This window comes from Meriones unguiculatus, chromosome 5 (assembly GCF_030254825.1).
Source record: "Meriones unguiculatus strain TT.TT164.6M chromosome 5, Bangor_MerUng_6.1, whole genome shotgun sequence".
NCBI lineage: Eukaryota > Metazoa > Chordata > Mammalia > Rodentia > Muridae > Meriones > Meriones unguiculatus.
In genome coordinates this window covers 112,352,654-112,496,832 of record NC_083353.1, presented here as the reverse complement: position 1 = coordinate 112,496,832, position 144,179 = coordinate 112,352,654, and the positions used below count along the sequence as shown (strand labels likewise).

Here is a 144,179-nt window from a genome sequence, read left to right as displayed (position 1 = left end):
TGGTACTCCAACCAAGGGCCATGCATGGAGATAACCTAGAATCTCTGCATAGATGTAGCCCATGGCAGCTCAGTATCAAAGTGGATTTCCTAGCAATGGGAACAAGGATTTTCTCTGACATTAACTCAGTGGCTGGCTCTTTGATCATCTCCCTCTAAGGGGGTGGGCCAGAGAGGAAGACAATGCAGCCAGTCCTGATGAGACCTGATAGGCTTGAGTCAGAGGGAAGGGGAGGGAAGACCTCCCTTATCAGTGGACTTGGGAAGGGACATGGCAGAAGGTGAGGAAGGAAGGGTAGGATTGGGATGGGACAAAGGAGGGGGCTACAGCTGGGATACAAAGCGAATAAACAGTAACTAATAATAAATAAATAAATTTTATAAAGAAAAGTAATTTTTAATCTGATAATAAACAGTATTTATTACCAAAAACCATGATCCCTCAGATATATAAAAGGGACCATTTGGGGTCAGCTGCAGCAAGGTGGGGACTTCAGATCTACATGTCAAGGGGATGCAGTGGTGAGTAAAGCATTGTGGTTAGGGATGTTTACATCCAAGTATGCAAAATCTTGTGAAAGGGATTCCTCATCCTCCATGGCTCAAGAGCTTCTGTCTGGGCTATAATTCTCAAACTTCATCCCTACTGCCAGCTAGGGCCCATATTCCAAAGATTTCAACACCTCAGAGAACAGCACCAGCTTTGGACCGACCGATTGCTCTAACAGCCTGATGGGACATTTTGCATTCAGACCACAGTGGAACTCCAGTCCATCAGATAGCCATTTTCCTGGCACTAAGGGCCTCTCTTTTCCTTTGAAAAAGCTGTTTCAACCTGAATGCTTTATATCCCCCCTTTCCTGCTTTGTTAGAAAGTAACTGAAACCACAGACTTGAAAATGGTCAAATATTTTACCATCAAGCTGCGATCCCTGCCTCTTGTTATTTTTTTTTTTTTTTTGACAGGCTTTTGCTGTGAAGCCCAGGCTCATCTGGTACTTGCGGAGGAGCCTAGGTTGCTCTTCAATTTGCAACTCTCCTCCAGAAATGCTCTGCCTGCAGGCCTGAATCACCATTTCTTGCTTGCACTATGGTCCTGTTTCACTGAGGCACCCATCGTGTTTCTCTTATGGAGGTAAGTAAGGTTGCCTTTGTGTCACCTTCATGTTCTGAGGTGTGTATTATTAAAGCAGCTGGAAAGTGCTCACATTTTTACAGTATGTGTTCTTCAGCTGGAAGGTCATTTCTGTTCATTGCAAATGTGGAGAATAGTGCAAGGCCCTGAAGGAGCATGGAGGAAGTTTGGATCAAGTGAAGAAAGAATCAAAGACAGAGACACTTTGAACTACGTGTTTATTTACCAAGGTTGTTCAGTATTTATATCGCAGAGACAAAGGAAAATCACCATCTTGAAGGTTCCTGGGTTTGGAGATTCCAGCAATGCCTTGTCCAAGTTTCAATGAATGACAAGTTTCAAAAATTTGGCTTCTCTGTGTATGTGGAGAGAGGAAAGAAACACACAGGGTGAATATACTCTAAGTGGGTGGGGACAGCAGGGTTTTCAGCAGGAAAGCAAACTGTCCATGGGGGACATGGGATCTATCAGATTTTTTCCCATAAGCTGCGATATACTTGGTAAGGGAGTTACAAGGATCTTTCAGGGTCAGCTCACTGATCCAGAGGTGTACATCTCTGCGTTTTCACACAGTGGTGGGGTCTGAGCACATCTAACCAAAGTTCTGGGTAGTTGTGAAGGGAAGGAGGTCAGAGGCGGGCTGTGGCAAGGAGTGCCAGGTGCTCACCTGTGCCGCAGGGCATGCTGTATTCAGCGAAGGCTGCTTCATCTGGAAGAATGGAGAAAAATGAGAGAATGAGAGTTTGAAGAGAGAGGATTCTGTGGAAGGCAGCTTATGAGTTAGGACTGAGGACTTTTCTTGTTCAGGACACGGATGATTGCTGAAAAGTCATCTCTCTGTGGACATCAGACAAACCAAGCAAAGGAGTTTCTCCCCTCAACCACCATTTTATCCTGGGCCACCGTAAATGGCTCAGTGCGGAAAGGTGCTTGAGCCATATGTGATGACTGTAGTGAGTTCACTCTCCAGGATTAACATTGCAGAAGGAGAGAACCCTTTCCCCAAATTGTCCTCTGACCTCCACAGCTGCTGTGCGTGCCTGTTGTGCAATAAGTGAACAATAGTGCAACACCAGAATCATTTACCCTGTGGAGAAAATCAAAGTGTGCTTATCTATAGGGTTTGAGCAGAGGAGTAGCAGTGATCCTTGTAGAGCTGTACCCGTCCAAATCCCTCTCTCTCTCTCTCTCTCTCTCTCTCTCTCTCTCTCTCTCTTTCTTGAGACCTGGTTTCTCTGTGTAACCCTGGCTGACCTAGGACTCGCTCTGTATACCAGGCTGTTCTTGAACTCACAGAGATTCATGTGCCTCTGCCCCCAATTGCTGGGATTGAAGGTGTGTGCTACTATCACCCGGCCCTTCAATATTTCTTGAATTCTGCTAGTCTGAATCATTTGGCATATATCTCTTACCTCAACAGAAAAAACAAAACAAAACAAAACAAACAAAACAAAAAACCCACAACACTTAATTTTCTATCTCTGTCTTCTCACTTTCTTTGAGCATCATCAACCCCTCAGGCTACAATTCTCTCTCATCTTTTTATTCCTACCATAATTATTTGTGTAATTGTTCATCTTTGCATTGCTATACTCATGAGAATATTTGTGTGTCTTTCAGCCCACAGACACTTTTTGGTAAAACATTTGGTCCTTGGTTTATTTGGACATGTTTGGTCCCACATGACTGTTTGGACAAACAGGTAGGAATCAGTGGCTGAATAATTTGAAATTTTGTAAACATTTATTATACTCATATTATTTTATCAAGAACTGACTTAGCTAGTCTGGTCTACATGTATGTCACTGTCTGAGAAACAATTGTTTTTAATACTGGGTGTGATGGTATGTGCTCCTAATATCAGCATTTGAGGGGGCTGAGTCAGGACATTTAAGAGTTTGGGGCCACACTTAGCTGCATAGTGAGAAACCATGAAAACAAACAAACAAACAAACACCCCCAATGAAAAACCAACCAACTAAACAAACAAGAAAACAAAGGAATAAAAAGGAAAAAGGAAAACCAATCAAATTGCTCACTTGTCTCATAGTAGTCATAGACTTTCACAATGGCAGGCTGTAGGTTTTGCACTGGGATGTCTTGTTGAATGATGAAGGAGAAGGCCAGGGTCTGATTGGTGACCTGGGAAAGAGAGACTAATGATCCAGACTCACGGAGGTGGACACTGTTTTTCCTCAGCAAGACTAAGTTCTTGGTGTTTAAAACACAGTTATGGGTTGGATCCATTTAACCTCACAGTCACTGTGTTCCCTGATGCCACATACATGGATGGTGATACAGATTTTAGAGCAGGGACCGGAGGAACTGAAGTGCAAGGCTCCAGGGAGAATATGAAACTTTCCTAGTCTATTAAACTTTTCCAAAAGTCCATATTCCTCCTTAATATGGGATAGTTCACTTTCTCCATTGTGAGAGTTAAGCACTTTGACTTGATGACTTGGGACATTATGGCAAGTTCCAGGAAAGCCAGCAATGAGGAATGAGAATTTAAACGTTTGTATTACTATTATTATTAATTATAATGACGATGATGATGATGATGTGAGGGGTGTATAGGGTGTCCATACTGGTGGAGACCAGAAGAGGGCATCAGATTCCCTGGATCTAGAGTCCCAAGCAGTTGTGAGTTGACTGGGTCCTGGGAACTAAACTCTGGCCTTCTGCAAGAGCAGTAAGTGCTCCTAACTGCTGAGTCATGTCTCCAAGCCAAAGAAAAAGAATTCCAAACATCATCCAGGATGAACAGAGGGAGGTTGGCTTTCCAGAAGACTTCCTTTAGAATTGCTTTGTTCCTGCCATATGTTACCCATACATAGATGCACCAAGAAAGACTGTCCACTCAGGCATGTCTAGGGAGGCAGGAAGGACCCTCCCCTGACCTACACAGACCAAGGACTTAAACCCAGATGTGTCTAGGGAGGCAGGAAGGACCCTCCCCTGACCTACACAGACCAAGGACTTAAACCCAGATGTGTCTAGGGAGGCAGGAAGGATCCTCACCTGATCCAGATATAACAGGACATTGGTGTTGCTCACTTCTGTTCTGCTCACGTGCTGGGACCGTTCAAGCTGAAAATGAGAGAAAACATCAGTGTTATCAAAGGCCTCAGGGGTGAAAGAGGTGCATGAACAATGGAATTGAGGGTGATAAAAAGGAGATGTCACAAATTCACTTAAATGAATTGCAAAAATTTCTTTTCCAGTAAGAATGAAAATATACTTAGAAAATTGTGAGTGCCCTCTACTGAAGGCCTGACTCAATATTGTCTGAATCATTAGTAGGTAAAAATGCTCCTATACTTTTAGTACCTATCCCACATTCTCTGTGAAAGCATTTTTTGTCTATTTGAGAAAGGGTTTCTCTGTGCAGCCTTGGCTGTCCTGGACTCACTTTGTAGACCAGGATGGCCTAAAACTCTCTCCTATTGATCTTAGGTTGTTGCTAATTTTCATACTTCTTAGAACCTCTGAAACTACATCTACAATTTTGGCATGTACTAATGTTTCCCCTGAATAATTATTGACCAGGTCCATTATTACACTTTAAAGGTTGTTGTTAGCCAAATTGTGGACTCAGTGAACTCAGCCCCTTTTGTTTCTTCTGCTGGCCCGCTGTCACACCCAACCCTGTGTTAGTACTAACAGTGCTGTGACATGGGTTGACATTATTGTGATGAAGTGGTAAGCTCCTAGTCTGAGGACACAGAGTATCCAAACATGTGGTGTCTGCTCACCTTCTTCACTGTGGGCTTCAGTGGGATGAAACCAGACATCATCTTCACATCAGCAATCACCATGTTGGAGGCTGGACGGCTCCCGGTGTAACTGCAAACCAAAGAATTACAGAAGGAGCAATTTTAATAGGTCGAGTCTTGCCCCTTTTTGAGGTCTAGCAGTAATCCTGAACCAGCCTGCATGGCTTTTCCATACCTTAAAACAGGTGGCCTTTACTGTCATAGAAATAGTTGTGAAAATAGACTGCATGACAGTATCATCTGGAGAGTGCATTAAAAAGAGGTGGACCCTAAGGCTTGCTGGCCAGCCAGCAGAGTCTGGGTAGCAGGCCCCAGGCCAGTAAGAGAGCTAATCTCAAAACAAGTAGTTATGGAACCTGAGGACTCTCCTGTGTCATATACATATGTGTGTGCACACGCACAGACCACATGCACAGGGACACATGCACACATGTATACACACATGCACAGGGACACACGCACACACTGAGGTGAAACGAGGTGATAGGGTACACTCAGGATGTCTTCTTTGCATCCAAGATCCCTTTGGTGTTTCTAGTTGGACCCTATTACTTGTTATATTTGACACAAAGATTGTGATGAATGCCAGAAGAACTGAATATCTTGTTTTAAAAATTATTCTTGTAGAAATATAAAATTTTAGAAGAGCAGAAAGGCTTTTTCTTTGTTTGAAGAAGAATGACCTGTGTGAAGGCTTCATGAAAAATAATAACGTATATTTTATTATGAGAGGGGCAAGAAAGGAATCCTAAAGCAGGCTAACTAGAAATTATAATTCTACAATTCTTCATTGATCACTTTGCTGAAGTCAAGTATTTTTGTTTTTTTTACAGACAAAGCAAACTCTTAATGAAGAGACTAATTTCAGGTACCCCTGAACCCACTCTGTGAAGTGTTCTAGGAAGACAGCACTGAAGGAGACATAAACAGAGCCAGAGCCAGAGCAAGAGGCTCATACCTGATTTCCAGTGAGATCTGGAAGCTGTTGTGCCCTTCGGGGTTATCACAAGTTAGAGGTACTGTCTGCACCCGGAGAGCAAATGCAGACTGCTGCTTCTCCCAGTGCACGTTGTATTTCAGCATCGTCTGGGAGGTAGTGAGCAGAGATCCTTTACCTCCATGGCACTGGGCCCTTGGATCCATTTCTCCCGATTTGAGCCCCACGTGTGCAGGCAGGCTAAGGAGACTTCCCATTGTGTGGAGGAGGCTCACACCGCACACCCACAACTTGCCCAGAACCTTACCTGAGCATATACGCATCCTTCTCCTGTCACACTGATTTCATAGTCCCCAGGAAGGTCAGGTAAAGGGACCTGCTGCAGTAACAGGCGTTTACTCTCCTCTACTTGGAACTTTTGGGAAAATGTCCCTGAAGATTGGATGGTCACCAAAGGAATTTTCTGACTTCTGGAGAAAGTAACTGCTCCATACTTGGACAAAGCATGGAGGGCCACCACAGTGTCCTGAGAGGGATGAAGAAAACATTCAGTTTAGCTTCAGTTGGGAAGGGCTTGAGTTCTTCCCAATGTTCATTTTAGCTGTGACAAAAGTCTCATGAGTTTTTGTCTCTAATCATTTGATCTCTAGTCTTTATTTCAGACTTTAATTCAGGATATATTGAAAATCAAAACATTCCTATGAATTGTCTCCCACACAGAGTGCCCTGGCTTATGCAAACTACCCCAGCCAGTGGAAAATAGAAACACAAATTAGATTTTCCTCCCAGCATTTACTGTTTCTCTCCCTTTGTCCCTGATTCCCATGGTGGTGCCACCATCTTCTCACAAAATCACATTCCTGCTCTCATCCCCAAACTTTCCTCTGCACTTGGGGAGGAATCAAGAGACACCAACACTATGGCCGAGTGCTGGTCATGACTCTCTTATCAAATAGAAAACGCTGTGAGCTAGTGTTGTCCTTGGCTGCCTTGCTCCTTGGTGGCATACTCCAGAGAGGCTCTCTCCCCCAGGATCCTTCCTCATCCAAGACAGCTCCAGATGCTGCCTGACTACAGACCCCAAAGAGGGAGCAGAAACAGGCAGTGAGGGCTTTAGGATCACAATGCGGACAGTAAAGGAAATTAAAGACGGAAAGGATTGGATTGCAATTTCAGGGATCCTAGTGTCATGGATGGTTTCCCTTTGAACATTTTATGTCTCCTTTAGAGAGAAATAAACATGTCTCTAAACTTCTCTGGAGATTAGTTCTGCATGATATGCCAGAATTTCCAGAGCATTAATTACTGATATTGTGGTAACATTTTTTTGTAGAGAGGGAATATTGACCAGTTATATTGACCAGATGATAAAACAAATGGTTTACAGTCTTGATTGTTTCTAGTATCAAGAAGAAATCAGGGAGCTTGGAGTAAACCCGAGGGCTATGTGTCCATACATAAGATTAGGAGAGTCTGCCAGGAGAAGGAAACAACTGTACGTAAGGGCACCAGGGCAATCAATTTGTGATTTTGGACAAAGAATATCTCCTAGGTACTCCACGTGCTATTCTAGGGGGAGAGAATTGTGTCTAGGATTGTGGAACCTCCAGGACTTTCGCTGTTGCTTTATATTGAGTCTTGAGTCTGGGTTGGAAGTTCTGAGCAACACAGGCCTATTTCACTATGGCATGAAGAGAACTCCTGTGGCTGGGCACCAGACCTAGGACAATTTATTATAGAATGTATGATCCTTCACTTTCTACAGAGTCAGCATACCCAAGAGTAACACTTCCTTGTTTTCCTCTCCTCTTCCTGTTTCATTTTTTCACTGTTCCAGCATCTCTTGTTCAAATCCTCTAACTGCAAGAGAACTCTGAAGGAAAGTTACTGACCTGAGTGGAGGAGAAGCCGCCATAGGCATTCTGCTGCTTTGTGAGCCACTTCACGATTCTCACTGCCACAGCCAGGTCCTGAGGGTTTGGTGCTGGCTGAGCAGAGAGGAGAGCGAGGAGGACATAGGCGTTCATCTCCACTTCAGCAGAGGGAGCCTGGGGTTCGTACAGAGACATCCCTGCTTTCCTGGGTTTCTCGGGTCTTTCCCAATGGACAGAGTTACCTTTGGATGAAAATAGAGAAATAATTAAAAGTACGAGTAGTCAGTACATGACTATGTCTACGTTAGAGAGAAGGAAATGAAAAAGGTTGTAGTAGGTTTTAAATTTTTCCACACAGAATCATCAGGATTAGTAATTCTCTGTAAAAGTCTGCAGTTGGTCAGATGGGGCGTGATTGAGAAAGACCATGGACAGAAATTTACAAGATGTTAACTAAATTATGTTCTCTTTTTTAAATTAATATTTTTATTTTTAAATAATTTTATACATTCACTTGTATTCCAGCTGTAGCCCACTCCCTCTTTCCCTCCCAATCCTCCCCTCCCTCCCTCATCTCCTCCCTGTCCCTTTCTGAGTCCCCTGAGAGGGGGTGTCCTCCTCTCCTTCTGTCTGGCCCTAGCTTATCAGGTATCTTCAGGGTGGTTGCAATGTCCTTATCTGTTGCCTAGCAAGGCTACTCCTTCCTCACTGGGGAGGGGAAGCTCATGAGTTCATGTCAGAAACAATTCCTGTCCCCCTTACTAGGGAACCCACTTGGATACGAGCTACATGGTCTATGTCTGAGCAGGGGTTGTAGGTTATATCCATGCATGGTCCTTGGTGGGATAAAAAGTCTCATAGAAGACCCTTGTGCTCAGATATATTTGGACCTTGTGGGGCTTCCTGTCCCCTCTAGGATATAGTAATTCTTCCTTCCTTCATATGATTCCCTACACTCTGCCGAAGGCTTAGTTATGGGTCTCAGCATCTGCTTTGATACACTGCTAGGTAGAGTCTTTCAGGTGCCTTCTGTGGTAGGCTACTGTGCTGTTACTTGTTTTCTCCTATTTCCAATGTCCATCCCCTTTGTCTTTCTAGATGAGGATCGATCATTTTACCTCTGGATCTCTTTCTTGTTTATGTTCTTTAGTTGTACATATTTTAGTATGTTTATCCTATCTTATAAGGGATATAAGTGAGTATATACCATGTGTGTCCCTCTGCTTTTGAGATACCTCACTCAGGATAATTTTTTCTAGATTCCACCATTTGACTGCAAAATTCACGATTTCCTTGTTTTTAATTGCTGAGTAGTATTCCATTGTGTAAAATAGCTTAATTTCTGTATCCATTCCTTTGTTGATGGACATTTGGGTTGTTTCCAGGTTCTGGCTATTACGAATAAGGCTGCTACAAACATGGTTGAGCAGATGTCCTTGTTGTGTACTTGAGCATCTTTTGGATATATGCCTAGGAGTTGTATAGCTGGATCTTGAGGTAGCACTATTCCTAATTGTCTAAGAAAGTGCCAGATTTATTTTCATAGTGGTTGTACCAGTTGACATTCCCACCAGCAATGGAGGAGGGTCCCCCTTTCTCCACATCCTCTCCAGCATTTGTTATCTCTTGAATTTTTTTTATCTTAGCCATTCTGGTGGATATAAGGTGAAATCTCAGGGTCCGTTTTGATTTGCATTTCTCTGATGGCTAGGGATGTTGAACATCTCCTTATGTGTTTCTCTACCATTCTATATTCTTCTATAGAGAATTCTCTGTTTTGCTCCATACCCTATTTTTTAATTGGGTTACTTGATTATTGCCTTTTAACTTCTTTCGTTCTTTATATATTCCAGATATCAGCCCTCTGTCAGATGTTGGATTGGTGAAGATCCTTTCCCAATCTGTAGGCTGTCATTTTGTTCTAACGACAGTGTCTTTTGCTTTACAGAATCTTTTCAGTTTCATGAGGTCCCATTTATTGATTGTTGCTCTTAGAGCCTGTGCTGATGGTGTTCTGGTCAGGAAGTTGTCTCCTGTGCCAATGAGTTCTAGGCTGTTCCCCACTTTTTCTTCTAACAGGTTTATTGTGTCTGGTTTTATATTGAGATCTTTGATCCACTTGGACTTTAGTTTTTGCAGGGTGATAAATATGGATCTAGTTTCATTTTTTTTTTTTTTTTTGCATGTAGACATCCAGTTGGACCAGGACCAGCACCATTCGTTGAAGATGCTGTCTTTTTTCTATTGAATGGTTTTGGCTTCTTTGTCAAAAATCAAGTATTCATAGGTGTGTGGGTTTATTTCTGGATCTTCTATTCAGTTCCATTTATCCACCCTTTTCTTTCTCTGCCAGTACCAAGCAGTTTTTATTATTATTGCGCTGTAGTACAACTTGAGATCAGGGATGGAGATACCTTCAGAGGATCTGTTGTTGTACAGGATTGTTTTGGAAATTCTGGGTTTTTTTTTTCTCCATATGAATTGAGAATATTTCTTTCAAGGTCTGTAAAGAATTGTGTTGGTATTTTGATAGAATTGCATTGAATCTGTAGATTGCTTTTGGCATAATGGCCATTTTCACTGTGTTAATCCTACTGATCCATGAGCATGGGAGATCTTTCTATCTTCTGATGTCTTCTTCGATTCCTTTCTTCAGAGACTTGAAGTTTTTTTAAACAGGTCTTTCACCTGCTTGATTAGAGTCACCCCAAGGTACTTTATGTTATTAGTGGCGATTGTGAAAGGTGTTGCTTCCCTGATTTCTTTCTCGGTCCTTTTGTCTTGGGTATACAGGAGGCTTTTGATTTTTTTGAGTTAATTTTGAATCCAGCCACTCTGCTGAAGGTGTTTATCATCTGAATAAGTTCTCTGGTTGAGTTTTTGGGGTCACTCAGTTATCCTATCCTATCATCTGCAAATAGTGATAATTTGACTTCTTCATTTCCATTTTGTATCCCGTTGATCTCCCTTACTTGTCTTATTGCTCTAGGTAGGACTTCAAGTACTATGCTGAAGAGATATGGAGACAATGGGCAGCCTTGCCCTGATTTCAGTGGGATTGATTTAAGTTTCTCTCCATTGAGTTTGATATTGGCTATAGGCTTGCTGTATATTGCATTTACTATGTTTAGGTATGTTCCTTGTATCACTGATCGCTCCAAGACTTTAAACATGAACAGGTGTTGGATTTTGTCAAATGCTTTTTCGGCATCTAGGGAGATGACCATATGGTTTTTCTCCTTCAGTTTGTTTATGTGGTGAATTGCAATGATGGATTTCCATATACTGAACTACCCTTGCATGCCTGGGATGAACCCTACTTGGTCATAATGGATGACATCTTTTATGTGTTCTTGGATTTGGTTTGCAAATATTTAATTGAATATCTTTGCATCAATGTTCATAAGAGAGGTAGGTCTGAAGTACACATTTTGTTGGATCTTTGTGTGGTTTAGGTTTTAAGGTGACTGTGGCTTCATAGAATGAGTTTGGTAATGTTCCTTCTGTTTCAATTTTGTGGAATAATTTGGAGAGAATTGGAGTTAGCACTTCTTTGAAGGTCTGGTAGAATTCTGCACTGAAACCATCTGGCCCTGGGCTTGTTTTTGAAGGGAGGCTGTTGATGGCTGCTTCAATTTCCTTGGGGGATATAGGGCTGTTCAATCTTTCTACCTGGTCTTGACTTAATTTTGGTAGATTAAATCTATCAAGAAAATTGTCCATTTCATTTAGATTTTCCAACTTTGTGGCATATAGGCTTTTGTAGTACGACCTAATGATTGTTTGGATTTCTTCTTTGTCTGTAGTTATGTCCCCCTTTTCATTTCTGATTTTGCTGATTGGATAGTTTCTCTTTGCCTTTTAGTTAGTTTGGCTTAAAGGTTTGTCTATCTTGTTAATTTTCTCAAAGAACCAGCTCTTGGTTTCGTTGATTCTTTGAATTGTTTTATTTGTTTCTAATTGGTTGATTTCAGCCCTGAGTTTGATTATTTCCAGCCATCTCCTCCTCTTGGGTGTTTCTGCTTCTTTTTTTCTAGGGCTTTCAATTGTGCCATTAAATTGTTTATATGAGATGTTACAAATTTCTACTTAAAGACACTTAGTGCTATGAGTTTTCCTCTAAGTATTGCTTACATTGTATCCTATAAATTTGGGTATGTTGTACCTTCATTTTCATTGAATTCTAGGAAGTCTTTAATTTCTTTCTTTATTTCATCCTAACCCCAGCTGTCATTGAGAAGTAAGTTGTTAAGTTTCCATGTGCGTGTAGGCTTTTTTTCTATTTCCATTGTTGTTACGGTCCAGCTTTAGTCCATCGAGGTCAGATAGTATACAGGGGATTATTTCAATCTTCTTGTATCTGTTGAGGCTTGCTTTGTGACCAACTATATGGTCTATTTTGGAGAACGTTCCATGAGGTGCTGAAAAGAATGTATACTCTTTTGAGTTTGGGTGAAAAGTCCTGTAAACATCTATTAGGTCCATTTGATTTATGATGTTTGTAAGTGCCTTTATTTCCCTGTTTGACTTCTGTCTAGATGATCTGTCCCTTGGTGATAGTGGGCTGTTGAAGTCTCCCACTATTAAGGTGTTGGGGTTGATGTGTGATTTAAGCTTTAATAATGTTTCATTTAGGAATGTAGGTGCTCTTCTATTTGGGGCATAGATGTTCAGAATTGTGATGTCTTCTTGGTAGATTTTTCCTTTGATGAGAATGTAGTGCCCCTCTATGTCTTTTTTGAGTAGTTTTGGTTGAAAATCTATTTTATTAGAGATTAGGATAATCACTCCTGCTTATTTTTTGGGTCCTTTTGCTTGAAAAAACTATTTTCCAGACCTTTACTCTGAGGTAGTGTTTATTTTTGTTGCATAGGTGTGTTTCTTGGATGCAGCAGAATGTTGGATACTGTTTCCGAACCCATTCTGTTAGTCTGTGTCTTATTGGAAAGTTGAGTCCATTGATGTTGATAGATAATAGTGAATATTGGATGTTATTTTCTATTATTGTGGAGTTGATGGTGTTACTGTGATTCATTGCTTGTTTTCTTTTGATTTTTGTTGGGAAATTATCTATAACCTATGTTTTCTTGGGTGTAGTTGTTTTCGTTGGACTGGGGTTTTCCTTCTAGTATCTTCTGTAGGGCTGGTTTGCTGTTCAAATATTGCTTAAATTTAGTTTTGTTGTAGAATATTTTGTTTTCTCCATGGTTGTTGATTGAAAGCTTTGCTGGGTATAGTAGTCTAGGTTGGCATCAGTGGTCCTTAGAGCCTGCATGATATCTCCCCAGGCCCTTCTGCCTTTCATAGTATCTGATGAGAAGTCTGGTGTGATTCTGATAGGTCTACCTTTATATGTTACTTGGCCTTTTTCCCTTGCTGCTTTTAGTATCTTTTCTTTGTTCTGTAGATCAAGTATTTTAACTATGATGTGGCATGAGAAGTTTCTTTTCTGGTCTAGTCCATCTGGTGTCCTGTAGCCCTCTTGTTGGTTTGTGGACAATCTCTTTCTTTAGGTTGGGAAAATTTTCCTCTATGATTTTCTTGAAAATATTTTCTGGATGTTGGAGCCTGGAATCCTCTTCTTCATCAATTCCTATTAGTCTTAGATTTTGCCTGTTCATGGTGTCTTTGATTTCTTGGATGGTTTGTGTTTGGGAATTTTCTGATTTTCCTTTTTCTTTGAGAGAAGTATCATTTTCTGCGAGTGTATATTCAGCACCGAGATTCTCTCTTCCATGTCTTGTATTCTATTAGTGATGCTTACCTTTGTGATCCCTTCTCTTTTCTCCAATTCCAGGGTTTTCTCAGTTTGTGTTTTCTTTATTGATTCTAATTCTGTTTTCATGTCTTGCAACATTTCTTTCATCTGTTAGAATGTGGATTCCTGTGTCTCCAAGACAGTCTCTATTTTTTTGTTTGTTTCCTCTCTTAATGCCACTACTCTTGCCTCTACTTGTTTGGCTATATTTGCCTGTGTTTCTTTAAGAATGAATAAAGTGAAATTGATGAAAAATTAAAAAAAAAGAAAAAAAGAAAAGATAATTTAAGAACCTTAAATGACTTTCAAAAGTGGAGGAAAACATGGAATAAGTCAATTTACATGGAGCACGTCTCGCCCCTGGGGGCAATCGTCTCCTGAACCTACTCGGACACCACCACTGCTAGTTCTAGAACTGATGCAGGATGTTCCAACGAGGGGGTTAAGGCTTCTCATAATATTTCCTATAAGTCCACACCTGTTTGTTTATAACCCCCATTTTTATTCATTGTTAGCCAGATAGAGCCAAGTAATTGTGGTAATGATACTTGCTTTTTTGCCCAATGCCAGAATGCTAGTGAATTTAGGTATGCCCTGGTTACTCGCATGCCTCGCTGGGTGCCTGTGCCCGTTGATGCCCCTCACACTTCAGACAGAAAAGGGATCTTGGAATTACAGCCGCCATTGTTACTGCCATCTCATTGGCGGCTGTTGGAGCTACCACCGCAGCATTAGCCATGAGTCATACTGTGCAGACTGCTCAGACCCTAAATAATCTTTTAGCCAATGTAGCTCATGCCTTAGATGTACAGAAAGGAATTAATGCTCAACTAAAAGGAGACTTGATGGTTTTCAATCAGAGGATTGACCTCGTGCAGGAGCAAATTGATACCCTATGGCAAATCGCTCAATTTGGCTGTCAATGGAAGTATGCTGGACTTTGTGTCACTAGCATACAATATGAGAATTTTTCCCATGCTGCAAATCTGTCTAAACAATTGTCTAGCTAATTTTAGGTAATTGGACTGAAGAATTCGATACTATGATGGAGCAGCTGAGAGTGGCCATTGTTATGGCAAATTCTACCAGAGTGGACGCAGGACTAGCCACAGGATTATCACCATAGATTGCTGCAGCCATGAATCATCTGAAGGAATGGGCGGGCATGGGAGCATTAGCAGGCCTTCTGGTGTTGGTCTCCTTGGTTTGCCTGTGGTGTATATGCAAGATTAGAGTCTCACAACAGCGTAATGCAGCCATGATCATTCAGGCCTTTACAGCCATTGAAGCAGGACAGTCTCCCCAAGCATGGTTGGCTACCATAAAAAGCTAAAATGTTATGCTCAGGATGCGAGGCTAAGCACTGCACTCAGGGTCAGCCACTTTCGACCCAGAGAAGAGCATGTCTGATTGCATGCGGGTTGATGCCCCAGGTCCCGCCTCTGAGAAAAAGGTATCGGACGGGTCTGATGCTCTTTGGGTGGATGACACCTAAATGAACTTTGGTACAAAGTACCAATTTATTTCTAATATCAGAGATCAGACCTCTACTCTTGCCTGATGTGTCTAAAACAAAAAGGGGGAACTGTAGAGAGCTGCATAATGCCGCGCCTTAAAGATGGAGCTGGTTTCTGTCTTCCACCTTCTTGATGGTGAGTGCTCTCTGTCACAAACAACTCCATATTTGGCTAAGGCTGAGGATCTGGTTTGCTTCTGTGTATGTGGACCTATCTGCATTGCCCACGAGGCATGCTGGGGTTGGCTACCCAGAGGCTATTTTAAGCTGTGGGCTGGCTTTCCCCAGGGTCAGAAGATTGTTCATGGTTCCTGAATAAACTGCATTGAGAAGAACAAAAAAAAAAAAAAAAAAAGGATCAGAAAGAAGGAGAGGAGGACCTCCCCTATCAGTGGACTTGGGGAGAGGCATGCATGCAGAAAGGGGGGGAGGGTGGTACTGGGAGGGGAGAAGGAAGGGGCTTATGGGGGGGATACAAAAGGAATAAAGTGTAATTAATAAAAGTTAAATAAAAAATTAAAAAAATAAAATAAATATCACACTGATAAAAAAAAGAATTTCGTTCACTTCATTTTTCTTTGTTTCCATTTAGGAGGCCAAACAATTCCTGGAGCCCAGACAGATCTGCATACCCGTGGCCTAAGGCCACTGAAGCAGTCAGGGATCTGCGCCTGTGCACTGCCCCATAAACAACACCTGCGAATAGTACCAGCGTCACATTCCTCACTTAGGTGCAGATGAAACACCAACACACACTCTCAAACAGTGGACCTCTCTCATCTTCTTGAAAAACATTCCAGAAACCAGAAAAAGTCAGACCCAGTCTGAAGTACAGACTCCAGAAACAAACAGTGAGGGTGACAGATAAGCACATGGCCCGAGGCCTGTGTAAGAACACCCCCAACAACAATCAGGATATCATTGCTTCACCGGCAACTCCCAAAATTATTGGACACTCCAAATCATCAGAAACACAGAAAATGATTTTAAAGCTATGATTATCCAGTTATTTGAGGCACATAAAGAGAAATCCAACAAATCTCTCAGAGAAATAGACGTACAGATTCAAACAGTTAAAGAGGAAACAAATAAATCTCTAAATTATGTTCTCAATGGTACTTTATCATAGTTGGTGAGGAGAGAATAGCAGAGATTAACTCCTTCACACCCAGAAAAACATGGCTTGTTTAGTGTTCAGTCCAAAAGACTTAGCAAATTTCACATTGATATCAAAGTTGAAGTGAAGTAGCAAAACCCTGAAGCATATTTTCTTTTTTTGTGTTCTTCATAGTATTTGCTGTTCCTTCTCCTAGGTATACATGCATCAGAGGGAAAAAATTCAGTTTCAACTTCATTTACCTTTGCTGGAACTGTGTACATTTGTTGATTTTTGTCACACTATTAGATGTTAATAAGAGAAGGCTTTTGTATAGAAGAAAGGCTAATTTCTTGATGTATCAGTCCAAGGAGAACCGTCAGTGTGTCATAGAGATGGGACTAACCTGTAATACTATTTCCACACTCTGTATATTCCCCCCTTCCTTTCACTAGAACAGGATGGAGACAAACATGACAACACACAGTCTTACCTTCCTTTATAGCTTCATTATCAAGTGATTCCAGGATTTCATTTCTCTTCTTCTGGTTCCCTGCCAGAGTGAAAGCATAGGCCAGCAGGGCCTTGGTATACACAGAGTTATTCCTTCCATTTTGTTCTGCTGTCTTCCAGGATGACTCTAGGCAGCTCAGGGCTTTGGAGACAACAGGATGCTGTTGGCAGAACAATGAAACCCAAACTACGTGAAAAGGGTTCTAGCAGGTCCTGGGACATACACAGAGCTTATAGGCATTTGTGTTTTTCACATCAATCCTTCCTCTTCCCTCCCTTGTCCTCTCTTCTTGCCTTGTGTCTTCTACTTGTCATTAATAATCTGTCTATCTATTCTCTAACTTTGGAAGTGATTCCTTTTTATAAACTGTGTTCCATTTAAAGCACAGACTATTAGGGACAGTATTAGAGGCCGTGTTCTCAGGTTGGTTCTTGGAACATATCCATGTTTCATTGAATACCAGGACGCTCATTAATGGAATCTGAAATACAAAGCATTGTGTAAGCAGAGAGCTGCTATGTGGTCCAGAGAGGGTAGCAAGCCACAGGCTTTGCAGCAGTTTGGGACGCTGGGGAAGCAGCTTGGTACCTACTGTAGCTGGGAATGAACTCTCCAGAAGGGCAATGGTTATGTAGGCAGTGAGGGTCACTTCATCTTCTACTCCTCCCTGCAAACAAAATGGAGGGAAAAAGCAAAATATTCAGCCAGCAGTCCACCAAATGTCCCCCTGCTCATGGCCAGTCCACTGTATTCAAAGGAAGTTCTCATTCATATCCCCTTATTAAAAAGTACATTCCCAACTAGAGATGCATTCCTGTGGTAATTAGTAGGAGCTGACTCTCAGGTGTTAGTAGGTCGCCGTGTTTATCATGTTCAGAAGATCACCTTCATGGCATTGTTGAACAGTGATCCAGAGCTCCTGAAACAGCCGTTGTCCTGCTGCTGCTGGGAGAGCCAGTTGAAGGCATGGGTGATGTGTGCTTCATCGATGAAGATGAAGGCTTGAGCTTGGGCAAAAGACTTGAGCACAAAGGCTGTGAGCCTGGTGGGGGAGGGAGAGTGGGGAGATGAAGCTTTTGCTGGGAGGCAGTACCCTCATATGTGGGTTTGCAGGTGTCCACACATGTGCTAATTGGTCTAAGGGTCTCTGAGTGCATGACCCTGGGCAATGTCTCAGGTACGGCAAAGCAGTCTTCCATTTCTGGTTCCCTTGAATGTGCACACAGCACAGTGTGGTTCCTGGGGCTTCCTGGTTTCTTCCCCATTTCTTCTATCTTGCTCCCTCTGGTGTTTTCCTAATATGCGTGCACCCTCATATTAAGTTTGTTTTTCCACTTGCAATGATTTTCTTTCATTATTAAGAAAACTCTCCTCTCCTACAACCGCAGCTACACATTATCTGCCTCAAAAATGGTGTCCTTCTCCTTGGCTTACTTCCTGTTTCCACCAGTCGCTATTCCCTTTGTCACCTGTTTGCTTTCTGTCTGTGTGTCCCTTCTCAATAATACATTCCTATGTAATGCAAGGTCACATGAAGAATGTCAACAGCTTTTCAAGGCTCAGTTATGATCATCTTTTGAAGCTCAGTAATATGTAGCCAGGCATTTAATGATGAAAGATCTTTGTGAGAAATGAAAGCACCAGTGGATTGAATTCAGTAAAACACAAGATTCAGAGTCAAAGCAGATGAGACTTGAGACAGTCTCAGTTCTGCAATACATGATTTGTGCTACGTCAAACATTTCCCTCTCAGGCCAAGGTAACCGTTATGCTTCCATGAGATAAGTTGCATGTATAGCTGCCATAAGGACCAAGGGTTGAACACAGTGGACTCTTCTTACCAAGTGTTCCCTTGACTCTGGCCATTTCGATCCCCAAAGGCACTATAGGAGCCATCTTTGTGTTTGTAGTTCAGCTCCCTCTGATAACCTGGAATAGAAGTGTGTGTTTTAAAGAAAGTAATGCAGAAGAGAACAGCAGGATGTAATTCTGAAACCTGAGACCTTCATGAACTGTGGCTTAAAGAATTTCCTTGGAATCCTGCTCAGCTTCCCCCTCCAAGGCTAAGCCCAATTCTGGAGAGAATATTTGCAAAAAAAAAAGTGGGGTTTGTTAGCCTTACTGACCAGCATTGAGGTAGTCAATGGCCTTGGACTTGATCTTCTGAGTCAGCTGCTGAGTTTCATTCAGATATTTCAGTACATAGATGTTAGGAGCAAAAAGGACCATGTTCTGCTCCCCACAGCCATAGGGCATGTGGAGAAGATTCTGGGTGTTTTTAATGGCTGAAGTCAAGATATCACCTATAAGTAAGAGAAGTGACATCAGAATAGCTATTATCTTCAGGAAAAAAATAACACCTTCAATAGAATTCCTTCTATGATGTGAAGGAGTTTCAAGGGTGAGTGGTGCTGGGAGGGAAGCAGTGGATATTGAGCGGATAGAGACCAAAGAAGCATGGTAGAGGTCAAGGGTAATAGTTCAGAAGCTGCATTTGGAATCACGGTGGGGCCGGACAGTGGTAGTGACTGCTGTCCCAAGTCCTCCAGGAATGGACTGACTCACCCAACACAGAGAAATGGGCTCTGGCTGAATCGTTCACTACTGTTGGTGGGAGCACCAGGGACAATTTTTCAGATAGCCCAGCATCTGAATAAGCAAAACAAAAGGGGAGATAACCATCTCTGTTCTCTGTATTTCCAGATTTCCCTAAGGCCAGTTGCATTAGAACCTTTGATAATTGGCCTCCCTAGAAAAATGATCTTGATGTAAATATCACAAATCCACATTGCCTGGAACTGCTGGCTTGTCAGGCTCATGGCCTCCCCTCTATCACCCATTGTTTTGAAGCAAAGCACCTGTCCAAAATGAAAGTCTGAGTCTCTGTAATCTGTGTGCCTTTGCTTCTATCAATGTCTATTTAGTTAATTTAACAAACACATGAAAATGTTCTTATTTATTGAATTTTGGTTTAGGTAAATCCTGCTTGTGTGTGTTTTCTGGGAATTAGAAAACTCCCCCATAACGTTGGCTCATTGGCAAGCCTTGGGACATTTTCCTTTAGTAATGATTGATGTGGCAGGGTTCACCCTAGGGTGGGGGGTCTCTCATGTGAGCTGGTGGTCCTGTGGAGTATAGGAAAGCAAACTGAGCAAGTCAGGGAGAGCAAGCCAGTAAGCTGCTTTCCTCCATGGCTTCTGCTTCAGTTCCTGCCCTACCTTCCTTTTGTGATGGACTGTGATCATGAGAGCTGAAATAAACCTATCCTCCCCAAGCTGCTTTTGGTCATGGTGTTTTATCAGTGATGGAACTTTAAATGATGCACTGGATGAATAAACTCCACTATGTCAAAATTAGGGGAGTGGATAAATCCGAAGCCAGCTTTTGTTCTTCCTGAGTATCCTGAGTTTCTTTGGGAGGTTTCACTGTTTACGGCTACACTGCTGTCCAGGATGGCTTTTCTATTGTCAGGTGATATATGGATCACTTTGTGAAAACATAAGTATCAGGAGAGCCAGAATGACCCGTGGGAAGAATAGGGCATTTGTTATCCTATCCTGGCCACTTTTTTTCAACAATCTCCAGGGAAAATATTTGAAAATATTTAATGAATTTTAGTAGTGTATGATGATTTTCTTCTAACCAGTGTGTTAGTAACTGTCACTTTATTTCATCCCTTTTACAAAGAAATTTTCTTTATTTCATCTCTTTTGTTAACTTTCATAAAATAATGGATTTTGCATTAAATTAAACTATTATTCCATTTAAAAAATTCTTCTGGCTAATATGTTTTGAGCAGGCAACATGTCCACACACTAATAGAGGTCCTGGGAACACAGTCATTATTGTGAGTGGACAGCCTCTACTCTTAAGCTTTTCCTTTACAGGGGCAGTGAGCTTCTCCTAGTGTGATATGTTTCTGTATTTCCTTTAAAATCAGCTTCCAGTGAGGAGCAGGGTTAAAAAAGCTGGTCATAAAAACAACCATTACAGAAAAGTGCATGCTAACGGTACATCATGATGAAGCTTAGTTTGTATGTGAAATATAATTGAGTCATAAAAGTCCTTGTTTTTATTTATGATCTAAAACAAAACAAAGACGGTCCTTCCAAAGATATCCTTCGTATTTCCACCCCAGCCCTTCCCCATTTTAAGAAATATGTGACTGTGACCTCTTCTTAGATATTCCCTACATGTAAGTTTCTAAGTACTGAGATGGGCTAGATGAAAAGATCTCTGTGTTCTAAAGAAAAAGGCTACAATGAACTCTGAAGTCCCAGGTGGAACTATGAGTATACTCTTGATAGCTTCATTAGGCAGGTGACGATCGTGATAATTTCTGAGACTCAATTTTGTTGATTCTTTAGTGGTTATAGGGAACATAAGATCTTGGTTTTCTTACAGGAATATTGCCGGGGACCTAAGTAGACAACCCAGGTTACTCTCTTACTGCAGTCTTGAGGGCTCCTCACCTGATGCACAGAGCAGGGAACTGAAGGTGTGCTCCTCCTGAATTCCTTCAGGCTTGGATGGAAAGACACAAAGTTCAGACACGAGAAAATACTGAGTGTGAAAACACAAAAATGCTGGAGACTTTTTTTTTTTTTGAGTGACAGTTTCTTTACATGTGAGGTCATGGGCTGGAATTAGATGATTTAACTTTTCACCTTTCAGGAATGGCATAAATGGGAAAATTTGGCCATGCCAGATTAAAAATAAAGTAATAGAAAAGATAACAGTGAAAAGAGAGGGTGCATAATAAGATTGAAAGAAGGAGTTAGAGCTCTAAGAAGGTAAACTGGCATAGACCATCCCCCAAGCTTCAGCTCAGAGAATAGAAAGGGAAAAACAAACAAACAAACAAACAAACAGAACACATGCTGATGGAAAAGCATGGGCTTGCCACGTGCCATGAAATATCTCTAGGTCACATGTTATCATCTTTTATTTTTCACCTAGACATTGTCAACATTGCTTCACTTTCTGGACTCAGCACACTGTCAGTCGAGGAGGTTACTCACCTCAACAATCAGGACTTTGACAACTGTGTCCTTTCTCCCGGTTTCAGGGACTGTGGCCACCTCAGAACCACAGGGCTCTGGGGACTGCAGCGCCTCTGCAGTCACAGAGAAATTCACATTCCCTGAAACACATGGTCCATAGAGCTGAGCTCAGATGTGCCAGGAACTCAGCGTTTGCTAAATCCCCAAGATCTGCAAGGAATCCTCAGTGTCTGAGCAGCTCAAGGGCTTGTACTGTCTTCATGAAGGGGTTAAGTATGGGCCAGAAGCAGCTGTGACTGAGAGCTTCCCCTTGGGGACCCAATGAGAAGGATGCAATTTAGGAAACCTGCCTATACCCACCCTTTCTGGGTAGAGTCCCCTTGCAAACTTTTCACTCACCTAAAGACTTGGGAGTCACCAACCAGGACGTGGTGTGCCTTCCGTTGGCACAGAGGCAGTAAGATTCTTGGGCTTTCTCCACCGGGACAGCTGTGAAATCTGGAGAGGCTGCCAGCTGCACACCCAGCTGTGGTCCCACAGGGGAAAAGAAATAGCAAAGATGTTACTATGCAAGGACAGCATGCATGGGAGCAGGTAAGTGAAAGAGAGTGCATGGGATTTGTGTTAGAAAGAGAGCAAGAGGGGCTGGTGGAAAACATGTGCCTAAAGTGTCATATAAGCTGACACAGAAGGCTTGCATGGATTTCATATGCACATGCATGCCTAGAATGTTATTTAGCTCTCATCTCTGTATTATCTACCCAAACAATTATGGAGACAATTATATATTTCTGTATTTTTCTTTGTTTCATTTTGATGACAGAAATATTCACTGTACTAGATTTTTAACTACTGAAGTCTACACCTACTTATAACAAAAACAATATCTATCCTGCAAGAGCCCTGTCGAACTATGTGAACTGTGTCTTTTGACTGTATACATAGGCCACATGGAATGTCCTGTCTCTGTCAGTACAGTATGTACTGGGCAAACACTGGAAAAAGTCACCCAATACATCTTTTGTAGGGTCCATATTGATAAAGTCTGCTGTATGTGTTTAGCTTGAGTATGGAGATTAAGGGTTTGGAACCAGGGCTATTGAGTACAATACAGTCCCTTCTTCCTTTTCACGTACTTCCTTATTACAGTTTACATACACCAATTGCCCCTTCTCCTCTAGACATGCTTAATTGAGAAAGGTGTTCACCCGGATGCAGGTAGGAAGGTAGTTCAGCACAGTGGCCTTGAGTGTGAAGGCTTCTCCTCGGATCACAGAGTAGGGCATCGTGAGCTCCACGAAGAAGGGCTGGAAGGCTTGGAGAGAAACCACAGGAGAGAGCCCAAGTCCAGTGTCATTGGACAGGCAGAAGGCCCCAGCCTTCCACTCAGTGATGGTGTCAGGGACTGTCACTTCCATTTCAGCCACTCCTGAGGAGCTGGGAGAGTGAGAATGTGAAGCACAGAAAGGGAGCCCGTGTATTAGTTATTTCTCAGATGGTAACAGATGGTCGTGACAAAATGCCATCCCTCGAGTCCTTCAAAGGAGTGATAGGAAGTGAACAGTGCAAACAGGATTCCAGATGGAAAATAAAAGGTCTTGCTGTTTTCTCGATTTTTAAACTCAGATCATAGGCTCATGTCACCATAAAATCTGTGTTAGGGGAAATCTGAACTTAGAGTTGAAGTTGTCTCTGAACTCCCATCTCTGAAATACCATACAACAACTTCATGGCTTCCATGGTCTACTCTATGTATGAGTCTAGTAGCCTACTCCATGAAGGACTGCCTCACTTCCTACTCAGCACGGTGTTCCTGAACGGTTTTCAACATCAAAAAGGTACAGATAATTTTCATGTGCATTTTCTAGGAGTGATGGAAACATGTAAATCTCATGATTAATGGATTCATATGCTGTGACTTTTAAATAAGTCATTTCTTTTGTTTATGATAGAAATTAATTAGAGAAATACTAGAAAACAAAAAAAATGTTCATACCCAGCCCAAATGATACAAACAGAAATTGCTTACTTTACTGTGACTAAATCCCAGATCCAGGTTTCAGGAAAATAGTTTCGAAAGGTCTCAGTAACTGGATCTTCACGTGGTGGATCCTCAGTGGATGGATATGTCCGTTCTCTTAGGTATGCAATTCCATCACTGTAATCTATTTCGTCATACAATCTAGCAGACACTATGAAGTTACCGTGGAAGAAATGAACATAGCACTTTAATACAGCTGGATACAATGTGCAGTGTGAATGTAGGCTAATTTTCAGCTTCTTCTTGACTGCTAAACACTATTACAGTTACACTGGAAATTATGCCTTGAACTTCTTGTTTTGGGGGAGATTAGATAACATCTTTGTCAAAAGCAGAAATCATAAAATCCTGGGTAAACCAACTATACTTGGTTTTGCAAGGAATCATGATCCATATTATCTTGGGTTCGATAGTCAGGGAATGTTTACAAAGACAATGTTCCCCCTAGGAGGAATGAAGAACTCTACTACTGCCTCCCAGGAGACAGCTCCTGTGGCTACAGTGAGAATCACTCAGGGCAAGAGCTGAATGGTGTCTACATTGTCAGCAGAAATATTCTTGCAGTGGTTTTTCTTTCTCTGGATCTGCAGTATTAACCTACCATTTTAATAGGTTTTTAATTCATATAAAAACAGAAAGAGGTACTAGTTCAAAGTCTTGGATCACAACTAGGAAGTTTATTACCCAAGAATCATAGCATTAGTTTGACAAGAAATGTGAGATTCAAAACTGCAACCGAGGGTCTGTCCTCTGCTTTTCCCAGAAACAAGTATTCATGCAAAGCCTTACTATTTCCCAACTGACTTCTCAGCAGTGAAACTCTCTCAGTAATTTAATACATATACACATGGAGAGTTTAGTTTCTGCCTGTCCTTCTCTGTGATGGCCACAACCTCTAGCCTGGCCTCTGTCTTTCTCTTTGTTGTTACTTTCTAGGTATTTTCTAGTGTCTAGATTCTTCACTCATTACTGTAAGCATCTACAGGGGCAGTTGCCCAGTTTATTCACTGTCGAGAGTAGTCACAGTGCCTCAGGTCCTATCGCTTTTAGAAACTTGTGAAGATATTTCAGTTTCTTTTCAAATCACTATGAGGTAAGTTAATGGAGTCCAGTCGGAATAATGTTTTATTTATGTTAAGACATCAGTTAAAGTACATTTTAGTATGTAGAGTATAAATAAGAATGAAGACAGGGATTCATGATTTTAAGTTATATTACAGAGGTATAGTGCTAAAACCAGCCTGTTACTGGCACATCAATTGATATGCAAAATACAAGCCCCAAACATACACTCATGTAGTTATAGCCATCTGAAATTGCACTCATTAGTTATAGCCATCTGATAGTTGGCTTAGATGCCAAAGCACACACTCACAGCATCTTCAACAAATGGTGCTGGGAAAAGAAGATGCTCACATATAAAAGAATGAAAGCGGACCTATATCTGTGACCCTACACAAAAATCCACTCCAAATGTATGAAGGATCTTAACATGAAACATTAAACCGTAGAACCCTACAAAATACATGTGCTGGAAACGACGTTCTGAATAGGAACCTTTTCCTTAGAAATTAAGGCTAATAAGTGACCAATGGGACCTCACAAAACTAAAATGCTTTTGCACAACTAAGGAAACAATCAAGGGAGTGAAGCAGAAGCCACAGAGTGGGAGACAAACTTTTGCTAGCTAAACACCTGAGTGAGGATAAATATCCAGAGTATATAAAGAACTAAAAAACAAAGAATTAGTAAAACAAACAGCCCAATCTAAAGATGGGATGTGGATCTAAATGGTGTTTTCAAAAGAAATGAAAAAAGGCTAAGAAATATCTTTTAAAAGTATTCATCATGTAAGAAACCAGGGAAATGCAAATTAAAACAAGTTTGAGATTTTGTCTCATCCCAGTCAGAATAACAAAGAGAAGAAAAAAAAACTGTCAAAAAGTGCTGGAGAGGATGCATGGAGAGGGGTGGAGGGGGAAGTGGTGAGGTAAGGATATTGGGGCAGGTTGGGTGGGGGAAGAACCTTCATTTGTTGATGGTAGGAATACAAATGGTGTGGCCACCCTGGAAGTGATTCCCATGCAGGAAGAGGGAAAGACTTGAATTGGTTAGTTGGTTGAAGATTGGAGTGAGAATGTGCCTTTGACTCAGGTGCTTTTTTTCCTTCTTCTTTACTATCCTCCTCACCTTTATTTGCAATGCCTAGTTTTTTCCTTATCTTCTTCATCCCTAATACTTAGGGAATTCTCTTCACCTCTCATGACAGTCTGAGCCCATTTTTCTCAGGTAAGTTTGTGTTCTTTCTCTCTTATTTGGATGCTCTACATGCTCAACAATTTTATTTTACCACCTTTGACAAATAATTCACATTTATTTTGTTCTGAAAATATTAGCTGATTTGTTACTTTACCTAGTATTGGTATTCGTAAATTGTAAAAGTAATCATCAAGACATCTTTTAGGATGTTTGATCTTCAAGTTGGTGAATGCCTGTAAGCCCACGTCCTAAAAAGAAAATTATTAATGGAGAAAGATTTCTCAAAATTCTGAAAAACATAACTTAATACGTATAAAAATTACAGTAACTAAATCAGATATAGTCTTACATGTTCAACTAGAATTCCCATTTAAATTGTGTTTTTCATGCTCTTTAGAGAGTGCATCAAAGAACACTGAATTCATAGTGAGGGCTATGTGTGGGCCTTCATTCTGATACAACGCTGTTACTTTAAAAAGTCACTCACAGCCGTGTGTCACGGCCCACGCTTTTAACCCCAGCATTTGGGAGGCAGACAGAAGGCAGAGGCAGAGAAGCAAGAGGCTCTCTGAGAGACCAGTCTGGTCTACATAGTAACTGATAAGACAGCTAGAAACAGATACATAGTGAGAGGCTGTCCCTAAAAAACCCATAATGATGATGGTGATAAGATGATGATAATTGTAAGTCACTCACCCACTCTGTGCCAGTTTCCTCAATAAAAAGGAAAAATTAGCTTAGACGGAGCAGTTTCCACGATGCACTTTTTGGAATGCCTTTTTTGGATTAAACCCTTTGTGGCTTGCCACATGTAAGGTGGGTGGCCTGACAGTGGCTTACATCCCAGCCTGACTCTAAATTTCTTGACCAACAAAGCGTTTCATTAAACCTAAATACTTCACAGACAGCATGTTATTGGATCATATGGATTACCTCTATGTAGCGGTAGGCTTCCTTGTCATTCACATGTGGTCCTGAGTATGTGAATCCAGGCTTATCTTCAACATTCACACAGAGGTCTTGTTCTTCAGGCAGATGGTGGGATCTTGGAGTAAAGTCCTTGTGCTGCATCTCTGGCAGACTGTAGATCTGTAAGTCACAGGAGACAAGGGGGCCGCTTTCTTGAAAGATGCAAACAGAACTTGATTAGTGTGCTCACTGTAAATCACTTGAATGCTCACAAAATGGCTGTAATCATCGAAAGGACAGGCGCCCAAAGCATGGATAGGGCAGAGTGCTGGGAATAAGGGAACATGATTCCTGTGTATTTTGTTGTTGTTTTTGTCATAACCTTTCAGGCAGTACATGCATTTTTAAACTAATTGCCCATATTTGGCATATGAACCAATTTGCTTAAGAAATCTCTTATTTAACAGATTTGGAGAGAGTAAAAATTAAAAAAAAAAACATTTCAGCAGAATACTTTCTCAAGCATTTTCTGTATGTGTGTAATGAAATCTCAATGTAAATAAAATTAAATTCCGGCTTAACTTCTGTGTTAGTTTAAAACTGGTAAATTCCCAGCATTACCTACACTAAAGATTTCTATTTTTAAATTCACGTATGTCCCTTAGTTTTGAAAACGTTCTATTAGGCAGAGTCAATCAAAATTTTAAGCTATTACAGTGATCATGTAACTATTCCTAATAAATCCTATTCTTATTTCAATATAAAGAAGAGCTTTACTAGCATTTAGTTGGCAAGACTCCTGGACATAGTTTATGGTTTCAGTTGTGCTTCTGAGAATTTTCAAAGCAAGTTGAGAACCTTGTATTACAAAATTTAAAACTTTAAGTCATTATATCTTTTTCTCATTGTCAAACTCTTGAGTTGTACAATATTGCATGTGTACATACTTTCATTCAGCCCCCACAGGCAGCGTCACCTCATCATGAGCTTGTGAAGGGCACAAGCCATTCCTAGGCTAGGAGGATGCAGTCCTGACACAGAGGGCCTGGGTCACACACAAGCTTTGCAACTCACTGACTGCCTTACTTCCTGGTTTGTCTTGGTTTACCGGATCATGTTTTCTGACGTGTTCCTCTGGTTGTACAGTGAAGGGTTCCCTAGAGACTCCCTTAGAATCAAACGCAGTGTATGTACATATAGAGCCCTGGTGGCTGATGGCTGCTTTATCAAAACCAGGGCCTCCTCCTGCTCAGAGCCTCTTGTTGGCCTCCCTTGGGCAGAGGCTGATGGGGACTCACCCAGGAAGGGGAGAGCTCAGCTTCAGGCCTCAGGAGCAACACGCTTTGGTCCACGGCTCTCAGGCCACAGAGGGACTGAGGAGAAGCTGTGACACGCAGATGGGCCTGTGAGGCAGGGAGACTTCGGGCTGGGTTGAAGCTCAGGTCCACCTGTGGGAAGGGAAATCAAGCTTAGCGGGGCTTCCAGCTCTTGCAGCCCTGAAGTGTGCTGTGTGGAACCGCTGTGTAACTCTGCACACACATCTGTGTTTCCAGATTGTGAGAACTATGGGAAGCTGAACTGAGGCTCTTTGCTTCCCCTTTCTCCCCTGGAACTGATGTAGGAAAACAGGAGATGTGTCAGTCAAAGTCTGAGGCAACTAGTGACCATTTCTGCTTCCTAAAAGTCATGCAAATAGCTCATGTTTGGTATGTGTGCACATGTATGTGAGTGTGGAATGCACATGTGTGTGCAGGTGCTTGCACCCAGCAGAGGCCGGTGAGGGTATGGGTCCCCTGCTCACTCTCCTTATTCTTTTGAGACTCTCTCTTGTGTTCCTGGAGATAATCTCGCAGCCACAAATCCCAGAGATTCTCCTGACTCTGACCTCCACACCCTGGGGTTGTAGGAACCTCCAGTCATTCCTCATTGTCACATGAGTGCTGGTAGCTGAACTCAACCCACTCTCACCCACTGAGCCATCTCTGCAGCTTGGAAGTTGCCCAATTTTAAGGGCCTTTCCAAGATAAGTCTTACACCTAGGTTGGACAAATCAGTATTCTAATTGGAGGTATGTCTATATTTCTCTCTCCATCTCACCTCTCTCCATCTCACTATCTATCATCTATCATTCATCTCTCCACACCTCCAGGGGAGTGAAGCAAATAGCTGTGGGCTGGGCTGTATTGAAAGGGGACAGGTTACTGTTCTTGCACTGGGACATTAAGATGGCTCAGTGGGTAAAGGCAGCTGCTGCCAAGCCTGGTGACCTGAGCTTGATCTTCTGGACTCATGTGCAAAGAGAAAACAGACTTCTCAAAATTGTTGTGTGTGTTCATATGCACACATGCCCATGTAGATAAATACAATAAAAATTTTAAGTCAAACGACTTTGAATTAGTAAGTCATTAAGGATTCAGTTCTCTTTCTTGCTCCCCACTTCCTTGTTTCTTTTCTCTTCAACCTCCAACTAGTTTGGGGATTGGTGAATTGTAATCTGGTCCTCTGGTGCTGCCTCCATCTTTGCCACTGGGGCACACATCTGAAATCTGTGTCCTTAATACAATTTCTACCTCTTTGAATAGAAATTTCAGAAAATAAACTCCTCACTTTGTTGAGAAGACACTTTTCAATTTCAAAATTTGAAGAATCTGCAATCACTTCTCCATCAGGCAAGATGGCATAGATGAGCATTTTAGCCACAGGGGCCATGCCGAACTCCATGGGCATCTCCAAGGTGAAGTGGCCTTTCACTGGACCTGGAGGGACTGGAAAGGGATGGTGATGGGTCAGAATCCTGACAGGAAAAGACACATGATTACATACAGAGATTCTGAGGACTGCCTGCTTGTGAAGACATTCCTGCTGCTCTGTGGTCAATTATTGGCATGCTAATATCTCAGGAGGGCACAGGAAGTTCACTTAAGATTGCTTCCAGGAAGATGTTCATTGTAAAAAGTTATATTGCTTATTTATAGCTAATCATATTCTAAACTCTTGTCTTTTCTACACCTCTGCATCCAAAAAGGAGCAGTTAGATATTCCTGTTATAAAAAGGGATGAAACAGCCTCAATTGACGTTTCATTTATTAGTCAGATAAGAGGAAGAATAATAGAGATGACAGCCTGGGTGCTCAGGGTGCTTATAATTAATGATTATTCAGAGGAGCAAGCCACATTTGGAAATACTAAACATTATGTTTAGTTTAACATAAATGTTAAACTCTTTTTCTCAATGAGAAGTATTTATGCTTCTTGAGAGAACATTATGCAATATTTGAAATCTTTGTTACTGTCTTTGGTGAATGTGAGGAGACTCATACTCTCTCAAGATAGGTGCTGTGAGTCCCATTTAGTGTTTGCAGAAAAAAATAACTAGAACTGACTGGATATTTTATGAAATACCTAAATAGTTTTTAAAATTGGTCAATAACAAGAAAGCCCTTGTTTAAGGAAATTTGTTGAGCAACTGCTAAGTACCTGCCACTTCTAGAAATAACTTGGAAAATATTTGTGAAACTACATATGCAAATCTCTATGCTCAATGCAGTTGCTATTGCAGGAGGAGAAATGGATAATACATAGGGACATTATAGAAAACATGTTTGCATGTTGTAAGTGCTACTGGGGAAGGAAAGGACGTCAAGAAAGTGAGCACCGAAAATGCCTGGATTCAGTGGTTACTTGGGATTTAAATAGGAGCAGGTGGAAGAGGCCTGATTGGGAGAGTCATAGTTGAGTCAATTCCTGGTAGAACTGAGCAGATATCATCAGGATATGACGGGATGATTTCACTCATAAAGTCACTGCAGCTATGATTCCCTGTCCTAGACCTTCAACATCAAGCCGGTCAACACTGGAGCATGGATGGGAAGGGGTTCATGAAGAGCCATTTTTAGCTGAGGCACCATTGACAGCTGATGGCTGCTGAAGGTAGGAAGAGTCATATTTCTTTCAGGGATGTGGTCCCTGGTAGATTTCTAAGTTTCTGTGGCCCAATAATGCATGCACATTCAGGTAGAGCTAACTAAACTCAATAAGTTAAAAAAAAAGACACAAAATAGAGAAGGAGCCTGGTGGAGGTACTCAGGGAGGAGTGGGAGGGAGTTGACAGTAGATATGTTTAAATGTCATTGCATCATATATGTAATTTTCTAAGAATAAATAAAAATAAAGGGACTGGAGAGATAGCTCAGAAGTTAAGACCACTTGATGCTCTTCTAGAGGACCCAAGTTCGATTCCCAGCTCCCACACCAGGCTGCTCAAAACTCTCTGAAATTCCAGCTCTGAGATATCCAGGGCATCTGATGCCTCTGACCCTGACAGCACCTGTACTGACATGCACATATGTACCCACAAGCACCACACATGTATTTTAAAATAATCAAAAAGAGTCAGTAACTTGAAAATGGGTATGGCTAGAATGGTTTAAGGACCAGGCTGGCATTCTCCAGATATTTTTGGACAGACACTAAGATAACACATATTGCCTTGTTGTGGATAATCTGTATGTGAATGCATAGATTGCTCTCTTGGGGTGTATCTTGGAGTACTCTGTGTTTTTAGGTGTTACATCTTGAGAATAGATATTTTACCATGTTGAAAGACACTCAGTTTGGGAACCTGAAACTTTTTCCTGAAGGTCATGGTATGAGTGATAACCTTCATCAGATGGCAGAACCTTGAGTTCCTATTGAGGAGAGTGTTATGGAGACATACAAGCCCTATGGCAGCCTTAGCTACTCAGTGGTGAGATCCCACTGGTGAGGATGTGGGGAACTCAGTTGGAGACATGGTAGTGGATGAGAAACACTTACATTTGCTTGGTTCCATGTGGTGAGTGTGGCTTCCTGTATGGATGATTTTACCCCGGGCCATGACCTAGAACAAAAAGGATTTTCCAAGCTTACATCTATATTTACCAGGCTCTCTTGTAACTGATGAATCTACTGTTTGAGACCCAGGCGGAAATACCCAGCCCAGAACCCAGAGTGTCAGGGGGACATGGTCAGGAGATAAGAGGATTCTTTGCGTTTCTCAGCTTGGAGTGAAAACTCACCAGGTAGTAAAAATTGAGCTCTCTCAGCAACAACAAGACAGGCCCCTTCAGAATAAAATGTGCCTGAACTGTGTGAATCTGGCTGCAGGGCAAGATGCCAGGCTCTGTCTTAAGGTAGACATAGCTCCTGCTCTCGGTATAAACTCTGTAGGTCTCATGCTTTGCTTCTGCATATTGTTCTTCCATGCAAGGGAATCGAACACATGAATTTTCTTTCTTGTGGTAGACCTGGAGAAACAACAAGTACTGAGCTGTAGATTGCCTGCTAGGCAGAGCCTCTCTTCTGAGAATCCGCATACTTTCAGTGATAGAATATTTTGTACATCTTAGTAAAACTGGAAGAGAAGTTCATGAAATGAATTGTCTCACATCCCAAATTTTCAAAACTGAGGCAAATATTTATACCAATGAAAAGAGAAAAGGCAAGAATATTATATTTTGAGACAAAAAAAACATTTGTTGAGCACCTAATACATATGAAAGAATGTTTACAGATAGGAATTTTAGTGCATAATAAATTTGCAAAGTGATGGGCTGACTGAAACATTTTCACATATTAATATAATGTACCCTGCTCACATTCATCCACCTTACTACCCAGTCCTGTTTCCTCCTGACTCTCTTCCTTCTTGCTAGATCCTCTCTGCTTTCATTTCTGTCCTTTCCCTAGATTCCACAAATGAGGGACAACATGAAAAGCTTTTTCCTCCCAGTCTTATCATTTCCTGTTAGTTGACAATTTCTAAATTCACCCATTTCTCTATAGACAAGACGATTGATTCTTTTCTAAATATCTGAGTAAAAGTCCGTGTGCACATATTTCCACTCTTCTTTTCTCACTCCTCCCGGCTGGGCATGATGTCGGCTCCACAGCCAGCTGTGTTGAGTACTGCTGAGGTCAGCATGGTGATGTAGGCGAGTCTATCATATGTCAGCATTGATGCCATGGGTACGTACATGGATGTGCTACCCCTGGCCTGTACACTGGTTTCATTTCGGGGTTTTGTAGAAGTTCTGATAGTCAGACTCATATACCCTCACAGCAGCTGTGCATGTAGGTTCCGTATTCCCTTAGCCCTGCCACTGTCTGTTTTCCTGATGATTGTCTTTTTGATTGGTGGATGGAATTTCAACAGTGTTAACCTGCATTTTCTCGATAGCCAATTGTCTTGAGCATCTTTGCACAGTGTCCTTGATCATTTGTAACTGGTGTCTTGAAAATGGACTAGTTGTTGCATCTACTGAGATGACTGTGTGATTTTTAACTCTTGATTCTATTTATATGCTGTTTTACAGTTATCAGCTCTCAAATGTGAAGCCATCTTTCTATTCTTAGTACAAAATCAATTTGATCTTGTACATGATTTATTTATTGTGTTATTGATTCAGACATAGATGTATGTCAGTAACGACTTTTTTTTATGCCAGTTGGGTGAATTACTTTGAAGATTTCTAGATACTTTATCCTCATTTAATTTTGGTATCAGAGTTATTCTAGACCCATAGAATGACCTAAAAAAAGGATTCCTTCCTTGTAAGTTTTACACAATAATATTTCATTTTGAAATTTTGTTCAATTCAGAAATGAGTTCTTCCCAGTCTCAGCTCTTTATGTTTTTGGGCCCCTTTAATTATTTCTTCAGTTCTATTTTTCATTGCTGAACTGTTTATTTTTTTTAAATAATCTTGTAGCTCACTTTTGGTAGAATATTAATACCCAGAAATTCATTTGTTTTCTCTGGATTTTCTAATTTATTGGAATGAAAGTTTTCAAATTATTCTCTTAGCATCCCATGGGTTTCATAGTATGTGCTATTATAGCCACCTCTACTTTCCTAATTTGGGTTTTAACTCTCTTTCGGTTTAGGTAAGAACTAATCAATTTATCTTTTAGAAGAATCAACTTTGGTTTCATTGTACTTTTTACTGTTCTTTTTTGTCCTCATCATCACTTCCAGCTATATTTATAATTTCTTTCCTTTCATTAATTTCTGTATTTGTCTTCTCTTACTTTTGTTAATATATTGAGGTACAGCATAAGGTCTTTTATTTGATAGCTATCTGTTCATGTAGTGTAGGGATTCATAGCTTTTAGAATTGCATGCATGACAGCCCATAGAAATTCTGATGTGTTTTTATTGCACTAGAAATCATAAAATTACCCTTCTGATATTGTCAATATTCCAGTGATCACTGTCAAGAGTATTCTGGGGTGTTGATATATTCATGTATGCCCTCTAGTCTCTCCTTATTGATTTATAATTATAGTCTCTTGTCACATGGAATGATACTAGAAATGAGTTAAAATCTTTGAATTAACTTAATATTTGCTTAATATTTTCTTAATATTTTTAATTAATATTTGCTCTATTACAGAAAATGAGACCTGTTTTGAGAAATCCTCATCAGTTGCTGAGGTAATGTCTGTTTCATCACTGTTGGATACAGAGTTCCGTAGATGGCTGATAAGGTCATGTGATACAAGGCTCAATTTCATCTGAGATTTCTTTTTGACTTCTTTGTATGGAGGATACATTTACTAACAAACATTGCATGTTGAGGTAATAATTTGTATTTGTAACTCTTTGTCCCTTTAATTGTGTTTGTTTTTATGAATGAAATGACTTTCTGATTCTGAAATACCTCACTTATTATGATCATTTACAGTTCCCACCATTTACCTACAAATTTCATGATTTCCTTGTTTTTTATTGTGGAATAATATTCCATTGTGTAGGCATACCATAATTTCTGTATCCATTCCTCAACTGGGGGACATCTGGGCTGTTTCCAGCTTCTGGCTATTACAAATAAAGCTGCTACAAACATGGTTGTGAAGATGTCCTTGTATATTTGAGCGTCTTTTGGGTATATGCCTAGGAGCAGTATAGCTGGATCTTGAGGAAGCTCTGTTCCTAATCGTCTGAGACAGAGCCAGGCTGATTTCCAAAGTGGTTGTACAAATTTACATTGCCACCAGCAGTGGAGGAGGGTTCAAGATATGCAGCGTATATCCTCATTCCTAAGTGGATATTAGACATATAATATAGGATAAACATACTAAAACCATCTGTACACCTAAGGAAGCTAATTGTGAAGGAGGACTCTTGCTAAGATGGTCAATCTCTATTCAGAAAGGCAAAGAGGATGGACATCGGAAGAGGGAGAAAACAGGGAACAAGACAGGAGCCTACCACAGAGGGTTGTTGAAAGGCTCTACCCTGCAGGGTATTGAGGCAGACACTGAGACTCATAGCCAATCTTTGGGCACAGTACAGGGAATCTTATGAAAGAAGTGGGAGATAGGAAGATCTAGAGAGGACAGGAGCTCCACAAGGATAGCAACAGCACAAAAAAAATTGAGCATAGGGGTCTTTTCTGAAACTCATACTCTAGCGAAGGACCACTTATGGAAATGGCCTGGAACACCTGCCCAGGGGTAGCCTATGACAGTTCAGCCTCCAAGTGGACTCTACAGTAATGGGGACGGTCTGTCTCTGACATGAACTGATTGGCCTGCTCTTTGACCACTTCGTGCCAAGGTAGGGGGGAAGCAGCCTTACCAGGCCTCAGAGGAAGATAATGCAGACAGTCCTGATGAGACCTTATAGACTAGGATCAGAGGGAAGGGGAGGAGGACCTCCCTTACTAGTGGACTGGGAGAGGGACTGAGGTGAGGAAGAGGGAGGGTGGCATTGGGAGGGGAGGACGGAGGCAGGTACAGAGAGGATACAAAGTGAATAAACTGTAATTAATAAAAATAAACATAATTTAAAAATAATGCAATGACTTATTCTTATTTTGGCCCAAAATATGCTTCTTAGATATTGATGTAGTTTTTAATTCTTGTTTTGGAGTTTCATATGGTTGGAATTAATTTTTCCTTCCATTCAATTCAGTCTCTCAGTGAGGTGAGTTTCTTGTAGACAGCAAACAGCTGGACATTGTTTTTATATAAAGTCTTTTCATTTGCATTTTGTATGCAGAGAGTTAAACATATGTATTTACAGTTAGTATTGAATGATACAGCACAATACTTAAAAAATTTTGATGGTTGTATCATGGTTATATAGAGGAAGAGAGCTGATAGAATGAAGACATATCAGAAGAGTATTAGATTGACTTACAGTGTGGTCTGGGTTGTTCAACAATACTTATCTTAGACTACTGATAGGCTGGGGGTGGGTAAACATGCTTAGACCACAAGGCTGTGTGGCTTAGCAGTCCCAATCTAACATCAAAGGCCTGGAGGATTTCTGGATAGTCTCTCTAGTAGTCACAGGCAAGACTAGAAGCTAACCTAATTACATAATCCCTCAAAGGCTTTTTGCCAAGGTGATTTTACATCTTACCAAGTTGAAACTAATATTAACATCATACTGGTTTTGGATAGTCTCTGGTTTGTTTTTGTTTTTTCTCCTTTTTTCATCTTAGAACTTTTCTAAGTTAGCGAGTTGATAAGATTTTTTTTTATTTATCTTTCTATGATAGATTCATTCTTTCTAAGCTCTCCTAAGCTTTCTAAGCTTTTCTTCTTTTTCTGTGAGTAGTAGCATCATTGCAGAAGTATCTTCTGCAGTGCTGGCTTGGTGTCATGAATGGCTTTAATCCCTAGTATTTCTCTTCCATTGTCTCTAGCCTTTTAATGAAAATTTCCACTTATGTTTTTAAGCTTACCTTATTGACCTGTTTATTTCTCAGAGCTTAATTTTTAAAATTTTCTTCAGCATTTCTGCTTGCTGATTTATCAGGCAAATTCTATAATTGTTTCTTTATTCCATTGGGCTTTGTGTGTGTGTCCAATGTTTTTCATTAATCACTTTAAAAGTTAGACATATGTTTATAGATCTATATATGTTATATTACATAACATTTCATGTGCTTCAGCAGTTTTGAGTTCAGTTACTGGAAAAGTAAGAGATCTGGGGTAAGTTATGTTGTTTCATTTTTCATATTTCTTCAATTTTGATGTTGCAATTTATGTATTTAAAGGGATCAATATAGAACAGCTGCTATTATAAATAGATTTTCTTAGGGAATAGACCTTTTTAAAGGCCTTATGTCCAATAAACCTCAGGAGCATGGAGGAAATTTCAATGGATTCATCAACATCAAACCAAAGCATGTGTATGATTATAATAAAAAAATAATTAAAAATACCCACATACCCCCAGTTCCAATGGAGAGAAAGCATAATACAATGTAAGTTAAATAATAAAGATAAAATTTATTACTAAAGTTTCAAAATGGGAGTCTGAGAGAAAAAAAAGAAAAGAATCAAGATGAGAGAGAAAGAAAATGAGGCCCAAGTATGAGAAAGAATATCAAGGGACAACACAGTAGAAATCTGAAGTATGTGATGTGGATATGGAAGGAAGACGACTGTAGCAGAACAAATGGGAGTGGGGCAGCTCAGGGGATGGAGAAGTAGTTGTGTGGAGAAGGACCAAGCAACAACATGTATGAAAATGCCATAGGGAAACCTGTGACTTTCTATCCTAATTTTAAAAACAAACAAACAAACAAACAAACAAACAAAATAACAGACTCAAAGGAGCAGAGAGAACAAGAAGGGAAAATCTGAAGTAAAACCATGAAAGAAAAAAGGAAACTGAATTCTCATGACTTAGGAAGACATTGCTCTTTCCTAGGCTCTATTGCTAGGATCCATCAGAAAGCCTAAGAGAAGTGCACAATGATTTGTCCCATCTGAGATCCAGGTGAGCAGACTGAGGGAGGGAGACAGGCAAACAGAAAAATGAGCGTCCACACCTAAGCTAACAGAGCCAAGACCATGTCTGTTGCACTGCAGACTGACTTCAGGTCACTGAGTCTGTGTATGTGCCTATGTGGGGGGTGGTTAGGTAAGGACAGGATGAGCTACGTGATCTGATCTTGCCAGCTACACCTGTTCTGACTGAGTTTCTCCTCAGACCAGAGAAACCCTCTCAGTGCATGTGTGCGTGTGCATGAGTGAGTGCTTTCAAGTGTGTGTGTTTATCCATATACCTGTGCACATGTTGTGTTGAGGTGAAGGGTTGGAGGTAGTAAAGCTTGACATCTTAAATGACCCTAAGCCTCTGAGCATGGAGAAAGCTCCCAAACGGAAGCCATCTGACCAATGTGACCCTGCCTGACCTCCTAGCAAATGCCACACTGCTCTTTTCTTCCTCCACCCAAATCCACACACCAAGTTTCAATCCTTACTTCTAGGTCCATCTGCTGTTTGCAAAGGGACATGTTTTCAACTTCGTTCTAAAAGGTAGATTATAATTTCCACCATTTAAATTTGTAGCCACAAATGTGTGTAAGACACCATTGGAATTCTTATACCCACAGTGGTTCTCAGAGAGGGGCCTGCTGAGCCAGCTAGGGGGAAAGACTGAAGGGCTTCAGAGACCTCTGGTAGGAAGTCATGTAGTTGGGTTCTCTTCAAATGGCTCCCCCTGTTCACGTATCTGACTAAGCTCTGATATACAGAGGGAATCATTGTCTAGTCCCAGTTGACTTCAGATTGCAATCTCCTATGATTTGTATTTCTGCATTGCATTTCTAGTGTTTGCTGAATCACTCTGTCTCTGTCTGTCTCTCTGATCACTCTGTGTGCTTGTGTGCACACATGTGTGTTTGTGTGTGTGTGTGTAAAGCAGGAAATAGTGTGATGTTAATCACATTTAGTTATACAATAAATCAATGTTTCTTATTTTAGAAAATGAGCACAACTTATTTAGGTAATTAATTTGAGGACACACAACGCCAATCCTTTCTTGAATAGATAAAAACAGACTTTTAATCATTTTGGCTTGAAGGTCCTGATTTGTCAGAAGAAGAAGAAAACAGGAAACAACCTAGGAACCTACCACAGAGGGCCTCTGAAAGCCTCTGCCCTACAGACTATCAATGCAGATGCTGAGCCTGATGGGCAACTGTTGGGCAGAGGGAAGGGAATTTTATGTAAGAACTGGGAAATAGTAAGAGCTGGAGAGGACAGGGTCTCCACAAGGAGAGCAACAGAACAAGAAAATTTGAACATAGGGAACTTCCCAGAGACTCATACTCCAACCAAGGACTATTCATAGAGATAACCCAGAACCCCTGCACAGATGTAGCCCAGGGCAGTTCAGAATCCAATTGGGTTACATAGTAATATGAAGAGGGACTGCCTCTGACATAATCTGATTGGCCTGCTCTTTGATCACGTCCCCCTGGCGGGGAGCAGCCTTACCAGGCCATAGTAGAGGACAATGCAGCCACTTTTGATGTGAACTGATAGACTAAGATCAGAAAGGAGAGGAGAACCTCCCCTATCAGTGGACTTGGGGAGTGGCATGCATGCAGGTAGGGAGGGTGGGATTGGGAGGGGAGGAGGGAGGGGCTTATGAGGGGATGCAGAATGAATAAAGTGTAATTGATGAAAAATTAAAAAAAGGAATAAACTGTAATTAATAAAAAAAAAACGAAATAAAGTAAAAAAAAAGACAATGGAAAATGTTGTGTTAAGAAGAATGTGTTCACAACGTGTGCTCATACTTTCATTAATGATCAGAAACCCTTTCTGTTTTGCCCTGAAATACGAAAGTTTGGCCCGGAATATTTTTTTTTCATTAAGCGACACATTATTGAATCAAAGCTGTTACACAGCCTCACCTTTTGTCTTATGCCCTCACCTTTGACTTACTTTGATAGTGAGGTAAGAACCCGCAATGCCGGTGGTGTTGATGGAGAATTCTGCCAGGCCATGCTGATCAGTGATAGCAGAACTGGTGTAGCCAGCTTCACGTGATTTGATGAAGACTTGCTCATTTGGGAGAGGAACATCCTGGACATCCACTAGGCGAACCTAAATTGAACAAGAAAGAAAAGTATAGTCCAGAAAGGGTAAAACCATACAGATTATAAGAGAAAAACCTGTTTCAGTATTCTATAAATATCTGAAAAGATGCACCAACTGATTCAGCATGTAAAACATTGCTTTACACAAATCTAACACTTTGAGATGTACATCAGCAGAACTGGCTGTGCTGTGAAAGCACAGGAGCTGAAGGTATCATATTCTGAACTCCATAACAAATGCTTTGTAGATGTTTTGTAGGTACCTGTTAGTCATAAGAAACCATTGACAGAGCCAGTGTGGACCAAGGAAGTAGATGCTTTGACACAATCACAAGATAAAGTTGTTGGGGACCCAAGGCTAATGGAGAGCATGGATTTATCACGAATATGTAGCACATGTGGCTTCATCATTGAAACACAGTGACATCTTGGGGTTTACAGTTGTCAAGTCCATAGTTTTTATAAATAAAATTATGCTACCTATGTTTTAGATTCTGGGCTTCTTGATAGCCTTTCTAAGTCTTCAGTTTAGTTCTGGGAATTGAAATTACACACTTATGTGTGTGAAATACAAGCTCTCCCACTAAGTTACACTTCTTGCTTTGCAACCAGTGATGTCAGACAATTTTAACATTGAGCAGAATGCCCTAGGTTGAGGAACCCCCATACAGCTCAAGCATCTGTGAACCAAAAGCACTTTACTTTCATAAGGAATGGAATCCCAGGTCTAAAGTGTGAGTCCACTTTCACAAATACAAGTTTGGTTGTGGCTCTTTCAATTTTAGTTGTTCCAGATCCACTGAACTCGAATCCTGAAAAAGAAATTAGCAAGAACATTGGAAATTTAATCCAGTTAGGCAGTTGCTTGCTTTCTACATCCTTTTTCTACTTCCTTCACACCTCCACCTTGGTGTGAACAGGTGTCAATTTTCACAGCTTTATTTTCTATATTTTTTGTTTACTTACATACCTGTCCCTTCTTCTATAATATTTGCATTCACATGAAGATGCTGCATGCCATAACATTTTTTCTTTAATTGGAACATAGTGATGTTTTCTTCTTGTGTGATGCAGCCATTTTTGTCCAGCTGATATGCAAGATATAAACAAGGTAATGTGATAGTCAACTCAAACCCACATGTGAGGACTTCTCTCAGAAAAACTAGTCCTTACTGCTATACAGCGTGGCATTCTGACTTTAAGCATAGGACTCAGCTTATATTATTAGCGTCTTTAGTTAGTATTAGTATTAATCTATTTCTATTACTAAGATACTAAGATAAATAGCTTCAGAACATGCAATAAAATTATAGGAATAAGCAAATAATTAACAATAACCCTAAATATAAATGATTTTAACTCTTTAAGAAGCATGTCTAGCTAATTAGACTAAACAACAATAACAACACACACACATACACAAATGAAAGGATAGAAAGGGATAGATTAGGAACATTCAAGCTGAGAAGAGGAAGGAGTATCAATACTAAGATTTGATAAAATAGACCAGTCCAAAATTATGACAATAAATAAAAAACTCACTACAAATGAATGAAAGGAATAAAAAAAAACAAGCAAAAAGGAATATGGAGTAAACATGTTAGTACATCCAATATCAAAAAAAACTACAAAGTAAAAGACTGACAGATCCAGAGGCAATAATAATGGGTGACTTTAGTACTACAAACTCATTAATTGCTCATCTGGGCAAAAATAATAACTTTCAGAATGTTGTATAGAAATTTCAACTGAATTAAACATTCCATGTGGAAGGAGGCTCACTAAGACTCAGGAAATATGAAAAACTTATAACCTGAGGATGTAAATAACTCACAAGGCTCAAGAAGTTCCTAAAACTGACAAAAGTGCAAGGCTATAAGCAGGCTAAAAAAATCCATGTCCACCAAACCAGCCTTATAGAGAATACTAGAAACAATACTTTGAACTGAAGACAGGAATAAGCATAGCTAAGATGCTATAGAAAAAAAACCTGCAATTACTGAAACATAAAATAGGATTAAATATAAATAGCAACGACAACAACAAAATGAGGATAATCTACATACATGTTTCAATGATAATTTTAAATATTATTGACCTCAATTCAAAAGACATCTAGGATAGCTGAATGGGTTAAGAAACAAAATCAGTCTTTTTGATTGCAAGAAACTCATTTTATCTTCAAAGATAGGCACCACCTTAGAGGGAAAAGATAGAAAAAGTATTCAAAGCAAATGACCAGAAAGCAAGCAGAATTTGCTATTCTAACATCTGACAAAACTGATTTAAAAAACAAATAATCAAATGAGATAAAGGACACGTTTTTCTGATCAAGGGAACAATTTACTGAGAACAAACAATAAAAAGAACTACAGAATGTCATCAAAATTAAGTGACATCATACACCAAATGGACCTAAATGATATCTTTAAGTACCACCTAAACACCAAACAATTTTGGTCTTTGAAGTAATGAATGAAAGTTTCTCTAAAATAGACCACATAATGGGACACAAAACAAATCTTAACAAATACAGAAAAATTAAAATAACCTAGTGTGTCCTAAGTGACCACAAAGCAACAAAGGCTAAAATCAACAGCAAAAGAATTTCCAATGTTATATAAATTCATAGAAATTAAACAACACACAACTGAATATTAAAATGAATCAAAGAAGAACAAAATAAAAAATTTAAAAATCATGAATTAAATGAAAATTAGAACACAATATAGCAAAACTTCTGGAACACATTCAAAGCCGTCCCAAGTGGGACATTTATAGTCCTGAATGATGGTAAAAAGAAAAGAAAAGAAATAACACAAATAAATGACTTAATGTTACAAGTCAAGGAGTTGGAAAAAAAGAAAGGTCAAACCAAACTCATAGCTCAATTAATGAAACAGAAATAAAGAATACAAAGAAACAATGAGTCTAAGAGATGGTTATTTGAGAAGATAAGATCAAGAGACCTTTGGCTCAATTAACTAAAAGAAGAAAGAAAGAAAGAAAGAAAGAAAGAAAGAGAAGTATAGAAAGAAAAAGAAAGAAGGAAGGAGGGACCACAAAATTAACAGAATCAAAAATTGCAGGGAAACATTACAGAGACATTAACGGAATTTGGAATATTTTATGGGAACACTAAAAAACCTGTATTGAATGAATTTAGAAAACCTAAAACAAAATGGACAGATTTCTACGTCTACCCAAACCACAACTATTAAACCAAAAAGAAATGGACAATGTTGACAGTCAGAGAAACTGTGGAGGACAACCACAGCTGCCACCAGTTCTCCTGAAGCTATAGGTTCTTAACTATATTACAGAAGTTAGCCATTATACTTAAAGATAGGTGTAGGTCTCACCTTATCAAAGACTTATTTTTCAACAGATAGAAACCATTATAGAGATCTACAAACATCAAAATGCAGAGCATTGCCTATGATGTGTGCAGCCCCAACAAACACACCTCCACAATAACCCCAACCTCAAAGGATCAGGGAAAATCATGAAACAAGGATCAGAAAGATTATAAAAAACCAGAAAGCCTGTTGCAAAAATAGTGTCTTTCAGACACAACAGGAAAAACACCCATAAAATTCTCAACAATGTGGTTGCCTGAACAATACTGACATAATGGTAGAACCAGTTAACCTGCCAAGGTGGTGAAATGGGGAAATTGCTCAGAGCCCCACTCCCAGATCAAGAGCTACAGCTACAGGTGATCATCGGCTGCTGAGAATGACTGAGATGAATATAAAGGTCTGTGGGAGTCAGGAGTGGCCTGGCCCTGCAGGTAGCACAGAGGTCACCCAAGCTGTTGCAAAGTACAAGTGCCATCTCCCATAAGGAAAGGTTGTACTGACTGAGATACAGTGTTCAGGAGGAAGGTCTAGAGGGTGAGTCTGTGTAGATTCGGGTGTGGTCTGGCCCTACAGACACAGATTACCAGAGAGTTACCTACATCCATCCCCAGCCTATTGGCTGGTAAAGAGGTAAACATCTCCTCCATTGAAGAGAACACCCGGAGTGTTTGACATTCCTGGTTTCTCTAACGCTTATCTGTGAGCTCAGGACCAATGTTCTGCACACCTCAAGTGCTGTGGGTGAGACTACAACCTAGTATAGAAGCTCCTCAGAAAAGGAGAGGTCAAAGTACCACAAGGTCAGCGGTGGGGAATACGAAAACGAAACCTGGGTCAGCATCCCCACACCTGTTCACAGGCACGCCTGTCATCTCTGTGATTCACAAACAAGCCAGCCCATCAGCTGATGAATGGGTAATCAGAACTGAAGAGGAGAATTTATGGGCACAGAGATGATTCCCTTTCACCAGATTTACCAGACCCAGACACACGAAGGTGCATGTTTCCTGTCATATGTGAGGGTAAAACAAAACAAAAGAAAAAGACGGCAAAATGGAAGTTGTTCCCTTTGGGAAGAGGAAGAGTCTGGCAGGAGGAGCGATGGAGAGAATACGGTAGGTAATGAATGAGGAGATCAAGTATATGATACACATGATTGAATATATTGCAAGAAAGCCCATTGTTTTTCACAATTTACTTACATTTCATATGTGCCAATTAAAATATACTTTCAAAGAACAGTCTATAAGGCATGAAAGTAGAGGGCGCTATATAGGAAGAGGAGAAGCCCATATGGGAGTGAGGACACAGAGAGCAGAGGAGGCATGGGGACAGGGGAATATGGTTAAAATACAAGATTCTCAAGTATGAAAATGTCATAAACCTCCCATTTTGTACAATGATTTACACAAAAATAAATTTGGTGGTCAGCTCAAGTTGTTGAAATAACCCTTTAATTATAGTGGGTCCTAGGACTATCACTTCTGTCAGTGAGGGGCTGCTGGGAAGTGCACACATGCCTGGCTAGTGCTCCATCACTGAGCTACACCCCCAGTTCCAGAATATCCTCTTTGAATGTCTGGTTATGCATTTCCTCTCAGCTGTGCTGCATGTATTGCTGTGTCAGTTAGCCTGGATATTAAAAATAGGCCTGTGAACAGTTTTCACTCACCTGGTAACTGACTCCTTTGCATCTAGTCTCTCTCTCAAAGCTGAAGAACATATATTTACGGCATATTCTTATCTTTGCATGTCCTGGGACAGGCTTCCCATAGGTATATCTGTCACAAGATAAATGCACACGCATCAAGAGTGTTTCTGAAGCCGAGACTCACTGTCTTCCCACCCATAGTCCACACTGACAACTTGAAACTGACTCTGTCTAGTTTTGTAATGACAGCAAATATGGCCCATTATTACCACTTGACACTTTCTAACTATATATATTAAGAATTTAGGCCCGTTAAGAACCTTTTGGAGACATGCTTTCTCCTACCCCCTCTTGTTGTTCTATAAGGATTAAGTAACCAAATCAGGATCCTCAACTGATGGAGCTGAGATGAATGGGAACATGGGAAAATTACTATTTTTGCAAACATCAGTCTTTTGCCTGCTTTCTTATCATTTTTTCTAGGCTTGATTATTTTAAGGACAAGCAATGTGAGCTAAGGTGTGCCTCTTCTGTCTGATTTGGGCACATTTGCAAATTTCTCCAGGGCCTGACTTCCTGGGATCCCAGACTGAAATAGCAGTTTTAGTTGCTGTAGTACAAGATCCTTATTTATGAGGTACTGAAATGCAAGTAGAAAACCCAGATGTTTTATAATTAAACTTGGGTGGCAGTGGCTGGAGCTAGAGCCAGACTGGGAGCCATAACTTAGTGTCTGTGTTCTCTTTACACCAGTCACTGCTTCTTCTTAGGTACGTTTCTGTCTCCAAAGACCAGGACTCTTTACTGCCTCATACAACTGATTTTATCATTGGTGTCATGAGAAGTAGCATCAGCAACATATGCAGTGAGTGACTGAGCAGGAAGTGATGCTCAGTAAGAGACACAATGGAGAAAGGAACACCACAGGGGCCATTCCAGGTGGGAAGGACACGGTCTTCACATTTCTACATATTCTACAATGAGACATTGTCCCAGATGATTCCGTGCCCAAGTACATCCTTAAAGTTAGAAGAATTGAAAGATATAACTCACACTGCACATGCCGTCACATTTATTTTTTCGTCTTGCACAGAGATGGCCTTTGGGACCTTTACTTGAACTTTAAATCTGGGAAGCACTGTTGGGAAAGAGAAGGAAATTCTGTTGGAAATTTACTTTTCTAGCTGCTTGAATGGTGAGTCTCTACCCATTATTGGTGATTTCACATTGTCACGGTGAGTCCACCCTCCATGTAAAGTCAGACCACTGAGTGGTTATGGATTATATCATTTCTTTCAAATCACTGTAGTGTCTACTTAAATAAGAGAAACTAAGTAATTTTCTCCTGAAAATCCCAGAACTTGTTGGAAGGTCCATGTTGCTAGGTGGATAGCCTTAGCTTCTTTGAGATGAACCCCAGCCTTGCACATTAGGACCTCAGTTTGTTCAAAAGTATTCATCCTGTGATAAGAAGAAACTTATGACATCCGATTTCGCTTTGCAGTCCTCCCAAGCATACCGAATTCCTCCACAGTGAAGGAGTGCTCTTTCTTCTCTCCCGATTGTTTTTGTATCACTATCTTGTAGGAGCCCAGAATGGGCTCCAGAGACAGGCTGAAGGACAGTTGCTTAAGCCCATTCTCCGTGTTGATATTCTGCCACTGCATAATTCGGTTTGTTTTTGGATCCTGTGAAACAGGTTGCAGGTTTTCTAAGTCAATAAAGTATGAAGAACAACAACACATCTAAGACCACTGTGCTCATGGTGGAAGCATTTGGGAGCCTGCTAATATTCTTCTGGGGGAGAGGGAAATAAAGGAAACATGGTCATAACCAAACAGTTATCTCGAATGGCAGAAGGCTGCTGACCCACAGTAGTTCTACAACACCCCAGCATCAAGGTACTTTCAGTGGATTGAGTTCTCTCTGAATATGAACACTGAAGCTTCTTACCTCAATGTAAACCACAGGAAACTGAAACAAAAGGGAAAGCAGTGTTAGTTCAGCACAGAAGGCAGTGACCCCTTTGGCAAACCTGACTCCAAAACATTAGGATTCATATCAGTAGCATAATTATAGTTATGAAGTAGCCATGGAAATAATTTTATGGTTGTGGGTCACCACAACATGAGGAAGTGCATTAAATGATCACAGCATTAGGAAGTTTGGGAACCAATGGTCTAGAAATTTCACACAGGCAGCAGATTCCATACATTTATAGACTGGTTCTTAGCATGGTAGTTTCAGTTAGAATGGATGGACATAATCACCATTACGAAGTTAGTTGTAAGCCAATTAACCACCACAGAGAAATTTTAAGTATATGTTCTAGAACTACCTGAGTCATACAAATCACTCAATTGATAGGGACTGTGGGAAATGGAACTGTGGGACATTATCAGGAAGATTTCTCTGATGTGCTGGGAGACACACCCTGAGCCTTCAGAGTCTGGAGATTATAAGTTCACTGTTTAAATCAGGATATTTAATCCAGAGTGAACTGGAGTTATTAGTTTTAAATATATATTGGCATAATGTTCTTATGTTCAGGTTACCCTTGTTCACTCAAATGCTGATTTCTCTACCCTACTATCTGCTTTCAATCTAGACATTGCAATGTGACATTAATTCTAAGCATCTCCTGTCTCAAGTTTGTGTAAACAAGTCACTGTTCTCTGTATTGACAATAAAAGCCAACTTGCCAATGCTGCGCAGTACAGAGAATAGTGTGGGACATCCTGGTGTGATGAGGGGAAGAGAAAAGTCAGGCAGAGAGAATAGATCTGTTGGAAGAGGACCAATAAACATCAAGAAAATCAACTAGACCTAGGATATGATCAAAAAGCACGTAAAATTTGGTAAATCTGCATGGGAGAAAGCTATACTAGCTTGGAGTTTCAGGATGGAGTAAGTATTGCAGAGCATGTCACATTAGGCTAATAAAATAAGTAAATAAATCCTATTCTCTCTGTGTGGTTATTTGGCTATATAGCTGTTTAGGAAGTAACTGCTGCTTTACTAAAATATAAATTAATATTAAATATTAATAACTTTTAACATATATGCAATCCTAATGTATAACTTGGGGGTGTCCTGGGCAAGGCACTGGCTTCCCATTCCTCATCTAATGGGCTATAAAGGGATTAGTATGTGTTCTCAATGTACCTTTTGAAGAACTTTAACAGATGCCTGACTGTTGCCAGAGTAATATAAAGGAAGAAAGGCCCCAATAGCTGATCTTGCTTCAAAAGAGAATTGATGCTGACCAAGCCAAGAGGGGCATGTTCAGAGGTTTTGCAGGAGACATGGTTCTGAATGATTGGATGAAGTCTACACAGTAAAGACAGATGCTGACAAGGTCATTTAAGATTCTGTTGTAACTGAGCTGTCTGCAGAGGCAGGCTTATTTTAGGCTCATTTAAACTTGACCACAAGTTTAAAGAACACAGCCATTTCTCTCAGCTGATAAGGGAGCAGCTGATAAGGCAGTTGTAAGGGAGATTTAGTGACATAGGACTGGTTTCTGAAAGTACGGAAAGATAGATCATGACAATGGATGATGAAAGTGTGGTACACTTGTATGTGATGAAGGTCTATTCAGCTAGAAAAAGTGACATCACAAAATTTTCAGGCAAATGGATGAAACTTGAAAAAATTATACTTGTAAGCCAGGCTCAGAAAGACAACTGCTGTGTGTTCTTTCCTATCTGTGGTTCATCACTGCAGACATGTAGAGTTATGTGTTTGACCTGGAGCACCCTTGGAAGCAAGGAAAGTAGAAGAGGGTCACTGGGGTGGAAAATTCCTCAAGGTAGGAGAGATGCTTGATGTAAGTGACATCAAAGCACAGGTGGACTTAAGCAGGGATGATGTGTGGATGGGAGAGAAAAGAGGGGAGGGTGGGAGGGTTAGACAAACCTAAGGATCTATAAAAAAAAGCTATGTGGAAACTTACTGCTTTATAAACCGATTAAGAAACATAAGTTTAAACACTATTTACAATGTGAACTGGGTCCAGGACACTAGGCACCCTCCATTTTCTGCCTATCTCTCACCATGTGCCTTGTTTCCTGACCCTCTGAACTAACTGGCACTTAGGTTCTTCTTCTCTTTCCTACTCTCACTCTCACCTTTAGGTTCTGAAGAAGAGGAAGAGGGTGCAAACTGCAGTTTGAATTTTATAAGATCAGGATGAAGCAAGAAAGAAAGAGGCAGTTGTTCTCTTAACAGGCTGTGAAAATATCACTTGAGCCAGGCAGGCCTAATGGAATATACTTCAATACCAGCAATCAGGAGGCAGAGGCAGGCTGAGCTCTATGAATCAAGGCCAGCCTGGGCTATATAGCAAGTTCCTGGCTAGCCAGGATTACACAGTGAAATCATGTAAAAAAAAAAAAAGTCACTTGACATTGCAAAGTAAGCAAATCTGTGAAGTAAGAAATTTTCACTTGGCTACTGAGCTGTCATGGGCTACATCTGAGCAGGAGTTCTAGGCTATATCGATGAACCATCTTTGGTTGGTGTATCAGACTCAGAAAAGACCCCTGTGCTCAGATATTTTGGTTCTGTTGCTCTCCTTCTGGAGCTGCTGTCCTCTCCAGGTCTTAATATCTCCCCCACTGTTTCATAAGATTCCCTGCACTCTGCCCTAAGTTTGGTTTTGAGTCTCAGCATCTGCTTTGATACACTGCTGAGTAGTCTTTCGGAGGCCCTCTGGGGTATGCTTCTGTGCTGTTTCCTGTTTTTCCTGTCCATCCCATTTGTCTTTCTGAGCTGAATGGCTGTCTCTCTGACCAATCCCAGTCCCCTGAAATGGGAAGCAGCCTTGCCAGGCCACAGAGCAGGACAACACAGCCAGTCCTGATGAGACCTGATAAGCTAGCGTCAGGTGGAAGGGGAGGAGGACCTCCCCCATCAGTGGACTTGAAAAGGAGCGTGGGAGGAGATGAGTGAGGGAGGGTGGGATTGGGAAGGAATGAGGGAGGGGGCTACAACTGGAATACAAAGTGAATATAGTGTAATTAATATAAAATAAATTCATACATGGAACACAAAAAAATAAAAATTTAATTAAAAAAATAATAAATAAATAATAAAATCAACATTCAAAGTTTGCTCATTAGCTGAGTGTTGGTTATTTAGGAGATCTGATGATTACAAATAACATGTTCATACATGTCTATTTTATAGTATGTGTTAATTACTATGTAAAAATGTAATAAAATATGACATATATTAAAAAAAGAAATTTTCACAAAAGTAAATTTTCAGAAATGTCCTAGGTATGATATCTTTTAGCACTGTCCTGGAGGCTCTGACCTTTCTGGCCAGCAAAGATAACTGTTATGAAAACTGTGAGTGAAGAAGTAAAATTATTCCTATTAGACTAAGGGATGAAAATATTAGACCAGTAGGTAGTCAGAAAGAGGCAGCAAAAACAGATAATGAAAATGGTGGAATTTTGGCTTCCTCCACAAACTCCTGGTCTAAGATAAAATCTTAAAGGCCCAGCACAGGGCTCTACCTCCTAACGCTAAGGCACCTCTGTAGTGGACACACACACACATGTCTGACAGACATGATTCAAAGCCAAGACCAAGACAGACTAACCCTAAAGTCTCTGTCTTTCTTCAAATGGATCAATCCTAAATGAGGGAAGGAAGACCTCTCAAAGATCCTTAAGGACCCCAGCCTTCAGAGAGACAGAGAGAGAGAGAGAGAGAGAGAGAGAGAGAGAGAGAGAGAGAGAGAAAGAGAGAGACAGGGCTTCCTAGGCCCCACGCAGAGGGTCCTCCCACCCATGTGCCTGCTGTGTGCCTGTTTCCTCACCTCTGAAAAAAAATCCTTTCTCCACTGACTGCTTCTTCCTGCTGTGTTAAAGGTTTTACGTGTCTTTAATTCTTTAACTGGAAGAGAAATGAACCCTACACATTATTAGCAAGATCACTTTATAAATGGCACACAAAACCTTTTGAAATCCAAGATAAATCATTTTGACTGAAGAATTCATGAGGGCCCTCTGAAAAATCTCTGCCCTGCAGACTATCAATGTAGATACTGAGACTTATGGGCAACCTTTGGGCAGAGGGCAGGGAATCTTAGGAAAGAAGTGGGCAATAGTAAGATCTGGAGAGGACAGGAACTTCATAAGGACAACAACAGAACCAAAAAAAATCTGAGCACAGGGGTTTTTCCTGAGACTGCTATTCCAACCAAGGACTATGCATGGAGATAACCTAAGACCCCTGCACAGATGTAGCCCATGGCAGTTCAGTATCCAATTGGGTTCTATTGTAATAGAAACAGGGACTGTCTCTGACATGAACTGATTGGCCTGCTCTTTAATTTCCTCCCCCTGAGGGGGAAACAGCATTACCAGGCCACAGAAGAAGACAATGCAGCCACTCCTGATGAGACCTAATTGACTAGGATCAGAAGGAAGGAAAAGAAGTCCTCCCCTATCAGTGGACTTGGGGCGGTGCATGCAGGCAGAGGGTGGAGGAAGGGAGGGATTGGGATGCGAGGAGGGAGGGAACGACGGGGGGATACAAAGTGAGTGAAGTGTAATTAATAAAGAAAAATAAAATAAAATAATTATAAAAAAGAATTCAGCAAGATCAACATGGAAAATAAATAATTCTACACACAAAAAAATTCTTAATTGCATTGAAAATGAAGGCAACAAATTATAAATTCTATAAACTCCATTCATTAATGAAAACTCTGACTTGGGAAATAAGTCAATTAAGAATTGAATAGGCCTAAGAAGGACATTGCAAACTACTAGGGAATCTATAGAAAGAAATCTAAAATAATAGATAGATATATGTTCACTAGGCAGACACATGTGCTGTTGAATGATTCAGACTATTTTCAAAGCAATATATATGTTATTAAAATCCACATCAAATTTCTAGTCTGATTGTACAACTGCAACCTGATAGTAAAATCTATATCAACATCTCAGAGTAGTTGATGAAATTCTGAAGAAAGGGTTAATTCATGGAAGTGAATTTACCCATCATAAAAATGAAAGTGCTGTAACTATGGTGAATCCAGGAGGTGAAAGATGGGCGAGAGAGGCAGTTGGTCACATGTGAGCTAGAGCATAAGGACCTGGACTTCATCAGCAGAATCTACGTAACAAGCAGGTACAAGCGCCTACTATAGTCCTAGCTGGAGAAGCTGAGACAGAGAGCTCTAGAGGGGTCACTGGCCAGGCAGCCTAGCCAGACCATCAAGGCTAGGGTCATCAACCCAGGCTAGGGGAGACTCTGACTTAGAACTCAAGGTGTATGACACTCCAAACTGACACCCAAGATTGTCTCCTGGCTAGCATACACATGTTTATACACACATGTGCAGACAAGTGAACATGTTATTACACAGAGACACACAAAGAACTAGGAAGTGATCAACAACTGTGGTGGTATGAATGGGTTTGGCCTCCATAGACCAATGTGTTTGAATGGATGACCATAGGGAGTGGCATGATTAGGAGGAGTGGCTGTGTTGGAGTAGGTATCCTCTTGGTGGAGGAAATGTGTCACTGTGGGGGTGGGGCTTTGAGGTCTCAAATGCTCAAGCTACACCCAGTGTGGCACACAGTCTTTTTCTGCTGCCTTCAGATCAAGATGTAGAACTCTCAGCTCCTTCTCCAGAACCATGTCTGCCTGCATGCCACCATGCTTTGTGCCATGAGGATAATGGACGAAACCTCTGAAACTGTAAGCCAGCACCAAGTAATTATTTTTTGTTTTTGTTTTTAATATATAAGAGTGACCATAGTCATGGTGTCTTTTCACAGTAAACAATAAAACCTTAACTAAGACAACAACCTACACTGGAACTTTCAGTGTCAGAGCCTACAGAGATAGGTAAAGGGATTACGGGATTGTCCAGAAGAGCCATGTACATGTGTATACAATAAAAGATGGAACTAGAAAAATCACTATGCGTGAGGCAACCCAGACCCAGAAAGACAAACATGATATGTACTCACTTAAACTGGATATTAAGTATAAAGTAAAGCATAATCACACTGTCATCCACAGACCCACAGAGTCTGTGTAACAAGGAGGGCTTTACGGGGATGCAGGGATCTCCCTAGGAAGGGAAAATAGAATGGATCTTTTGAGTGGGGTGAGCGTGGAGGCAGAAAGGATCAAGCAGGGGAGGGAGGAAAGAAGAGAGAGTATTGGAGAGATGATGGGAACAGGAGGTATTTCGTGTGCAGTGTAGAAATCTATTGTAGTGGAAACTCCCTTGAACCTATGAAAGTGACCTCACTGAGGACTCCTATCAATGGAGGATTAGATGCATGAAAGGCCATCTTCTGTGACAAGTCAAGGCTCACAGTAGTGGGACTGGGCCCAAGCCACCCGAGGGAGTCTATGCCCCATACTCCCTGTGTGGCCAGGAATGAGAAGCTGGATGGCTGTATGGCTCAGACTCTTCTGCCTGCTCTTGGGAGCCCTTTCCTTTTACGGGGTTGTCTTACTCAGCTTTCATATGAGGGCATGGGCCTATTCTTATTGCATCTTGTTGTGCTGTGTTCAGCTGCTATCACTGGACAGGCTGCTCTTTTCTGAAGGGAAACAGATCTGGAGGAGAAGGGAGTTTAGGGGAGAGACTAGGAAGAATGGAGGAAGAGGAGGCTGCACTTGTGACAGAAGAATAATAGTAGAAAATAGAAAAAAATATCCTTGGTAGAATTACACAAGATTGGTTAAATAGAATGTTTAGACTTGCCAACAAATGGTGTCTATACTAATTTCTTATTTTCAAAGAAATAATTAAGTAAAAGTGGATTATTATTTTGTTTACTTTTTAACTAGTTCTTTGAGATTTTGTACAGTGTTTTAAGATGATAGTCAACCCTCCCTCCATTTATACTAGATCTACCACCCTTCCCTACTCATCTGACTTAGGGTTCTCTATTTTCTTTTTTTTAATTTCGCCCATTAATTTGTTTTGAACTGCCCATTTATTCTTAGATTTGTGGACTTCCACTGGAATATAGTTGACTTACCAGTGTCTGCCCTTGTAAAGACAACTGACTTTTTCCCAGTAGCTGTCAGTTAACAAGAACTCCTCAGCTAGGAGTGGGGCTTCATGTACATATTCCCTCTCCATGCTAGGCTTTGGTCGGGCTTGATAGTGTATGTGCTTGTGCCTGCTAACACAAGTGTAAGTACAAACGTGCAGCTGCCATATTGTGTTTAGAGGACTGTTCCCTGGTATTTATTCTGGCTCTGACAGTATTCACCTCTGTTTCTTACAGTTTTTTCTCCCTCTCTGACACAATTATCTCTGTGCCTTTGGAGGAGAGGATTTGATTTTGATGTCCAATTTAGGCTTTCACATTCTACAGTCAAGCTGGTAGTGACTGGAATCATCATCCCTACTGGCTAGCTTTCATACATAGAGTGGCAAGGAGATACTTAATCAGGAATCGACTGAAAAATAAGGACTTTCACATATAAGGAAGACATAAAATGGCCACTTGTAACTGAGAAAGGGCATAAATAGGCAAAAGATCAGAATCAAAACCAGATCAACTCATACTTTAGAAAGGGGCTGGAAATTAGAATATTAAGGTGGCATTTTGTCTTGATGAACCCACCAATGCCCACTAGTGAAAGACTTACCAACTCATTCAAGGGGTGTAGATTTTTATCCATAGAGACAACCCTAAAGTTGACTGGAAAAAAAGAGAGAGAGAATTTTCTAGTGAGGCCCAGAGACTCAGGTCTTCTCTGTGCCATGTTCAGGACGGCATCTTAAAACCTTTGCCCACTCTGCAGCTTCATACCTGACTGTCCTGGCTTGTACACTGGTTTGTCTGTCTGGAGAAAGACAACGCTTTCTTTGTTCTTCACCAGCACCACCATCTTTTTGCTGAATTCATGTGTTGGCCCTTTGATGTGGACAGAGAGGGACACCTTCTCCTCAGAAAGAGAAAGTCTGGGGACCTGAGAAAGAGAGGGAGATAAGACCCTTCACTGTCTGACCCTATGCAGCTCTTAGATTTCCTTTTTCACTTCATCTCCTACCACATCTCAGGAAGGAGATGGGTCACATCAATTTTTGTTTAAATGTTATGTGGAGGAAAAAATGTCAGAATTAAAAGTATGATTAGAAAACAGTATTTTATTTAACAGTGATTCAATGGATGCACCAAAACAGCCATTTTTATGGAATAAACATGATCTTGACTGAAAATAAGCTCCAACTCTGAAACTGATGTACAGGGAAAGACAATACATTAATGGTGGTAGAAATTAGGAAATGATATATTAGTGGTGGTAGGTATTGTGTCTTGAGGATAGGCCCTGACAAGAAACTAACACTTCTTCAGAAGAATTGTGGACCTTATTAGCTGAGTGTTACTTGAAAGTTTGTGACTCACTAGCAAAATGAACTACGCATTTGAAAAAAAATGTCTCTTTCTCTCGGTGGTTAAACTTTTGAGAAAGTTCAATGGGAAATTAGCATTTGCACAAGTGGGACCTTCCCATTTTGGGGTGTGATAATCTATGGTACTTTTTTATTGGGTAAATTTCTAAGTTTCTACTGTCTTGAAGTCACAGATATGTTTCTAGAGTGATCTTTTTTAGAAACCTGTATGTGTATTATAGATGCATATCAACACACATATGTACATATATGTATAAACCAATCAGAACAGGTTTCTGGCACTCACAGTAAAGGACACACAGCGGAACAAATCCTTGTTGACCACAAGCTCATTGAACAGGCTTCTGTTTCCCCCACTGGACTGCAAGGTGGCTCTGACCGTCACCGTCTCATTCAGATGGTATAGATGGAGGCAGATTTTCTCAGGGGTCTCAGTGAGGAGCTGGGAAGGGACCAGCACCATGTACTTCCTGGAAAGGAAAGAGTTTGGGCCAGCACAGGACAGATATCAGTGTTTAAGACTGTAGTTTCATCACAGTAACCCCTGTCATCATATTTCTACAGCCTGAGATGGCAGTTGACAGCATGATACAGCAGAGTGGCAGGACGGTTATCGATGTTTGTAGTGGTGATAACTCAGCTTCCGCTGTGTCACCCACCAAGGCAGGTTCAGGGGACAGGTAGGTTGTCCCTGCACTAAGCAGCCAGCATTCAAGTTTTTGCAGGTTTTTCTTTTCTTTAAATGAAGATATGGAGGGAATATTTATATTTTCCAGAAACATTCATCAGATCTGTTCTTCATTACCATTTTTAATTCTTGGGAAAGAACTCAGTACCCTGTTTTTATTTTGGGGTACTCTTCATCCTCAAATTTATAATATGACTGTGAAATTCAGAGTTGCATAATTCACTTATGTTACACTTGAGCATGAGTGAAAAGCTCTCTGTAGAAACCATTCTTTATCTTTTCCTAGCATTACAGATTTTGTTTCAAAATATCTAAAAATCTATGTGATCACTGCTGTACCACAGTATCACCAGGTTCATAAAAGTATTTTTCTAATCTCAAAACAAAAAAAGTCACTAACAATGTAATTCTAATAATGTGGATACTTTGGACACCAAACAAGTTCTACTGGTAGTTTAATCCAAGCCCTTGATCCTAACAGGAGTGTTGTTATAGGACACAAACATCCACCGAGTTCTGGTGTGCCCAAAGTCTCACCTGCACCAAGGTTAGACTGTAGCCTATTCATTTCCAACCAAGAGTCCCAACAGTTTAAATGGTCATTTTCAAAGTGAGTAAGAAGGTTCAACAAATAAGATTTTTTCTGACTGCTGGGATTTTAGATATTCCTGGTATCTAGGAGGAATGCTGTTCTAAATCACATAGTACTGATCGCTTTAGAGTTCTAAAAACAAAAAGATTATACATAGTCATGTAATCCTAGAGTTGGGAAACACACACACATATAATTACTGTTTGTTAATTTTATAGCAAAAAGACTTTGGGGAGGTTTTCCGGAGAAGGGACTGTGAAAGGAAAGGAATGGTTTTGATTGGAGGAGGAAAGATATAGGAGAGTCCTTGGTGGTACTCACGGATCTGAATGGATCGAGGAAGCAGAAGGCAGAAAGACAAGAAGAACTGAAATGAGACATGGCAGAGCCTGTCTGTTCTTCCACATGGTGTAGGAAGAAAGGACAGGAGGACAGGGCTTATGGTGTCCTCTTCCTTAACCCTGTTTCTAGAGATTTCCCCAATCCACCCTGGCTATTTATGAGTACTCTGTGCTAACAGGAAGCCAAAAGTGTCTAAATGGAAGAGTGGAATTTTTGCAAGAGTTCTTTGTTAGTCTCATTGCATTCAGTGATGGCCTCTGGACAACTCAAATAAATTACAACAGTCTCAGGAAAGGTGCCAGATGGTGGATGGTGCTGGTAAAGGGTCAAGGCCATGCAAACCCATAATGCACATAGACTCTGCTTGGTGTGAATTAGAGAAGGCTTTCTCAGCCTTAATGACCAATAAATCTTTGCAGTACATGACTGTGCTGTGATTGTGTGACATTTGTCACCTCACTGCTTCTACTCACCTAGAATCTCTTAGCACTACTTTGAATGAGACCTCTCCATTTCTCTCTTTCCTCATTTGAGAGTAAACAGGAGAAGTCCAGGTTGGAGATTTTCAGTGTCTATCTGATTATTCAAGAATCTGTTTTTATTAGTCTTTTGTGTAAAAAGGAATACTGTGGATACTGAGAAAGATAAAAATATCACCTATTACAAGTCACTGTAGTTAAATCTTCTTGTTAGAACAGAAGTCCACAAATTTCATATAGAGGCACACTTGCAAAGTCTTATTGCTGTGGGTTGCTAGGGAGCCAATTACAGTCTGTGCAACTAAAGGTGGTTGCTTCAAATGCTGAAGTGATTATTATTCAGGATGCAACTCAGTTCCTTTGGAAGGACATTAAGGTATGTGTTGGGAAGCACATTAGCATTTCTATTCTAGATCATAGGGACGTTGATTTTTGCAAAGATCCTACCACACTGATTTATTAAGAAGGTTAGTATAAGAGAAATCAGTTATAATCTTGAGACATTAAGTAAAAGCAATAAACCTGCTAGAAGGGGATTAGGGTAAGCATGTAAAGGATAAAAAGAAATACAACTTCTGTATTTCATTGATTGACCTCTGAACCCTAGTTAATCATCAATAGGAAGTCTCACCAACTCCTGAACTGGCCCTTTTTGTGCAAATTCCACTGAAATGATAATTACAATTTTTCCTCTTAACTTCCTATTCTTTATTTTTTTTAGCATGACAATGCATAGCTTTAACTTCCTGATAGATGATGGTAGAAATGATCGACACAGAAACATTGACAGGTTCTAACAATGTAGGATAGTATCAAATAGCAGGACATGTAATCTGAGATGGTGCATAACCCAGGCTCAGAACTCACAGAGAACTTCTTGTTAGAGAGCAGACATGCTATCCTAGTTATTTGAAGTTTTAAAGTAGACAGAGGAAGTAGGGTACAGATCTGAATCTTGAGAAAGCTTATGGAATGGGTCTAGAGACCAGAGCAACATAGGCATGTCTGAAATGGAAAGACTTTGTTGGAATAACAGTGCTGAGGTAAGCCCAAGCTTTAAGAGGTCCCACAGGAAATAAGACAAACAAAAACTTGGAGTATAACATGAAATGGTTGAAATAATGAAAGCATGTAAAAATACTGTTTAGAATAATAGTTCATGTGTTGGCCTGAGAGAATGACCAAGGGCCTAGAAACCCTAATGGATGGCTGGTGGAGGTATCTGAACATGCTGTCATGGTGTTACAAGATAAGAGAGGAGGAGTCAGACCGATTTCCTGGTGGCAGACAGATAGGGTCTGGAACAATGCCTAAGCAAAAAAGGTGGCAAACCCCTAGGGTGACTGTCTTCTTCCTTATGTGGTTGTTGGCTAAGATTGGCTCCCATGGCCTTTTATTTGAGTGTCAAGTCAGCAGGGATTGGTACTGTTGAAAGAATGAGAAAGCCTAGAAGTGTGACCTTGTTGGAGGAAGTGTGGCGCTGTGGGTGGGCTTAGAGGTTTCAACAGCCCATACCAGTCTCTCTCTCTCTCTCTCTCTCTCTCTCTCTCTCTCTCTCTCTCTCTCTCTCTCTCTCTCTCCTCCCCTTCTCTCTATGCCTGTGGGACAGGAGGATGTAGCTTCATTTCCTTCTTCTGCACCATGTCTTCATGCATATGGCCAAATTCCCTGCCATGTTGACAATGGACTAAATCTCTGAAACTGTAAGCCAGCTACTAATTAAATGCTTTCTTTTATAAGAGTTGTCTTGGTTGTGGTATCTCTTATAGTTTTGGTTGTGAGTCTAGCCTTTAATGGCTGAACCATCTCTTCAGCCCTGGTTGTGGTCTCTCTCTCTCTCTTTTAAAGTTCTTTTTTTTTTACAATTTTTTTATTTTAATTTTTATCAAGTACACTTTATTCACTTTGTAACCCCCATAAGCCCCTCTCCCTCCCCTCCAAATCCCACCTTCCCTCCCCCTTTTTCATGCATGCCCTTCCCCAAGTCTACTGATAGGGCAGGTCCTCCTCTTCTTCCTTCTGATCCTAGTCTATCAGGTCTCATCAGGAGTGGCTGCGTTGTCTTCCTCTGTGGTCTGGTAAGGCTGCTCCCCTCGCAGGGGGAGGTGATCAATGAGCAGGCCAATCAGTTCATATCAGAGATAGTCTCTCTTCCCATTACTACGGATCCCACTTGGACACTGAACTCCCATGGGCTACATCTGTGCAGGAGTTCTAGGTTATCTCCTTGGTTGGAGTATCAGTCTCAGGAAAGACCCCTGTGCTCAGATTTTTTGGTTCTGTTGCTCTCTTTGTGGAGCTCCTGTCTTCTCCAGATCTTAGTATTTCCCACATCTTTCATAACATTCCATGCACATTGCCCAAGAGTTGGCTATAAGTCTCACCATCTGCTTTGATAGTCTGCAGGGCAGAGCCTTTCAGAGGCCCTCTGTCGAGGGTCCTAACTTGTTTCCTGTTTTTTGTTTTTTTTTTCATGAAAATCATGAATTTCATGATTTTCCATTGTGTAGATGTACCACTATTTCTGTATCGATTCTTCAGTTGAGGGGCATCTTGGTTGTTTCCAGCTTCTGGTATCTCTTTACAGCAATAGAGCAGTGACTAAGACAGAAGTTGGTACCAGGGACTGGGGTAGTGCTGTCACAGGCCTGACCATGCTGCTTGTTGGCAGAATGTGGACTTCTGTACTCTGGATTGAGAAAGTAGTTGAACATTTCAGGCAGGGCTGACTGGGCGATCCTAGCAACAGGGAGAGCCATGCTGGGGGCTGTGTAAATATGACAGCCCAGTTCAAGAAGTGTCAGAGGGGAAGAACATTAGTAGGCAGCCTTGAGACCATTCTTATTCTTTGGAAAAGAATAAGGCTGGGTGTTGCCCTTGTTTTAAATATGCCTGGGGCTAAATTGGAGAGTTTTGAATTAATGGCCGAGGAGCTTTGAAGACAGCCAAGTACTGACTCTGCCATGTGGTCACTGGTGGCCACTCTTCTGCAGCTCTATCAGGAAAAGGAGCGACCTGGACAAAGAGAAATACAAAATCTGCACTTTGAGGAGAGGAGGAGTACCAGGAAAGGTAATGGAACTAAGTCCAGTGCTCAAAGAGATATAAAATTAAAGAAGAACCTGATGCTAAATGGTATAAGAGGAGTGGAGACCTCAGGGCAATATTCCACCAACTAAACTTCCAACTGGTGAAAAGAAATGAAAGAAAACCTTAAGTCCTGATAGAAAACATTTACAACAGGAAGCCAATGCATGTGTAAGTGAACGAGGAGGCCCCAGTCCATCTCCATCAGGGAGCAAATTTGGTAGTGTTAGTCACATGGTCCTGTCTTTAGAGTCAAGGACACAAGAAAGGGAGCGTAGAATCTACCTTCATAGTTGGGCAGAGTTATTAAGGCCAGAGGTGTGTCAGGGATGACACATCTTGGAGGCCCAGAGAGGCCATTATGGGAAGCTGTGAAAGTCAAGCCTGGATTTCCTTGGAGACACTTGTTATGGAGTCCAAGGCAACAAGTGAAGACAGACTCGACTCAGATTATCATCAAATGAAGGTATTAATTACTATGAAGGTAATAATTAGCATGCTGACAGACTGAATCCCAAAGAGAAGATGTGTTATGCAGAACCGGCTAGAGGAAAGGTTTCAAAGGTGGGCGCTACAGTTACCTGATTTGAGTGACATGTGAAGCTCAGTGAGAAACTGCTTTTACTCCTCTGAGCTGTGAGGAGCTGTCTCTCTCTCTCTCTCTCTCCCAGTATTCACTGAGAAAGGAGCTGTTGCACTTCCCAATTCACAGTGCTATGTAGGTTTTAGAAAGTCGAAATAATCTTTTACTTACCTCATATCAGTTTTACAAGTTTGAAGAAGGGGCAAGGAGTCAGAGTTGCTGTGAGCTCACATTTTAGAAAATTAGAAGCTCAGAATAGCTTCCTAGCACACAATGGAGTTTTTCTCAGCCATCACAAACCCAGAGGTTGGAGATGTTGGTGTAATGAATTCACCTACATAATTCTCTCCCTCTTTGCAGTGCAGTCTGCAGTATTTCCATGCAGACATGAGTATCTCTTCTTTTCCTTAGCTTTCTGCAACTCATACAGTTACTCCACAGTTCTGTGACCACGAAAGTCAGAAACACAAGTCGGATATGCTTTAAGATTTATTTAAGATTTATAATTCAAAGTATGTGTAAAGGTCCCAAACAAAAACAGTAGAAAAATGCACAAGATTGTTTACAATTTTAACATAAATATATTGTTTTTTCCTAAGGTATACAGATCAAAAACACATATTTCCTAGACATACTGAGAACAAACAGAAACTATCAGGAAAAAAAAAAACAGAATATTGTGGTCATGACGGGAACTTTATGTTTAAAAGCTTAAAATTACTGTTCTTAAGAGAAATACAAAACAAAAATGCCTCTCACCTGTTAACCCCAACTGTCCAAGGACAGATTGCTTCCAGGAATCCTGGAGCAGTTCTTGTAAGGGCCTGATTTGTTTATGTAAGATAAAAAGCCTCGTGTTTTCACTCCTGTAAACAAGTTTACCTGCCCCTGCCAGCACGTAGGATGTGTGCTTTCCTGTAGGTAGGCAGGATGTGTGCCTGATTGCACATAGACAGAAAGTATGCCGCTCTGTGATTTTAACCCGGATTGCAGGAAGTCAGGAAGCACAGAGCCTTGTGAGGTTTGCTCTTAGGAGCCCTCGTAGGAACTGATGTAATTTGGAGCTGCATCTTGAGAGTGCTCCCAGGACAGTCCTGGCTCCATGAGGACCTGGTGCTGTATCCTATTAAAGTCTCTTCTTTGTTAGAATTTATTCATGGCCAGGCTAGTGAATCTCTGCATGACCTTTAACAGTGGTGGTTAATTCCTCTGTCTCTGCTTATGTGGATCGTAGGATGCCCAAAATAAATCTTTTTCTGGGTGTGTTTGTGACCAGAGCACTAGAAACACTGGACTCAGAATTGCAGAGCATCTTCCAATGTGGGAGCTCCATCCAACCCACTGAGGATCTGACAGGCGTTTTACGGTGAAGAAGAGCATTGATCATCTTGCCCCACATGGGCCATCTTCTCTTTCTCTGTTAAATGCCAGAGAGATTTTGACTGACTGACATGGATACATATCTCTCTCTCTCTCTCTCTAGCCCCCCTCTCTCTTCTCTCTTGTTCTCTTTTTCATACATGGGGACCAGAGATGTGCTCCAACATTTCACTAGCCTCATAGCTGTCTGTTTCTTCCTATGGTCTGCTCAGTGATGGTCGCAGACACTGATTTCCTTGGCTGTGCCCCGCCTCCTCCAATTTAATGCTTTCCTGTAAGGTTGCCTTGATCATGACTGGATCTCCTCATGTAGCCTACATCTCTGTTCTGCTGTTGATGTTCCAGTTGTACATTTAGGCTGGGAATTAGAATGTTGGTTTCTAACCCGTGTGATACTGTAACGTTCTTCCATGCATGTCTGGCTGTAAGGAGTCCTTTCCTCTCTTCCAGGAAAACACCAATGCTCACATGACAGCTTGATTGTTCTGTAGACATTGTGCTTCAGGTACTCAGACTCTTCTGGGTGACATCATCTTGGATCAGGGACCCTGCATGATCCTATTGTCTAGCTAGTCATTACAGGGGAACCAGTTGAACTATGGACAGGAGGCTTAAACCCTGTTTCTGTTATCTGAAGGATGTCCTCAGGTAGTCATGGGGAGTCTGTGGTCTGGATGCCAAATGTTTCTGGAACTCAGTTGTGTTAAGCAGATAGAAGGCACTGGGTGCTAGGAGCCTAGGACCTTGTGTGACTCTTGGATCCAGGAGCCTGGAACTATGAATTCCTGGATCACAGGATGCCTCGTCAAGAAAGAACAGACATTGGCATTTTGGAGTCAGCAGCCAGGTCACTGGCTTGTTCTACAGTCTCTGATAGTCTGCTCCTCAGGTACAGTACAGGCTGGGTGCCACCTTCTTGAAATGTGATGATCAATTTTTTTAATTGATCATTTTCCAACAAATTTTGCTTGCCTAATTTAATTTGGTTTCATTTTTCTTACTTGAAACCACAACTGTGTGAAGTAAGGAATGTCCCTGTTTCAGTTCTATGCATGCACAAAGTGAAGTTGGGTTATTATCTGCTCTGATACATTGTAGAGCCCCTGGCATGTGACTAAAGTCCCTTCTTTCTTATTAAGGTTCCAACTACACATCCATGGCTCTAGTTAGGCTCACCTTATCTCCAAAACTGATATGTTACAACCAAACCTAGGCCCGTTTATATTTCAGAAAATGACAAATCCTTATTTTTCGTGGCTGAGCATGGGCCTCTTCCCCTGGCCTCTTTACATGTTTGTTGTTGATCACTTTGTGGATGGAATTATCTGAGGATCCCGTGCTGAGCCCACCATGAACAGGAAGCCCTATCTCTGTCCTGTGTTATTGAACTTTCACGTGTGTATTTTTTGTTATGGTTTCAGCATCAGGGTAATACCGGCTTTGTCGATTAAGTTTAGAATGATCTTTCCTTGTCTCTCTGGTGAAGCAGCTTGAAGACCCTCCTCTCCATTGTACTTACAGCCAGGAGGTAAGATCCATTATGCTATCTGTTGGTCTGGGCTGTCTTTGTTGGGGGACATTGTATTATTCTTTTCCTCTTGTCCCTGTATTGATCTCTTCATATGTTTTGTAACATCCTGAATTTATCATCACACCAGGGTATAGCAGCGTGAAGGCAGTAGGTGGTTCATGTTTGATAAGCTCTTACATCAATTTTGGTGTTTGTTTAGTGAATTGAGAAATCCCCTTCTTTGAGAATTGTCAATACTCTGAAGTATGATTTTTGCCTCATAGTCTTTTGTATTTCCATGAGTTCTGTTTGTTTCTTCTGTGCCTCACATTTTAATAATTTGTGTCTTTTCTCTGGGAGATTCACGCCAAGGGACGGTCAGATTTGTTCATCCTGTCAACTTACCAGCTCTTTTTTTCATTGATCTTCGTTTCATCCTATAGCACCTATTTATTTCCAGTCCTGATCTTTCTTATGCTTTGTCATAACTACTTTGGAGTTTGGGTTGGTTTGCTTTATTGTTGCTGTTGTTTATTATCTCTGACCAAGATATGTCATCAGGATTCTTGAGCTATCTGTGCTTTTCATGATATAGAAACTGATAGCTATAAACTTGTCTTCTAAGGATTGAGGGAGCCAGAGGCTCAAGGATACCATAAGAGGAAATACAGAGTAAACTAGCCTGGACCCGTGGAGGCTCATAGAGACTGAACCACCAACCAAAGAACATACATTCAAAGAACAAGATGTACAGTTTGCTCATTTTGTGGGAACCCTAATAATGGGAATAGGGGCTGTCTCTGTTGCCTGCTTTTAGATATTTTTCCTTAGCTGGGCTGCCTTGTCTTAGTGGAAGGCATTGCACCTAGTCCTGTTGCTACTTGAGGTGCCAGGGTGGGTTGGTACCTCTTGGCAGCATCTCCTTCTCTGAGAAGAAAGAGAAAGGGGAGCAGGGGGGGAGGAGCATGTGGGTAGGACTGGGAGGATAGTAGGGAGGGGGCTGGGATCAGTCTATAAAGTGATTAAATAAAAATAAAAATAAAAAGTCTTGTCTCCTAGATCTGCTGTTGTTTTTTAATTCTAGAATCTTGTAGAAGTGTCATATCTTACCTGTGAGGTAGTGGAAATGGAGATCCATGCATAGATTTCTGTGATGCAAAATTTCCACAGATATCCAGAGAAGGACATTCTAGGTGGTCCATCACCACTGTTGTGAATGCTATGTGTTCTTTGAGCCACATACCAATAGAAAAAGTAGTATAGATAGGATTAATGATATCCTGGTGCTAGGAGGAAAAACTCTTCTAACAGAAAAAAGTGGAAGTTACATCCTCTGAGTAAAAAGACATTTTCAAACAAGAGCCTGGCATGTTCTCTAACCCTCCCTCCCTTTCTGATCAGGAGGAGGTGGAGTCAACCTGCCCTGCCCACATTCATGGCATCTGAGGATTAAAAAAAATGGCAGGAGGTAAATGAAGAAAAAAAAAAGTAGCAAGGCCTTCTCTAGGTCCATATCACCTGATTTACACATCACATTGGACATCAGCTCACCCTGGAATTCTGCTCCTTTGCCTCCCCCCCAGGTGAATCTTGCAGATGCATACACCAGAAACAATTCTGAGGACACAGAGCATTATCTCGTTTGGTGACATATCTGAGAACCTTCTGTCCTCTCAGGAGGACAGCATTTCAGATTCTCAGCCAGCCACAAGGGATGATGGTGTGGAGGCAGAGACTGAGGAGACTGGTTGTACCATCATGTTCAGTCACACATCTCTTTTTTTTTTTTTTTTTTTATCAGTTACATTTTATTAACTCTGTATCCCAGCCGTGTCCCGATCCCTCATTCCCTCCCAGTCCCTCCCTCCCTCCCTCCCTCATCTCCACCGTGCCCCTTTCCAAGTCCACTGATGGGGGGGACCTCCTCCCCATTCATCTGATCCTGTTTTATCAGGTATCTTCAGGACTGGCTGCAAAGCCCTCCTCTGTGGCCTAACAGGACTGCTCCTCCCTTCGGGGTGGGGAGACCAAAGAGCCAGTCATCGAGTTCCTGTTAGAAATAGTCCCTGTTCCCCTCACTTTGGGAAACCAATTGGTTACTGAGCTACCACAGGCTACATCTGAGTGGAGGTTCTAGGTTATGTCCATACATGGTCCTTGGTTGAATGTCAGTCTCAGAAAAGACCCTGTGCCCAGATATATTTGGTCCTTGTGGAGCTCCTATCCTTTCCCCATCAGACTAACTCCCCTTCTTTCTTATGATTCCCTGTACTCTGCCAAAGGGTTGGTCATGAGTCTTTGCTTTGAAAACACTGCTAGTTAGAGTCTTTCAGATGCGCTCAGTAGACTCCTGTCATACGTTCAATGCACATCCCATCTGTCTTTCTAAATGAGGATTGATCATCTTACCCCATGTCCGCTCAATTGATTATCTTTTTTAGGTGTATAGATTTCATTATGTTTATCATATCTTATAGGTCTATATAAGTGAGTATATCCCATGTTTGTCTTTCTCCTTCTGGGATATTTCACTCAGAATGATCTTTTCTAGATCCCACCATTTGCCTGCAAATTTCATGATTTCCTCCTTTTTGATTGCTGAGTAGTATTCCATTGTATAAAAATACCATAATTTCTGTACCCATTCCACCGTTGATGGACATCTGGGTTGTTTCCAGGTTCTGGCTATTACAAATAGAGCTGCTATAAACATGGTTGAGCAAGTGTCCTTTTTGTGTACTTGAACAAACTTTGGGTATATACCTAGCAGTGGTATAGCTGGGTCTGGAGGAAGCACTATTCCTATTTGTCTTAGAAAGCGCCAGATAGCTTTCCAGAGTGGTTGTACCAGTTTACATTCCCACCAGCAATGGAGCAGGGTTCCACTTTCTCCACAACCTCTCCAGCATGTGTTATCGCTTGAGTTTTTCATCTTGGCCATTCTGATGGGTGTAAGGTAATATCTCAGGGTCGTTTTGATTTGCATTTCCCTGATGGCTAATGAGGATGAGCATTTCTTTAAGTGTTTTTCTGCCATTCGATATTCCTCTGTCGAGAATTCTCTGTTTAGCTCTGTTCCCCATTTTTTAAGTGGATTACTTGGTTTGCTGCTTTTCAGCTTCTTTAGTTCTTTGTATATACTGGATATTAGTCCTCTGTCAGATAAAGGGTTAGTGAAGATTCTTTCCCAATCTGTAGGCAGTCGTTTTGTTTTGATGACGGTATCCTTTGCTTTACAGAAACTTTTCAGTTTCATGAGGTCCCATTTATTGATTGTTGCTCTTAGAGCCTGTGCTGTTGGTGTTCTGTTCAGGAAGTTGTCTCCTGTGCCAATGAGTTCTAGGCTGTTACCCACTTTTTTTTCCAATTGATTTAGGGTATCTGGTTTTATGTTGAGGTCCTTGATCCACTTTGACTTTAGTTTTGTGCAGGGTGATAAATATGGATCTATTTTCATTTTTCTGCATGTAGACATCCAGTTGGTCCAGCACCATTTGTTGAAGATGCTGTCTTTTTTCCATTGAATGGAATTGGCTTCTTTGTCGAATATCGAGTATTCATAGGTGTGTGGATTTATTTCTGGGTCTTCTATGCGGTTCCATTGATCCTCCTTTCTGTTTCTATGCCAGTACCATGCAGTTTTTATTACTGTTGCCCTGTAGTACAGCTTGAGATCAGGAATGGAGATACCTCCAGATGATCTGTTGTTGTACAGGATCGTTTTGGAGATTCTGGGTTTTTTGTTTCTCCATATGAAGCTGAGAATCTTTTTTTCAAGGTCTGTAAAGAATTGAGTTGGTATTTTGATGGGAATTGCATTGAATCTGTAGATTGCTTTTGGCAGTATGGCCATTTTCACAATGTTAATCCTACCAATCCATGAGCACGGGAGATCTTTCCATCTTCTGATATCTTCTTCAATTTCTTTCTTCAGAGACTTGAAGTTTTTCTCAAACAGGTCTTTCACTTGCTTGGTTAGGGTCACACCAAGGTACTTTATGTTATTAGTGGCTATTGTGAAGGGTGTTGTTTCCCTAATTTCTTTCTCAGCCTTTTTGTCTTTGGTATATAGGAGGGCTTCTGATTTTTTTGAGTTGATTTTGTATCCTGCCACTTTGCTGAAGGTGTTTATCAGCTGAAGGAGTTCTCTGGTTGAATTTTTGGGGTCGCTCATGTATACTATCATATCATCTGCAAATAGTGACACTTTGACCTCTTCCTTTCCGATTTGTATCCCCTTGATCTCCTTTAGTTGTCTTATTGCTCTGGCTAGGACTTCAAGTACTATGTTGAAGAGATATGGGGACAATGGACAGCCTTGTCTTGTCCCTGATTTCAGTGGGATTGATTTAAGTTTCTCTCCATTGAGTTTGATGTTAGCTATAGGCTTGCTATATATTGCCTTTACTATGTTTAGGTATGTGCCTTGTATCCCTGATCTCTCCAAGACTTTAAACATGAATGGGTGTTGGACTTTGTCAAATGCTTTTTCGGCGTCTAAGGAGATGATCATGTGGTTTTTCTCCTTCAGTTTGTTTATGTAGTGGATTACATTGATGGATTTCCATATGTTGAACCACCCTTGCATGCCTGGGATGAAGCCTACTTGGTCATGGTGGATGATATCTTTGATGTGTTCTTGGATTCGGTTTGCAAGTATTTTATTGAGTATTTTTGCGTCAATGTTCATAAGAGAGATAGGCCTAAAGTTCTCTTTTTTTGTTGGGTCTTTGTGTGGTTTAGGTATCAAGGTGACTGTGGCTTCATAGAATGAGTTTGGTAGTGTTCCTTCTGTTTCTATTTTGTGGAATAGCTTGAGGAGAATTGGAGTTAGCACTTCTTTGAAGGTCTTGTAGAATTCTGCACTGAAGCCATCTGGTCCAGGGCTTTTTTTGGAGGGGAGACTGTTAATGACTGCTTCGATTTCCTTGGGAGATATAGGGCTATTCAGTCTTTCTACCTGATCTTGACTTAGTTTTGGTAGATGGAATCTTTCAAGAAAATTATCCATTTCATTTAGATTCTCAAATTTTGTGGCATATAGGCTTTTGTAGTATGACCTAATAATTGTTTGGATTTCCTCAATGTCTGTGGTTATGTCCCCATTTTCATTTCTGATTTTGCTGATCTGGATAGTTTCTCTCTGCTTTTTAGTTAGTTTGGCTAAGGGTTTGTCTATCTTGTTGATTTTCTCAAAGAACCAGCTTTTTGTTTCATTGATTCTTTGGATAGTTTTATTTGTTTCTAGTTGATTGATTTCAGCCCTTAGTTTGATTATTTCCAGCCGTCTGCTCCTCTTCGCTGTATCTGCTTCTTTTTGTTCTAGGGTTTTCAGTTGGGCCATTAAGTTGTTTGTATGTGATGTTACGAATTTCTTCTTGCAGGCACTTAGTGCTATAAATTTTCCTCTGAGCACTGCTTTCAGTGTGTCCCATAAATTTGGGTATGTTGTGCCTTCCTTTTCATTGAATTCTAGGAAGTCTTTAATTTCTTTCTTTATTTCTTCCTTAACCCAGCTGTCATTGAGTAGTAAGTTGTTTAGTTTCCATGTGCGTGTCGGCTTTTTGTTGTTTCTGTTGTTGTTGAGGTCGAGCTTTAGTCCATGGTGGTCAGATAGTATACAAGGGATTATTTCAATCCTTTTGTATCTGTTGAGGCTTGCTTTGTGGCCCACTATATGGTCTATTTTGGAAAAGGTTCCATGGGGTGCTGAAAAGAAGGTGTACTCTTTTGAGTTTGGGTGAAATGATCTGTAGACGTCTATTAGGTCCATTTGATTTAGGGATTCTGTGAGTGCTTTTATTTCCCTATTTGGTGTCTGTCTAGTTGATCTGTCCCTTGGTGAGAGTGGAGTGTTGAAGTCTCCCACTATTAAGGTATTAGGATCAATGTATGATTTAAGCTTTAATAATGTTTCATTTACGAATGTCGGTGCTCTTGTATTTGGGGCATAGATATTCAAGATTGTGATGTCCTCTTGGTGGATTTTTCCTTTGATGAGAATATAGTGGCCCTCCTTATCTTTTTTGATTAACTTGGGTTGAAAGTCTATTTTATTAGATATTAGGATGGCTACTCCAGCTTGTTTTTTGGAACCGTTTGCTTGAAAAACATTTTTCCAGCCCTTTACTCTGAGGTAGTGTTTGTCTTTGTTGCATAGGTGTGTTTCTTGGATGCAACAGAATGTTGGATCCTGTTTCCTTAACCATTCTGTTAGCCTGTGTCTTTTTATTGGTGAGTTGAGTCCATTGATATTGATAGATAATAGTGACCAATGCATGTTAGTTCCTTTTGTAATGGAGTCGATGATCTAACCCTGATTCATTGCTTGTTTTCTTTTCATTTTTGTTGGGACATTATCTGTATGCCCTGTTTTCTTGGGTGAATTTGTTTTCATTGGATTGGAGTTTTCCTTCTAGTATCTTCTGTAGGGATGGTTTGCTGTGTAGATATTGTATAAATTTAGTTTTGTCATGGAATATTTTGTTTTCTCCATCTATGTTGATTGAAAGCTTTGCAGGATATAGTAGTCTGGGTTGACATTTGTGATCTCTTAGAGTCTCCATGATACTTGCCCAGGCCCTTCTGGCTTTCATAGTTTCTGATGAGAAGTCCGGCGTGATTCTGATAGGTCTACCTTCATATGTTACTTGGCCTTTTTCCCTTGCTGCTTTTAATATCTTTTCTTTGTTCTGTAGATTTAGTGTTTTGACTATGATGTGACGTGATGTGTTTCTTTTCTGGTCTAGTCTATTTGGAGTTCTGTAGGCCTCTTGTATATTTATGGACATCTCTTTCTTTAAGTTGGGAAAATTTTCTTCTATGATTTTCTTGAAAATATTTTCTGGACCTTGGAGTCTGGAGTCTTCTTTTTCGTGAATTCCTATTATTCTTAGATTTTGTCTTTTCATAGCATCCTTGATTTCTTGGATATTTTGTGATTGGAACTTTTCTGATTTTACTTTTTCTTTGAGAGAAGTATCCATTTCTGCCAGTGTGTCTTCAGCTCCAGAGATTCTCTCTTCCATCTCTTGTATTCTGTTGGTGATGCTTACTTTTGTGGTTCCTGATCTTTTCTCCAAGTTCTCCAGCTCAAGGGTTTTCTCATTTTGTGTTTTCTTTATTGATTCTAATTCTGTTTTCATGCCTTGCACCATTTCTTTCATGTGTTTGAATTTGGATTCCTGTCTCTCTACGATGGCCTCTATTTCTTTTTTCATTTCCTTCTTATATGCCACTAATTTTTCCTCTATTTGTGTATCTATTTGTTTGGCTATGTTTGCCTGTGTTTCTTTAAGGATATTGTCTATTTCTTCTTTCTTTGCCTCCAATTGACTGGCCATCTCTTTGAAAGACTTGTTCATTTCCTCCTTATGAGCCTCAAATAATTGAGCAAGCATGGCTTTAAAATCATTTTCCTGTGCTTCTGCTGAATTGGTGTATCCATCGATTTTGGGGTTTGCTGGTGAAGTCATGATGTCCTGATTTATGTTGGAAGTGTTCTTTCGCCTACCTCTGGCCATTGGCTTATCTGACACCTTCCCTGTTTGTTTTTGGATTCTGCAGATCAGACTGGTGCTGTCTCTCTCTGGTGTCTGGAGAGTTCTTCAGGAAGCTGAGCACTCTCAGCGTGTGCTGAGGACTAGCTGTACAGGCAGGTCTCTTGGCCGAGATCGTGGTATCCGGGGCTCTCTGCTCTCTGGTTTGGCCCTGCTTCTTTGATGTGTTCCGCCAGTTCTGTGCTGCTGTCACTGCCAGGTTCTGAGGTCTTGCTGCAGCTGGAGCTTTCAGGGTGGTCACTTCAGCAGGGATGGGGTAATCAGGCTCTCTGTTCTCTGGTTTGGCCCTGGTTAGTCTTAAACTGGAGGGCTGTGGTGCCCCGCCAGTTCAGTACTGCTCCGCTGCCACATCCTGCTGTAACTGGAGACTGGCTTGCTAGTCCCAATGCTTTCTGGGAAGTCCTGGGATCTCTTCGTTGTGCTCTCCAAGCTTGGGAGGCCCAGTGCCTGGTGTGTCCAGGTTGTATGACGTTTCTGCCTGGTTTCGGTGAGTATATAGTGTATTCTCTGTCACTGTGGGATTGGGCGGGTCGTACCGTCAGTGATGGCGATCCTGCGGAGCTAGTATGGTGTCTAGCAGATTCGCGCCCTGGGAGGGTGGTGCAGCCGCTGCGCGAATCTGGGACTCCGGGGTACGTACTGCTGGCTTTTGTCTGCCGCTAAAGTGGTTGGGGCTCCATCTCAGCGGTTGTATACCCCAGGCAGTTAGGTCTGCGCTGAGAAAGATGAGTCCGCTGTGCCTCTGTGCCGAGGAGGAAGGAGGTCTGGGGGAAGGGAGTGCAGCAAGAACAAAGGATCTTTTCTCTCCCTCCCCAAGCAAGTCTCCGGGTGACCGGAGGCCAAAGTTTTCACCTCCTGCGATGTTCTCTGGTGTTCAGAAAGCCTCGCTGTGGTTTTCCTGGGTTGGGGGTCCTTCCATTCTCCAACTCAGAAGATCAGGTATCCCACCGCTCAGAAACTGTGTGTGCTAGTCGCCATCTTGGCTCCGCCCCTCCCACACATCTCTTAATGTGTTCTGCTTCCTGGAGGATAGCAACTGCAATGGAATTCCAGGGCCACAGGGTGATGCTACTGTTACTGATGACTGAAGCTGACCAACAGTTCAGGGAGAGAACACATAATAATATATACTTCTTAGAGTCAGGCATGGTGGTACACACCTTTAATCCCAGAACCCAGGGAGGCAGAAGCAAGTGGATCACTATGAATTTGAGACCAGCCTGGTCTACAAAGCAAGTCCAGGACAGCCAGGTGCGAACCCCACTCCAGCATCGCCAGTGTAGCATATCAATAGATTGTGCTACAGGGCGGGAGACACGCTTTCTTCAGAAATTCACTCCCTGGAGTCCACTGGCAGGTCTTCCCAACCACCTAAGTCAAAAAGACGCAGTCTAGGGTCTCTACGCTTTTTCAGTTGCGGTTGTGGATTAATGAGTTTTTTTTTTTTTATTTTTCTCTGTGACTCCTGAAATAGCACAACTAATTTTACAAAGAAATTTATCATTAGTAAATTATTAAAGGCTTTAATAAGAATAAAATGTAAAAAGAATAAGCTTAAAAAAGTAATAAATTAGATTCAGTATCAAAAAGCATTATAAAAATAGTAAAAAAAAAAATAGGCTCCTTCTTAAGAAAAAGTAGCATGAGAAGTACAGCTGGCAGGAATTTCCCCTCCCTTCAGCACCTTGTTCCTAGGGAAGATGATAAATCTTTAGCAGGACATATGGGAGGATGGTTAACAAAGGTGTAATTAGATTTTGATACAGAGAAAGATTTTGGCAGGCATCTGACTTAGCTCCTGACTTTCCTCTTCATTGGTTAGCAATAATGAAACTGCATTTGAGGTTTCTTTCCCTTTGTCTGCTTTGATCAAAAGTTTACAGACCAAGATTTCTTGTGGGCACTCCCCTATGTTAAAATGCAAACTCTGTATTCTTGGTAAAAGTCTAAATGTTCTGGGAAGTATGCCAACTTTAAGGTGCCTTTTTGTGAAATTACTATAAAATTATCAGCTTGACTTCAGTAAAATGGCAGCAGAGCCAAAACCATCAAGGTGTCTCTGTCTGTCAATTCATCGCCGAAACCACTTCTTCCTGCCCAGAGCCTTGTTCCCCACGGACGCAGGGAATCTGACTGGGCTGGTCTATGGCAGCCAGGGCTACACACAGAAACCCAATCCTGCAAAAACAAAATTAAAAACACACACACACATACATGTATGTATGTATGAATGCATTTCTGGGAGCCTCTCCAGGATGGTAACACTGAATATAAAAATATCAAGGGTATAGAACTTGAGAATCCACCACCAACATCTATCAAGGACCATCCCCAAGAGGCATCCATAGACTTCACCAAGAAAAGGAGAAGTTGGAAGTGGGTAAGAAGGCATTTTATGCTGTTGCCTCCACATCACAAAAAAAGGAGACACAACATCTAGGTAAGTGACAATAAGGCATGGAGAATGGAATCCCAAGAAAAATCAAGTAGGAATGGCCACCAGCATTCACTTGTGAATTTACTCTTTACTTTTTCAAGGCCCCTTTTCACCAACAGGCACCCCGATTTATAGCACATGAACCATAGGATGTACATGACACTAGAAGGAGCTTTCCCACTGAATACCACTTATCTGAATTCTGGGGAAGTTGAGCCAGAAGCAGACAACAATGGACGTTTCCAGGGGCTGGCGATGGAGGGAGGAAGGAGGAAAGAGGACTTGTTGAAAGGGACCGCAGGTTGGGAAGGAGAGAATTAGTACAGTGGGGCTATGGTGTGGAGGAGCTACAGTAGAGCAGGGTAGCTCAGTGCTAAATCCTGAATGTGTCAAAGTCTCTGAGAGTCCTTTGCTTGGGTCCCCTTTCAAAGACTGAACAGGCCCAGGTCCATGGTTCTTAAAAATCAGGTTTCTCTTTGACGTGGTGCAGCCAGAAAGTCACAGAAGAGAGCTATGTCACAAACCAAGGAGGCTGTATGCCCCAAAACCTGTTGTAGCCTGCCAGTCACCCTTGGCAACCAGGGCACAAACTCTCTACCCTTCCTCTCCCTGCAGAGAGTGAGCTATTAGTTCCTTACTATATAAGTTCATAGTTCTCCCAGCACTAGGGGGAGAAGGGGGAAGAGAGAGGGGCAAGTGGGGAATGTCAAAAGAGAAGAAAATGAGTAAGACAAGAGAGGGAGGAGAAAAGGACATAAAGCTGAGTGAAGAAGGAGGGGAGTCTGCCTGTAGGAGACTTCAGTGAGGGAACTGAGAAGAATAGGGTGAGCATGCTGGATGGAGACAAGGGCCATGGATGAGCAGGAACAGGAACAATCTTTCCTGGAGAGGAGAGTTGTGGAGTGCAGGGCACTCCTGGTTCCCAGGAGGAGAAGACTGTCTTCCAGGTGGGTTCCAGCTTGTGCCCAGTTGCACCAGTTAGAGGCTTTCTGGGAAATTTCTCCCTGTTTAGGGTACTAAAGCAGGGTGTAGCTGTGGAGAAGAGGGAGACACATTCTTACCAGGAGATTCTTTTCCCTTCTGCTTTATCCAGTCTTGGGTTGATCTGGTAGCATCTATGTCTTTGTCTTCACAACCTTCCTCCAGGCTCCCTGGAGCTGTTTCCCCATCCAAGCTCTCACAGAAACGTTTAACTTTCAAATCCTAGTGGAAGATTTCTTGATTTTTAATTCTCCAAAATTACAAGACTGCTCTGTCTGTTGTAGATAGCTAAGTAGGACTTGATAGGGCTGTGGAACATCACTGCCCCAACAAGACCAGCATCCTTGGAGCTACTTTGTACCCAGTGCCCACACTGGGGGTCAGGATTAGAAGAAAGCCTTAATTGTTGTGGAGCTGTGGATGTCGAGATGCGGTATTCTGTGGAGCCTTACTGATTGGGTGTCTGCTGCTCTCATCTTACTACCTCTCACGTATAGAGCAGCTCCTGGGTCAGCAGGAGCTACCCAGATGACAGGGAATGCAGGACTCTAATCTGTGGGAATGACTCGGGTCCACTCAGTTTCCTTCTGCTGAGTATGGACTTGTGGTGAAAGATGACTCTCTGGAGCCTGGTTTTGATGTAACCCCAACTCAAACCTTGGGGTTGTGACAGCTCACTAGTTTGTTATGGGACTCACATCCTTAGCCACATCTTACCACAACCAGAGCTGGAGAGATGGCTCAGCCATTAAAGGCTAGGCTCACAACCACAAATATAAGAGATACCACAACCAAGGCAACTCTTATAAAAGAAAGCATTTAATTCGTAGCTTTCTTACAGTTCCAGAGATTTAGGCCATTATCATCATGTCAGGGAACTTGGCCACATGCATGAAGACATGGTGTAGAAGAAGCAGCTAAGAGCTATATTATATCCATAGGCAGAAAGAGAAGGGAAGAGGGAGGAGAAATGAAGAAAAAGGGTGGGGGGGCTGGCATGGACTTTTGAAACCTCTAAGCCTACAAAGGGTGGTACACTTCCTCCAACAAGGCCACACTTCCTAATCTTTTTCATCCTTTCAAACAGTTCCACTCCCTGGTGAGTAAGCACTTGGATTTGTGAGCCTCTAGGGGCCCTTCTTATTCAAACACATCAAGGAAGAAGACAGTCATCCTAGAGGTTTGCTACCATTTTTGCTTAGCCAATGTCCCACTCCCTAAATGTTTGCTTGCCAGGGAGTCTATTTTAATGCCTAGTCTCTCAGTTTGGAATACCATTATAGCATATTTAGGTAACTTTACGAATCATCAATTAGAGTTTCTAGACCTCTGGTCATTCTTTTATGCCAACACGTATGTTATTATTTTAAACATCATTGTAAAATATGCTTTCATTATTAAATCTTTTCAGGTTATACTGCAAGATTTTTCCCCCTAAGGAACTCTTATATTTAAGCCTGGGCTTACCTCAGCCTGATTATTCCAGCAGTTATTCCATTTCAGATATACCAATGTTTCTCTTGTCTCTAGACCACTCCATAAGATTTCTCAAGCCTCAGATCTGTACCCTGTTTTTTTCTCTCTACTGGAAAGCCTCAAGTAAGCAGTATAGCATGTCTGCTCTCTAACAAGAAGTTCTCTGTGAGTTCTGAGCCTGGGTTATGCACCATCTCAGATGACATGCCCTGCCATTTGATACTCTCCTGCATTGTTAGAACCTGTTAATGTTTCGATGTCACTGCTGCCATAATCTTACAGGAATTTAAAGCCATTCATTGTCATGCTCAAAAAAATAAAGAGTAAAAAGTTAAGATGAAAAAGTGTAATTATTGTTTCAGTGGAATTTGGACAGAAAGGTCCAATTTAGGAATTAGTAAAGCTTCCTATTGATGATTAACCAGGGTTCAGAGGTCAATCAATAAAATACAGAAGTTTTATTTCTTTTTCATCCTTTACATGCTTACCATAATGCCCTTCTAGCAGGTTCTTTTCTTTTTACTTAAAGCCTCAAGATTATAATTGATTTATCTAACATTATACATTCCTCTCAAACCAATATCATAGGATCTTTGCAAAAATCAACGTCCCTATGATCTAGAATAGAAATGCTAATGTGCTTCCCAACTCATACCTTAATGTCCTTCCAAAGGAACTGAGTTGCATCCTGAATAATAATCACTTCAGCATTTGAAGCAACCACTTTTAGTTGCACAGATTGTAATTGGCTCCCTAGCAACCCACAGCAATAAGACTTTGCAAGTGTGCCTCTATATGAGCTTTGTGGACTTCTGTTCTAACAAGAAGATTTAGGCTCAGTGAAGTATAATAGGTGAGGGTTTTTTTCTTAAATCTTTCCCAGTAGCCACAGTTCTCACCACCCCCCTTTACACCCAAGACTAGTAAAAAGAGATTCTTATATGATAAGAGACAGGAAAACTGAAAATCTCCATCCTGGCCTACTCTAGTTACTCTCAAACGAGGAAAGAGAGAAATGGAGAGGTCTTATTCAAAGTAGTGCTAAGAGATTCTAGGTGAGTAGAAGCAGTGAGGTGACAAATGTCACACAATCACAGCACAGTCATGTACTGCAAAGATTTATTGGACATTAAGACTGAGAAAGTCTTCTCTAATTCACACCAAGAAGATTCAATGTGCATTATGGGTTTGCATGGCCTTGACCCTTTACCAACACCATCCACCATCTGGTACCTTTCCTGAGACTGTTGTAACTTATTTGAGTTGTCCAGAGGCCATCACTGAACGCAGTGACACCAACAAAGAACTCTTGCAAAAATTCCACCCTTCTATTTGGACAGCTTTGGTGAAGCTTCCTGTTTGCACAGAGTGCTCATAAATAAGCTACGGTCGATGGGGGGAATCTCTGGAAACAGGGTTAAGGAAGAGGACACCATAAGCCCTGTCCTCCTGTCCTTTCTTCCTACACCATGTGGGAGAACAGACAGGCTCTGCCATGTCTCATTTTAGTTCTTCTTGCCTTTCTGCCTTCTGCTGCCTCATTCCATTCAGATCCATGAGTATCACCAAGGCCTCTCCTATATCATTCCTCCTCTAATCAAAACCATTCATTTCCTTTCACATTCCCTTCCCTGGAAAACCTTCCCAAAGTCTTTTTGCTTTATAATTAACGAATAATAATTTGTGTGTGTGTGTGTGTGTTACCTAACTCTAGGATTACATGATTATGTATAATTGTTTTTTTTTTTAACTCTAAAGCAATCAGTGTGGTTAAACTGAGGTGTTATGTAATTTAGAATAGCATTCCTCTTAGATACCAGGAGTATCTAAAATCCCACTGGTCAGAGACATTCTTATTTGTTGAAAATTTTTTAATAACTTTGAAAATGAGCATTTAAACTGTTGGGACTCTTGGTTGGAAACGAATAGGCTACAGTCTAACCTTGGTACAGGTGAGACTTTGGGCACACCAGAACTCTGTGGATGTTTGTCTATAACAACACTCCTGTTAGGATCAAGGGCCTTGCATTAAGCTACCGGTAGAACGTATTTGGTGTCCAAAGTATCCACGTTAATAGAATTACATTGTTAGGGAGGTTTTTTTTGTTTTGAGAGCAGAAAAAAATATGTTTATAAATTTGATGATACTGTGGTGTAGCAGTGATTAACTAGATTTTTAACTATTTTGAAACAAAATCTGTAATGCTAGGAAAAGGTAGAGGATGGTTTCTACAGAGAGCTTTTCACTCTTGCTTAGGTGTAACACAGGTGAATTATGCAACTCTGAATTTCATACTCATATTATAAATCAAGGTTGAAGAGTACTGGAAAATAAGAACAGGGTACTGAGTTCTTTCCCAAGAACTGAAAATGGTAATGAAGAACAGTTCTGATGAATATTTATGTAAAGGAGACATATTCCTACCATATCTTCATTTAAAGAAAAAAAAAAACCTGGAAGAACTTGAATGCTGGCTGCTTAGTGACTGGATGACCTGTCACTTGAACCTGACTGGTGGGTATCACAGCTGACTCTAAGTTATCACCACTACAAACATCGATAACTGTCCTGCCATTCTGCTGTATCATGCTGTCAACTGCCATCTCAGGCTGTAGAAATATGGATGGCAGGGGTTACTGTGATGAAACTACAGTCATAAACATTGATATCTGTCCTGTGCTGGCCCAAACTCCTTCCTTTCCAGGAAGTATATGGTGCTGGTCCCTTCCCAGCTCCTCACTGAGACCCCTGAGAAAATCTGCCTCCATCTATACCATCTGAATGAGACGGTGACAGTCAGAGCCACCTTGCAGTCCAGCTGGGGAAACAGAAGCCTGTTCAATGAGCTTGTGGTCAACAAGGACTTGTTCCGCTGTGTTTCCTTTACTGTGAGTACCAGAAACCTGTTCTGATTTGTTTATACATACATGTACATATGTGTGTTGATATGCATCTATAATACACATACAGATTTCTAAAAAAGATCACTCTAGAAACATATCTGTGACTTCATGACAGTAGAAACTTGGAAATTTACCCAATAAAAAAATACCATAGATTATCACACCCCAAAATGGGAAGAGCCAATTCTTGTGCATATGCTACTTTCCCAATGAATTTTCTCCAAAGTTTAACCACCCAGAGAAAGAGACACTTTTCCACTGTATAGTACATTTTGCTAGTGAGTCACAAACTTTCAAGTAACACTCAGCTAATAAGGTCCACAATTCTTCTGAATAAGTGTTAGTTTCTTGTTCAGGGCCTATCCTCAAGACACAGTATCTACCACCACTAATATGTTATCTCCTAATTTCTACCACCATTAATGTATTGTCTTTCCCTCTACATCAGTTTCAGAGTTGGAGCTAATTTTCAATCAAGACCATATTTACTCCATAAAAATGACTGTTTTTATTGCTTCCATTGAATCACATACAATAGTGTGTTTTCTTTTCATACTTATTTATGACTCCTTTTTCCTGCACATCACATTTAAAGAAAAAATTGATGGAACCCATCTCCTTCCTGTGATGTGGAAGGAGATGAAGTAAAAAAGGAAATCTAAGAGCTGCATAGGGTCAGACGGTGAAGTGTCTTGTCTTCCTCTCTTTCTCAGCTCCCCAGACTTTCCCTTTCTGAGGAGAAGGTGTCCCTCTCTGTCCACATCAAAGGGCCAACACATGAATTCAGCAAAAAGATGGTGGTGCTGGTGAAGAACAAAGAAAGCGTTGTCTTTCTCCAGACAGACAAACCAGTGTACAAGCCAGGACAGTCAGGTATGAAGCTGCAGAGTGGGCAAAGGTTTTAAGATGCCGTCCTGAACATGCCAAGAGAAGACTGAGTCTCTGGGCCTCACTAGAAAATTCTCTCTCTCTTTTTTTCCAGTCAAATTTAGGGTTGTCTCTGTGGATAAAAATCTACACCCCCTGAGTGAGTTGGTGAGTCTCTTACAAGTGGGTATTGGTGGGTTCATCAAGACAAAATGCTACTTCAATATTCTAATTTCCAGCCCCTCAGTTTAGTTTTCTAAACTGAGTTAATCTTGTTTTATTCTGATCTTTTACCTATTTACACCTGTTCTCAGTTAAAACTGGCCATTCTATGTCTTCCCTACATGTGAAAGTTCTTATTTTTCAGTCCATTCCTGGTTAAGTATCTCTGGATTTTCTTTATACTTCATGGAGACTTTCATTGCACAGAACTTTTGAGCTTGATGGTGTTTTCCAGTCATTTCTTTCATAGTTTTTGTTACTTTGTGCCATCCTGAAGAAATCCATTCCTAGTATTGCAGGAATATGTCTCACATTGTCTGTATCATTTTTATTACTTAGTTTTAAACACTTGGGTCCTTCCTTAAATAAACTCTTTTAAGAATAAAATTGCAAAAAAATGCATTTTACAGTCACTTGTCCTCTGCTGTTAGGCTAGTTGTGGGTATCTCTGGCATTTGCCCTCTACTACATATAGAAGCTTCTCTGATGAAGGATGAAAAATGGTTTAAACTATTACTATAAATCAGTAGCAGTTGGCTTAATGCTATGTCCTTTAGCAGCACAATCATAGTGGGTTATCCCCTGGGGCCTATGGCATGTCTAGCCACAGGCTCTTGTGAGGCCAAGTGTGGGTTTCATCTTAAACCAGTCAGAGAGTGGTTAGTTACTTCCATCACATTTGTGCTGCTATTGCACTGTGGGCACGTCTTCCCAGGCCCGTGGTTCTCATAGTTACAGGGTTCACTGCTGGGTAAGATTGGTGATTATTTTCCTCTTCTGGTACCATGCCTACACCTTCCCGCTCTATGAAAGCTAGCCAGTAGAGATGATGGTTCCAGTCCGTACCAGCTTGGCTGTAGAATGAGAAAGCCTAAATTGGTTATCAAAATCACATCCTCTCCTCCAAAGGCACAGAGATAATTGTGTCAGAGAGGGAGGAAAAAGTATACGAGCCAGGTGTTGTATTGTACATTTATATTTACTATTGATATATCTTTTAGTAAAGCTTCGGTTAATCCTAAGCAGCTGTATATCCAAATCACCACACAGAGACTAGAATTTATTTAGTGAACCTAGAACACAATGCCAGGCAATAGTTATTCCATCCTAAACCTTCAAGCCCTCATAGTTTCCTACCATTTAGATTTCCCACATTATACTTTATTTAGTGATATCTTAGGTCTAGTTCATTTCTCCATGTCGTTCCAAGACCTCTCCTTCAGCCTGTGCTCTCCCAGCTTATCCCCTCTCCCAGCTCTTGCTCCTCTCCACTCCTCCTCTGCCTCCCACTCCTTCCTGTCCTCTGGCTCCTTCCCTCTCCCTCCTATTCCTTCCTTTCCATTGCTCAATATTATGGCCGTTTGTTGTTGTTGTTGTTTTATGTTGGCATGTTTACACAAAGTTGTGACAGGTGATGCTTAGAATAAGTATCACAATGCAATGTCCAGATTGAAACCAGAGAGTCGGGAGAGAGATTCAGCATTTGAATTAACAAGGGTAAGGTGTATACATTCCAAAAGAACATTATACCAACAGCCAGAGATGAATACAGTAAGAGCCAGAATAAATACCAGGGAACAGTCCTCTAAACACGGCATGGCAGCTGCACATTTGTACTTAAACTTGTGTTAGCATGCACAAGCACATGCACTATCAAGCCCGACCAAAGCCTAGCATGGAGAGGGGAGATGTACATGAAGCCCCACTCCTAGCTGAGGAGTTCTTGTTAGCTGACAGCTACTGGGAGAAAGTTGGTTGTCTTTAAGAGGGCAGACACTGGTAAGTCAACCATATTCTAGCAGTAGTCCACACATCCAAGAATAAATGGGCAGTTCAAATGAAATTAATGGGTGAAAAAAAAAAAGAAAATAGAGAACCCTAAGTCAGATGAGTAGGGAAGGGAGGTAGATCTGGTACAAGTTGGGGGAGTGTTGACTATCATCTTAAAGCACTGCACAAAATCTCAAAGAACTAGTTAAAAAATAAACAAAATAATTATCCACTTAACTTAACTTGTTCTGTGTTAATAACAAATTACTATAGACACCATTTGTTGGAAAGTCTAAACATTCTATTCATCCCAATAATCTGTTGTGTAATTCTACCAAGGATGTTTTTCTATTTTCTACTATTATTCTTTTCTCACACAGACCCAACTGCAGCCTCCTTGTCTTCCATTCATCCAAGTCTCTCCCCGAAACTCCCTCCTCCTCCAGAACTATTTCCCATCAGAAAAGAGCAGCCAGTCCAGTGATAGCAGCTGAACACAGCACAACAAGATGCAATAAGAATAGGCCCGGGGGGGGGGGGGGTGGGGGGTGGGGGAGGGAGCCAAGATGGCGGCGCAGGGAGAGCACCGCGTTTGAGAAGCACTCGCCGTGCAGAGAACAGGAGACTGAACTCTGGGCCCTGAAACTACATCAATCGTGTTTCCCAGGTGAGAGGAGGCTCCCACGGTGTGGGAATTGGTCGGGTCCACTCACGGCTACCCAGCCAGAACCCAGAAGAAATCCCGGGTAACGCGGGCTTTGTGCCTCTGGGCTGGAGCCGCAAGCTTCCGTGTCCCAATCACTTTCCCAGGCTGATCCGTGAGCACAAGGGTGCCTGAGGCTGGGAGTCCCAGCCACGGGGGGACCCCACTGGGAAGCAAATTTGCCAGACTGATCACGGGTCACCCAGTCTATCCCCGGAAGGTCGCTAGGACGGCGGGTACCCACCGCCAACACAACTGAGCTCCTGCCTCGCAGAGATCTGCGCGCTCAGCTCAGCGGTACAGACAAGCTGTGCGCCCCAGTACAACAGGGACTGGGAACCCCTGTCCAGAGAGGACCCCACAGGGAAGGAAGAAACCGTGCTGCTGGGGTCACCTAGGGACAGTCTAGCAGCCTGCAGATCGCAGACAGGTGAGTACACCCAGCCATCACAGATCTGGGCCCAAACAGGGAGCACAGAGTGATCAGAAACTCAGCTCCCGCAGACTAGCAGGCAGCCAGCTCCACCACGCTCCACCAGCCCAGAGGCCTGCATTGTACCAAATACACCTTACAGGCAGAACTGTGCGCCCCAAGACACCAGAGCAGTACTCACCCGCCACAAATTACCTCTTGGGTTCTGGAGCACAGAGCCCCAACCTCAGACCTACAAAAGACCGGGAACCCTGAAATCAACCCCCCAGATACTGCTCCAAGGGGCAACCAGTTATCCCTAACAAAACTGACCAAACCACGGGACACACAGGTTACAGCAGTTGATCACTAAATTTATAGCAAGAAACCCAGAAGGAGGGCAACTGTCTCCAGGACTTCTCCCAGTGAGAGGAGAGCCCTCTCGACTAATCAGGACCACAGTTCCTACCCAGGTCTCTAGGCCTGAGGTGAGCTGTAGCAACTCCTGAAAAACACCGGACATCCAGTGACTATACCCAAAAAGCTGGAAAGGCTTCCTTCAGGAAAAACCATCTTCCTGCCAAAGGGATTCTCTCCACTACAAGAGTCCAGGAACAACCAGAAACTAAATTCAAACAACTAAGATAGCCCAATGGGTAGAGGACAGCGTAAAAGTCCAACCAACAAAAGCCAGAGCAATATGGCATCTCCAGAACCCAGTTATCCAGGGGCAAATAGCCCTAGACACTCCAGCATAAATGAAATTCAAGGAGATGACCTAACATCTATGCTCATGAAGAAGATAACAGAGGAAACAAATAAAATACGAAAAGAATTAGAGAAAGATAAAAACAAACAGATCATGGCTATCTGTAAAGAAATGGAGGAAATTAAAGACAAGGAGATTATGGCCATCCATGAAGAAATAGGGGAAGCTGCAGCCAAACAGTCTGTGGCCTTTAGAGAGGAAATGCTTAAATCACTGAATGAAATAAAAGAAACAGTGGATTGTTCAAACAAACAGCTGAAGGAATTGACGGAAAAACATGAAAATACAGTCAGACAGGGGAAGGAAACCAACAAAATAGCTCAAGACCTGAAGATAGAATTGGAGAAATTAAAAAAAACACAAATGGAAGAAATTGTGGAGAGAAAGAACTTAGGGAAGAAAGCAGGAACTACAGAGGTTAGCATAACCAATAGGATACAAGAAATGGAAGAAAGAATCTCAGGTGTGGAAGATACAATGGAAGAAATAGATGTATCTGTCAAAGAAAATGTTAAATCTAAAAAAATTCGTGACACAGACTGTCCAAGAAATTCAAGACAACATAAAAAGACAAAACCTAAGAATAATAGGAATAGAGGAAAAAGAAGATTCCCTGCACCAAGGCCCAGAAAATATTTTCAACAAAATCAGTGAAGAAAATTTCCCCAACTTAAAGGAGAGACCAATAAGAATACAAGAGGCCTATAGAACACCCAATAAATTAGACCAGAAAAGAAAATCCTCCCGCCACATAATAATCAAAACTGTAAGTATAAAGAACAAAGAAAAAATACTAAAAGCTGCAAGAGAAAAAGGCCAAGTAACATATAATGGCAAACCCATTAGAATCACACCTGACTTTTCAACAGAGACTATGAAAGCCAGAAGGGCCTGGACTGATATCAAGTAGACCCTAAGAGAACACAGATGTCAGCCCAGGCTACTATACCCTGCAAAACTCTCAGTCCTCATAGACGGAGAAAACAAGATATTCAATGACAAAAACAAATTTCAACAATACCTACAAACAAATCCAGCATTACAGAAGACACTGGAAGGGAAAATACAACCCAAGAAAGCTAGCTACATTCAAGAAAACACAGAAAATAAATAACCCCACTACAGTAAAACAAAAAGCAACCAAGCACAAAACCGTATGACCACAGCCAACATCAAATTCAAAGGATCTAACAGCCACTGGTCATTAATCTCTCTCAATATCAATGGACTTAATTCTCCAATAAAAAGACACAGACTAACAGAATGGATGCGTAAACAAAACCCACCAATCTGTTGTATACAGGAAACACACCTAAGTCACAAAGATAGACATTACCTGAGGGTAAAGGGATGGAAGATGGCTTTTCAAGCAAATAGACCCAAGAAGCAAGCAGGAGTAGCCATTCTAATATCTGATAAAATAGTCTTTCAACCAAAATTAATCAAAAGAGATGGGGAAGGACACTTCATACTCATCAAGGGAAAATTCCACCAAGAAGACATCACAATCCTGAACATCTATGCCCCAAATACAAGGGCACCCACATTTGTGAAAGAAACATTGATAAAACTTAAACCACACATAGATCCGCACACACTAATAGTGGGAGACTTCAACACCCCACTCTCAACAAAGGACAGGTCAACTAAACAGAAATTAAACAAAGAAACAATGTCTCTGACAGAGGTCATGAATCAAATGGACCTAACAGACATTTACAGAACCTTACACCCAAACACAAAAGAATTTACCTTCTTCTCAGCACCTCATGGAACCTTCTCCAAAATAGACCACATAGTTGGTCACAAAGCAAGCCTCAACAGATACAAGAAGATTGAAATAATCCCTTGTATCCTGTCTGATCACCATGGAATAATGCTGGACCTCAGTAACAACAAAAATAGCAAAAAGCCTACACATACATGGAAACTGAACGACTTGCTACTAAAAGACAGGGTCAGGGAAGAAATAAAGAAAGAAATTAAAATCTTCCTAGAACTCAATGAAAATGAAGACACAACATACCCAAACTTGTGGGACACAATGAAAGCAGTGCTAAGAGGAAAGTTCATAGCGCTAAGTGCCTTCAAGAAGAAATTTGAGACAGCGCATTCAAGCAACTTAATGGCCCACTTAAAAACCCTAGAAAAAGAAGAAGCAGACACACCAAGAAGGAGCAGACGGCTGGAAATAATCAAACTCAGGGCTGAAATGAATCAATTAGAAACAAATAAAACAATTCAAAGAATCAATGAAACCAAGAGCTGGTTCTTTGAGAAAATCAACAAGATAGACAAACCCTTAGCCAAGCTAACTAAAAGGCAGCAAGACACCATCCAAATCAACAAAATCAGAAATGAAAAGGGGGACATGACTACAGACACTGAGGAAATCCAAGCAATCATTAGGACTTACTTCAAAAGTCTATATGCAACAAAATTTGAAAATTTAAATGAAATGGACAATTTTCTTGATCGATTCCACTTACCAAAGCTAAATCAGGACCAGGTAAATCAATTAAATAGTCCTATATCTCCCAAGGAAATAGAAGTAGTCATCGAAAGTCTCCCATCCAAAAAAAAGCCCAGGACCAGATGGTTTCAGTGCAGAATTCTACCAAACATTCAAAAAAGAGCTAACTCCAGTTCTCTTCAAACTATTCCACAAAATCAAAACAGAAGCAACATTACCAAACTCATTCTATGAAGCCACAGTCACCTTGGTACCTAAACCTCACAAAGACCCAACAAAAAAAGAGAACTTCAGGCCAATCTCCCTTATGAACATTGATGCAAAAATACTCAACAAAATACTCGCAAACCGAATACAAGAACACATCAAAGATATCATCCACCATGACCAAGTAGGCTTCATCCCAGGTATTCAGGGGTGGTTCAATATACGGAAATCCATCAATGTGATCCACCATATTAACAAACTGAAAGAAAAAAACCACATGATAATCTCCCTAGATGCTGAAAAAGCATTTGACAAAATCCAACACCCATTCATGTTTAAAGTCTTGGAGAGATCAGGGATATAAGGCACATATCTAAACATAGTAAAGGCGACATACAGCAAGCCTATAGCCAACATCAAACTGAATGGAGAAAAACTTAAAGCAATCCCACTGAAATCAGGGACAAGACAAGGCTGCCCACTCCATATCTCTTCAACATAGTGCTGGAAGTCCTTGCTAGAGCAATAAGACAGTTGAAGGAGATCAAGGGGATACAAATTGGAAAGGAAAAAGTCAAATTATCACTATTTGCAGATGATATGATAGTATACGTGAATGACCCCAAAAACTCTACCAGGGAACTCCTACAGCTGATAAACACCTTCAGCAAAGTGGCCGGATACAAAATTAACTCAAAAAAATCAGTAACCCTCCTATATACAAAAGACAAAAGGTTTTTATGGTATCCAACCATGCTTGGGGAGAATGTCCTGCTTCAATGGCTGTAAAGGCCTGAATGATCATGGCTGCATCACACTGTTGTGAGACTCTAATCTTGCATATATACCACAGGCAAACCAAGGAGACCAACACCAGAAGGCCTGCTAACGCTCCCATGCCCGCCCATTCCTTCAGATGATTCATGGCTGCAGCAATCCATGTTGATAATCCTGTGGCTAGTCCTGCGTCCACTCCGGTAGAATTTACTGTGATAATGGCCACTCTCAGCTGCTCCATCGTAGTATCGAACGGGGTCCGAGGAGGATTGTTCAATGTTCCTGAATAAACTGCATTGAAAAAAAAAAAAAAAGACAAAAGGGCTGAGAAAGAAATTAGGGAAACAACACCCTTCACAATAGCCACAAATGACATAAGGTACCTCGGAGTAACCCTAACCAAGGAAGTCAAAGACTTATATGAAAAAAATTTCAAGTCTCTGAAGAAAGAATTAGAAGAAGATATGAGAAGATGGAAAGATCTCCCATGTTCATGGCTTGGCAGGATTAACAGTAAAAATGGCCATTTTACCAAAAGCAATCTACAGATTCAATGCAATTCCCATCAAATTACCAACACAATTCTTTACAGACCTGGAAAGAAAAATTCTCAACTTTATATAGAATAACAAGAAACCCAGAATTGCTAAAACAATCCTCTACAATAAAAGATCTTCTGGAGGTATCTCCATCCCTGATCTTAAGTTGTACTATAGAGCAACAGTTTTAAAAACTGCATGGTACTGGCATAATAACAGAATAGTGGATCAATGGAACCGAACAGAGGACCCAGAAATAAACCCACACACTTATGGACACCTGATCTTTGACAAAGGCGCCAAAACCATACAATGGAAAAAAGATAGCATCTTCAACAAATGGTGCTGGTCCAACTGGATGTCTACATGTAGAAAAATGAAAATAGATCCATACTTATCACCCTGCACAAAACTGAAGTCCAAGTGGATCAAAGACCTCAACATAAAACCTGACACATTAAATCGGCTAGAAAAAAAAGTGGGGAATACCCTAGAACTCATTGGTACAGGAGAAAACTTCCTGAACAGAACACCAACAGCACAGGCTCTAAGAGCAACAATCAATGAATGGGACCTCATGAAACTGAAAAGCTTCTGCAAAGCAAAGGAGACCATCACCAAAACAAAGCGCCTGCCTACAGATTGGGAAAGAATCTTCACCAACCCTTTATCTGACAGAGGACTCATATCCAGTATATATAAAGAACTAAAGAAGCTGAAAAGCAGCAAACCAAGTAATCCACTTAAAAAATGGGGAACAGAGCTAAACAGAGAATTCTCTGTAGAGGAATACCGAATGACAGAGAAGCACTTAAAGAAATGCTCAACCTCACTAGCCATTAGGGAAATAAAAACCAAAACAACCCTGAGATTTCACCTTACACCCATGAGAATGACCAAGATCAAAAACTCAAGTGACAACACATGCTGGAGAGGTTGTGGAGATAGGGGAACCCTTCTCCACTGCTGGTGGGAATGTAAACTTGTACAACCACTCTGGAAATCAATCTGGCGGTTTCTCAGACAACTAGAAATAGTTCTTCCCCATGATCCAGCCATACCACTCCTAGGCATATGTCCAAAAGAGGCTCAAGTACACAAAAAGAACATTTGCTCAACCATGTTTGTAGCAGCTTTATTTGTAATAGCCAGAAGCTGGAAACAACCCAGAAGACCCTCAACTGAAGAATGGATGCAGAAATTGTGGTACATCTACACAATGGAATATTACACAGCAATGAAAAATAAGGAAATCATGAAATTTGCAGGTAAATGGTGGGATCTGGAAAGATCATCCTGAGTGAGTTGTCCCAGAAGCAAAAAGACACACATGGTATATACTCACTCATATAGACATACAACATAGGACAAACCCACTATAACCTGTGCATCTAAAGAAACTAAGCAAGAGAGAGGACCCTAACAAAAATGTCCAATCCCCATCCAGAAAGGCAAAGAGGATGGACATCAGAAGAAGAAGAAAACAGGAAACAACCTAGGAACCTACCACAGAGGGCCTCTGAAACCCTCTGCCCTACAGACTATCAATGCAGATGCTGAGCCTGATGGGCAACTGTTGGGCAGAGGGAAGGGAATTTTATGTAAGAACTGGGAAATAGTAAGAGCTGGAGAGGACAGGGTCTCCACAAGGAGAGCAACAGAACAAGAAAATTTGAACACAGGGAACTTCCCAGAGACTCATACTCCAACCAAGGTCTATTCTTGGAGATAACCCAGAACCCCTGCACAGATGTAGCCCAGGGCAGTTCAGAGTCCAATTGGGTTACATAGTAATGTGAAGAGGGACTGCCTCTGACATAATCTGATTGGCCTGCTCTTTGATCACCTCCCCCTGGGGGGGGAGCAGCCTTACCAGGCCATAGTAGAGGACAATGCAGCCACTTTTGATGTGAACTGATGGACTAAGATCAGAAAGGAGAGGAGAACCTACCCTATCAGTGGACTTGGGGAGTGGCATGCATGCAGAGGGAGGAGGGTGGGAGGGGCTTATGAGGGGATGCAGAATGAATAAAGCGTAATTGAGGAAAAATTAAAAAAAAGGGGGAAATAATTTAAGAACCTTAAATGACTTTCAAAAGTCGAGCAAAACATGGAGTTAGTCAATTTACATGGAGCATGTCTCGCCCCTGGGGGCAATGGTCTCCTGAACCTACTCAGACCTCGGACACCACCACTGCTAGTTCTAGAACTGATGCAAGATGTTCCAATGAGGGGGTTAAGGCTTCTCATAACATTTCCTATAAGCCCACACCTGTTTGTCTATATCCCCCTTTTTTATTCATTATTAGCCAGATAGAGCCAAGTAATTGTGGTGATGATACTTGCTTTTTTGCCCAAAGCTGGAATGCTAGTGAATTTAGGTATGCCCTGGTTACTCACATGCCTTGCTGGGTTCCTATGCCCGTTGATGCCCCTCACGCTATGACTCTCTTCAGACAGAAAAGGGATCTTGGAACTACAGCCACCATTGTTACTGCCGTCTCATTGGCGGCTGTTGGAACTACCACCGTGGCATTAGCCATGAGTCAACTGTGCAGACTGCTCAGACCCTGAATAATCTTTTAGCCAATGTAGTTCATGCCTTAGATGTACTAAAAGGAATTAATGCTCAACTAAAAGGAGGCTTGATGGTGTTCAATCAGAGGATTGACCTCGTGCAGGAGTAAATTGATACCCTATGGCAAATGGCTCAACCGAGCTGTCAATGAAAGTATGCTGGACTTTGTGTCACTAGCATACAACATGAGATTTTTTCCTGTTCTGCAAATCTGTCTAAAGAATTGTCTAGCTATATTTTAGGTAATTGGACTGGAGAATTCGATACTACGATGGAGCAGCTGAGAGTGGCCATTATCACAGTAAATTCTACCAGAGTGGATGCAGGACTAGCCACAGGATTATCACCATGGATTGCTGCAGCCATGAATCATCTGAAGGAATGGGCGGGCATGGGAGCGTTAGCAGGCCTTCTGGTGTTGGTCTCCTTGGTTTGCCTGTGGTATATATGCAAGATTAGAGTCTCACAACAGCGTAATGCAGCCATGATCATTCAGGCCTTTACAGCCATTGAAGCAGGACAGTCTCCCCAAGCATGGTTGGCTACCATAAAAAGCTAAAATGTTATGCTCAGGATGCGAGGCTAAGCACTGCACTCAGGGTCAGCCGCTTTCGACCCATAGAAGAGCAAGTCTGATTGCATGCGGGTTGATGCCCCAGGTCCCGCCTCTGAGAAAAAGGTATCGGACGGGTCTGATGCTCTTTGGGTGGATGACACCTAAATGAACATCGGTACAAAGTCCCAATTTATTTCTAATATCAGAGATCAGACCTCTACTCTTGCCTGATGCGTCTAAAACAAAAAGGGAGAACTGTAGAGAGCTGCGTAATGCCGCGCCTTAAAGATGGAGCTGGTTTCCGCCTTCCACCTTCTTGATGGTGAGTGCTCTCTGTTACAAACAACTCCACATTTGGCTAAGGCTGAGGATCTGGCTTGCTTCCATGTATGTGGACCTATCTGCATTGTCCACGTGGCACGCTGGGGTTGGCTACCCAGAGGCTACTTAAGCTGCGGGCTGGCTCTCCCCAGGGTCCGATGATTGTTCAAGGTTCCTGAATAAACTACATTGAAAAAAAAAAAGAATAGGCCCATGCCCTCATATCAAAGCTGAGTAAGACAACCCCATAAAAGGAAAGGGATCCCAAGAGCAGGCAAAAGAGTCTGAGCCATCCTGTTATCCAGCTTCTCATTCCTGGCCACACAGGCAATATGGGGCATGGGCTCCCTCTCGTGGTTTGGGCCCAGTCCCACCTCTGAGAGCCTTGACTGGTCACAGAAGATGGCCTTTCAGGTGTCAAATCCTCCATTGCTAGGAGTCCTCAGTGAGGTCACTTTAATAGGTTAAGGGAGTTTCCACTACAATAGATTTCCACACTGGACCCAAAATGCCTCCTATTCCCACCATCTCTCTCCATACTCTCTCTTCTTTCCTCCCTCCCCTGCTTGATCCTTTCTGCCTCCACTCTCACCCCACTCAAAATATTCATTCTATTTTCCTTTCCTAGGGAAATCCCTGCCCCCCCCCCAAAAAAACCCTCCTTGTTACACAGACTCTGTGTGTCTGTGGATGATAGTGTGATTGTGCTTTATTTTACAGCTAAAATCCACTTGTAAGTGAGTACATATCATGTTTGTCTTTCTGGGTTTGGTTAAAGATCCAGCCATTCAGCTCAGAAAGACAAACGGGATGGACAGAAAAATCAGGAAGCAGGACAGGAACCTAACACAGAAGGCCTATGAAAGACTCTACCCAGCAGTGTATCAAAGCAGATGCTGAGACTCAAAACCAAACTTAGGGCAGAGTGCAGGGAATCTTATGAAACAGTGGAGAGAGATATTAAGACCTGGAGAGGACAGGAACTCCAACCAAGGACCGTTTGAACTCCTGCTCAGATGTAGCCCATGACAGCTCAGTATCCAAGTGAAAATTTAATTCACAGATTTGCTTACTTTGAAATGTCGAGTGACTGGTTTATTTTTTTTTTAAACATGATTTCACTAGTAATCCTGGCTAGCTGGAACTCTCTATATAGCCCAGGCTGGCCTTGATTCATAGAGCTCAGCCTGCCTCTGCCTCCTGAATGCTGGTATTGAAGTATATTCCATTATGCCTACCTGGCTCAAGTGATATTTTCACAGCCTGTTAAGAGAACAACTGCCTCTTTCTTTCTTGCTTCATCCTGATCTTATAAAATTCATACTGCAGTTTGCATCCTCTTCCTCTTCTTCAGAACCTAAAGATGATAGTGAGAGCAGGAAAGAGAAGAAGAATCTAAGTGCCAGTTAGTTCAGAGGGTCAGGAAACAAGGCACACAGTGAGAGATCAGCAGAAAATGGAAAATGGAGGGTACCTAGTGTCCTGGACCCAGGTCACATTGGAAATAGTGTTTAAACTTATGTTTCTTAATGGGTTTATAGAGCAATAAGTTTCTACATAGCTTTCCTATAGATCCTTAGTTTTGGTTAACTCTCCCACCTTCTCCTCTCTTCTCTTCCATCCACACATCATTCATGCTTAAGTCCACCTGTGTTTTGATATCACCTCCATCAAGCATCTCTCCTACCTTGAGGAATTTCCCACCCCAGTGACCCTCTTCTTTCCTTGTTTCCAGGGGTACTCCAGGTCAAACACATAACTCTAATTGTCTGCAGTGATGAACCACAAATAAGAAAGAACACATAGCAGTTGTCTTTCTGAGCCTGGCTTACAAGTATAATTTTTTCAAGTTTCATCCATTTGCCTGAAAATTTTGTGATGTCATTTTTCTAGCTGAATAGACCTTCATCGTGTACACCTGTACCACACTTTCACCATCCATTGTCATGATCTATCTTTCCGTACTTTCAGAAACCAGTCCTATGTCACTAAATCTCCCTTACAACTGCCTTATCAGCTGCGAGAAATGGCTGTGTTCTTTAAACTTGTGGTCAAGTTTAAATGAGCCTAAAATAAGCCTGCCTCTGCAGACAGCTCAGTTACAACAGAATCTTAAATGACCTTGTCAGCATCTGTCTTTACTGTGTAGACTTCATCCAATCATTCAAAACCATGTCTCCTGCAAAACCTCTGAACATGCCCCTCTTGGCTTGGTCAGCATCAATTCTCCTTTGAAGCAAGAGCACCTATTGAGGCCTTTCTTCCTTTATATTACTCTGGCAACAGTCAGGCATCTGTTAAATTTCTTCAAAAGGTACATTGAGAACACATACTAATCCCTTTATAGCCCATTAGATGAGGAATGGGAAGCCAGTGCCTTGCCCAGGACACCCCTAAGTTATACATTAGGATTGCATATATGTTAAAATTTATTAATATTTAATATTGATTTATATTTTAGTAAAGCAGCAGTTACTTCCTAAACAGCTATATAGCCAAATAACCACACAGAGAGAATAGGATTTATTTACTTATTTTATTAGCCTAATGTGACATGCTCTGCAATAATTACTCCATCCCAAGACTCCAAGCTAGCAGAGCTTTCTCCCATTCAGATTTACCAAATTTTACTTGCTTTTTTTTTTTTATCATATCCTAAGTCTAGTTGATTTTCTTGATGTTTATTGGTCCTCTTCCAACAGATCTATTCTCTCTGCCTGACTTTTCTCTTCCCCTCATCACACCAGGATGTCCCACACTATTCTCTGTACTGCGCAGCATTGGCAAGTTGACTTTTATTGTCAATACAGAGAACAGTGACATGTTTACACAAACTTGAGACAGGAGATGCTTAGAATTAATGTCACATTGCAATGTCTAGATTGAAAGCAGATAGTAGGGTAGAGAAATCAGCATTTGAGTGAACAAGGGTAACCTGGACATAAGAACATTATGCCAATATATATTTAAAACTAATAACTCCAGTTCACACTGTAAATATCCTCATTTAAACAGTGAACTTATAATCTCCAGACTGTAAACACTCAGGGTGTGTCTCACAGCACATCAGAGAAATCTTCCTGATAATGTCCCACAGTTCCATTTCTCACAGTCCCTATTGATTGAGTGATTTGTATGATTCAGCTAGTTCTAGAACATATACTTAAAAATTCTCCATGGTGGTTCATTGGCTTACAACTAACTTTGTAATGGTGATTACGTCCATCCATTCTAACTGAAACTACCATGCTAAGAACCAGTCTATAAATGTATGGAATCTGCTATCTGTGTGAAATTTCTAGATCATTGGTTCCCAAACTTCCTAATGCTGTGATCATTTAATAGACTTCCTCATGTTGTGGTGATCCACAACCATAAAATTATTTTCTTTGCTACTTCATACCTATAATTTTGCTACTGATATGAATCCTAATGTTTTGGAGTCAGGTTTGCCAAAGGGGTCACCGCCCTCTGTTCTGAATTAACACTGCTTTCCCTTTTGTTTCAGTTTCCTGTGGTTTACATTGAGGTAAGAAGCTTCAGTGTTCATATTCAGAGAGAACTCAATCCACTGAAAGTACCTTGATGCTGGGGTGTTGTAGAACTACTGTGGGTCAGCAGCCTTCTGCCATTCAAGATAACTGGTTGGTCATGTCCCCCCTTTCCTTTATTTCCCTCTCCCCCCAGAAGAATATTAGCAGGCTCCCAAATGCTTCCACCATGAGCACAGTGGTCTTAGATGTGTTGTTGTTCTTCATACTTTATTGACTTAGAAAACCTGCAACCTGTTTCACAGGATCCAAAAACGAACCGAATTATGCAGCGGCAGAATATCAACACAGAGAACGGGCTTAAGCAACTGTCCTTCAGTCTGTCTCTGGAGCCCATTCTGGGCTCCTACAAGATAGTGATACAAAAACAATCGGGAGAGAAGAAAGAGCACTCCTTCACCGTGGATGAATTTGGTATGCTTTTGAAGGCCACAAAAGGAAAGCCGATGTCATAAGTTTCTACTTATCACAGGATGAATTCTTTTGAACAAACTGAGGTCCTAATGTGCAAGGCTGGGGTTCATCTCAATGAAGCTAAGGCTATCCACCTAGCAACATGGAACTTCCAACAAGTTCTGGGATTTCAGGAGCAAATTACTGTGTTTCTCTTATTTAAGTAGATACCACAGTGATTTGAAAGACATGATATAATCTATTACCACTCACTGTTCTAACTTTACATGGAGGGTGGACATACCTTGATAATGTGAAATCACCAATAATGTGCAGAGACTGATCATTCAAGCAGCTAGAAAAGTAAATTTCCACCAGAATTTCCTTCTTTTTCCCAACAATGCTTCCCAGATTTGAAGTTCAAGTAAAGGTCCCAAAGGCCACCTCTGTGCAAGATGAAAAAATAAATGTGACGGCATGTGCAGTGTGAGTTATATCTTTAAATTCTTCTAACTTTAAGGATGTACTTGGGCACGGAATCACCTGGGACAATGTCTCATTGTAGAATATGTAGAAATGTGAAGGCCATGTCCTTCCCACCTAGAATGGCCCCTGTGGTGTTCCTTACTGAGCATCACTTCCTGCTCAGTCACTCACTGCATATGTTGCTGATGCTACTTCTCATAACACCAATGATAAAATCAGTTGTATGAGGCAGTAAAGAGTCCTGCTCTTTGGAGACAGAAAGGTACCTAAGAAGAAACAGTGACCCGTGTAAAGAGAACACAGACACTAAATTATGGCTCCCAATCTGACTCCACCTCCAGCCACTGCAACCCAAGTTTAATTATAAAACATCTGGGTTTTCTACTTGCATTTCAGTACCTCATAAATAAGGATCTTGTACTACAGCAACTAAAACTGCTATTTCAGTCTGGGATCCCAGGAAGTCAAAGCCCTGGAGAAATTTGCAATTGTGCCCAAATCAGACAGAAGAAGCACACCTTAGCTCACATTGCTTGTCCTTAAAATAATCAGGCCTAGAAAAAATGATAAGAAAGAAGGCAAAAGACTGAGGTTTGCAAAAATAGTAATTTTCCCATGTTCCCATTCATCTCAGCTCCATCAGTTTAGGATCCTGATTTGGTTACTTAATCTTTATAGAACAACAAGAGGGGGTGGGAGAAAGCATGTCTCCAAAAGGTTCTTAACGGGCCTAAATTCTTAATATATATAGTTAGAAAGTGTCAAGTGGTAATAATGGGCCATATTTGCTGTCATTACAAAACTAGACAGAATCAGTTTCAAGTTGTCAGTGTGAACTATGGGTGGGAAGACAGTGAGTCTCTGCTTCAGAAACACTCTTGGCGTGTGTGCATTTATCTTGTGACAGATATATCTATGGGAAGCCTGTCCCAGGACATGCGAAGATAAGAATATGCCGTAAATATACGTACTTTGAGAGAGAGACTAGATGCAAAGGAGTCAATTACCAGGTGAGTGAAAACTGTTCACAGGCCTATTTTTAATATCCAGGTTAACTAACACGGCAATGCATGCAGCACAGCTGAGAGGAAATGCATAACCAGGCATTGAAAGAGGATATTCTGGACCTCGGGGTGTAGCTCAGTGATGGAACACCAGCCAGGCATGTGTGCACTTCCCAGCAGCCCCTCACTGACAGAAGTGATAGTCCTAGGACCTACTATAATTAAAGGGTTATTTCAACAACTTGAGCTGACCACCAAATTTATTTTTGTGTAAATCATTGTACAAAATGGGAGGTTTATGACATTTTCATACATGAGAATCACGTATTTTAACCATATTCCCCTGTCCTCATGCCTCCTCTCCTCTCTGTATCCTCACTCCAATATGGGCTTCTCTTCCTATATAGCGCCCTCTATTTTCATGCCTCATAAACTGTTCTTTGAAAGTATATTTTAATTGGCACATATGAAATGTAAGTAAATTGTGAAAAACAATGGGCTTTCTTGGAATATATTCAATCATGTGTATCATATACTTGATCACCTCATTCATTACCTACCGTATTCTCTCCAACGCTCCTCCTGCCAGACTCTTCCTCTTCCCAAAGGGAACAACTTCCATTTTGCCATCGTTTTGTTTTGTTTTACCCTCACATATGACAGGAAACATGCACCTTCGTGTGTCTGTGTCTGGTAAATCTGGTGAAAGGTGATCATCTCTGTGCCCATAAATTCTCCTCTTCAGTTCTGATTACCCATTCATCAGCTGATGGGCTGGCTTGTTTGTGAATCACAGAGATGACAGGCGTGCTTGTGAACAGGTGTGGGGATGCTGACCTAGGTTTAGTTTTCGTATTCCCCACAGCTGACCTTGTGGTACTTTGACCTCTCCTTTTCTGAGGAGCTTCTATACTATGTTATAGTCTCACCCACAGCACATGAGGTGTGCAGAGGTTGGTCCTGAGCTCACAGATAAGCATTAGAGAAACCAGGAATCTCAAACACTCCGGGTGTTCTCCTCAACGGAGGAGATGTAGACCTGTTTACCACCCAAAAGGCTGGGGATGGATGTAGGTAACACCCTGGTAATCTCTGTCTGTAGGGCCAGACCACACCCAAATCTACCCAGACTCACCCTCTAGACCTTCCTCCTGAGCACTGCATCTCAGTCAGTACAACCTTCCTTATGGGAGTTGGCACTTGCAATTTGCAACAGCCTGGGAGACCTCTGTGCTACCTGCAGGGACAGGCCACTCCTGACTCCCACAGACCTTTACATTCATCTCAGTCATTCTCAGCAGTCATTCTCAGTAGCTGTAGCTCTTGATCTAGGAGTGGGGCTCTGAGCAATTTCCCCATTTCACCACCTTGGCAGGTTAACTGGTTCTACCATTATGTCAGTCTAGTTCAGGCAACCACATTATTGAGAATGTTATGGGTGTTTTTCCTGTTGTGTCTGAAAGACACTATTTTTGCAACCGGCTTTCTGGTCTTTTATAATCTTTCTGATCCTTGTTTCATGATTTTCCCTGATCCTTCAAGGTTGGGGTTTTTGTGGAAGTGCATCCGTTGGGGCTGCACATATCATAGGCAATGCTCTGCATTTTGATGCTTGTGGATCTCTATAACGGTCTCTATCTGTTGAAAAATAAGTCTTTGATAAGGTGAGACCTACACCTATCTTTAAGTATAATGGCTAACTTCTGTAATATAGTTAAGAACCTATAGCTTCAGGAGAACTGGTGGCAGCTGTGGTTGTCCTCCACAGTTTCTCTGACTGTCAACATTGTCCATTTCTTCTTGGTTTAATAGTTGTGCTTTGGGTAGACATAGAAATCTGTCCATTTTGTTTTAGGTTTTCTAAATTCATTCAATACAGGTTTTTTAGTGTTCCCATAAAATATTCCAAATTCCGTTAATGTCTCTGTAATGTTTCCCTGTAATTTTTGATTCTGTTAATTTTGTGGTCCCTCCTTCCTTCTTTCTTTTTCTTTCTATACTTCTTTCTTTCTTTCTTTCTTTCTTTCTTTCTTTCTTTCTTTCTTTCTTTCTTCTTTTAGTTAATTGAGCCAAAGTTCTCTTGATCTTATCTCCTCAAATAACCATCTCTTAGACTCATTGTTCCTTTGTATTCTTTATTTCTGTTTCACTAATTGAGCTATGAGTTTGGTTTGACCTTTCTTTTTTTCCAACTCCTTGACTTGTAACATTAAGACATTTATTTGTGTTATTTCTTTTCTTTTCTTTTTACCATCATTCAGGACTCTAAATATCCCACTTGGGACGGCTTTGAATGTGTTCCAGAAGTTTTGCTATATTGTGTTCTAATTTTCATTTAATTCATGATTTTTAAATTTTTTATTTTGTTCTTCTTTGTTTCATTTTAATATTCAATTGTGTGTTGCTTAATTTCTATGAATTTATATAACATTGGAAATTCTTTTGCTGTTGATTTTAGCCTTTGTTGCTTTGTGGTCACTTAGGACACACTAGGTTATTCTAATTTTTCTGTATTTATTCAGATTTGTTTTGTGTCCCATTATGTGGTCTATTTTAGAGAAACTTTCGTTCATTACTTCAAAGACCAAAATTGTTTGGTGTTTAGGTGGTACTTAAAGATATCATTTAGGTCCATTTGGTGTATGATGTCACTTAATTTTGATGACATTCTGTAGTTATTTTTATTGTTTGTTCAAGTGGCCTATTGGAGAAATTACGGTATAGAAATCAACTATAATTACTGACTTCGGTTTCATTTGCATCTTGAAATCCAGTGGTATGCTTTTTATGAATGTGTGTGTACTAAAGTTTGATTCATATATATTTATAATTGTGGTGTCTTCTCAGTAAATTGTTCCCTTGATCAGAACAAAGTGTTCTTTATCTCATCTGATTAATTTTTTTTAAATCAGTTTTGTCAGATGTTAGAATAGCAAATTCTGCTTGCTTTGTGGTCATTTGCTTTGAATGCTTTTTCTATCCTTTCCCAAAGATAGGTGGTGCCTATCTTTGAAGGTAAAATGAGTTTCTTGCAATCAAAAAGACTGATTTTGTTTCTTAACCAATTCAGCTATCCTAGATATCTTTTGAATTGAGGTCAATAATATTTAAAATTATCATTGAAACATGTATTTTGATTACCCTCATTTTGTTGTTGTTGTTGTTGCTATTTATATTTAATCCTATTTTATGTTTCAGTAATTGCAGTTTTTTTTCTATAGCATCTTAGCTATGCTTATTCCTGTCTTCAGTTCAAAGTATTGTTTCTAGTATTCTCTATAAGGCTGGTTTGGTGGACATGGATTTTTTTAGCCTGCTTATAGTCTTGCAATTTTGTCTGTTTTAGGAACTTTTTGAGCCTTGTGAGTTGTTTACATCCTCAGCTTTATAAGTTTTTTATATTTCCTGAGTCTTAGTGAGCCTCCTTCCACATGGAATGTTTAATTCAGTTGAAATTTCTATACAACATTCTGAAAGTTATTATTTTTGCCCAGATGATCAATTAATGAGTTTGTAGTACTAAAGTCACCCATTATTATTGCCTCTGGATCTGTCAGTCTTTTACTTTGTAGTTCTTTTTTATGAGGTTGGATGTACTAACATGTTTACTCCATATTCTTTTTTGTTTGATTTTTTATTCCTTTCATTCATTTGTAGTGTGGTTTTTATTTCTTGTCATAATTTTGGACTGGTCTATTTTATCAAATCTTAGTATTGATACTCCTTCCTCTTCTCAGCTTGAATGTTCCTAATCTATCCCTTTCTATCCTTTCATTTGTGTATGTGTGTGTGTTGTTGTTGTTTTTCTGTAGTCTAATTAGCTAGACGTGCTTCTTAAAGAGGTAAAATCACTCCTCACCCCCCAAGGGACGAGCAGTTCTGCTAGGTCATAGAGGAGGACTTCATAGCCAGCCCTGAAGAGACCTGATAAAAAAAAAGGCCAGACGAAAGGGGAGGAGGTCCTCCCCCAATCCATAGACTTGGAAGGGGCAGGGAGAACCTGAGGGAGTGAGGGTGGGATTGGGAGGGAATAAGGGAGGGGAATACAGCTGGGATACAGAGTTAATAAAATGTAACTAATAATAACAAACAATAAAAAAGAGAAAAAATACATTAATTAAAAGCAAAAAAAGAGTTAAAATCATTTATATTTAGGATTATTGTTAATTATTTGCTTATTCCTATGATTTTATTGCATGTTCTGATGCTATTTATCTTAGTATCTTAGTAGTAGAAATAGATTAATACTAATACTAACTGAAGACACTAATAATATAAGCTGAGGCCCATGCTTATAGTCAGAATGCCATGCTGTACAGCAGTAAGGACTCGTTTGTCTGAAAGAAGTTCTTACATGCGAGTTTGAGTTGACCTTCAATGTGACTTGCCTCATTACCTTGTTTTTCTCGTGCATATCAGCTAGACAAAAATGGCTGCATCACACAAGAAGAAAACATCACTGTGTTCCAATTAAAGGAAAAATATTATGGCATGGAGCATCTTCATGTGAATGCAAATGTTATAGAAGAAGGGACAGGTATGTAAGTAAACAAAAAATATAGAAAATAAAGCTGTGAAAATTGACACCTGTTCACATAAAGGTGGAGGTTTGAAGGAAGTAGAAAAAGGATGTAGAAAGCAAGCAACTGCCTAACTGGATTTTCAGGATTCGAGTTCAGTGGATCTGGAACAACTAAAATTGAAAGAACCACAACCAAACTTGTATTTGTAAAAGTGGACTCACACTTTAGACCTGGGATTCCATTCCTTATGAAAGTAAAGTGCTTTTGGTTCACAGATGCTTGAGCTGTATGTTGGTTCCTCAACCTAGGGCATTCTGCTCAATGTTAAACTTGTCTGACATCACTGGTTGCAAAACAAGATGTGTAACTTATTGGGAGAGCTTGTATTTCACACACTTAAGTTCATGACTTCAATTCTTAGAACTAAACTGAAGACTTAGACAGGCTATCAAGAAGCCCAGAATCTAAAACATAGGTAGCATAATTTTATTTTTAAAACTATGGACTTGACAACTGTAAACCCTATGATGTCACTGTGTTTCAATGATGAAGCCACATGTGCTACATATTCGTGATAAATCCATGCTCTCCATTAGCCTTGGGTTCCCAACAACTGTATCTTGTGATTGTGTCAAAGCATCTACTTTATTCCACACTGGCTCTGTCAATGGTTTCTTATGACTAACAGGTATCTACAAAACATCTACAAAGCATTTATTATTGAGCTAAGAATATGATACCTTCGGCCCCTGTGCTTTAACAGCACAGTAAGTTCTACTGGAGTAGATCTCAAAGTGTTAGATTTGTGTAAAGCAATGTTTTACATGCTGAATTAGTTAGTGCAAGTTTTGGGATATTTATAGAATACCGAAACAGGATTTTTTCTTATAGTCTGTATAGTTTTACCCTTCCTGGACTATACTTTTCTTTCTTGTTCAATTTAGGTTCGCTTAGTGGATGTCCAGGACGTTCCTCTCCCAAACGAACAAGTCTTCATTAAATCACATGAAGCTGGGAACACCAATGCTGCTATCACTGATCAAGACGGCCTGGCAGAATTCTCCATCAACACCACCAGCATTGAGTATGAATCCCTCACTATCAAAGTAAGTCAAAGATAAGGGCATAAGACACAAAGTGAGGCTGTGTAACAGTTTTGATTCAATAATGTGTCCCATAATGAAAAAAAAATATTCTGAGCCAAACTTTTGTATTTCAGGGCAGAACAGAAAGGGTTTCTGATCATTAATGAAAGTATGAGCACACGTTGTGAACAGATTCTTCTTAACACAACGTTTTCCATTGTCTTATTTTTTTACTTTATTTCCTTTTTATATATCACAAATCAGGACCTTCAAGCCAAAATGTTTAAAAGTCTGTTTTTATCTATTCAAGAAAGGATTGGTGTTGTGTGTCCTCAAATTAATTAACTAAATAATTGTGCCCATTTTCTAAAATAAGAGACATTCATTTATTGTGTAACTAAATATGATTGACATCACACTATTTTGTGCTTTACTCACACACACACACACACACACAGAGGGAGACAGAGAGACAGAGAGAGACAGAGTGATTCAGGAAACTCTAGCAATGCAATGCGGAAATACAAAAACATAGGAGATTGCAATCTGAAGTCAACTGGGACTAGACAATGATTCCCTCTGTATATCAGAGCTTAGTCAGATACGTCAACAGGGGGAGCCATTTGAAGAGAACCCAACTACATGACTTCCTCCCAGAGGTCTCTGAGGCCCTTCAGTCTTTCCCCCTAGCTGGCTCAGCAGGCCCCTCTCTGAGAACCACTGTGGGTATAAGAATTCCAATGGTGTCTTACACACATTTGTGGCTACAAATTTAAATGGTGGAAATTATAATCTAGCTTCTGGAAGAAGTTGAAAACATGTCCCTTTGCAAACAGCAGATGGACCTAGAAGTAAGGATTGAAACTTGGTGTGTGGCTTTGGGTGGAGGAAGAAAAGAGCAGTGTGGCATTTGCTAGGAGGTCAGGCAGGGTCACATTGGTCAGATGGCTTCCGTTTGGGAGCTTTCTCTATGCTCAGAGGCTTAGGGTCATTTAAGATGTCAAGCTTTACCACCTCCAACCCTTCACCTCAACACAACATGTGCACAGGTATATGGGTAAACACACACACTTGAAAGCACTCACTCGAAAGCACTCACTCATGCACACATGCACTGAGAGGGTTTCTCTGGTGTAAGGAGAAACTCAGTCAGAATAGGTGCAGCTGGCAAGATCAAATCACATAGCTCATCCTGTCCTTACTTAACCACCCCCCACGTAGGCACATACACAGACTCAGTGACATGAAGTCAGTCTGCAGTGCAACAGACATGGTCTTGGCTCTGTTAGTGGCTTAGGTGTGGACGCTCATTTTTCTGTTTGCCTGTCTCCCTCCCTCAGTCTGCTCACCTGGATCTCAGATGGGACAAATCATTGTGCACTTCTCCTAGGCTTCCTCATGGATCCTAGCAATAGAGCCTAGGAAAGAGCAATGTCTTCCTAAGTCATGAGAATTCAGTTTTCTTTTTTCTTTCATGGTTTTACTTCAGATTTTCCCTTCTTGTTCTCCTTGCTCCTTTGAGTCTGTTATTTTGCTTGTTTGTTTGTTTGTTTGTTTGTTTGTTTTTAAAATTAGGATAGAAAGTCACAGGTTTCCCTATGGCATTTTCATACATGTTGTTGCTTGGTCCTTGTCTACACAACTACTTCTCCATCCCCTGAGCTGCCCCACCCCCATTTATTCTGCCACAGTCATCTTCCTTCCATATCCACATCACATACTTCAGATTTCTACTGTGTTGTCCCTTGATATTCTTTCTCATACTTGGGCCTCATTTTCTTTCTCTCTCATCTTTATTTTTTTTCTTTCTCTCAGACTCCCATTTTGAAACTTTAGTAATAAATTTTATCTTTATTATTTAACTTACATTGTATTACGCTTTCTCTCCATTGGAACTGGGGGTATGGTGGGTACTATTTATTCTTTTTTTATTATATTCATACACATGCTTTGGTTTGATGTTGATGAATCTATTGAAATTTCCTCCATGCTCCTGAGTTTTATTGGAGATCAAGTCTTTAAAAGGGCCACTCCTTAAGAAAATCTATTTATAATAGCAGCTGTTCTATATTGATCCCTATAAATACATAAATTGCAACTTCAAAATTGAAGAAATATGAAAAATGAAACAACATAACTTACCCCAGATCTCTTACTTTTCCAGTAACTGAACTCAAAACTGCTGAAGCACATAAAATGTTATGTAATATAACATATATATATACACATATGTCTAACTTTTAAAGTGATTAATGAAAAAAATTGGACACACACACAAAGCCCAATGGAATAAAGAAGCAATTATAGAATTTGCCTGATAAATCACCAAGCTGAAATGCTGAAGAAAATTTTAAAAATTAAGCTCTGAGAAATAAACAGGTCAATAAGCTAAGTTTAAAAACATAAGTGGAAATTTTCATTAATAGGCTAGAGACAATGGAAGATAAATACTTGGGATTAAAGCCATTCATGACCACCAAGCCAGCACTGCAGAAGATACTTCTGCAATGATACTACTACTCACAGAAAAAGAAGAAAATAGACAATCAGGAGAGCTTAGAAAGAATGAATCTATCATAGAAAGATAAATAAGAAAAAAAATCTTATCAACTCGCTAACTTAGAAAAGTTCTAAGATGAAAAAAGGAGAAAAAAACAGAGACTATCCAAAACCAGTATGATGTTAATATTAATTTCAACTTGGTAAGATGTAAAATCACCTTGGCAAAAAGTCTTTGAGGGATTATGTAATTAGGTTAGCTTCTAGTCTTGCCTGTGACTACTAGAGAGACTATCCAGAAATCCTCCAGGCCTTTGATGTTAGATTGGGACTGCTAAGCCACACAGCCTTGTGGTCTAAGCATGTTTACCGATCACCAGCCTATCAGTAGTCTAAGATAAGTATTGTTGAACAACCCAGACCACACTGTAAGTCAATCTAATACTCTTCTGATATGTCTTCATTCTATCAGCTCTCTTCCTCTACATAACCATAATACAACCATCAAAAGTCTTTTTATATATTGTGCTATATCATTCAATATTAACTGTAAATATATATGTTTAACTCTCTGCATACAAAATGCAAATGAAAAGACTTTATATAAAAACAATATCCAGCTGTTTGCTGTCTACAAGAAACTCACCTCATTGAGAGACTGAATTGAATGGAAGGAAAAATTAATTCCAACCATATGAAACTCCAAAACAAGAATTAATAACTACATCAATATCTAACAAGCATATTTTGGGCCAAAATAAGATAAAGTCATTGCATTCTTTTTAAATTATGTTTATTTTTATTAATTACAGTTTATTCATTTTGTGTCCTCCCTATACCACCCTCCATCCTCCCCTCCCAAAGCCACCCTCCCTCTTCCTCACCTGAGTTCCTCTCCCAGTCCACTTGTAAGGGAGGTCCTCCTCCCCTTCCCTCTGATCCTAGTCTATCAGGTCTCATCAGGACTGTCTGCATTGTCTTCCTCTGTGGCCTGGTAAGGCTGCTCCCCACTTGGCAAGAGTTGGTCAAAGAGCAGGCCAATCAGTTCATGTCAGAGACAGTCCCTGTCCCCATTACTATGGAGTCCACTTGGACACTGAACTGTCATAAGCTACCCCTGGGCAGGGGTTCCAGGTCATCTCCATAAGTGGTCCTTGGCTAGAGTATCAGTTTCAGAAAAGACCCCTGTGTCCAATTTTTTTGGTGCTGTTGCTGTCCTTGTGGAGCTCCTGTCCTTTCCAGATCTTCCTGTCTCCTACTTCTTTCATAAGATTCCCTGTACTCTGCCCAAAGTTTGGCTATGAGTGTCAGTGTCTGCCTCAATACCCTGCAGGGTAGAGTGTTTCAGAGGACATCTGTGGTAGGCTCCTGTCCTGTTCCCTGTTTTCTCCCTCTTCCGATGTCCATCCTCTTTGCCTTTCTGAATTTAGATTGAACATCTTCGCCAGAGTCCTCCTTCATGATTAGCTTCCTTAGGTGTACAGATTTTAGTAGGTTTATCCTATATTATATGTCTAATATCCACTTATGAGTGAGTATATACGCTGCGTTTCTTGAACCCTCCTCCACTCCTGGTGGCAATGTAAATTTGTACAACCACTTACGTTATCAGTCTGGTTCTGTCTCAGACAATTAGGAATAGTGCTTCCTCAAGATCCAGCTATACCACTCCTAGGCATATATCCAAAAGACACTCAAGTATACAAGGACATCTTCACCACTATGTTTGTAGAAGCTTTATTTGTAATAGCCAGAAGCTGGAAACAGCCCAGATGTCCCCCAGTTGAGGAATGGATACAGAAATTGTGGTATGCCTACACAATGGAATATTACTCCATGATAAAAAAACAAGGAAATAATGAAAGTTGCAGGTAAATGGTAGAAACTGGAAAAGATCATCCTAAGTGAGGTATCCCAGAATCAAAAAGTCATTGCTTTCATGAAAACAAATACAACTAAAGGAACAAATAGGTACAAATACAAATTATAACCTCAATATGCAATGTTTGTTAGTAAATGTATCCTTCATCCAAAGAAGTCAAAAAGAAAACTCAGATTAAATTGAGCCTTGTATCACATGGCTTTATCAGTCATCTACTAAACTCTGTATCCAACAGTGATGAAACAGACATCGCCTCAGCAACTGATGAGGGTTTTTCAAAACAGGTCGCATTTTCTGTAATAGAGCAAATATTAATTAAAAATATATATTAAACATTAAGAAAATATTAATTAAAATTAAGTTAAGTCAAAGTTTTTAACTCATTTCTAGTATCATTTCATGTGACAAGAGACTATAATTATAAATCAATAAGGAGAGACTAGAGGGCATACATGAATATATCAACACCCCAGAATACTCTTGACAGTGATCACTGGAATATTGACAATATCAGAAGGGTAATTTTATGATTTCTAGTGCAATAAAAACACATCAGAATTTCTATGGGCTGTCATGCATGCAATTCTAAAAGCTATGAATCCCTACACTACATGAACAGATAGCTATCAAATAAAAGACCTTATGCTGTACCTCAATATATTAACAAAAGTAAGAGAAGACAAATACAGAAATTAATGAAAGGAAAGAAATTATAAATATAGCTGGAAGTGATGATGAGGACAAAAAAGAAAAGTAAAAAGTACAATGAAACCAAAGTTGATTCTTCTAAAAGATAAATTGATTAGTTCTTACCTAAACCGAAAGAGGGTTAAAACCCAAATTAGGAAAGTAGAGGTGGCTATAGCAGCACATACTATGAAACCCATGGGATTCTTAGAGAATAATTTGAAAACTTTCATTCCAATAAATTAGAAAATCCAGAGAAAACAAATGAATTTCTGGATATTAATATTCTACCAAAATTGAGATACGAGGTTATTTAAAAAAATAAACAGAGCAGCAATGAAAAATAGAATTGGAGAAATAAATAAAGGGGCCCAAAAAAATAAAGAGCTGAGACTAGGAAGAATTCATTTCTGAATTGGACAAAACTTCAAAATGAAATATTATTGTGTAAAACTTACAAGGAAGGAATCCTTCTTTTAGGTCATTCTATGGGTCTAGAATAACTCTGAGACCAAAATTAGATGAGGATAAAGTATCTAGAAATCTTCAAGGTAATTCACCCAACTGGCATAAAAAGAAAGTCCTTACTGACATACATCTATGTCAGAATCAATAACATATTAAACAAATCAGGTACCAAGATCAAATTGATTTTGTACTAAGAATACAGGGACGGCTTCACGTTTGAGAGCTGATAACTGTAAAACAGCATATAAATAGAATCAAGAGTTAAAAATCACACAGTCATCTCAGTAGATGCAACAACTAGTCCATTTTCAAGACACCAGTTACAAATGATCAAGGACACTGTGCAAAGATGCTCAAGACAATTGACTATTGAGAAAATGCAGGTTAACACTGTTGAAATTCCATCCACCAATCAAAAAGACAATCATCAGGAAAACAGACAGTGGCAGGGCTAAGGGAATACGGAACCTACATGCACAGCTGCTGTGAGGGGAAATGAGTCTGACTATCAGAACTTCTACAAAACCCCGAAATGAAACCAGTACTTGTTGTTTCTCCAGGTCTACCACAAGAAAGAAAATTCGTGTTTATTTTTCCCTTGCATGGAAGAACTATACGCAGAAAAAAAGCATGTGGACTACAGAGTTTATACCGAGAGCAGGAGCTATGTCTACCTTGAGACAGAGCCTGGCATCTTGCCCTGCAGCCAGATTCACACAGTTCAGGCACATTTTATTCTGAAGGGGCCGGTCTTGTTGCTGCTGAGAGAGCTCAATTTTTACTACCTGGTGAGTCCTCACTCTAAGCTGAGAAATACAAAGAATCCTCTTATCTCCTGACCATGTCCCCTGACACTCTGGGTTCTGGGCTGGGTGTTTTTTCCTGGGTCTCAAACAGTAGATTTATCAGTTACAAGAGAGTCTGGTAAAATATAGGTGAAAGCTTGGAAAATCCTTTTCGTTTTAGGTCATGGCCCAGGGCAAAATCATCCATACAGGAAGCCACACTCACCACATGGAACCAAGCTAGTGTAAGTGTTACTCACCCACTACCATGTCTCCAACTGAGTTCCCCACATCCTCACCAGTGGGATCAAACCACTGAGTAGCTAAGGATGCCATGGGGCTTGTGTGTCTCCATAACTGTCTCCACAGTAGGAACTCAAGATTGTACCATCTAATGAAGGTTATCACTCACACCATGGCCTTCAGGAAGAAGTCGCAGATTCCCAAACTGAGTGTCATTCAACATGGTAAAATAGCTATTCTCAAGATGTAACACCTGAAAACACACAGTACTCCAAGATACACCGCAAGAGAGCAATCTATGCATTCATTCACATACAGATTATCCACAACAAGGCAAAATGTGTTATTTTAGTGTCTGTCCAGAAATATCTGGAGAATGCCAGCCTGGTCCTTAAACCATTCTAGCCACACCCATTTTCAAGTAACTAACTCTTTTGATTATTTTAAAATACAAGTGTGGTGCTTGTGGGTACATATGTGCATGTCAGTACAGGTGCTGTCAGGGTCAGAGGCATCAGATGCCCTGGATATCTCAGAGCTGGAATTTCAGAGAGTTCTGGGAAGCCTGGTGTGGGTGCTGGGAATCGAACTTGGGTCCTCCAGAAGAGCATCAAGTGGTCTTAACTTCTGAGCTATCTCTCCAGTCCCTTTATTTTTATTTATTCTTAGAAAATTACATATATGATGCAATGACTTTTAATCATATCTACTGTCAACTCCCTCCCACTCCTCCCTGAGTACCTCCACCAGGCTCCTTCTCTATTTTGTGTCTTTTTTTTAACTTATTGAGTTTAGTTAGCTCTACCTGAATGTGCATGCATTATTGGGCCACAGAAACTTAGAAATCTACCAGGGACCACATCCCTGAATGAAATATGACTCTTCCTACCTTCAGCAGCCATCAGCTGTCAATGGTGCCTCAGCTAAAAATGGCTCTTCATGAACCTCTTCCCATCCATGCTCCAGTGTTGACCGGCTTGATGTTGAAGGTCTAGGACAGGGAATCATAGCTGCAGTGACTTTATGAGTGAAATCATCCGTCATATCCTGATGATATCTGCTCAGTTCTACCAGGAATTGACTCAACTGTGACTCTCCCGATCAGGCCTCTTCCACCTGCTCATATTTAAATCCCAAGCAACCACTGAATCCTGGCATTTTCGGTGCCCACTTTCTTGACATCCTTTCCTTCCCGAGTAGCACTTACAACATGCAAACATGTTTTCTATAATGTCCCTATGTATTATCCATTTCTCCTCCTGCATTATCAACTGCATTGAGTACACAGATTTGCATGTGTAGTTTCACAAATATTTTCCAAGTTATTTCTAGAAGTGGCAGGTACTTAGCAGATGCTCAAAAAATTTACTTAAACAAGAGCTTTCTTGTTATTGACCAATTATAAACACTATTTAGGTATTTCATAAAATATCCAGTCAGTTCTAGTTATTTTTTCTGCAAACACTAAATGGGACTCACAGCACCTATCTTGAGAGAGTATGAGTCTCCTCACATTCACCAAAGACAGTAACAGAGATTTCAAATATTGCATAATTTTCTCTCAAGAAGCATAAATACTTCTCATTGAGAAAAAGAGTTTAACATTTATGTTAAACTAAACATAATGTTTAGTATTGCCAAATGTGGCTTGCTCCTCTGAATAATCATTAATTATCAGCACCCTGAGCACCCAGGCTGTCATCTCTATTATTCTTCCTCTTATCTGACTAATAAATGAAACGTCAATTGAGGCTGTTTCATCCCTTTTTATAATAGGAATATTTAACTGCTCCTTTTTGGATGCAGAGGTGTAGAAAAGACAAGAGTTTAGAATATGATTAGCTATAAATAAGCAATATAACTTTTTACAATGAACATCATCCTGGAAGCGATCTTAAGTGAGCTTCCTGTGCCCTCCTGAGATATTAGCATGCCAATAATTGACCACAGAGCAGCAGGAATGTCTTCACATGCAGGCAGTCCTCTGAATCTCTGTATGTAATCATTTGGGTTTTCCTGTCAGGATTCTGACCCATCACCATGTCTTCCCAGTCTCTCCAGCTCCAGTGAAAGGCCACTTCACCTTGGAGATTCCCATGGAGTTCAGCATGGCCCCTGTGGCTAAAATGCTCATCTACGCCATCTTGCCTGATGGAGAAGTGATTGCAGATTCTTCAAATTTTGAAATTGAAAAGTGTCTTCTCAACAAAGTGAGGAGTTTATTTTCTGAAATTTCTATTCAAAGAGGTAGAAATTGTATTAAGGACACAGATTTCAGATGTGTGCCCCAGTGGCAAAGATGGGGGCAGCACCAAAGGACCACATTTCAATTCACAAATCTCCAAACTGGTTGGAGGTTGAAGAGAAAAGGAGCAAGGAAGTGGGGAGCAAGAAAGGGAACTGAATCCTTAATGACTTACTAATTCAAAGTCGTTTGACTTAAAATTTTTATTGTATTTATCTACATGGGCATGTGTGCATATGAACACACACAACAATTTTGAGGAGTCTGTTTTCTCTTTGCACATGAGTCCAGAAGATCAAGCTCAGGTCACCAGGCTTGACAGCAGCTGCCTTTACCCACTGAGCCATCTTAATGTCACAGTGCAAGAACAGTAACCCATCCCCTTTCAATACAGCCCAGCCCACAGCTATTTGCTTCACTCCCCTGGAAGTGTTGAGAGATGAATGATAGATGATAGATAGCAAGACGGAGAGGGAGATAAGATGGAGAGAGAAATATAGACATACCTCCAATTGGAATACTGATTTTTCCACCCCAGGTGTTAGACTTATCATGGAAAGGCCCTTAAAATTGGGCAACTTCCAGGCTGCAGAGATGGCTCAGTGGGTGAGAGTGGGTTGAGTTCAGCTACCAGCACTCATGTGACAGTGAGGAATGACTGGAAGCTCCTACAACCCCAGTGTGTGGAGGTCAGAGGCAGGAGAATCTCTGGGATTTGTGGCTACGACATTACCTCCGGGAACACGAGAGACAGTTTCAATAGAATAAGAAGAGTTAACAGGACACCCACACCCTCACCGGCCTATGCTTGGTGCATGGATGCAAGCACACATGTGCAAGCACACCTGCACACACATGGGCATACCACACTCACATACATGTGCACACATACCAAACATGAGCTATTTGCATGACTTTTAGGAAGGCAGAAATGGTCACTAGTTGCCTCAGACTTTGACTGACACATCTCCTGTTTTCCTACATCAATTCCAGGGGAGAAAGGGGAAGCAAAGAGCCTCAGTTCAGCTTCCCATAGTTCTCACAATCTGGAAACACAGATGTGTGTGCAGACTTACACAGCGGTTCCACAGAGCACACTTCAGGGCTGCAAGAGCTGGAAGACCCGCTAAGCTTGATTTCCCTTCCCACAGGTGGACCTGAGCTTCAACCCAGCCCGAAGTCTCCCTGCCTCACAGGCCCATCTGCGTGTCACAGCTTCTCCTCAGTCCCTCTGTGGCCTGAGAGCAGTGGACCAAAGTGTGTTGCTCCTGAGGCCTGAAGCTGAGCTCTCCCCTTCCTGGGTGAGTCCCCATAAGCCTCTGCCCAAGGGAGGCCAACAAGAGGCTCTGAGCAGGAGGAGGTCCTGGTGCTGATAAAGCAGCCATCAGCCACCAGGGCTCTTTATGTAAATACACTGTGTTTGATTCTAAGGGAGTCTCTAGGGAGCCCTTCATTGTACAACAGAGGAACACCTCAGAAAACGTGTACCAGTAAGCTCCAGACAAACCAGGAAGTAAGGCAGTTAGTGAGTTACAAAGCTTGTGTGTGACCCAGGCCCTCTGTGTCAGGACTGCATCCTCCTACCCTAGAGTGGCTTGTGCCCTTCACAAGCTCATGATGAGGTGACGCTGCCTGTGGGAGCTGAATGAAAGTATGTACACATGGAATCTTATACATCTCAAGAGTTTACCAATGAGAAAAAGATATAATAACTTAAATTTTTAAATTTTATAATACAAGCTTTTCAATTTGCTTTGAAAATTCTCAGAAGCACAACTGAAACCGTAAACTATGTCCAGGAGTCTTGCCACCTGAATGCTAGTAAAGCTCTTCTTTATATTGAAATAAGAATAGGATTTATTAGGAATAGTTACATGATCACTGTAATAGCTTAAAATTTTGATTGACTCTGCCTAATAGAACGTTTTAAATGTCAATTTAAAAACATATGTGAATTAAAATCTCTCATCCAGGTAATGCTGGGAACTTACCAGTTTTAAACTAACACATAAGTTAAACCTGAATTTTATTTTATTTACATTGAGATTTTATTATGCAATCCCGAAAATTCTTGAGAAAGTATACTGCTAAAATGTTTTGTTTTGTTTTTAATTTTCACTCTCTCCAAACTGTTAAGTAAGAGATTTCTTGAACAAATTGTTTTGGCTGATAAATATGGCAGTTAGTTTAAAAATGTATCTATTGCCTGAAGGGTTATGACAAAAACAACAGGAATTGTGATTCCTCATTCCCAGCACTCTGCCCTATCCATGCTTTGGGCGCCTGTCCTTTCGATGATTACAGCCATTTCGTGAGCATTCAAGTGATTTACAGTGAGCACACTAATCGCATTCTTTTTGCATCTTTCAAGAAAGCGCCCTCCTTGTCTCCTGTGTCTTACAGATCTACAGTCTGCCAGAGATGCAGCACAAGGACTTTACTCCAAGATCCCACCATCTGCCTGAAGAACAAGACCTCTGTGTGAATGTTGAAGATAAACCTGGATTCACATACTCAGGAGCACATGTACATGACAAGGAAGTTTATGACTCCATAGAGGTAAGCCATATGATCCAATAACAGGTTGTCTGTGAAGTATTTAGGTTTAATGAAACGCTTTATTGGTCAAGAATTTTAGAGTCAGGCTGGGATGTAAGCCACTGTCAGGCCACCCACCTTACATGTGGTAGGCTGTGGGTTTAATCCCAGGCATTCCAAACACTGCACCTTGGAAAGTGTTCTGTCTAAGCTATTTTTTTCTTTTTTTTAATGTTTTTTTCAATAATTTTTTTTTCATGTTTTTATTAATTACAACTTATTCACTTTGTATCCTCCCTGTAGCTCCTTCCCCTCTCCCCTACCAATGCCCTTCTCCACCCATGTCCCTCTCCAAGTCCACTGATAGGGAAGTTCTTCCTACCCTTCCATCTGACCCCAGCCTATCAGGTCTCATCAGGACTGGCTGCATTGTCTTCCTCTGTGTCCTGATAAGGCTGCTCCCCCCTCAGGGGGAGGTGATCAAAGAGCAGGCCAATCAGTGCATATCAGAGAAAGTCCTTGTTCCCATTCCTATGGAACCCACTTGGACACTGAACTGCCATGGGCTACATCTGTGCAGGGGTTCTAGGTTATCTCCATGAATGGTCCTTGGTTGGACTATCAGTCTCATAAAAGACCCTGTGCCCAGATTTTCTTTTCTGTGGCTCTCCTTTGTGGAGCTCCTGTCCTCCCCAGGTCTTACTATTTCCCACTTCTTTCATAAGATTCCCTGCACTCTGCTAAAAAGTTGGCCATAAGTGTTAACATATCTTTGATACCCTACAGGGTAGAGCCTTTCAGAGGCCCTCTGTGGTAGGTTCTTGTCCTGTATTTTGTTTTCTCCCTCTTCTGATAATTTTTTCTTTTTATTGAGGAAACTGGCACAGAATGGGTGAGTGACTTACAATTACCATTGTGATCACCATCATCATCATCATTATGGGTTTTTTTAGGGACAGGCTCTCACTATATATCTGTCTCTAGCTGTCCTATAAGTTACTATGTAGACCAGAATGTTCTCTCAGAGAGCTTCTTCCTTCTTTGCCTCTGCCTCCTGTCTGCCTCCCAAATGCTGGGGTTAAAAGCGTGGGCCATGACGCACGGCTGTGAGTGACTTTTTAAAGTAACAGCATTGTATCAGAATGAAGGCCCACACATAGCCCTCACCATAAATTCTGTGTTCCTTGATGCGCTCTCTAAAGAGCATGAAAAACACAATTTAAATGGGAATTCTATTTGAACATGTAAACTATATCTGATTTAGTTACTGTAATTTTTATACACAGTCTTTTTTTTCAGAATTTTGAGATATTTTTCTACATTAATAATTTTCTTTCTAGGATGTGGGTTTACAGGCGTTCACCAACTTGGAGATCAAGCATCCTAAAAAATGTCTCAACTATGACTATTTTCCATTAGCAGGTAAAATAACAAATCAGCTTGTGTTTTCAGAACAAAATAAATGTGAATTATTTGTCAAAGGTGGTAAAACATAACTATTGAGCACAAATAGCATCCAAATAAGAGAGAAAGAACATAAACTTTCTTGAGAAAAATATACCCAGATGTATGCTGATACTGTAAGGACGTTGAGGCTAGAGGTCATTTCTTCAGTGTTAAAAAAAAAAGACAAAGTGCAGTAGTTGCTGTAACAGAGAATCCTTGTTATAGGAATATCATGAGAGCTGAAGAGAATTCCCTAAGTGTTAAGGATGAAGAAGAGAAGGAGAAAGCAGGCATTGCAAATAAAGGTGAGGAGGATAGTAAAGAAGAAGGAAAAAAAGCACCTGAGTCAAAGGCACATTCTCACTCCAATCTTCAACCAGCTAACCAATTCAAGTCTTTCCCTCTTCCCTCATGGGAATCACTTCCAGGGTGGCCACACCATTTGTATTCCTACCATCAACAAATGAAGGTTCTTCCCCCACCCAACCTGCCCCAATATTCTTACCTCACCACTCCCAGTCCACCCTCCTCCATGCATCCTCTCCAGCACTTTTTGACAGTTTTTTTTTCTTTGCTATTCTGACAGGGATGAGATAAAATCTCAAACTTTTTTTAATTTGCATTTCCCTGGTTTCCTACATGAAGAACACTTTTAAAAGATATTTCTTAGCCTTTTTTCATTCCTTTGAAAACACCATTTACATCCACATCCCAGCTTTAGATTGGGCTGTTTGTTTTCCTGACTCTTTGTGTTTTTAGTTTTTTTTTTTATGTACTCTGGATATTTATCCTCTCTCATATGTTTAGCTAACAAAGGTTTTTCTCCCACTCTGTGGCTTCTGCTTCACTCTCTTGATTGTTTCCTTAGTTGTGCAAAAGCATTTTAGTTTTCTTAGATCCCATTGGTCACTTATTAGCCTAAATTTCTAAGGAAAATGTTCCCATTCAGAAAGTCCTTTCCAGCACATGTATTTTGTAGGGTTCCTGCAGTTTAAGGTTTCATGTTGAAATCCTTGATCCATTTAGAGTGGATTTTTGTGCAGGGTCACAGATATAAGTCTACTTTCTTTCTTCTATATGCGAGCATCCCTTTTTCCCGGCACCATTTGTTGAAGATGCTGTGAGTGTGTGCTTTGGCATTTATGCCAACTATCAGATGGCTATAACTAATGAGTGTCAACTATCATATGACTGTAACTGCATGAGGGTCAAATGCCAGATGGCTATAACTAAATGAGTGTATGTTTGGGGCTTGTATTTTGCATATCATTTGATGTGCCAGTAACAGGCTGGTTTTATCACTATACCTCTGTAATATAACTTAAAATCTTGAATCCCTGTCTTCATTATTATTTATACTCTACATACTAAAATGTATTTTTACTAGTGTGTTAAGATAAATAAAACATTATTCCAACTGGACTCCATTAACTTACCTCATAGTGATTTGAAAAGAAACTGAAATATCTTCACAAGTTTCTAAAAGCGATAGGACCAGAGGCACTGTGACTACTCTAGACAGTGAAGAAATTGGGCAACTGCCCCTGTAGATGCTTACAGTAATGAGTGAAGAACCTAGACACTAGAAAACACCGAGGAAGTAACAGCAAAGAGAAAGACAGAGGCCAGGCTAGAGGTTGTGGCCATCACAGAGAAGGACAGGCAGAAACTAAACTCTCCATGTGTATATGTATTAAATTACTGAGAAAGTTTCGGTGCTGAGAAGTCAGTTGGGAAATAGTAAGGCAAAGCCCTAACCCGCTTTGCATGAATACTTGTTTCTGGGAAAAACAGAGGACAGACCCTCGGTTGCAGTTTTGAATCTCACATTTCTTGTCAAACTAATGCTATGATTCTTGGGTAATAAACTTCCTAGCTGTGATCCAAGAGTTTGTATTTATATCTCTTTCTGTTTTTTTATGAATTAAAAACCTATTAAAATGGTGGGTTAATCCTGAAGATCCAGAGAAAGAAAAACCACTGCAAGAATATCTCTGCTGACAATGAAGACATTGTTCAGCTCTTGCCCTGAGTGATTCTCACTGTAGCCACAGGAGCTGTTTCCTGGGAGGCAGTAGTAGAGTTCTTCATTCCTCCTAGAGGGAACATTGTCTTTGTAAACATTCCCTGACTATCCAACCCAAGATAATATGGATCATGATTCCTTGCAAAACCAAGTATAGTTGGTGATGGTTTACCTAGGATTTTATGATTTCTTCTTTTGACAAACTTGTTATCTAATCTGCCCCAGAACAAGAAGTTCAATGCATAAATTCCAGTGTAATTGTAATAGTGTTTAGCAGTCAAGAAGAAGCTGAAAATTAAACTACATTCACACTGCACATTGTATCCAGCTGTATTCAAGTGCTATGTTCATTTCTTCCACTGTAACTTCATAGTGTCTGCTAGATTGTATGACGAAATAGATTACAGTGATGGAATTGCATACCTAAGAGAACGGACATATCCATCCACTGAGGATCCACCACGTGAAGATCCAGTTACTGAGAACTTTCGAAACTATTTTCCTGAAACCTGGATCTGGGATTTAGTCACAGTAAAGTAAGCAATTTCTGTTTGTATCATTTGGGCTGGGTATGAACAGTTTTCTTTGTTTTCTAGTATTTCTCTAATTAATTTCTATCATAAACAAAGAAAATGACTAATTTAAAAAACACAGCATATTAACCATCAATCATGAGATTTACATATTTCCATCACTCCTAGAAAATGCACATGAAAATTATCTGTACCTTTTTGATGTTGAAAACCGTTCAGGAACACCGTGCTGAGTAGGAAGTGAGGCAGTCCTTCATGGAGTAGGCTACTAGACTCATACATAGAGTAGACCATGGAAGCCATGAAGTTGTTGTATGGTATTTCGGAGATGGGAGTTCTGAGACAACTTCAACTCTATGTTCAGATTTCCCCTAACACAGATTTTAAGGTGACATGAGCCTATGATCTGAGTTTAAAAATCGAGAAAACAGCAAGACCTTTTATTTTCCATCTGGAGTCCTGTTTGCACTGTTCACTTCCTATCACTCCTTTGAAGGACTCGAGGGATGGCATTTCATCACGACCATCTGTGACCATCTGAGAAATAACTAATACACGTGCTCCCTTTCTGTGCTTCGCATTCTCACTCTCCCAGCTCCTCAGGAGTGGCTGAAATGGAAGTGACAGTCCCTGACACCATCACTGAGTGGAAGGCCGGGGCCTTCTGCCTGTCCAATGCCACTGGACTTGGGCTCTCTCCTGTGGTTTCTCTTCAAGCCTTCCAGCCCTTCTTCATGGAGCTCACGATGCCCTACTCTGTGATCCGAGGAGAAGCCTTCACGCTCAAGGCCACTGTGCTGAACTACCTTCCTACCTGCATCCGGGTGAACACCTTTCTGAATTAAGCATGTCTAGAGGGGAAGGTGCAATTGGTGTATGTAAACTGTAATAAGGAAGTACGTGAAAAGGAGGAAGGCACTGTATTGTACTCAATAGCCCTGGTTCCAAACCCTTAATCTCCATACTCAAGCTAAACACATACAGCAGACTTTATCAATATGGACCCTACAAAAGATGTATTGGGTGGTTTTTTCCAGTGTTTGCCCAGTACATACTGTACTGACAGAGACAGGACATTCCATGTGGCTTATGTATACAGTCAAAAGACACAGTTCACATAGTTCGACAGGGCTCTTGCAGGATAGATATTGTTTTTGTTATAAGTAGGTGTAGACTTCAGTAGTTAAAAATCTAGTACAGTGAATATTTCTGTCATCAAAATGAAACAAAGATAAATACAGAAATATATAATTGTCTCCATAATTGTTTGGGTAGATAATACAGAGATGAGAGCTAAATAACATTCTAGGCATGCATGTGCATATGAAATCCATGCAAGCCTTCTGTGTCAGCTTATATGACACTTTAGGCACATGTTTTCAACCAGCCCCTCTTGCTCTCTTTCTAACACAAATCCCATGCACTCTCTTTCACTTACCTGCTCCCATGCATGCTGTCCTTGCATAGTAACATCTTTGCTATTTCTTTTCCCCTGTGGGACCACAGCTGGGTGTGCAGCTGGCAGCCTCTCCAGATTTCACAGCTGTCCCGGTGGAGAAAGCCCAAGAATCTTACTGCCTCTGTGCCAACGGAAGGCACACCACGTCCTGGTTGGTGACTCCCAAGTCTTTAGGTGAGTGAAAAGTTTGCAAGGGGACTCTACCCAGAAAGGGTGGGTGTAGGCAGGTTTCCTAAATTGCATCCTTCTCATTGGGTCCCCAAGGGGAAGCTCTCAGTCACAGCTGCTTCTGGCCCATACTTAACCCCTTCATGAAGACAGTACAAGCCCTTGAGCTGCTCAGACACTGAGGATTCCTTGCAGATCTTGGGGCTTTGGTGAATGCCAAGTTCCTGGCACATCTGAGCTCAGCTCTATGGACCATGTGTTTCAGGGAATGTGAATTTCTCTGTGACTGCAGAGGCGCTGCAGTCCCCAGAGCCCTGTGGTTCTGAGGTGGCCACAGTCCCTGAAACCGGGAGAAAGGACACAGTTGTCAAAGTCCTGATTGTTGAGGTGAGTAACCTCCTCGACTGACAGTGTGCTGAGTCCAGAAAGTGAAGCAATGTTGACAATGTCTAGGTGAAAAATAAAAGATGATAACATGTGACCTAGAGATATTTCATGGCACGTGGCAAGCCCATGCTTTTCCATCAGCATGTGTTCTGTTTGTTTGTTTGTTTGTTTGTTTTTCCCTTTCTATTCTCTGAGCTGAAGCTTGGGGGATGGTCTATGCCAGTTTACCTTCTTAGAGCTCTAACTCCTTCTTTCAATCTTATTATGCACCCTCTCTTTTCACTGTTATCTTTTCTATTACTTTATTTTTAATCTGGCATGGCCAAATTTTCCCATTTATGCCATTCCTGAAAGGTGAAAAGTTAAATCATCTAATTCCAGCCCATGACCTCACATGTAAAGAAACTGTCACTCAAAAAAAAAAAAAGTCTCCAGTATTTTTGTGTTTTCACACTCAGTATTTTCTCGTGTCTGAACTTTGTGTCTTTCCATCCAAGCCTGAAGGAATTCAGGAGGAGCACACCTTCAGTTCCCTGCTCTGTGCATCAGGTGAGGAGCCCTCAAGACTGCAGTAAGAGAGTAACCTGGGTTGTCTACTTAGGTCCCCGGCAATATTCCTGTAAGAAAACCAAGATCTTATGTTCCTTATAACCACTAAAGAATCAACAAAATTGAGTCTCAGAAATTATCACGATCGTCACCTGACTAATGTAGCTATCAAGAGTATACTCACAGTTCCACCTGGGACTTCAGAGTTCATTGTAGCCTTTTTCTTTAGAACACAGAGAACTTTTCATCTAGCCCATCTCAGTACTTAGAAACTTACATGTAGGGAATATCTAAGAAGAGGTCACAGTCACATATTTCTTAAAATGGGGAAGGGCTGGGGTGGAAATACGAAGGATATCTTTGGAAGGACCGTCTTTGTTTTGTTTTAGATCATAAATAAAAACAAGGACATTTATGACTCAATTATATTTCACATACAAACTAAGCTTCATCATGATGTACACTTAGCATGCACTTTTCTGTAATGGTTGTTTTTATGACCAGCTTTTTTAACCCTGCTCCTCACTGGAAGCTGATTTCAAAGGAAATACAGAAACATATCACACAAGGAGAAGCTCACTGCCCCTGTAAAGGAAAAGCTTAAGAGTAGAGGCTGTCCACTCACAATAATGACTGTGTTCCCAGGACCTCTATTAGTGTGTGGACATGGTGCCTGCTCAAAACATATTAGCCAGAAGAATTTTTTAAATGGAATAATAGTTTAATTTAATGCAAAATCCATTATTTTATGAAAGTTAACAAAAGAGATGAAATAAAGAAAATTTCTTTGTAAAAGGGATGAACTAAAGTGACAGTTACTAACACACTGGTTAGAAGAAAATCATCATACACTACTAAAATTCATTAAATATTTTCAAATATTTTCCCTGGAGATTGTTGAACAAAAGTGGCCAGGATAGGATAACAAATGCCCTATTCTTCCCACGGGTCATTCTGGCTCTCCTGATACTTATGTTTTCACAAAGTGATCCATATATCACCTGACAATAGAAAAGCCATCCTGGACAGCAGTGTAGCCGTAAACAGTGAAACCTCCCAAAGCAACTCAGGATACTCAGGAAGAACAAAAGCTGGCTTCGGATTTATCCACTCCCCTAATTTTGACATAGTGGAGTTTATTCATCCAGTGCATCATTTAAAATTCCATCACTGATAAAACACCATGACCAAAAGCAGCTTGGTGAGGAGAGGTTTATTTCAGCTCTCATGATCACAGTCCATCACAAAGGGAAGGTAGGGCAGGAACTGAAGCAGAAGCCATGGAGGAAAGCAGCTTACTGGCTTGCTCTCCCTGACTTGCTCAGTTTGCTTTCCTATACTCCACAGGACCACCAGCTCACATGAGAGACCCCCCACCCTAGGGTGAACCCTGCCACATCAATCATTACTAAAGGAAAATGTCCCAAGGCTTGCCAATGAGCCAACGTTATGGGGGAGTTTTCTAATTCCCAGAAAACACACACAAGCAGGATTTACCTAAACCAAAATTCAATAAATAAGAACATTTTCATGTGTTTGTTAAATTAACTAAATAGACATTGATAGAAGCAAAGGCACACAGATCACAGAGACTCAGACTTTCATTTTGGACAGGTGCTTTGCTTCAAAACAATGGGTGATAGAGGGGAGGCCATGAGCCTGACAAGCCAGTAGTTCCAGGCAATGTGGATTTGTGATATTTACATCAAGATCATTTTTCTAGGGAGGCCAATTATCAAAGGTTCTAATGCAACTGGCCTTAGGGAAATCTGGAAATGCAGAGAACAGAGATGGTTATCTCCCCTTTTTCCTTTCTTATTAAGATGCTGGGCTATCTGAAAAATTGTCCCTGGTGCTCCCACCAACAGTAGTGAACGATTCAGCCAGAGCCCATTTCTCTGTGCTGGGTGAGTCAGTCCGTCCCTGGAGGACTTGGGACAGCAGTCACTACCACTGTCCGGCCCCACCATGATTCCAAATGCAGCTTCTGAACTACTACCCTTGACCTCTACCATGCTTCTTTGGTCTCTATCCACTCAATATCCACTGCTTCCCTCCCAGCACCACTCACCCTTGAAACTCCTTCACATCATAGAAGGAATTCTATTGAAGGTGTTATTTTTTTTCCTGAAGATAATAGCTATTCTGATGTCACTTCTCTCATCTCCAGGTGATATCCTGAGTTCAGCCATTAAAAACACCCAGAATCTTCTCCACATGCCCTATGGCTGTGGGGAGCAGAACATGGTCCTTTTTGCTCCTAACATCTATGTACTGAAATATCTGAATGAAACTCAGCAGCTGACTCAGAAGATCAAGTCCAAGGCCATTGACTACCTCAATGCTGGTCAGTAAGGCTAACAAACCCCACTTTTTTCTTGCAAATGTTCTCGCTAGAATTGGGCTTAGCCTTGGAGGGGGAAGCTGAGCAGGATTCCAAGGAAATTCTTTAAGCCACAGTTCATGAAGGTCTCAGGTTTCAGAATTACATCCTGCTGTTCTCTTCTGCATTAGTTTCTTTAAAACATACACTTCTATTCCAGGTTATCAGAGGGAGCTGAACTACAAACACAAGGATGGCTCCTATAGTGCCTTCGGGGATCGAAATGGCCAGAGTCAAGGGAACACTTGGTAAGAAGAGTCCACTGTGTTCAACCCTTGGTCCTTATGGCAGCTATACATGCAACTTATCTCATGGAAGCATAACGGATACCTTGGCCTGAGAGGGAAATGTTTGACGTAGCACAAATCATGTATTGCAGAACTGAGACTGTCTCAAGCCTCATCTGCTTTGACTCTGAATCTTGTGTTTTAGTGAATTCAATCCACTGGTGCTTTCATTTCTCACAAAGATCTTTCATCATTAAATGCCTGGCTACATATTACTGAGCTTCAAAAGATGATCATAACTGAGCCTTGAAAAGCTGTTGACATTCTTCATGTGACCTTGCATTACATAGGAATGTATTATTGAGAAGGGACACACAGACAGAAAGCAAACAGGTGACAAAGGGAATACAGACTGGTGGAAACAGGAAGTAAGCCAAGGAGAAGGACACCATTTTTGAGGCAGATAATGTGTAGCTGCGGTTGTAGGAGAGGAGAGTTTTCTTAATAATGAAAGAAAATCATTGGCAAGTGGAAAAACAAACTTAATATGAGGGTGCACGCATATTATGAAAACACCAGAGGGAGCAAGATAGAAGAAATGGGGAAGAAACCAGGAAGCCCCAGAAACCACACTGTGCTGTGTGCACATTCAAGGGAACCAGAAATGGAAGACTGCTTTGCCGTACCTGAGACATTGCCCAGGGTCATGCACTCAGAGACCCTTAGACCAATTAGCACATGTGTGGACACCTGCAAACCCACATTTGAGGGTACTGCCTCCCAGCAAAAGCTTCATCTCCCCACTCTCCCTCCCCCACCAGGCTCACAGCCTTTGTGCTCAAGTCTTTTGCCCAAGCTCAAGCCTTCATCTTCATCGATGAAGCACACATCACCCATGCCTTCAACTGGCTCTCCCAGCAGCAGCAGGACAACGGCTGTTTCAGGAGCTCTGGATCACTGTTCAACAATGCCATGAAGGTGATCTTCTGAACATGATAAACACGGCGACCTACTAACACCTGAGAGTCAGCTCCTACTAATTACCACAGGAATGCATCTCCACTTGGGAATGTACTTTTTAATAAGGGGATATGAATGAGAACTTCCTTTGAATACAGTGGACTGGCCATGAGCAGGGGGACATTTGGTGGACTGCTGGCTGAATATTTTGCTTTTTCCCTCCAGTTTGTTTGCAGGGAGGAGTAGAAGATGAAGTGACCTTCACTGCCTACATAACCATTGCCCTTCTGGAGAGTTCATTCCCAGCTACAGTAGGTACCAAGCTGCTTCCCCAGCGTCCCAAACTGCTGCAAAGCCTGTGGCTTGCTACCCTCTCTGGACCACATGGCAGCTCTCTGTTTACACAATGCTTTGTATTTCAGATTCCATTAATGAGCGTCCTGGTATTCAATGAAACATGGATATGTTCCAAGAACCAACCTGAGAACACGGCCTCTAATACTGTCCCTAATAGTCTGTGCTTTAAATGGAACACAGTTTATAAAAAGGAATCACTTCCAAAGTTAGAGAATAGATAGACAGATTATTAATGACAAGTAGAAGACACAAGGCAAGAAGAGAGGACAAGGGAGGGAAGAGGAAGGATTGATGTGAAAAACACAAATGCCTATAAGCTCTGTGTATGTCCCAGGACTTGCTAGAACCCTTTTCACGTAGTTTGGGTTTCATTGTTCTGCCAACAGCATCCTGTTGTCTCCAAAGCCCTGAGCTGCCTAGAGTCATCCTGGAAGACAGCAGAACAAAATGGAAAGAATAACTCTGTGTATACCAAGGCCCTGCTGGCCTATGCTTTCACTCTGGCAGGGAACCAGCAGAAGAGAAATGAAATCCTGGAATCACTTGATAATGAAGCTATAAAGGAAGGTAAGACTGTGTGTTGTCATGTTTGTCTCCATCCTGTTCTAGTGAAAGGAAGGGGGGAATATACAGAGTGTGGAAATAGTATTACAGGTTAGTCCCATCCCTATGACACACTGACGGTTCTCCTTGGACTGATACATCAAGAAATTATTCTTTCTTCTATACAAAAGCCTTCTCTTATTAACTTCTAATAGTGTGACAAAAATCAACAAATGTACACAGTTCCAGCAAAGGTAAATGAAGTTGAAACTTAATTTTTTCCCTCTGATGCATGTATACCTAGGAGAAGGAACAGCAAATACTATGAAGAACACAAAAAAAGAAAATATGCTTCAGGGTTTTGCTACTTCACTTCAACTTTGATATCAATGCGAAATTTGCTAAGTCTTTTGGACTGAACACTAAACAAGCCATGTTTTTCTGGGTGTGAAGGAGTTAATCTCTGCTATTCTCTCCTCACCAACTATAATAAAGTACCATTGAGAACATAATTTAGAGATTTATTTGTTTCCTCTTTAACTGTTTGAATCTGTACGTCTATTTCTCTGAGAGATTTGTTGGATTTCTCTTTATGTGCCTCAAATAACTGGATAATCATAGCTTTAAAATCATTTTCTGTGTTTCTGATGATTTGGAGTGTCCAATAATTTTGGTAGTTGCCGGTGAAGCAATGATATCCTGATTGTTGTTGGGGGTGTTCTTACACAGGCCTCGGGCCATGTGCTTATCTGTCACCCTCACTGTTTGTTTCTGGAGTCTGTACTTCAGACTGGGTCTGACTTTTTCTGGTTTCTGGAATGTTTTTCAAGAAGATGAGAGAGTCTTCTTTTTCCTCTATACCTATTATTCTTAGGTTTTGTCTTTTCATATTGTCTTGCATTTCTTGGACGGTCTGTGTCAGGAATTTTTCAGATTTAACATTTTCTTTGACAGATACATCGATTTCTTCCATTGTATCTTCTACACCTGAGATTCTTTCTTCCATCTCTTGTAGTCTGTTGGTTATGCTTACCTCTGTAGTTCCTGTTTTCTTCCCTAGATTCTTCCTTTCCATTATTTCTTCCATTTGTGTTTTCTTTAATTTTTCCAATTCTATCTTCAGGTCTTGAGTTGTTTTGTTTACTTCCTTCACCTGTCTGATTGTACTTTCCTGTTTTTCTTTTAGTTCCTTCAACTCTGTTTCTTTCATTTCATTCAGTGTTTTAAGCATTTCCTTTCTAAAGGCCATAAACTGTTTGGCTGCAGCTTCCTCTATTTCTTTACGGATGGCAATATTCTGTTTGAGTTTATCTTCCTCTATGTCTTTACGAATCTTATTTGTTTCCTCTGTTATCATCTTCATGAGCATACTTGTTAGGTCATCTTCTTGGATTTCAGTTATGGTGGGGTGTCCAGGGCTACTTGCCCCTGGGTAACTGGGTTCTGGAGATGCCATATTGCTCTGTCTTTTGTTGCTTGAGCTTTTACGCTGGCCTCTACCCATTGTGTTATCTTAGGAGTTTGGGGTTATTTTCTGGTGGTTCCTGGGGATCCTGTGGTGGAGAGAATCCCCTTTGCAGAAAGCTGGATTTTCCTGAAGGATGTCTTCTCAGCTTTTTGGGTATAGTCCCTGGATGGCTGGTGTTTTTTCAGGAGTTGCTCACCTCAGGGATATAGACCTGAGTGGTAACTGTGGTCTTTGTTAGTCGAGAGGGTTCTCCTCTCACCCAGGGAAGTCCTGAGGGCAGCTGCCCTGTTTCTGGGTTTCTTGTTGCAAATTTAATGATCAGCTGCTGTGACCCAGTTGGACATCAGGCGCGCCTCAACTGTTTGTGCTTGTGTCTGGAGCACAGCTGAGTGCTGGCGCCTCGGCCCCACTAGACTACTAGACTTTTTCTAGGGAAGGATTGGGTGATTTAGATCAGTACAGTTTCCTTCCTTCCCCGTGGATTCTCTGGAGACACGGACTCCTAGTGTCTTTTTTTGCCCTGGTGCACACTGCTCAGTGTCCGCCAGCTGGCTGGCCACAGAAATTTGCCTGTGCCTGGAGCACAGCTGTGTGATGGCGGCTCAGTCTCTGCCAGGCTTGCTTCCATGTATGTGGACCTATCTGCATTGCCCCCGTGGCACTGCATTGAAAAAAAAAAAAAAAAAAAAAAGAAGATGAGAGAGGTCCACTGTTTGAGAGTGTGTGTTGGTGTTTCATCTGCACCTAAGTGAGGAATGTGACGCTGGTACTATTCGCAGGTGTTGTTTATGGGGCAGTGCACAGGAACAGATCCCTGACTGCTTCAGTGGCCTTAGGCCACGGGTATGCAGATCTGTCTGGGCTCCAGGAATTGTTTGGCCTCCTAAATGGAAACAAAGAAAAATGAAGTGAACGAAATTCTTTTTTTTTTTTATCAGTGTGATATTTATTTTATTTTTTTAATTTTTTATTTAACTTTTATTAATTACACTTTATTCCTTTTGTATCCCCCCCATAAGCCCCTTCCTTCTCCCCTCCCAGTACCACCCTCCCCCCCTTTCTGCATGCATGCCTCTCCCCAAGTCCACTGATAGGGGAGGTCCTCCTCTCCTTCTTTCTGATCCTTTTTTTTTTTTTTTTTGTTCTTCTCAATGCAGTTTATTCAGGAACATTGAACAATCCTCGGACCCCGGGGAAAGCCAGCCCACAGCTTAAATAGTCTCTGGGTAGCCAACCCAGGCGTGCCACGGGGGCAATGCAGAGAGGTCCACATACATGGAAGCAAACCAGATCCTCAGCCTTAGCCAAATATGGAGTTGTTTGTGACAGAGAGCACTCACCATCAAGAAGGTGGAAGACAGAAACCAGATCCATCTTTAAGGCGTGGCATTATGCAGCTCTCTACAGTTCCCCCTTTTTGTTTTAGACACATCAGGCAAGAGTAGAGGTCTGATCTCTGATATTAGAAATAAATTGGGACTTTGTACAGATGTTCATTTAGGTGTCATCCACCCAAAGAGCATCAGACCCGTCCGATACCTTTTTCTCAGAGGCGGGACCTGGGGCATCAACCCGCATGCAATCAGACATGCTCTTCTCTGGGTCGAAAGTGGCTGACCCTGAGTGCAGTGCTTAGCCTCGCATCCTGAGCATAACATTTTAGCTTTTTATGGTAGCCAACCATGCTTGGGGAGACTGTCCTGCTTCAATGGCTGTAAAGGCCTGAATGATCATGGCTGCATTACGCTGTTGTGAGACTCTAATCTTGCATATACACCACAGGCAAACCAAGGAGACCAACACCAGAAGGCCTACTAATGCTCCCATGCCCGCCCATTCCTTCAGATGATTCATGGCTGCAGCAATCTATGGTGATAATCCTGTGGCTAGTCCTGCGTCCACTCTGGTAGAATTTGCCATAACAATGGCCACTCTCAGCTGCTCCATCATAGTATCGAATTCTTCAGTCCAATTACCTAAAATTAGCTAGACAATTGTTTAGACAGATTTGCAGCATGGTAAAAATTCTCATATTGTATGCTAGTGACACAAAGTCCAGCATACTTCCATTGACAGCCAAGTTGAGCGATTTGCCATAGGGTATCATTTTGCTCCTGCACGAGGTCAATCCTCTGATTGAAAACCATCAAGTCTCCTTTTAGTTGAGCATTAATTCCTTTCTGTACATCTAAGGCATGAGCTACATTGGCTAAAAGATTATTTAGGGTCTGAGCAGTCTGCACAGTATGACTCATGGCTAATGCTGCGGTGGTAGCTCCAACAGCCGCCAATGAGATGGCAGTAACAATGGCGGCTGTAATTCCAAGATCCCTTTTCTGTCTGAAGTGTGAGGGGCATCAACGGGCACAGGCACCCAGCGAGGCATGCGAGTAACCAGGGCATACCTAAATTCACTAGCATTCTGGCATTGGGCAAAAAAGCAAGTATCATTACCACAATTACTTGGCTCTATCTGGCTAACAATGAATAAAAATGGGGGTTATAAACAAACAGGTGTGGACTTATAGGAAATATTATGAGAAGCCTTAACCCCCTTGTTGGAACATCCTGCATCAGTTTTAGAACTAGCAGTGGTGGTGTCCGAGTAGGTTCAGGAGACGATTGCCCCCAGGGGTGAGACGTGCTCCATGTAAATTGACTAATTCCATGTTTTCCTCCACTTTTGAAAGTCATTTAAGGTTCTTAAATTATCTTTTCTTTTTTTTTCTTTTTTTTTTTAAATTTTTCATCAATTTCACTTTATTCATTCTTAAAGAAACACAGGCAAATATAGCCAAACAAGTAGAGGCAAGAGTAGTGGCATTAAGAGAGGAAACAAACAAAAAATAGAGACTGTCTTGGAGACATAGGAATCCACATTCTAACAGATGAAAGAAATGTTGCAAGACATGAAAACAGAATTAGAATCAATAAAGAAAACACAAACTGAGAAAACCGTGGAATTGGAGAAAAGAGAAGGGATCACAAAGGTAAGCATCACTAATAGAATACAAGACAAGGAAGAGAGAATCTCGGTGCTGAATATACACTCGCAGAAAATGATACTTCTCTCAAAGAAAAAGGAAAATCAGAAAATTCCCAAACACAAACCATCCAAGAAATCAAAGACACCATGAACAGGCAAAATCTAAGACTAATAGGAATTGATGAAGAAGAGGATTCCAGGCTCCAACATCCAGAAAATATTTTCAAGAAAATCATAGAGGAAAATTTTCCCAACCTAAAGAAAGAGATTGTCCACAAACCTACAAGAGGGCTACAGGACACCAGATGGACTAGACCAGAAAAGAAACTTCTCATGCCACATCATAGTTAAAATACTTGATCTACAGAACAAAGAAAAGATACTAAAAGCAGCAAGGGAAAAAGGCCAAGTAACATATAAAGGTAGACCTATCAGAATCACACCAGACTTCTCATCAGACTATGAAAGCCAGAAGGGCCTGGGGAGATATCATGCAGGCTCTAAGGACCACTGATGCCAACCTAGACTACTATACCCAGCAAAGCTTTCAATCAACAACCATGGAGAAAACAAAATATTCTACAACAAAACTAAATTTAAGCAATATTTGAACAGCAAACCAGCCCTACAGAAGATACTAGAAGGAAAACCCCAGTCCAATGAAAACAACTACACCCAAGGAAACATAGGTTATAGATAATTTCCCAACAAAAATCAAAAGAAAACAAGCAATGAATCACAGTAACACCATCAACTCCACAATAATAGAAAATAACATCCAATATTCACTATTATCTATCAACATCAATGGACTCAACTTTCCAATAAGACACAGACTAACAGAATGGGTTCGGAAACAGTATCTAACATTCTGCTGCATCCAAGAAACACACCTATGCAACAAAAATAAACACTACCTCAGAGTAAAGGTCTGGAAAATAGTTTTTTCAAGCAAAAGGACCCAAAAAATAAGCAGGAGTGGTTATCCTAATCTCTAATAAAATAGATTTTCAACCAAAACTACTCAAAAAAGACATAGAGGGGCACTACATTCTCATCAAAGGAAAAATCTACCAAGAAGACATCACAATTCTGAACATCTATGCCCCAAATACAAGAGCACCTACATTCCTAAATGAAACATTATTAAAGCTTAAATCACACATCGACCCCAACACCTTAATAGTGGGAGACTTCAACAGCCCACTGTCACCAAGGGAAAGATCATCTAGACAGAAGTCAAACAGGGAAAAAAAGGCACTTACAAACATCATAAATCAAATGGACCTAATAGATGTCTACAGGACTTTTCACCCAAACTCAAAAGAGTATACATTCTTTTCAGCACCTCATGGAACGTTCTCCAAAATAGACCATATAGTTGGTCACAAAGCAAGCCTCAACAGATACAAGAAGATTGAAATAATCCCCTGTATACTATCTGACCTCGATGGACTAAAGCTGGACCGTAACAACAATGGAAATAGAAAAAAAGCCTACACGCACATGGAAACTTAACAACTTACTTCTCAATGACAGCTGGGGTTAGGATGAAATAAAGAAAGAAATTAAAGACTTCCTAGAATTCAATGAAAATGAAGGTACAACATACCCAAATTTATAGGACACAATGTAAGCAATACTTAGAGGAAAACTCATAGCACTAAGTGTCTTTAAGAAGAAATTTGTAACATCTCATATAAACAATTTAATGGCACAATTGAAAGCCCTAGAAAAAAAGAAGCAGAAACACCCAAGAGGAGGAGATGGCTGGAAATAATCAAACTCAGGGCTGAAATCAACCAATTAGAAACAAATAAAACAATTCAAAGAATCAACGAAACCAAGAGCTGGTTCTTTGAGAAAATTAACAAGATAGACAAACCTTTAAGCCAAACTAACTAAAAGGCAAAGAGAAACTATCCAATCAGCAAAATCAGAAATGAAAAGGGGGACATAACTACAGACAAAGAAGAAATCCAAACAATCATTAGGTCGTACTACAAAAGCCTATATGCCACAAAGTTGGAAAATCTAAATGAAATGGACAATTTTCTTGATAGATTTAATCTACCAAAATTAAGTCAAGACCAGGTAGAAAGATTGAACAGCCCTATATCCCCCAAGGAAATTGAAACAGCCATCAACAGCCTCCCTTCCAAAACAAGCCCAGGGCCAGATGGTTTCAGTGCAGAATTCTACCAGACCTTCAAAGAAGTGCTAACTCCAATTCTCTCCAAATTATTCCACAAAATCGAAACAGAAGGAACATTACCAAACTCATTCTATGAAGCCACAGTCACCTTAAAACCTAAACCACACAAAGATCCAACAAAATGTGTACTTCAGACCTAGCTCTCTTATGAACATTGATGTAAAGATATTCAATTAAATATTTGCAAACCAAATCCAAGAACACATAAAAGATGTCATCCATTATGACCAAGTAGGGTTCATCCCAGGCATGCAAGGGTAGTTCAGTATATGGAAATCCATCATTGCAATTCACCACATAAAAAAAACTGAGGAGAAAAACCATATGGTCATCTCCCCAGATGCCGAAAAAGCATTTGACAAAATCCAACACCTGTTCATGTTTAAAGTCTTGAAGCGATCAGTGATACAAGGAACATACCTAAACATAGTAAATGCAATATACAGCAAGCCTATAGCCAATATCAAACTCAATGGAGAGAAACTTAAATCAATCCCACTGAAATCAGGGCAAGGCTGCCCATTGTCTCCATATCTCTTCAGCATAGTACTTGAAGTCCTACCTAGAGCAATAAGACAAGTAAGGGAGATCAACGGGATACCAAATGGAAATGAAGAAGTCAAATTATCACTATTTGCAGATGATATGATAGGATACCTGAGTGACCCCAAAAACTCAACCAGAGAACTTATTCAGATGATAAACACCTTCAGCAGAGTGGCTGGATTCAAAATTAACTCAAATAAAATCAAAAGCCTCCAGTATACCCAAGACAAAAAGGCCGAGAAAGAAATCAGGGAAGCAACACCTTTCACAATCGCCACTAATAACATAAAATACCTTGGGGTGACTCTAACCAAGCAGGTGAAAGACCTGTTTAAAAAAACTTCAAGTCTCTGAAGAAAGGAATCGAAGAAGACATCAGAAGATAGAAAGATCTCCCATGCTCATGGATCAGTAGGATTAACACAGTGAAAATGGCCATTATGCCAAAAGCAATCTACAGATTCAATGCAATTCTATCAAAATACCAACACAATTCTTTACAGACCTTGAAAGAAATATTCTCAACTTCATATGGAGAAACAAAAAAAAAAAAAAAAAAAAAAAACAACCCAGAATTTCCAAAACAATCCTGTACAACAACAGATCCTCTGAAGGTATCTCCATCCCTGATCTCAAGTTGTACTACAGCACAATAATAATAAAAACTGCTTGGTACTGGCAGAGAAAGAGAAGGGTGGATAAATGGAACTGAATAGAAGATCCAGAAATAAACCCACACACCTATGAATACTTGATTTTTGACAAAGAAGCCAAAACCATTCAATAGGAAAAAGACAGCATCTTCAACGAATGGTGCTGGTCCTGGTCCAACTGGATGTCTACATGCAAAAAAAAAAAAAAAAAAAAAAATGAAACTAGATCCATATTTATCACCCTGCAAAAACTAAAGTCCAAGTGGATCAAAGATCTCAATATAAAACCAGACACAATAAACCTGTTAGAAGAAAAAGTGGGGAACAGCCTAGAACTCATTGGCACAGGAGACAACTTCCTGACCAGAACACCATCAGCACAGGCTCTAAGAGCAACAATCAATAAATGGGACCTCATGAAACTGAAAAGATTCTGTAAAGCAAAAGACACTGTCGTTAGAACAAAACGACAGCCTACAGATTGGGAAAGGATCTTCACCAATCCAACATCTGACAGAGGGCTGATATCTGGAATATATAAAGAACGAAAGAAGTTAAAAGGCAATAATCAAGTAACCCAATTAAAAAATAGGGTATGGAGCAAAACAGAGAATTCTCTGTAGAAGAATATAGAATGGTAGAGAAACACATAAGGAGATGTTCAACATCCCTAGCCATCAGAGAAATGCAAATCAAAACGGACCCTGAGATTTCACCTTATATCCACCAGAATGGCTAAGATAAAAAAAATTCAAGAGATAACAAATGCTGGAGAGGATGTGGAGAAAGGGGGACCCTCCTCCATTGCTGGTGGGAATGTCAACTGGTACAACCACTATGAAAATAAATCTGGCACTTTCTTAGACAATTAGGAATAGTGCTACCTCAAGATCCAGCTATACAACTCCTAGGCATATATCCAAAAGATGCTCAAGTACACAACAAGGACATTTGCTCAACCATGTTTGTAGCAGCCTTATTCGTAATAGCCAGAACCTGGAAACAACCCAAATGTCCATCAACAAAGGAATGGATACAGAAATTAAGCTATTTTACACAATGGAATACTACTCAGCAATTAAAAACAAGGAAATCGTGAATTTTGCAGTCAAATGGTGGAATCTAGAAAAAATTATCCTGAGTGAGGTATCTCAAAAGCAGAGGGACACACATGGTATATACTCACTTATATCCCTTATAAGATAGGATAAACATACTAAAATATGTACAACTAAAGAACATAAACAAGAAAGAGATCCAGAGGTAAAATGATCGATCCTCATCTAGAAAGACAAAGGGGATGGACATTGGAAATAGGAGAAAACAAGTAACAGCACAGTAGCCTACCACAGAAGGCACCTGAAAGACTCTACCTAGCAGTGTATCAAAGCAGATGCTGAGACCCATAACTAAGCCTTCGGCAGAGTGTAGGGAATCATATGAAGGAAGGAAGAATTACTATATCCTAGAGGGGACAGGAAGCCCCACAAGGTCCAAATATATCTGAGCACAAGGGTCTTCTATGAGACTGTTTATCCCACCAAGGACCATGCATGGATATAACCTACAACCCCTGCTCAGACATAGACCATGTAGCTCGTATCCAAGTGGGTTCCCTAGTAAGGGGGACAGGAATTGTTTCTGACATGAACTCATGAGCTTCCCCTCCCCAGTGAGGAAGGAGTAGCCTTGCTAGGCAACAGATAAGGACATTGCAACCACCCTGAAGATACCTGATAAGCTAGGGCCAGACAGAAGGAGAGGAGGACACCCCCTCTCAGGGGACTCAGAAAGGGACAGGGAGGAGATGAGGGAGGGAGGGGAGGATTGGGAGGGAAAGAGGGAGTGGGCTACAGCTGGAATACAAGTGAATGTATAAAATTATTTAAAAATAAAAATATTAATTTAAAAAAGAGAACATAATTTAGTTAACATCTTGTAAATTTCTGTCCATGGTCTTTCTCAATCACGCCCCATCTGACCAACTGCAGACTTTTACAGAGAATTACTAATCCTGATGATTCTGTGTGGAAAAATTTAAAACCTACTACAACCTTTTTCATTTCCTTCTCTCTAACGTAGACATAGTCATGTACTGACTACTCGTACTTTTAATTATTTCTCTATTTTCATCCAAAGGTAACTCTGTCCATTGGGAAAGACCCGAGAAACCCAGGAAAGCAGGGATGTCTCTGTACGAACCCCAGGCTCCCTCTGCTGAAGTGGAGATGAACGCCTATGTCCTCCTCGCTCTCCTCTCTGCTCAGCCAGCACCAAACCCTCAGGACCTGGCTGTGGCAGTGAGAATCGTGAAGTGGCTCACAAAGCAGCAGAATGCCTATGGCGGCTTCTCCTCCACTCAGGTCAGTAACTTTCCTTCAGAGTTCTCTTGCAGTTAGAGGATTTGAACAAGAGATGCTGGAACAGTGAAAAAATGAAACAGGAAGAGGAGAGGAAAACAAGGAAGTGTTACTCTTGGGTATGCTGACTCTGTAGGAAATGAAGGATCATACATTCTATAATAAATTGTCCTAGGTCTGGTGCCCAGCCACAGGAGTTCTCTTCATGCCATAGTGAAATAGGCCTGTGTTGCTCAGAACTTCCAACCCAGACTCAAGACTCAATATAAAGCAACAGCGAATGTCCTGGAGGTTCCACAATCCTAGACACAATTCTCTCCCCCTAGAATAGCACGTGGAGTACCTAGGAGATATTCTTTGTCCAAAATCACAAATTGATTGCCCTGGTGCCCTTACGTACAGTTGTTTCCTTCTCCTGGCAGACTCTCCTAATCTTATGTATGGACACATAGCCCTCGGGTTTACTCCAAGCTCCCTGATTTCTTCTTGATACTAGAAACAATCAAGACTGTAAACCATTTGTTTTATCATCTGGTCAATATAACTGGTCAATATTCCCTCTCTACAAAAAAATGTTACCACAATATCAGTAATTAATGCTCTGGAAATTCTGACATATAATGCAGAACTAATCTCCAGAGAAGTTTAGAGACATGTTTATTTCTCTCTAAAGGAGACATAAAATGTTCAAAGGGAAACCATCCATGACACTAGGATCCCTGAAATTGCAATCCAATCCTTTCAGTCTTTAATTTCCTTTACTGTCCGCATTGTGATCCTAAAGCCCTCACTGCCTGTTTCTGCTCCCTCTTTGGGGTCTGTAGTCAGGCAGCATCTGGAGCTGTCTTGGATGAGGAAGGATCCTGGGGGAGAGAGCCTCTCTGGAGTATGCCACCAAGGAGCAAGGCAGCCAAGGACAACACTAGCTCACAGCGTTTTCTATTTGATAAGAGAGTCATGACCAGCACTCGGCCATGGTGTTGGTGTCTCTTGATTCCTCCCCAAGTGCAAAGGAAAGTTTGGGGATGAGAGCAGGAATGTGATTTTGTGAGAAGATGGTGGCACCACCATGGGAATCAGGGACAAAGGGAGAGAAACAGTAAATGCTGGGAGGAAAATCTAATTTGTGTTTCTATTTTCCACTGGCTGGGGGAGTTTGCATAAGCCAGGGCACTCTGTGTGGGAAACAATTCATAGGAATGTTTTGATTTTCCAATATATCCTGAATTAAAGTCTGAAATAAAGACTAGAGATCAAATGATTAGAGACAAAAACTCATGAGACTTTTGTCACAGCTAAAATGAACATTGGGAAGAACTCAAGCCCTTCCCAACTGAAGCTAAACTGAATGTTTTCTTCATCCCTCTCAGGACACTGTGGTGGCCCTCCATGCTTTGTCCAAGTATGGAGCAGTTACTTTCTCCAGAAGTCAGAAAATTCCTTTGGTGACCATCCAATCTTCAGGGACATTTTCCCAAAAGTTCCAAGTAGAGGAGAGTAAACGCCTGTTACTGCAGCAGGTCCCTTTACCTGACCTTCCTGGGGACTATGAAATCAGTGTGACAGGAGAAGGATGTGTGTATGCTCAGGTAAGGTTCTGGGCAAGTTGTGGGTGTGCGGTGTGAGCCTCCTCCCCAGAAGGGGAAGTCTCGCATAGTCTACCTGCACATGTGAGGCTCAAATCGGGAGAAATGAATCCAAGGGCCCAGTGCCATGGAGGTAAAAGATTTCTGCTCACTACCTCCCAGACGACGCTGAAATACAACGTGCACTGGGAGAAGCAGCAGTCTGCATTTGCTCTCCGGGTGCAGACAGTACCTCTAACTTGTGATAACCCCGAAGGCCACAACAGCTTCCAGATCTCACTGGAAATCAGGTATGAGCCTCTGTCTCTGTTTATGTCTCCTTCAGCGCTGTCTTCCTAGAACACTTCACAGAGTGGGTTCAGAGGTACCTGAAATGAGTCTCTTCATCAAGAGTTTGCTTTGTCTGTAAAACAAACAAAAATACTTGACTTCAGCAAAGTGATCAATGAAGAATTGTAGAATTATAATTTCTAGTTAGCCTGCTTTAGGATTCCTTTCTTGCCCCTCTCATAATAAAATATACGTTATTATTTTTCAGGAAGCCTTCACACAGGTTATTCTTCTTCAAACAAAGAAAAAGCCTTTCTGGTCTTCTAAAATTTTATTTTTCTACAAGAATAAGTTTTTAAAAAAGATATTCAGTTCTTCTGGCATTCATCACAATCTTTGTGTCAAATATAACAAGCAATAGGGTCCAACTGCAAAAACCAAAGGGATCTTGGATGCAAAGAAGACATCCTGAGTGTACCCTATCACCTCGTTTCACCTCAGTGTGTGCGTGTGTCCCTGTGCATGTGTGTATACATGTGTGCATGTGTCCCTGTGCATGTGGTCTGTGCGTGTGCACACACATATGTATATGACACAGGAGAGTCCTCAGGTTCCATAACTACTTGTTTTGAGATTAGCTCTCTTACTGGCCTGGGGCCTGCTACCCAGACTCTGCTGGCTGGCCAGCAAGCCTTAGGGTCCATCTCTTTTTAATGCACTCTCCAGATGATACTGTCATGCGGTCTATTTTCACAACTATTTATATGACAGTAAAGGCCACGTGTTTTAAGGTATGGAAAAGCCATGCAGGCTGGTTCAGGATTACTGCTAGACCTCAAAAAAGGGCAAGACTCGACCTATTAAAATTGCTCCTTCTGTAATTCTTTGGTTTGCAGTTACACCGGGAGCCGTCCAGCCTCCAACATGGTGATTGCTGATGTGAAGATGATGTCTGGTTTCATCCCACTGAAGCCCACAGTGAAGAAGGTGAGCAGACACCACATGTTTGGATACTCTGTGTCCTCAGACTAGGAGCTTACCACTTCATCACAATAATGTCAACCCATGTCACAGCACTGTTAGTACTAACACAGGATTGGGTGTGACAGCGGGCCAGCAGAAGAAACAAAAGGGGCTGAGTTCACTGAGTCCACAATCTGGCTAACAACAACCTTTAAAGTGTAATAATGGACCTGGTCAATAATTATTCAGGGGAAACATTAGTACATGCCAAAATTGTAGATGTAGTTTCAGAGGTTCTAAGAAGTATGAAAATTAGCAACAACCTAAGATCAATAGGAGAGTACAGAGAAAGATGTTTGCAGGCAGCCGGGCATGGTGGCACATGCCTTTAATGCTAGCATTCAGGGAGGCAGAAGCAAGAGGACCACAGTGAGTTTTAGGCCATCCTGGTCTACAAAGTGAGTCCAGGACAGACAAGGCTGCACAGAGAAACCCTTTCTCAAATAGACAAAAAATGCTTTCACAGAGAATGTGGGATAGGTACTAAAAGTATAGGAGCATTTTTACCTACTAATGATTCAGACAATATTGAGTCAGGCCTTCAGTAGAGGGCACTCACAATTTACTAAGTATATTTTCATTCTTACTGGAAAAGAAATTTTTGCAATTCATTTAAGTGAATTTGTGACATCTCCTTTTTATCACCCTCAGTTCCACTGTTCATGCACCTCTTTCACCCCTGAGGCCTTTGATAACACTGATGTTTTCTCTCATTTTCAGCTTGAACGGTCCCAGCACGTGAGCAGAACAGAAGTGAGCAACACCAATGTCCTGTTATATCTGGATCAGGTGAGGATCCTTCCTGCCTCCCTAGACACATCTGGGTTAAGTCCTTGGTCTGTGTAGGTCAGGGGAGGGTCCTTCCTGCCTCCCTAGACATGCCTGACTGGACAGTCTTTCTTGGTGCATCTATGTATGGGTAACATATGGCAGGAACAAAGCAATTCTAAAGGAAGTCTTCTGGAAAGCCAACCTCCCTCTGTTCATACTGGATGATGTTTGGAATTCTTTTTCTTTGGCTTGGAGACATGACTCAGCAGTTAGGAGCACTTACTGCTCTTGCAGAAGGCCAGAGTTTAGTTCCCAGGACCCAGTCAACTCACAACTGCTTGGGACTCTAGATCCAGGGAATCTGATGCCCTCTTCTGGTCTCCACCAGTATGGACACCCTATACACCCCTCACATCATCATCATCTTTGTCATTATAATTAATAATAATAGTAATAGAGACATTTAAATTCTCATTCCTCATTGCTGGCTTTCTGGAACTTGCCATAATGTCCCAAGTCATCAAGTCAAAGTGCTTAACTCTCACAATGAAGAAGTGAACTATCACATATTAAAGAGGAATATGGATTTTTGGAAAGGTTTAATAGACTAGGAAAGTTTCATATTCTCCCCAGAGCCTTGCACTTCAGTTCCTTGGTTCCCCACTCGAAATCTGTATCACCATCCACATATGTGGCATCAGGGAACACAGTGACTATGAGGTTAAATGGATCCAACCCATAACTGAGTTTTAAACACCAAGAAGTGAGTCCTGCTGAGGAAAAACAGTGTCCACCTCCGTGAGTCTGGATCATTAGTCTCTCTTTCCCAGGTCACCAATCAGACCCTGGCCTTCTCCTTCATCATTCAACAAGACATCCCAGTTCAAAACCTGCAGCCTGCCGTTGTGAAAGTCTATGACTACTATGAGACAGGTGAGCAATTTGATTGGTTTTTCTTTTTCCTTTTTATTCCTTTGTTTTCTTGTTTGTTTAGTTGGTTGGTATTTCATTGGGGGTGTTTGTTTGTTTGTTTGTTTTCATGGTTTCTCACTATGCAGCTAAGTGTGGCCCCAAACTCTTAAATGTCCTGACTCAGCCCCCTCAAATGCTGATATTAGGAGCACATACCATCACACCCAGTATTAAAAACAATTGTTTCTCAGACAGTGACATACATGTAGACCAGACTAGCTAAGTCAGTTCTTGATAAAAGAATATGAGTATAATAAATGTTTACAAAATTTCAAATTATTCAGCCACAGATTCATACCTGTTTGTCCAAACAGTCATGTGGGACCAAACATGTCCAAATAAACCAAGGACCAAATGTTTTACCAAAAAGTGTCTGTGGGCTGAAAGACACACAAATATTCTCATGAGTATAGCAATGCAAAGATGAACAATTACACAAATAATATGGTAGGAATAAAAAGATGAGAGAGAATTGTAGCCTGAGGGGTTGATGATGCTCAAAGAAAGTGAGAAGACAGAGATAGAAAATTAAGTGTTGTGGGTTTTTTGTTTTGTTTGTTTTGTTTTGTTTTTTTCTGTTGAGGTAAGAGATATATGCCAAATGATTCAGACTAGCAGAATTCAAGAAATATTGAAGGGCCGGGTGATAGTAGCACACACCTTCAATCCCAGCAATTGGGGGCAGAGGCACATGAATCTCTGTGAGTTCAAGAACAGCCTGGTATACAGAGCGAGTCCTAGGTCAGCCAGGGTTACACAGAGAAACCAGGTCTCAAGAAAGGGAGAGAGAGAGAGAGAGAGAGAGAGAGAGAGAGAGAGAGAGAGGGATTTGGACGGGTACAGCTCTACAAGGATCACTGCTACTCCTCTGCTCAAACCCTATAGATAAGCACACTTTGATTTTCTCCACAGGGTAAATGATTCTGGTGTTGCACTATTGTTCACTTATTGCACAACAGGCACGCACAGCACCTGTGGAGGTCAGAGGACAATTTGGGGAAAGGGTTCTCTCCTTCTGCAATGTTAATCCTGGAGAGTGAACTCACTTCAGTCATCACATATGGCTCAAGCACCTTTCCGCACTGAGCCATTTATGGTGGCCCAGGATAAAATGGTGGTTGAGGGGAGAAACTCCTTTGCTTGGTTTGTCTGATGTCCACAGAGAGATGACTTTTCAGCAATCATCCGTGTCTTGAACAAGAAAAGTCCTCAGTCCTAACTCATCAGCTGCCCTCCACAGAATCCTCTCTCTTCAAACTCTCATTCTCTCGTTTTTCTCCCTTCTTCCAGATGAAGCAGCCTTCGCTGAATACAGCATGCCCTGCGGCACAGGTGAGCACCTGGCACTCCTTGCCACAGCCCACCTCTGACCTCCTTCCCTTCACAACTACCCAGAACTTTGGTTAGATGTGCTCAGACCCCACCACTGTGTGAAAACGCAGAGATGTACACCTCTGGATCAGTGAGCTGACCCTGAAAGATCCTTGTAACTCCCTTACCAAGTATATCGCAGCTTATGGGAAAAAATCTGATAGATCCCATGTCCCCCATGGACAGTTTGCTTTCCTGCTGAAAACCCTGCTGTCCCCACCCACTTAGAGTATATTCACCCTGTGTGTTTCTTTCCTCTCTCCACATACACAGAGAAACCAAATTTTTGAAACTTGTCACTCATTGAAACTTGGACAAGGCATTGCTGGAATCTCCAAACCCAGGAACCTTCAAGATGGTGATTTTCCTTTGTCTCTGCGATATAAATACTGAACAACCTTGGTAAATAAACACATAGTTCAAAATGTCTCTGTCTTTGATTCTTTCTTCACTTGATCCAAACTTCCTCCATGTTACTTCAGGGCCTTGCATTATTCTCCACATTTGCAATGAACAGAAATGACCTTCCAGCAGAAGAACACGTACTGTAAAAATGTGAGCACTTTCCAGCTGCTTTAATAATACACACCTCAGAGCATGAAGGTGACACAAAGGCAACCTTACCTCCATAAGAGAAACACGATGGGTGCCTCAGTGAAACAGGACCATAGTGCAAGCAAGAAATGGTGATTCAGGCCTGCAGGCAGAGCATTTCTGGAGGAGAGTTGCAAAGTGAAGAGCAACCTAGGCTCCTCCGCAAGTACCAGATGAGCCTGGGCTTCACAGCAAAAGCCTGTCAAAAAAATAAATAAATAACAAGAGGCAGGGATCGCAGCTTGATGGTAAAATATTTGACCATTTTCAAGTCTGTGGTTTCAGTTACTTTCTAACAAAGCAGGAAAGGGGGGATATAAAGCATTCAGGTTGAAACAGCTTTTTCAAAGGAAAAGAGAGGCCCTTAGTGCCAGGAACATGGCTATCTGATGGACTGGAGTTCCACTGTGGTCTGAATGCAAAATGTCCCATCAGGCTGTTAGAGCAATCGGTCGGTCCAAAGCTGGTGCTGTTCTCTGAGGTGTTGAAATCTTTGGAATATGGGCCCTAGCTGGCAGTAGGGATGAAGTTTGAGAATTCTAGCCCAGACAGAACCTCTTGAGCCATGGAGGATGAGGAATCCCTTTCACAAGATTTTGCATCCTTGGATGTAAACATCCCTAACCACAATGCTTTACTCACCACTGCATCCCCTTGACATGTAGATCTGAAGTCCCCACCTTGCTGCAGCTGACCACAAATGGTCCCTTTTATATATCTGAGGGATCGTGGTTTTTGGTAATAAATACTGTTTATTATCAGATTAAAAATTACTTTTCTTTATAAAATTTATTTACTTATTATTAGTTACTGTTTATTCGCTTTGTATCCCAGCTGTAGCCCCCTCCTTTGTCCCATCCCAATCCTACCCTTCCTCCCTCACCTTCTGCCATGTCCCTTCCCAAGTCCACTGATAAGGGAGGTCCTCCTCCCCTTCCCTCTGACTCAAGCCTATCAGGTCTCATCAGGACTGGCTGCATTGTCTTCCTCACTGGCCCACCCCCTTGTGGGGAGATGATCAAAGAGCCAGCCACTGAGTTCATGTCAGAGACAGTCCCTGTTCCCATTGCTAGGAAATCCACTTTGATACTGAGCTGCCATGGGCTACATCTATGCAGAGATTCTAGGTTATCTCCATGCATGGCCCTTGGTTGGAGTACCAGTCTCAGAAAAGACCCCTGAGCCCAGATTTTTTGTCTCTGTTGCTCTCCTTGTGGAGGTCAAATGGTGGGAACTAGAAAAGATCATCCTGAGTGAGGTATTCCAGAAGCAGAAAGGCACACATGGTATATACTCATAAGTGGACATTAGACATGTAATATAGGATATTCATACTAAAATCTGTTCGCCTAAAGAAGCTAAGGAAGAAGGACACCCTGGATAAGATGATCAATCCTCACACAGAAAGGTAAATGGGACAGACATCAGAAGAGAAAGAAAACAAGGAACAGGACAGGAGCCAACCACAGAGGGCCTCTGAAAGACTCCACCCAGTAGGGTATCAAAGCAGATGCTAAGACTCATAGCCAAACTTTGAGTAGAGTACAGGGAAACTTATGAAAGAAGGGGGATATAGAAAGACCCGGAGGAGACAGAAGTGCCACAAGGAGAGCAACAGAACGAAAAACTACTTTTCTTAATGACAAAGTACTTGACAAAAGCAACATAAGCAGAGTTCATTTTGACTCACCCTGAGGACACTGTCTGTAACCTCAGAAGAGACCCCGACTGCTGCTAATGCTTAGGTCCTGCAGTTGACCTTCTCTTGTCACACACATCAGACAAGTGGTGTGACAAGTGGTGTTAACACTGTCTATTATCCCTAGCTAATGGATATCAAGAGCCCTGGCTTTTACCTGGGGATGTGAGGTTCATGTCAGAGAAGATGTTGCTGGCCATAGGCCTTCTCCCCACCCCTTCCCTGAATCCTTCTTGGAGTCAAAGATAAGAAGGGACCCTGGCTCTGCCATGTAGGCCCAGATTCCTCTCTTTGGTACTCTCACCATGCTGTGGTCCATTGTTGCTAGGCTTCAACTCTCCTCAGAACCTCCACTATACTATTGGCTATCTGTCTGTCTATCTGTCTATCCATGGAGTCAATGACTCTTCTACTAAACTTCTTCCTGTCCTAGCAATCCATTTCAGTGAACCCCTTGAGTCTGCATCTGAGACCTTTCACAGTTTACGACAATGGGGGAGGCATCTTGGCAGAGCATCAGGTGGCTTATCACTTCCTGTCTGTCACCAGAAGGCTAAGTACAATGAATACTGGTGCTCAGTTGGTGTTCTCTTTTTTATTCAGTCCAGGAATTCTGGTCATGGGATGGTGCCATATCACATTAGTGTGAGTCTTCCCACTTCATTTAAGCAAAGGTATAAACATCCCCGTTTTAAGTGCAGATTCCACAGAGTAGACAATATCAAGTGCATTGAACTGTGACTTTTGTTGTTGTTGTTTGTTTTTTTCATGGTAAAACAGTTAGTTTTGCTCTTCCAGGGCACCTTGCAAGTCAGGCAAATTAGTCCATATCAGCAAGATTCCCTGTGTCTGATATTTTGACTAGACACAAGTTCTTCTTGAAGTTT

At 41.1% G+C, this 144,179-nt stretch overlaps 1 protein-coding gene and 1 pseudogene across 2 annotated transcripts; one reads left to right on the top strand and one right to left on the bottom strand.

The window, feature by feature from the left end:
* Positions 1 to 1,335: 1,335 nt before the first annotated feature.
* LOC110544939 (murinoglobulin-1-like) lies at positions 1,336 to 56,915 on the bottom strand. Of its 2 annotated transcripts, XM_060384150.1 has the most exons (36): positions 56,741 to 56,911; positions 55,426 to 55,609; positions 54,535 to 54,694; positions 54,371 to 54,423; positions 46,674 to 46,694; positions 46,240 to 46,408; positions 45,774 to 45,858; positions 44,742 to 44,850; positions 40,678 to 40,795; positions 40,410 to 40,519; positions 39,553 to 39,714; positions 31,875 to 32,102; positions 31,633 to 31,696; positions 29,425 to 29,582; positions 28,116 to 28,265; positions 26,842 to 26,997; positions 26,063 to 26,156; positions 23,638 to 23,800; positions 22,817 to 23,045; positions 22,008 to 22,134; positions 21,627 to 21,748; positions 21,078 to 21,129; positions 19,171 to 19,254; positions 18,732 to 18,908; positions 18,447 to 18,534; positions 17,491 to 17,647; positions 17,198 to 17,272; positions 16,585 to 16,765; positions 7,740 to 7,963; positions 6,155 to 6,373; positions 5,869 to 5,996; positions 4,890 to 4,980; positions 4,156 to 4,224; positions 3,174 to 3,276; positions 1,802 to 1,843; positions 1,336 to 1,489 (listed from the first exon to the last, which is right to left on the bottom strand). In XM_060384150.1, the coding sequence occupies exons 1-36, from the start codon at positions 56,824 to 56,826 to the stop codon at positions 1,473 to 1,475; spliced, it is 4,455 nt and encodes a 1,484-aa protein (XP_060240133.1). In that variant the 5' UTR covers positions 56,827 to 56,911; the 3' UTR covers positions 1,336 to 1,472. The 2 variants fall into 2 exon arrangements, with proteins under 2 accessions (XP_060240133.1, XP_060240134.1); XM_060384151.1 differs by lacking the exons at positions 1,336 to 1,489; positions 1,802 to 1,843; positions 3,174 to 3,276 and adding an exon at positions 3,943 to 4,034 and having other exon boundaries at positions 4,098 to 4,224; positions 56,741 to 56,915.
* Positions 56,916 to 78,945: 22,030 nt separating this feature from the next.
* On the top strand, positions 78,946 to 141,424 carry LOC110541636 (murinoglobulin-1-like; annotated as a pseudogene).
* Positions 141,425 to 144,179: the final 2,755 nt, after the last annotated feature.

Bases quoted from the DNA above. Each gene is read 5' to 3' on its own strand.
- LOC110544939 (XM_060384150.1), bottom strand. From the start codon at position 56,826: ATGTGGAAGAACAGACAGGCTCTGCCATGTCTCATTTCAGTTCTTCTT. The intron at 54,695-55,425 runs GTGAGTGCCAGA...TCTCTTTCTCAG, and splicing joins TCCGCTGTGTGTCCTTTACT to GTCCCCAGACTTTCTCTTTC. The intron at 32,103-39,552 runs GTAAGTCAAAGG...TTGTTTCTCCAG, and splicing joins GTTCTTACCTCACTATCAAA to GTCTACCACAAGAAAGAAAA.